Source organism: Rhinolophus sinicus, chromosome 1 (assembly GCF_057876585.1).
Source record: "Rhinolophus sinicus isolate RSI-liver-muscle chromosome 1, RSI-T2T, whole genome shotgun sequence".
In the NCBI taxonomy this organism is placed as follows: domain Eukaryota; kingdom Metazoa; phylum Chordata; class Mammalia; order Chiroptera; family Rhinolophidae; genus Rhinolophus; species Rhinolophus sinicus.
This window is the reverse complement of record NC_142501.1, coordinates 111,722,051-111,835,192: the sequence shown is the minus strand read 5'-3', so window position 1 is coordinate 111,835,192 and position 113,142 is coordinate 111,722,051. Positions and strand designations below refer to the sequence as shown.

The window sequence follows — 113,142 nt, the reverse complement described above, 5'->3', positions numbered from 1 at the left end:
ACTCAATCCTCAACTGGCAAAAACAGAGAAATGGCTTAGACAGGGAAAATTTATAAACTCAGGAAATACATATCAAAGTGAGACTTCTTCAAGCAGAACTTGTGGGCACAGTCCGCTGTACTGAGGCTCAGGCTACATGCCACTGCCTGCAGGACAAAGCAAACATGTTTATCCCAACCTATCAGAAATCACCAGCTGTAATGTCTTATCTTCAGAAGGCAGGATTTCAGGACCAGGCAATGGAATCCCACAGGTATCCACCTTCTAAATTCAAGCACAAACCTGAGGTACCTCCAAGAAAGAACAGATAATGCCAATAAAATAAGAGGATCATTCAAAACTAAGTTTTAGACAGGCATAAATGATATTTGAATTTCAGAGAATATTTTCTTCATATTGCCCTATATTTAGTATTAACATCAGGACAATCGACTAAAATTAAATATAGTACTAAGAAAACAATGTACAAGTATCATATTTTTTAAAGTAAAGTGAAAGTTGAACCCAATAATTTCCTCGGGAAAATTTAATGCAAAAATTTAATGAGTTTTACACCAAATTGTACTGTTTACGAAATATTTACCAAATTTTGCTTGTCTTTTTATTATATATAGCCTGAATTTTTTTCAATTGGTAGCAAATACGTTTCCTTTTTTTTTGACTGATAAAGTACCACGTTGGTGAATGAAGCGTTTCCAGAGTTAAGCTAAAATCAACTCATAATAAAAAATCCCTCCATTATGAGCTAACAGACACCCAAGAGCAGTTTTAAAAAAATATATTTCTGAAGCATCTAGACCTCAAACAATTGGCCTCAGAAATGGCATGTGAGATACTGAGTACAAGGAACACAATTCCATCTTTGTGTTTTGTACTTAAACTACTAATATCGAGTGATTATAACTGAGAAACCACATGAAAAGCTAAAGAGTTTGGGATAACCCAAACAGAAATGCTGCGTTTCATCATTACACATACTCCGCCTTACCAGTGGAGAGAACTCTGCCGGCACCCTCTCTCCAGACCTTCCTATGGGCTGCCCTCATGTGTGCTGCGCTGAAAAACGTCCCTCCACCTAATAAAACACGCTGTGACACCACGTTAGAGAGATGCCCTGAGAAACTGTAGTATCTGTTTCCTTCAGATTGCTCCGTGACGTCAAATAACACATAAAGAGCACTGAGCAGTCACCCTGCATAGTCAGTGCTGAGTCAATCAGACATCATCACCATCATCATCATCCACATCGGGCCACTGAAGCATAATTACTAAAACGGTGGCCTAAAAAGGGGACTCCACCTCCCAACAATTCCAGTATTCTTTTAAAAGGCCAAATTGTAATTAAATCTGTGCTAGTTTTATTAATACATATTAAGGTGGTTGTAATATATTGAAATTTTCAAGTTTATTTCAGTTTGAGAAGTCTGTATTCTTTAAGCTATACCCCAACTGAAACTAAACTGATGGAAAGATTATATGAAAATCCACCAAGTAGGAAAAATATTTTCCATAGTAATATATTTTTTCAATGGAAAAGGGATGATTAGGAAAGAATCCATTTCTGTATAACAAATATAAATTTGCCCATCTACCTGATGGGTATAAAAATAGCACAAGAAACAGAGATAAATCTAAACAGACTGAGCCAAAAGAGAAAGGTATTTCATAGAAAGTATTTTATCATCAGAACAGTATGGTTTCCTATGTTTAAGATCTATTTATTGTGTTATTTTTACAAGTAGCAAAGTCCCTCCGTTTTTTTTCCCAGCTTAATACACACGAATATAAAAAGCTACTGATTCCCACGTTGCCCGCCCCACCCCCATCCGACTGGGTTCACAGGAAGCTATGGACCAGGAACTGCCTCCTGAAGGAGCGGTGGTTTCCTCCTTAACTCGGGCCGGAACGCTAGCACTCTAGTCAGTCATCCTCTTGCTGATTTCTTTTCTGTCAAAGGAAACCAAGACTACATTAAAATAGCATATTCTAACTAGAATATTTGTTCAGTCAACATCACTTTTTCTGTAAGCAAGTATCATTTTCTAGAGGCCGTGGCAAAAGACATGGGTGAAAATTATCATGGAAAAACATACCTGAATGTATTCACTCAACTAGTTTATCACTTTGGCTCCGGGGCATTCAGGTATTTGAATATTTCCTACTCTCTCTTCCACACTTTCAAACATTCCCACCCAGAGAAATACACCCCCAGTACAAATATTCACTTTCCCCCTTGAGTAACCACAGCAAAGATCTGATCTTCTCTTATTCTTCTAACAGCATAAATACTGTCTTCAAAATCAGAAGTATTGTGAAAATTATTCAAAACGCATGCACATCATAAAAACATTTTCCTGGTATTGTAATTATTAAATAAATGAGTCCTTCAGCTCACATGACATACTTCATTATTAAAGGGCGTAACTCAGTAAGGACCAACATACGAAGCACACGTAGACTTTACCAGTTTCAGAAAATCAATGAGTTTGTGAGCGTCTTCCCCAGTAGACAAATCGACAAAGTCCTTGGGCAGCCGGTAACTCAGATAGGGACTGGGCTGGACTGTCACTTCACTGTTTGTGCAACGGAAAGCTGGAGAATCCTTTACAAAGAAAACAAGCAAAGTCTGGGGAAAATTTTTTTAAGTTTCTTTTCCAAACTGAAAAAGATTCTAGTGTAACAAATTCAACTGCATGGTCCCCTCTGTATTCAGTAAGGAAGAAAATAAGACTTGGAAGTAAAAGATGACACCGAGGTTTTAAACATGTTCCTACACATTCATTAGGACAGAAATGTATCTGAAAACAGCGCCCTATGGGGAGCTGGATGCTCCGGGAGCAGCCCGTGTGTACTCGCTGCAAATGTTACGGGTTGCGGAGGGACCAGAAGCTAGTTATGCCATGCCTTGGGCAATCTCACACCGGCCACAATGCTTGATAAATATTATCATTAGGAAACACTGCCTTGGAGAATCAAATTAATAGTGAGGGCACGTCATTTAACTTTTTTATGAATCTCTCTCATCACCTACGTAAATTCAAGTATCACACTAAACAAGGCTTCACATCCTTCAATGTACAGTTGACCCTTGGACACAGGGGGGTTAGGGGCACAGACCTCCAGAGCAGTCGAAAGTCCTTGTAAAGTCCAGTCAGCCCTCGGCACTTGCAGATCCCCAGCCACAGAGCTGACCCTTGAACAACACAAAGTTGACCTTTGAACTGCACGCGTCAATTGGGGAAATTATCCGAGTACAAGTACTCACGTAGTTCAGACCCATGTGGTTCAAGGGTCAACTGTACTTGCATAGAACTTGCACATAGTATTTACATGCTGCCTTGTGCCGAAAAGGACTTCGGAGACAAAAGGCCTTGGGTTTGGACTTCGTGGGTGGCACATATCTAGGTGAGGATGGAGACGGTGTCCAGCAGGTGGAAACAGACCGGAAACTTGAATGGAACAGGATCTAGAAAGCAGGCCATATCTATGACAGACAGACCAATCCTCTGACAAGTATTTATGACACACCTACTTTGGGCTGGACATGGTTTTAGGTACGGGAGATAAACTAGTAACAAGGTTGGGAGACAGCCAATAAGCAAGCCAACCCACAAACAAACAAGATCATTTCAGATAGTAAAAAGCGTTATAAAAAGAAAACAATAGGGTGTTATCAGAAAATCACGGCAGACTGCTTCAGAGGGGCGGGCAGATAAGAGCTTGCTAAGGAGGGGACATCCGGACTGAGCTGGGAAGCGCGACAAAAGCAGCCTCCTGAGGTCTGAGGGCAGAAGGCGGCTCTGAGATGCTACAGCAGGCAGGGCTTTGCAGCTTCGAGAAAAAGAACAAAGGCTGCATCTCCGTGGAGTGGAGGGCAGGCAGAAGGCGACGCTGGGGAAAAGGCCAACCAGTTCCCATTCCCCTTTGTTATCCCCCAACCTCCAAGATAATGTTGTTTCAATTAAGAAAAAAGAAAGGATTTGGATCACAGAGGGTCTCTTGTACAAACTGTTTCTATCAAATACTGTGTCCCTCATATTTAAAAATAACCCTATGCTGAGTAATTCACATTCTTCTCCTCGACGCTCAGAGTTAATGGCCCACAGCTGTAAGACGCCCACAAGAATAAAATTCCTTCACCTACTAATTCCACGAACGTGAACTGTGCCTGGCACTGTGCGGAGCCCCGCAGATGCGTGGAAAACAAGACGCTGCCCTGCGTGCAGAGACCTGCAGCCTCAGGCAGGACGCAGGCAAGGCACAGGCAGGCACCACGCAATAGGGCGAGTGCCCCCAAAAGGAAAACATTGATCTGAGTCAGATTTAAACAACAGGGCCAGAGAGGGCCCAGGACAGAGGAACGACGAAGACAAACATCTCAGGGCGGAACACAAGGAACGGTGCTCACTCTGAGGCAAGGCAGCAGCAGAAGGGCGGGAAGAAACCCAGCAGGAGAGCACATGTCACAGAAGCCCAGGGAAGAGGCGTCAGAAGAACATGGTGCCAAGCGGCTGAGTGAGAGACAGGTGGTACATCTCACTGCAGTTAGCAACACGTCAGGGCACCCTGCCAACAGCAGTTTGTGTGGAGTGGCAGGGACTGCGGCTAAGTGGCCGTGGCGGAGGAGCGGCAAGCGAGACGCGTGAGAAGCAGCAGCCACCAAGGACAGATAACCAGGTAAGGGAGCGGCTGTGACGACAGACGACTACCCAGCAGTTACACAGAAGCAAGTTACATAACAGCATGAGGGCAACTGGTGTGATCGCACTTACGTAAAAATGTGTGGGGTATCCATACAAAAAATGCCTGGAAAAATATTAACTCAAGTGGCAAGAATGGCTATTTCTAGGGGGTAGGGTTTCCAGTCTTGCTTCTTTCTCTGTTTTTTTAAATGACCGTGTAAAAATAAAACTTTTTCAAAAGATATAAAACTCTCACAAGATAATACTAAATATTATGACAAACTAGGGATACCTATGTTCAGATATAGTAAAATCTCATTTATATAAAAAGGTTTATGTATATATGTGAAGGTATGTTATGTATTAAAAGCAGTGGTTCTCAGGGCAGTAAGATTGTGGGTGATTTTAGAATTTTCTTTAAAAAGGAGCATGCAACTACTTTTATAGGCAGGAAAAAAAGTTTTACAAAATTATTTAAAGAAAGTCTGGCTATGGAGACGAGGAGAAGGAAGAGAGTAGCTGGGTGACGACATGGGGTTGGATTTGTGTTGTTAAGATGGGAGGTATCTGAACCTGGTTAACTACTGAGAGAGAGGAGCTCATGGACAGAAGAGACCAGAAAACGGGAAAGAAGACGACAGCACAAGGTGAGAGGACAGGGGAAGGGATAGTATGCGGGCAGGTGGGGCTAGACTTGGGAGGATGGCTGCAGACAAGTTCGGAGGTTTGATGACAATGGCAGTCAGCGCTCACCAGTGGATTTCTCTTTTCCTCTGAAGAAGGAAAGGAACAGCAGGTCTGAGGGGTGTGGGGAGATATGAAATAGCCACTGTGGGTGATGGAAGAGAAACCTGACAACATGGAAGTGAGACTGTAATAGGGGCCCGCGTGAAATTGGGGTCGTGACTATGAAGAGACCCTGTGTGTACATGCGGGCAATTTCGCTCTATCAGTGTCAGCGGCCCGGGGCCAGGATCAAACAAATAGATGTGCAAACTGACCCGGAGTCCAGATTCTTTCAGGTGGGCAGGACGTAAGGAGCCAAGACAAAGAAAAATTACTAGAAAAAAATAAATCAGATGACCATTATGCCTTTATCTAGAGTGAAATGAATGAATCCCCATGGACACCCCTTCTCTGCTCACCTCCATCTGTCAGGACATCGGTGTTACACTCTGCACCTCCACAGGGCACAAGCCTCTCCAAGTGCCTAGAGAACCAGCAATATTTAGGGGATGAAAAGGTTTCCTGTGTGTCTTATTTTTAGCATCTTACCTGCTCCAGAGCATCTGCTTCATTAAAATCACCTTTCAAGTTTCTCCCGGATATCAGTTCTTCCCAAGTAAACAGCAGTGAATCCGTTACTTCTCCAAATGGATTAAAATCGATCAGCCACACCTTCCCCTGCAGGACAAAGAGAAAAATTAATATAAACTCTATAATCTGTCTTATCAGAAAGATCTTCATATTATTTTACCCAAAAGATAATCATAAAAGAATCTTATAATTTATTTCAAAAGATAGTTAGTTCCTCCAGGTACCACTGGAAAAGGGCCACCTATCCTAAGTCAAGTGCCATAGCCTCATTGAAAGGTTAGGTCACCTGTAAATGCAGAGAGTGGACCTAGGAGGAAAGAAAGCCTGACAAAGACATATGTTCCAACTCCTGCCTCAGATCCCATGAGAGTTTTAAATCAAAAATCCAAGTAGGAAAAGGAAAATCTCAGAAGGGTTATACATGGTAGCACAACTGAAATGCTCTCAAGGGTGTCTTCAATTATCTTTCATGATTATCTTTGCCCTGGGAGGCAGGAAAAGGCCACAAGTTCCGGAGAGCACCCCCCATCCCACCCCGCAACCACCACGGCTGTGAAGGTTGCGCTGTTTTTTTAAGCATATGTAAAGAAGCATAGAAATGCTCAGGTTTCTTTCATTTTAATGTAATAGTTGTTTGTCTATATGTTAGATCTTAATAGCAAACGAAGGGCACATCCAAAAATTATCATCAACCTTTAAAAGAAGTGTCTACCTTCTACTCTGAGAGCAGAGGTGGGCAGTGCAATGGGTTCCCGGCTCAGGGAAAGATTCCTGATCTGGTCAGACTGAGTGAAGTTAGAGTCGGGGCGTCTGAGGTTAACATGGCATCACAGAGCCAGGAAATCTGGGAGCTCCTGCCATGATACTAAAGCCAACTGATGGCCACAGAGATACAGGTGCCATTGAGTAGACACACATTCCCTTCAAACTTTTATCTTTCTCCTCTTGATTTTTCTCATTGAAACATTTCATATAATTACAGCGTTTTGTTGCTGATAACTTGGTTTTTCTGTAAATGTGTAGAAATCATGTCTTGATTGGTCATGCAGCATGTGTGAAATTACATACACCGAAGGCACTAGATTGTTGAGCGAGAATTACTAATAATACCTAGCGCTGTTTCTCACCTGGATTAAAGGAAAATTTTAAGAAAGATGAAATATCTTATTAGGACTTGCTTCAAACATCAGAAACATCTAGTAAGCGGCAGAGAACCATTACAAGCAGCATGCAGCACACACCACTTGGGTAAGTTTCTTATTTTAATACAATCCGCAGAAGAAACCTTACAACTCTTTCTTGCCACTTGAGCTGCTTCCTCACATCAGTTTGGCGCCCACTTGTACATTCTTTGACTACGTGAAATAACATCAGCCGTCAATTAACTTCTTGGTATGATGTCAGCTTTGCTTTTGGGACAATTACCAAGATGTCCTTGACATGCTACATGTTATTTTAACAAAATGGGAATTTTCTAGCCCCCAAACCCTTTCTACTTGAATTTTTATAACTAGTAAAACCATCTTATTGTCAAAAGAAAAAAGACTATTGCACCTGTTAGCGTAGGAATATTAAGATCTATAAACTAAAAATATGGCATACTGTAAAAAACAAAACAAATTAAAACACAAAAGTCGATCACTACTGCTAGGACTAACAGCCGGCAGAGTTTGTTCTATAGTTCAAAGCTGTCCTCTAAGTCAAAGAAAAATACAAGCAGCTGGAGTCAGGCATAAAACTATCAAGATGAGGATTTTGTGTCTATAACGTTTTTCATGCGACATCTCAGGCACAACCCATCTGAGAAATTCTGTTTTTAAGCAATCCATCAGATAAGACGGGCCCAGTAACGTTCCTGAAATCCCCCAGCTGAGCAGCCCCCACCCAGCCAAATGAATCTCTATGCACCAGACTCTGTGCCAGGCACTGGGGCCTAAAGACTAATAAGAGAATCAATTCCTTCAAAGTGTTCAGTGTAGACCAGGGCACCAACACCCCCTCTCCCCTAAAAAATAAGAAACAAACACCATCTAACAATTACAATTCAGAAGGACAAATGCTTTAATAGAGGTGAGAACAGGGTATTATGAGACGAGCAGACTATAAGGAGCACCTACCTAAATCTGCAGGTGAAGCTGGACTAGCTCCCCAAAGTTACCTGGCATTTAAAGATGGCAGTGATGATGATCTGGGTGGTGGGAGGAAAAGCAGACCATTTCAGGGGAAAACAACAAAAACAATAAAAACCAGCAGGTGTGAAGGCCATGAGAAGATGGCCCACTCTGAGAAGAGGTTATTTTCTAGAGGGCCCCAGGATATGGTGGGCTAAGGGAACTTCAAAAGCCTCCTGTTCTAACAGGATGAAAGTAATCCCTTTAAATGTATAAACGAGAGTACAAGAAAGAAGGGGGATACCTGGAGCCAGAAATGAGGAGGAACCAAAAAAGCATATAAACGAATGCAGTGGCAACGCGTCCCCGGAACCTCAGGGCAGGGCTTTCACACACACACAGGAACAGGAGACTGGCCACGGGGAAGAAGGTCAGAACCAAGAAGTGAACTTCCAAAGGGCTGCGCCTCAGAAAAGGAGCATAAGAAAAAACTCCTAATGGCTGGAATAGGAGACAAAGAAGCTTGTCTTTCTCTGACTGGGGTTTGGGGAATGTGGAAGAAGCAAATAAAAAACTCAAAACAATCTTTGGGGTTCCCACAAATAAAAATACCGAGCTCACTGTAGATGAACTCATGGTAAAACAGACTGGTTTACAAAACCAAAAGGAAATATTCAACATGAATGAGAGTCTGCAAATAGACTAACCAAGGGTTAAAGCCCCAAGAACGGAGGAAAATCATCATCAATCTGAAGGACAATATAAAGAGAGTGGTGTTAGGACAACTGGGTAAAAAGCTAGAAAAAGACAAAGTTAGATCCATGTCGCATACAAGGAGAAATGCCAAATCAATCAAAAATTTAAATGTAAAATAATAAATCACAAAAGAACTATTGAAAGAAAAATAGGGAGGTACTTTTTAAAATTATGACTCAAATTCAAAAGCCATAAAAAAAAATAATAGTATATTTTACCTTCATGGCAAAAGACTAATAAACTGGGGTAACCCCAAAGGCCTAATCTCTATAATATATAAAGAGCTCCTATATTTTGAAGGAAAATCAATAACAAACAAACAAAAAAAAGACATGAAGCAACAGTTCACAGAAATGACCCTTAAGTACATGAAAAGATAAACTGCACCCTCACTCATAATAGGAAAAACAGAAATTGAAATTATACTGAAACATCATTTTTCATCTACCAAAACAACAAAAACACCCTAGAAAGTTTGAGCACATATCCTGTTGGCAAGCTTTGAGGAAACATCCAGGTACATTCCCAGTGGAATTACATGGAGTGACTTCTACAGAGGGTAAACTGCAATATGTAACAAAATTAAAATGCATTTAGCCTTCTGAGCTAGCAATTCCACTTCTAGGAATTTATCCTGTAGATACACTTGCACATGTATGAAACATATATATGGGATATTCACCACAACAGTGTGCAAAAGACTAGAAACACTTTATGTGTTGATCGATAGGGAAGCAGCTAAACAAACTACACAGTGTATCCACAGAACAAAACACTGGGCCACTGTAAGAAATTGGAAAACTAAGATATGAAGTCTGACAATTAAGTTTGTGAACTTGCCACCGTGCGCTTACAGAGGCAACACTGTATAAACAGCTTGGTATATCCGTGTCTCACAGCTGTGTTTGTGTCAACCTGTGGTGGTGTCTTGCTGAGTGGCGTTCATCATTGTTGTTGCGTGTTAATGTGTGCTGTCATGAGAATGTCTGAGCTTGAATTAGAGCAATGAACAATCATTAAATTTCTCATTAAACTTGGCAAGAGTGGAAGTGCAATCAGGGACATTTTAGTTCAAGTTTTTGGGTATAATGCCATGAAGAAAAGGGAAGTGTACAAATGGATTAAACATTTTTCTGAGGGGAGAGAACACATCACTGATGAAGAGAGGTCAGGGTGACCAGTAACGAGCAAAACTGACGGAAATATTGCAAAAATTCGTCAAATTGTTCCTCAAAATAATCGTCTGACTGTGAGAAGCATAGCAGACCAAGTACACAGTTAGGAAAATCTTAACTGAAAATCTTGGCATGAGAAAGGTGTGTGCAGAAATGGTCCTGAAGGAGCTCACCAATGCACAAAAGCAAAGGAGAATCGAAGTTTGCCAAGACCTTTTGAAGAGGCAAGACAATGTTTTGGGCCGTGTTATCACTGGTGATGAAACATGGGTGTACCAATACAGCCCTGAAACAAAACGTCAAAGTGCATAATATAAGTCAGACGATTCTCCATGACCAAAAATTTCTGTCAGTCCAAATTAAGAGTAAAAAATGATGTTGCCCAACTTTTTTAATACCAGAGGGATTATTCATTATGCATTTGTACCAAATGGACAAACAGTTAACCAAGTTTACTATTTGGAAGTGCTGAAAAGGCTGCATGAAAAAGTTATGACGAACTTTTCACCAACAATTCATGGCTCTTGCATCACGACAATGCACCAGTTCACACGGCATTGCATGTAAGAGAGTTTTTAGCCAGTAAACAAATAACTGTATTGGAACACCCTCCCTACTCACCTGATCTGGCCCCCAATGACTTCTTTCTTTACCCACGATAAAGGAAATATTGAAAGGAAGACATTTTGATGACATTTAGGACATCCAGTGTAATATGACGACAGCTCTGATGGCCATTCCAGAAAGAGTTCCAAAACTGCTTTGAAGGGTGGACTAGGCACTGGTGTCAGTGCATAGCTTCCCAAGAGGAGTACTTCGAAGGTGACCGTAGTGATATTCAGCAATGACGTATGTAGCATGTTTTCTAGGATGAGTTCATGAACTTAATTGTCAGACCATGTACTTTGTTTTAAAAAGGTGAAAAGGGAAGGTGCAGGATATATGTCATATGTTAACTCCTGTGTAAGAAAAGTAGAAAAAAATAAGTATATTGCTTGTTTTTGCATCAAGAAATACTGGAAGGATGTATAAAACTAACAAAACTGAACTTGAAGGAGAGCACTGAGTCAGGAGTATCAGTAACAGCAAGACTTCACACTGGTCAGGGGAGCCGGATGGCTCAGTTGGTTAGAGTGCGAGCTCTGAACAGCAGGGTTGCTGGTTCGATTCCCATATGGGCCAGTGAGCTGTGCCCTCCACAACTATATGGAAGACAACGAGCTGCCACTGAGCTTCCGGCTCAGTTGATTGGAGCATGAGCTCTCAACAAGGTTGCCGGTTCAATTCTCACGTGGGATGATGGGCTGCGCTCCCTGCAATTAAGATTGAAAATAGCGACTGGACATGGAATTGAGCTGTGCCCTCCACAACTAGACTGAAGGACAACGACTTAGAACTGATGGGCTCTGGAGAAACACACTGTTCCCCAATAAAATTTATTTAAAAAGACTTCACACTGATATGATTTTTGAACAATATGAATATATTACTGATTAAAAACTTAAAAATAACTAAGTAGATTTACAGAGCAGTGCTTGCCTGGGGCGAGGGTGCAGGCAGGGTCATGAGGAAATTTCAGGGAATGATGGAGTAGTTCACCATCACCATTGTTGTAGTGGTGGTTACTACTGGATGTGTTTGTCAAAATTCACAGAACTATACACTAAAAAGGATGAATTTCACTCTATGTAAATTATATCTCAAAAAATCTATGCAAAAATATTCAGTGGTTTTAAATGATTGAAAATATAAAGAAATCAAAACCCTAAGACACAAGATACTATGAGAAAAAAAAAGGAAGATTTGAAAAGTAACCAAATACAACTTACAGAAATGAAAAAATATAGCTGATACAATTTAAAACTTAGTGAATAGGTTAAACATATCAGATCAGACATAGCTGACAGATAACTTATAAACTGCAAGATATATCTGAGAAATTTTCAACAAAGTAAAGAGAGAGAAAGAGGTGGAAACTGAATAATCAAGATACATGAGGATAAAGTGAGAAGCTCTAACATACCTGTAAATAGAGTTCCATTGGCCAAAAGACAGAAAAGGAAGAGGTGATACTTGAAAAGACAGCTGAGAATTCTCTACAATTAACAGAGGAAATGAATTCTTAGACCTTGAAAACATGACTCAAAAAAAAGGAAAAGCCAAACAACAATGCATCAGTCAGTATCTTCAAAGTGCTGAGGCAACAGAAAATTCTATCCCCAGCTAAGCCTGTCATCGTGTGAAGCTAAACAAAGGCTTTTCCAGCCAACGGCTGTGGGAATTTACTACAAAATGATATACTACTAGGAAGAACTGGATCCAGAAAGCAGTGAGAGGCAAGAAGCAGTGGTGAGCAAGGAAAGTGAACAGCACAGTCATGACTAATTTGGGGGTACAAACACAAAGTGAAACTGAAAGTCAGAAATCACATGAAAGACAAAAGTGGGTGCTGGAAATTAGTGTTCAAAGGTCCTTGTATCATGAGGGTGACAGCAAGTGAAATTAGCTTTAGAGCTTATTAAATATCCACAAAATAATAGAAATAAGAAACCAAAACTTCAAAATTATTGGGGGGGAGGGAGACTAAAGAAAAATGAGTAATATAAATTAAAAGGAGGGGGAAAAAAGCATAGAAAAGTAAAGCAAATTGAAAACTCAAGATAAGATGGTGGAAAACATTCAAATATCAAATATAGTAAATACAAATTACACTTACCAGTTAAAACCAGAAACTGCCAGTGATTTAAAAAAAAACCACAAAACCCAGCAATATGCTACGGACAAGATACATGCACACACCTAAAACCTAACAGCTAAAAAGAAAAGGACTAAGATAAATTCTAAGATAAAAGAAAACTGTAATAACACTATCAATAGCAGGCAAAACATACTTGAATGCCAAAAGCACAAAAGCATTGTTAGGGATACAGAGGGCCGCTGCCTTACGATGAGAATTCACTGGGGAAACAAAACCATTATGAACTAGCACTGGGAGAAGACCATAACCTCGAAGTATAACACAAAAATCGACAAAATTAAAAAGCAGATGTTAACACAACCCTGTTTAGTAATTGATAAATTAAGTAGACAATAAATTAAGAAAAGATCTAGATTTTTTCATGGTTTTAAAGTTTTTAAAAATATACTAATATGGAAAAGTTTAAACATATACAAAAGTAAACAAAATAGTATTAAAAAACTCATTTATCCAACAGGCAGTTTCAACAGTTATCTTGCTGAAAAATCCCTATAGCCAGTTTTGTTTGCCCTATATCCCATCCATTCCCCACCCAATCTATATTATTCTGAAGGTATCCTCAGACATCATTTCATTCGTTAAGATAAAGAAGATTTTTAACAAGATTATAACAAGTGTAATCGAACAAACATCTGCAGAATACTTGACACGTTAGAAATTATACTTTCTTTTTCAATCACATAGAAGGGTTATAAGAAAGTGACCAAGTTGCAAAGCCAATCTCAGGAATATCAAAGACTCAAGATCAGACACAGTCAGTCCAGAAAGCAATGAAATACACAAAACAGCAATCATAACCAAAAAGAATATATAAGGGACCAGAATAATTTTTCAAGCATCTAAGGCAGTTATTCTAAATTCTAATGGTGCATTAGCATCTCTTAAGGGGTTTTTTGCAATACTTATTCTCAGACCTCATCCCAGACCTACTGAATGGGCAGGCCACCACTTTACTCATATAACACAAGAATCTATCAACTCTGACTCAAGAGATGATGTGTCAGAAACACATCAAAATGTTCCAAGCCCAAACACAATTATATTTCATGTATGAGACCACCATAAAAGAAAGAGTTAGGTTTTCTACAAGAATAGTCATAAAGTTACATATTCAAGAGAGAGCCTAACAGACGGTGACGCAAGTGCCACTAAACGCAAACGAGTTTTACATCACGGTCTAAATCTCTTCTCGGAAACTGCCAGGGTGTTTATGCTGGCATGTTTCTCACTTAAAAATTATGCACCAACTTTCAGTTGTGTCAGATCACAGCAGTGATTACGTAGGCACATGTCCAACTTCACTGAAGACATCTGCAGCCCTGGACATTTGCCAAAAAACTACTGAGAGACTCTGGCAAATTCCAAACTTTCAACTCCTACTAAATATCACTGCATCAAAATGTAATTGCTTCAGTGTTAATCCATGTAAAATGGGGACAAATAACAGGTACCTCACAGGGCTATACGGTTTATGTGAGATACTGAACTAAGTGAGAATAAAGCCCTTCTGAGCTGCACGCTCAGGGCGAAGGGCTAGGTTTCCTCCCCGACGGATGTGATGCAGCTTGCTACCAGGCCAATTCCGTGGAATGTGGAAGTCTCGAAGACAAGCTCCTCGAGGTCGGAAGATCATCTTTTCAAAGGCTTCTTGTTAGGAGCGTGGCATCTAACACAGCACAGGCCCTCAACAGACAGTGGCTACCTGTGTGCTTCCACGTGGCCAGCGGCTCCGCGTGAGCAGCACAGCGGTGACAAGGGCCCTGGGCCTCTGTCTGTCAGTGCAGGTGTCTATCCGCTCTCCCACGCTGGCTTCCCATCCTTTGCCTAAGGTTTGTTTCCACTAAGTTGAAACTTTGCCCAGTAACATCCCTCTTATTACCGAATCTCAATTTACAACTCCTCTGTCTAATCCTTAATAGATACATGGCCCCTGAAGGCAGAAAGGTGAAAAACAGAGTAAGTGGTATCTTTTCACTTAACACAGGTAAATAAACAGTCAACAGTTTTTTGGAGACATGACCACATGGGCCAAATCCTTATGTCTAAAAAAATGACTCAAAAGCATCACAAGCATCACTACAGTGCGGCTGATGGCATGAGAATGACGTGGGAAACATCTGCGGACATATGGGCCACACACCTGGAAGACACACCTACTGTCTCCTCTACATCTAAGTCAATGAGCACCGATCACAGGAGAGTCAGTGACCCAAATTTCTTTGTAAAGGTTGCATATCTTGAGACAGCGAAATCTCTGTTTTGGGATTCATTAAGTCGGGGTTTTCTTTTCTTTTTCACTACAGAAGTTTCCATCACTTTTAAGGTTAAAAGAATAAATATGCACTATTCTAATCCTCATTTTCAATCAAAAGATAAAAGTGACTCAAATCATGCTAAGGATCTTTTAGGTGACTAAAAATAATTATGCAAATATCAAATGACAAATTCCTGGCCACATGTAAGTGTGCAAACTGAACTATTGTAAGAAAACCCTTGAAAAAGTGGAAAGCAGGACATAAGGTGACCATTTAGCCATCTATTAAATAAATAATCCCTAAATTTGTGATACATCATTACTGAAGATGTCTTGTAATGTTAAGTATATTTAAGGGGAGATTCCTGACCACTGTGAATTTCAAACACTTCAGCTGGTTTGAGAAAATACTTTTTGAGCAGTGGGCCCTTTATATACATAACGGCTACATACTTCATTTAAGATCAGCCCTGATTTTAAAGCATAATCAAATACAGTTTTCACTTACCCTACTGTCTCTATATATATCGAATACAACTGTAAAAAAGAAAAAAACTTCAAGTTAATAACTACAATTATCATGAACTAAGCCTCCTTTTGAAAGTTAAAATGCGTTTTATTATTAGTTACTCCAACAGCAGAATATAATTGATGTTGAGGACTGCATGTTTCTAAATCAAACACAAAAAAGCATCCTGCAATGTTTTAGTTTATGTAATTTTGTTTTCCTATTCTCTACCCTCAGCCATAATTTACCCTTATATTTAAAAACTCAAACCAAACACTGACATCATCTCAACCAGTTCACCATTATAAACAGGTTCAATGTACTAGTCAAAGAAGCAGCAATCACTTACTTCTTTGATGGGGAATGAAAGTAGGAAAGCATAAAATCTAGCTATGCTTATGGCATGATTAATCTCTTTTTTTAATCAAATCTGCCATAGAACTAGGCTTGGCAAGCAGAAAACAGGTAAATCATAGCAGATAGAATTTTAAGATGCATGAAAACTCATATTCAATTTCAATTCTTAAAAACAACTCACAAATATTTACTCTGTAACTGGTGCTATCTGATCACTCAAAAAAATCTAGTAGCATTTTATCCTTTGTAGATAGACCCTTTGAAATGTAGAATAAACATCTAAAATGGCAGGAGAGACAACTGTCTCAATATTAAAAAGGGACTCTGATTAAACATGGTAAAATTAACAAGCAAACCATTAACAATACCAAATAGTAATATAGTAAAATGCTTAAAATACAGTGTTTTGAATCCTACTTTAAAATATGCACTACTGTAAAATAAGATTCATTAACATTATGGATTTCATTTCATTTCACTGAGTGAATAAAAAATACTCACAGTCTTCATCTAAGAATTTATACTGTATGTGTTTCGTGAAGAAGTCTTGTATGCATCTGCAAATCTCTTCCTTTTGTTTAGAAATATGATCATAGTATTGTGTGTAATCTCTTTGAGAAATACCTGACAAGAAAATATTTTATAATCTGTTATTACACAATATTCTTTTCAAAAACTCCAAAATGTGATTTAAACCACCTTTTGAAAGAAACATTAAAGCAGATCAGAAGACCAATCAGAAGAACTGATTGCACTGTACATTATTCAGCATCTTATAGATATAAAACTTGTAAGTTATAAAGGTTTGTATGGATAGGTGAATCCTAAAGTTCCATACAGCCATGCATTGTTAGTTAGAAATAGTAGTTATTTTTATTTAGTACAATGGACAGAATTCGAATTCATAAAAATGATTATGCAAAAAATGAAAGAAGCAGTTTTAAACCTGCACACATAAATTGTTGCTTCTCATTGCTTTTTCCAACGAACTCTTCACAAATTGGTATTCTTTTGTGCTTTCTTTGGGAAAATATAAAATACTCCTCGCCATACGTCTTCCGTATTCATACAGTGTTTCATGGAGGCAGTCTATTTTTCTTGTTCATACACGCTGCCTCGCCTTCACAAGCCTGATGCTTCAAGCCATGGAAAAGTAAACATTCCTTTCTTCAGAGTGACTTACTGATATTATTCTAAATACACTAAAGGGACTATTGTAAGAACTCCCTCGATTTGCTCTAGGCCTAGGAAAAAGTTCTCTGCTCTGCAAGGAGGGCTTCCATCCAATTTCTTAACCGCATGCCAATATGATGCCCTTCTTTAGCTGGATTTAACAGTGCAGCTTTTCCAGGAATATCTGACAATATGATAAATTCAAACACCCCAAGTCTCTTTTAGGTAAGCTAACAAATGTCGACATCAAATCACACTTTTCTTGATTGAAGACAAATTTTACTTCATGGAAAACATGCACAAAAAAATGCAAATTATCTTCAGTAATTTAGTAGGAAAACAAAAAAAATCTAGCTATGCTTAATCTGCCATTGAACTAGGCTTGACAAGCAGAAAAAAGGTAAATCATAGCAGATATCATTTTAAGATGTACTAAAATTCTCTCTCATATACAATAAATATAATTTCAATTCTTAAAAACAACTCACAAATGTTTACTTTGTAACTGGTGTTTTGTAATTTGAATGAACCATAGCAAACAAAATAATAACCTGAGAGGAAAGAAAATGGTTGACTTTTAAAGTAATACACTTATTTATTTGTCCACGTATTTCCTCTTGCTAGAATAATAAACAGCGCTCTGATAATCAAGGTTTAAAAATTTGGCTTTTTATGATGCTTAACAGAAGCAGTATGTAGACAGTAATACTTAGAAAGGTCCCAAAGAGAAAGCAGGTAACATTAGACACATCCTAAATTGGAAAGGATAAAGACCATCACTTTCATCTCCAGAATCCACACCAACATGATGAATTGACAATACTATGAGGTGTTATCAAAAAATACAGTGAATGTTTAAATTTTTTAAAAATTTATTACAGTAAAAGACACACTGCCATTAATCCCCCTCAAAAGACTCCCCCTTGCTTCAAACACACTTATCCCATCGTTCTTGCCACTTTCTGAAGCAGTTCTGGACATCCTCTTTCATGAGTATCTTTAGTTGCGCTGTTGTGGCTGCCTCGATGACCTGAATCATTTTGACTTTGGGGAAGAGCCAGAAGTCGCACGGTGCCAGATCTTGTGAATAATGTGGATGAGGACACACTGTAATGTTTTTATTTGACAGACATTGCTGTACAAGAAGTGATGTGTGACAGAGCCTTTCCGTTGTGATCACAAAATATGGTGAATGCTGCTGCCGAGTGCCATCCCACGGAAAGGCAGGGATCTTCAATACGGGAAACGACGCATCGAAGCTTAGTAACAGTGTGTGACAAGGTTCAACTTGTTCAGTGCAATCAGTTGGGTGTGAGCTACGGTTGAGAGGTGTGTTTTAAAGTGTGTTATAAATTTCCTCCATTGCTTCTGATATATGGCAATTTCTGTCACATAAAAACATTGTGGTGTGTCCTCATCCATCTTATTCACTGGATCTGGCACCATGCAACTTCTGGCCCTTCTCCAAAGTCAAAACAATTCAGGACATCGAGGCAGCCACAACAGCGCAACTAATGGCACTCATGAAAGAGGAGTTTCAGAACTGCTTCAGAAAGTGGCAAGAATGATTGGATAAGAGTGTTCGGAGCAAGGGGGAGTATTTTGAGGGGGGACTAATGGCAATGTGTCTTTTATTGTAATAATTTTTTTTTTTTAAACATTCACCATATTGTTTGACCACACCTCACATGTACTATGGAAACTGAATATGGCCTCAGAATTCTTGTCAATACAGCATTCGAGAGTCAGTACCAATTGGTCAGAGGAACCTTCTTAGAGAAATACTGATTGTTAACCCTGTCCTAATTACTAGAAATTTCCTTCCATCAAAAGCTTGTCTTCTTTCAACAATACTTTTAAGCGTTCATAAAAACTCACCAATAAGCTTGTTTTCCTTGACAAAACATCGGAACTCAGCCCCAGGAATTAATTCACACCATTTTCTAAGAACAAGCTATAGAAAAAGGAAACAATGTAACACAACTATGTAACAAGGGAATGTTTACTAATCTAATAGATAACTTTATGCCAACTATGTCTTCACAGTTGTCATTATCAAATGGTTTTTAAAAAAGACATCACAAACATTCTTGACATAAGATGTAGAGAAAAGTTGGAATCTATTAGTCTAATAAGCATGGAAAATTGGGTTGACACTTTTTATGACAAAATGCATAAATTTTGAGAGTTCCAACACAATGCAGAATCCCAAGGATGATGAAGTCAAATCTTATCACTGCTGTTCCATAAGCTGCCCTGTAATTCATGTTCTTCACCTCTTTAAGAGTATTAAAAATATATAATAATTTCAAATTATCTACTGTAAGCAACACTCTGTAATACATACTCTGATAAAATTATTATGGCTTATCACAAAGAAACGTATAGCCCTTCCATGATGTTCCCATTATTTTAAAATAAACCAATTCTATCAATGGCCCAAGTCGTAAATGGGTCTCATTACTGTAATTATGTAATATACTATTCATACACTATTTCATTGCTGTGATTTTCATAAGTAGTACAGTTGACAGTGTATGCTGCTGAGTCTGTTTTTAAAATGTTCTTAGGAGAAAACCAGTCCTGTTTTTTGAACTATCAACTGTAATAAACGGCTACTACCTCCAGCCTCCCTTATCCTGGCATACTGTTCTTTGTCCTTTAAGACCTGTGAGATGGCACTTGAACTACTCTTGGTGCCATTCCAAATCCCCCAGTGAGTTAAGTATCCTCCCGTCCTACATCCTGTGTTTCCCGTAGTTTCCTGTGCATGACATTCTACAGGAAGCACATATATACCATATTGCACTACAATAATTTCACGTAAGTCTTGCTTCCCTACTAAACTGTAACTTCCCTAAGGGCAAGGAACTGGGTCTTATTCATCTGTGTTCCAGCAAAGTATGCAATAGCAGGTGTTTGTCAAGTGAAACAGCAAATAGATAAAATAAGCAGCCACTAAAAATCATGATATAAAACAATATTTAATGAACTGGGAAAGTGCTCACACTATGGTATAAGTGGGGGGAAAAACAGTATGCAAAGTACTTTAAGAAGAGTACACACACACACACACACACACACACACACACCTCAAGAAAAGAAAGATAAAGACCCAAATGCTAACACAGAGGATATGTCTGGGTGGTGCTAGGTTCCTCATATTTTCTTGTATTTTTACATTTGTATTAATAAGTTGCTTTACTTTAAAAAAAAACTGAATTGTTAAAATATGCCTTAGAAATTTAAAATGCACTGATTTCAATTTTCATCACTGTGTCTTCTTGGTCAAGCTTTGTATGTGTCAAATCTTTCAAAAGACCTAATTATTAAATGAAGAAACCCAAACTAAAATATTACACTGTTCTTCCTATTCAAAGCTGATAGTGGGATATATATTTTTATGGCTATGATAATTTTTATTTAAGCTAAAAAGACATAAGCAATTGTTGCATACTAATATTCAATTTTTAGAAAATTTACATAATCTTTATTAAAAGAATGTTTTAGGCAGGTATTACATATGTTGTAGTTCACTACAAAAATACAGAACGGTAAGAGGTGAATCTTCCCTCCATCCAATCCCTTTGTCTTTCTCCTCAGTGGCAACCAATTTCTCACATACCTTTGCAGAAGCATTCCATGAATATATGAACATATAGTGAATACATATATCTTTTTAAATGTACACGGACGAGTACACGATACATAGGATTCTACTTGTAACTTTTTTCAGTTTAATTACTCTACAAACATCACTTTCGTAGGCTTGTAAAACTGGGTTTTAAGCCCTATACACTAACATGATGATGGCATATTCTCAAAAAAGCAGTATAAGAGCAAGCTGCTGATGAAATAAATCCTGGGGATATATAATTACATCTCAACAAAGATTATGCCTTAGGGCAAGGCTAGAGGAACAATCTTTTTCATTTTTGTGTTTCCAGCACAAAGTAATAAGATATAGCAGGTGTTTAATAAATGTTTGTTCAATGAAACAACATATATGATTATATACATATAAATAACATTATAAAAATTTTTAATCACTTGGGAAAATGCTCATACTATGCTATTAAATTTTAAAAAAAGAAACCCTCACAAACGGCATGCAAAGATCTCAATTACAAGTGCTGAAAGTAATTGGTGGCCTGGTGAATAGTAAGTTAACTGTCCCACACACAGTGTAATTGCAGAAGATATGCCAATAGATACACTCAACACACTAAAAATTACTTCACACAGTGAGTCAGTGCACAAATTTTGAAAGCATGTGTATATACAAAGGTGACTGAAGCAAATGTACAAAGAAATATTTTTTAAAAGATCACTGTACTAATTCTAAATGGTGTTCTCAACCCAAGAATGCAAATGTTTTGCAATTATGGAGCAAGGATGGCCATCTTCTCTTCAACAAATTACGAGCTGTCAAAGTTTTCAAAAGCACCACATTCTGACAAAGTTAGGGCAGGAAGAACCAGGAGTAATGATACGCCTATTGGGGATGCAGCTGAAACCTGGAATCAACAATCAACATCTAAATAAACCTGGAAAAGTATGTTCCAGATTCATTCCTAACAGCTGATGAGCAGTTCAAGTTGCATCCAAGAACACTGTCCATTTCGGGGGGGGGAGGGTGTGTGTGTGTGTGTGTGTGTGTGTGTGTGTGTGTGTGTGTGTGTGTGTGTGTGTGGTATGCACACCTTCAACCTAGGAAAATATGAAATAAAAATTTGGGTTTGCTGTGTTTATTTCTAGTAAAGTCTCTCACTACCCTTTTACTCTTACTTCTGTGTGCAATTTGTAAAACGAGCGAACAATACTCAAGTAATAAAAAGGCCCACTGGGCCTACAAGGCAAAATGGCGGTGACTGTTTCCCTGGAGCGCCAGGTTGAAGAGCTCATTAACCAGGTAAAGCTGGCTGGTGAGTACAAAGCTGTTTGTTTTGTTACAAAACACATGTATGCTGTAGTATAGTCAGCCCTCCATATCTGTGGTTCCGCATCCACAGACTCAACTAACTGTAGATCAAAAATGTTTGAAAAAAGATGTTACATTGTTCCTGACGTGTAGTGTGTAGTTAGGCCTAGGATGTTTTGGGTCTGCACTGAACAAGTACAGACTTTTCTTTCTGGGCATTATTCCCTAAACAGTACAGTGTAACTACTTACACAAAGCAATGACATTGTATCAGGTATTATAAGTAATCCAGAGATTACAGTATATGGAGGACTGGCGTTAGTTACATGCAGACAGCGTGCCATTTCGTAAGGGGCTTGGACATCTACAGAACCTGGTATCCTGGGCAGGTCCTGGAATTAATCCCTCACGGATACCTAGGACAACTGTATGTATATAGTGTGTACGTAGTGTACATATATATTTTTTCTATATTGAGAGAATATGTATTTTTATACGTGTATTTCATAAATTTAAAAATTCAGTGACCCTAGATTTCCAGAGAAATTAATCCAAAAAACTCCACTCGTTTCACTTAATAAATAGCAGTTCTCAACATATCTTCATCTAGGATTATCAACTTCATCGCGATTAAAATAAAAAAGCTTCTTACCTCATATTCCATACAAGGATCTGGGGAATCATCAGTACAATGGACGAACCTTTGAGGGGACAAAAAAAGGCAAGTGAATCTTTTTTTAATGGTGTCAGTTTATGCACACACATTATTTATATTAAACATGGGATTAAGCACCCCAAAACAGGACACTAATTGGAATTCAGAGAGCACATAGTAAGCACTATTCGATGCTGGGCATTACCCTAGGCACCCTGAAATGTCACATCATTAACCCTTAAAACAACCCTATGAGCTACTATAAATCTCTACTGTTCTATCAAACAAGCAGCTAAGACCCAGAAAAGACCAACTGAGTGACCAGGCCAGGACTGTAACTCCCGCTGTGTAACTGCGGATACACACTGCAGCCCTGCTGGTTTTCAGTTCTCATGGTGTTCTTCATTATGGCTGAACTGGAAGTCTCTGCAGACATTAACTCTGCCATCTAACGCCACACACAATTCATCTAATTCTTCTCCCACATGCCATTTAAAAAGGTATCCTAGAATTTTTCATGCCTCCATTAAGTATACTGCTTCCCCTCCTCTAAGAATCCTCCGTTTCATGAACAATTTTTCACACTGTTTATTAAAGGTCTACCTAAGGAAGGCCTGGCTGGGCACTGGGAATGCTAAAATGACTAAGAGTCCTTGCCCTTGAGGTCAGTCTGGTGAGGAAAGCCTAACAAGTAGATGAAGAATTTCAAAACACTGAAAATACTGTGCTAACACAAAGCAAGAGCTGATTAGCTCTGTTGGGGGGACGGGAGTCAAGAAGCCTTCACTCAACAGGAAGAGCAGGGTCTGCGTTTAAGGCGAGGGAAGTGTGTGCTGAGGCAGGGAAGGTGACATGTGTCAAGCAGTATCACAGAATTAACAGAGAGCAGGACCAATGGAGTGTAGAATGCAAGGGGAGAATTACCAAAAGGTGAAGTCAGGAAGAAATTTTGGACAAGGAGTCTCCAGATCACGAAGGGTCTTGTTTGATTACCGAGGGAAGTCATACTTAATTATGCAGATAATGGGGAGCTAGAAGAAGTTTCACAGCAAGAGGGAGATCATTCCATTCAGGCTTTAGGACTATCGATCCCAATGGCAATGGTACTGGATAGCTCCGGGAAGGTGGCCAACTGGAGGCAGAGACTAGCTGGGAGGCTGCTTAAAACAGTCCTGGGGATACAGGAGGGCCTGACAGGCGATGGGAGTGGAGAGGGAGAGGGGAAACACTACGTGGAGCTATTTTGGAGCCAGAGTCACATTTCTTGGTGACTGACTGAAACTGAGGGACAGGGGAGAGTTCAGGACGAGTCTGGGGGTCTGGCTTTGTTTGATGACTCACTGGGTGGCGACGGGAAGGCTACTCACTGAGGCAGAGGAAAAGCAGGTGACACGGGGTGAGGAAAAGAAGGGAGACAATTATGTTTGCGTGTGTAGAGTTGGCGACATCCTAGAACCACACAGAGATGTCTAATAAGCAACTGGAAACTCAAAAGACAGGGAGGAGCTCAAGAGAATTATCTGGAAGTAATCATCATATGGGGGTATAAGAGCTCAAGTCAAAAAAGCAGACCTGATCACTTCAGGTAGATGACAGAATCCTGGAGAATACTGACAATGAAAGAGTGAGCAAAACTTGCAGTCGAAGAGATATTTTTTATAACACACAAGCAAAACAAAAAATATCTTTAAAGATGTCTTAAGCAGCATACAAGTAAAATTGAGTTTGAAAAGCTTTTAAATTTCCCTGAGTATTTAATTAGGTTGAAATTCTCTGTGATCCTTTATGTTTTATACTACAAACAACAGCAATTATAATTTATTTGGCTGCCTGAAAATCCTCAGGCATAAGATCTTTTATTCTCACTAGTAATGGGGCACTGACTAGTATAATCTGAATTACAAAGAAAGGCACACAGAGGTTGCTTTGCTAACGTGGCTTCTCTGTTAGTGCACAGGCACCAGATGAAGCATCTAAGCATCTTACGTTTGCAACAATCTGAGAGAGTGCTATTATTGTCCACATTTATCACATGAGGATACGAGGTGAAAGATCAAGTAAGTGGTGGCGAGCACATTGAGCCACATGCTGCACATTTCCCTCCGGGATGAAGGTTCTAGAAATGCTGTTAAAGCTCTCAGATACCAATTTAAAAAACCAACAAACAAAACCCCACATACAGTGTCAGGACTTGAGGCTCAAGCACTACCACTGCTAAAAAAGAGACCTACCATTAAGCAAATCCTACCTCCACAATATAACACGAATCTTCCAAAAGAACAATTTGTAAAACTTCTGTTTTTATACATTCAAGCACACACTGATGCTATTTTAAGATCTCATTTTCTTCACAAAGCAAAAATCCCTTCCCTCAAATCAAACCAATTTAAAGGTACGTTACCCTGAGGAGTTATAATCTAAAATCAGAAAACTAGCTTTTAATTTACTTAAAAATGTTTTAAATAAAAATTCACCTCATAGATTGTTTTATGTTAATCAAAATTAAGGTCGTGAACTGTCAAGTTAGTAAAAATTAACAATTATTTTTATCCTTAAAAAAAAAAACCCACCCTTTTCCCTCAGGATGAGCAGACCGATAAGCATGAAGCACATTTCTGAAGTTCTCTGCTATCCATTTTCTAACATTTCAGAAAATTATGCTTGGCATGGCTTGGACAGAGACAAGCGAAACATCCTGCATTTCTACTTCTACATCAGGCATAGAGGAAAATGTTCCAACGAATATAAAAAAAGACAACGGGCAGAGGTTTTAAAATATCAGGATCCTGGGCTCTGTACTAGCATCACATGATCTTGGAAAAGTCAATTAACTTCTCTAGCTGGATGTTAGTCGCCTCAGCAGTAAACTGGGAGATAGAATTAGGTGATTTCTGAAGTTCTCTGCGCAAATTTGTAGACAACTTGCCAGGTCTAATGTTTTCCTTTTCTTCCTTTCTGTTTTCAGTTAACCAATGAACCTTACACATTGAACTTCAGGATGTCAGAGTTTCTAGAATACAAGTTTGAAAACAAATGTACATTAGAATGGACCTAAGCTGTTCTCTCAAAATACATTCCAGGACACTTGACCCAGTCCCTCGGGTCCAAAATGGAGACCAGACACACACATCGCAGAAAAGGTGATTCTGAGCAGTATCTCCAGTCCTAAAACTAAGAGGTTCTTGGGAAAATGGATATGAGATGCCTGTTGGCCCATTCTAGGCCCCTTCAGTGGACCTGCACCATTCTTGGGGAAATGAAGAAGCAAGGAAGAGGGAGAAGCGTCTAGTCTGAGCAGCTGGTAGCCCAAGCTGGTCTTCAAACCATGGCTTCCGCTGAAAACTGTCAGTCAGGCTCACCTAAAATCCAATAAAGTCACCACAGTATTCAGCAACTTTGCAGCTGCTACAAAGTGGCCACTTTGCACAAAACCTCCTGTGGTTAAAACAAAATGAATTCGAAATCCTTGATCATTTCAAAAGATTCCCTCACCTTTTATTTCTATTTTTACAGCTTGAACATTTTGATTAATAAAATGCTAATTATTTTACAAATTCTATTATAAAAATTCTTTATCCTTAAAACATTTTTCCTCAACATCTTTTTAAATTCTAAATGAAAACATGAAAAACGTGTTAAAAAACCATACCGTATTATGAGGGATAAAAGATGTGATAAAGAATTTTTCATAAGAGACAAAAATGTTCACAATACAGTATACTTTTATATAATAAAAAGGTCACAAAACTATACACAGTACAGTTTCAATTTTAAAACTTACATTGGAAAATATAAGACAATGATAAGTATCAAAATGTTAACAATGGTTCTTCAGCAGTAACCGTTAGTTTCTTCTGTTGCTTAACTGCAGTATTGCCAACACTGTATTTATCAAATCGAACATATACTACTTCTACTTTGAGGAATTTAAAATACGTTACCTTTAAACTTGAGGAATTTAAAAATACATAAAAGTACAAAGTACGTATGTGTTGCTTTTATAATAAGCCAATTCAAGTTTACTTTAAGTTAGCATTTTAGCTTCCAACTAACCAATAGTTCACTTTCATGCTAAAATTGAACCAATTGTCTATCTTTTCTTAATTTAAATGTATCTGAAAGATAGAAGGGAGATGGAAGGTGAGAAATGACAAAGGAATTCAAATAAACAAAATAACAAAGCATTATCTTAATGGTTAATGTAGTAACAACTACTGCCGTTTTCATTTTTGAAATGTGGTTTTAACCATATTTTTTGTAAACAGAGGATAGTGCTTATTAATATAGCATTCTAAATAAAACAAGCTGGATTAAGGTTCTGTATCTACTTGTTTTAAAAACATTAGAGGAAAACCAAAGGAATGATTCTAAAACACAGGTCTTCATTATGTATTTTTTTTAATCCTCCTGTATTCCTACAAATATTGATTTCAATTGTGGGTTAATCCTCTTATTGCTACTTTAACATAGGTATACCTTTTAATACATATTTGCATTCCACTATCTCATAACATTATTTTTAAAGTGTTGATTAGTTTAACATTTAATGTTTTAAAAACCTGACTAGTTTCAGAAGGTAGAAGTGAGAACATATGTGGCATGTGAGATTACTGTAAAAGGCTTTTTCTTACTAAAAGGATTAACCAGGTGGCCAAGTATCATTCCTCAAAGGAGAGAAGTGCAGAGCCATCCAGTTAAGACTGAATGTAAAGGTCAGTAACAATACTACCAGAAGCTCAGCCAAAATATTGCAAAGGATGTTGTGTGTGGATATGTAAGCTCCATTTACATTCTGGAGGAGGTAGGTTTTAAAAGTAAAAATGAGTAATATAATTAGAATATAAACAGCACGTGGATTTTTACAATCCTTATATAAACAAATGGTCCCAAAACTCCAGGTTGGGGGGCCAGCCCAGTGGCTCAGGCGGTTAGAGCTCAATGCTCCTAACTCCAAAGGCTGCCGGTTCGATTCCCACATGGGTCAGTGGGCTCTCAACCACAAGGTTGCCAGTTCAATTCCTCGAGTCCTGCAAGGGATGGTGGGGAGCGCCCCCTGCAACTAAGATTGAACCTTGAGCTGAGCTGCCGCTGAGCTCCTGGATGGCTCAGTTGGTTGTAGCGCATCTTCTCAACCACAAGGTTGCCAGTTCGACTCGCGCAAGGGTGGGGTGTGCCCCCTGCAACTGGACCTGGAGCTGAGCTGCGCCCTCCACAACTAAGACTGAAAGGACAGCAACTTGAAGCTGAACGGCACCCTCCACAACTAAGATTGAAAGGACAACTTGACTTGGGAAAAAAAAAAAAAAGTCCTGGAAGTACACATTGTTCCCCAATAAAGTCCTGTTCCCCTCCCCCAATAAAACAAAATCTTAAAAAAAAAACTCCAGGTTGGGGGGAAGGTAGAAAAGTAAGGAAGGGACGGAAGGAGGGAGGAAGGGAGGGAGGAATAAAGAGAGGGAAATTGGAAGGGAGGGAAAAAATCTTTAAACCATGGCTATTTACTCCATTGAGAATATTCATAGAAATAATACTAGCAGAAAATGTGAATATCCTAATGGAAACAAGGAAGTCTCTTCAGTTGCACAGAATTTTAAAATACTTATATATTAGTCCCTTCAGTGACTGAACCAAGAACACAGATGATGCAAAAATGTGCCTCTCCAATCATCGTTTTCTCTCTTCTTTCCGTTTTGAACTTCTATTATATATATGCTAAACATTCTCATTTATCCAGTATGTCTCTTGATTCCAGAGTTGCCAATTCATTATCCTTCTGTGCTACATTTGGGGTAATTTCCTTGTATCTTATATTCGGAAAATGAATTATCTTCTTCAACCATGTCTTATTTGCACAGGTAACCAAATTTTTAATTTTAATAACCACATTTTTTCTAGAAGTTCTACTTCTAGAACTTTTGTTTGCTTTTCCCTAGTAACGTCTAAGAATTCTAATTTTTTTATGAGTTTGATCAATTAAGACATTTATTTTTTAGACTTCTGTTATTTCAAATTCAAACAGCTGTATCCTCTTGTCTATTGTCTGATCCTCAAACATGATGTACGGTTTCCTTGTGTTATGTTGTTTTCATTGTGAGCGCAGATTTAGTGGGGATTATTTCTTCTATGGGGTCCAAAGAGGCCTGGGGTACGAGGGTCTTCTCAGAGCACTTTAAGCAGGCATGTCCCAGGTGTGTCAATGGTAAAACCAGTCAGGCCTGATTTTTATGGTACTTTCTTAGTTTGGGAGTTCTTCAACCAGGCAGGTGGTTTAAATTTTGTACTCCAAGTTGACTGTTCAACCTAAGCCTGAGTTTTCAACTTAAAAAAAAAAAAAAAAAAAAGAATCAAAACAAAACAAAAAAACTCCAAAGCCCAAGCAGTTTCACTGCTGTTTCCTTGTCTCCGTCTCTGTGGATTAATTTTTTCCTTGTTCATCCTTTCCTGAAGGTGCACAGGGGTCTCTTTTTGAATTCCTCACTTCATTTTGGCTTAATGCTCAGGCGCCTGTCCCTCTAAAGCAGGGGTGTCCAAACTTTTTTCAACATTTTTCACCAAGGGCCGTATGCGGTAAAATACACAAACAGCCGGGCCACTCACTCGAGGTGAAGTACGTATTGCCTCACCTGGTTTATTTAAGTAAACTAAATATATTTTTTGAATTTGCTGCGGGCCAATTAAAAATGGATTGCGGGCCACAGTTGGCCCACGGGCCACAGTTTGGACACCCCTGCTCTAAAGGTACTAAAACCTATGCTCCTTATCAGTTTAGACACCACCCCAAAAAACTTATCAACCTAACCCACTGGTTCTCAACCAAGAAACAGAAAGCCATTTCTTGTACCTGGGATTGCCTTTTATTTCTTGTGAATTAAGCTGTGCATTTCAATTTTTATGTTCTATTTTATATTTTACCCAGCACTTCAAGATGTTTATAACAGAAAATTTTTCAAGTTATCTTAGTCTGCCATTTAGTTAAAACCAGAAATTAATGGTCAGTTTCTTACGTAATTACAAAGAAGAACATTTTGAACTTCTTTTTTTTTTTCTTTAAAGTTTACTGGGGCAACAATTGTTAGTAAACTTACATACATTTCAGGTGTACAATTCTGTAATACATTATCTGGGTCTCACAATGTGTGTTCCCCACCCAGTCAGTTCTCTTTCCATCACCATATATTAGACCCCATTTACCCTCTTCTAGAACCCCACTCCCCCCGCCCCTTACCCTCCGGTAACCCTTAAACTCTTGTTTATGTCTATGAGTTTTTGTTCGTTCAGTTGTCTTGTTCTTTTGTTGTTTTCGGTTTATATACCACATATCAGTGAAATCATATGGTTCTATTTTGAATTTCATGTGAAGATTCTTGCCAACCTGAACAGCAATAATTACCACTTAATAGCCATCTTCATGTGCACTTGGAAGCATATTTTAAAAAATAAATCCACTTCTAAAATGTTTCCCTGGTTTAGTAAGTATTTTATACTAACTTTGGAAGACTGCTTTGAAATTTTGAACAAGGTAGCAACAGAAGGTCATATTAACTCAAAGTTCATGATTTACAATCTAGGTCGAAAGGAGGCTCCTATGTTGCATTATAAACTCATAATTCTAGCAGAATAATTACAGTCCTCTAGCCAGCCATTAAAACTCCGAAATACACACAAATCTTATTAAGTAATGAATGCTACATAAACCACAATGTAAAGATACAATAAAAGATTATTCAACTATTGGGGAAAGAAACAGGTCTACTCTGATGAAAGCTACTATAAAATTATGCTGTATATTTTTAATCCATTTTGAAATTATTATAGCCAGGAATTTTGGAAAGCAATGTTCTAGATCCAAATTAAAAAAAAAAAAAAAAAACGTAGGAAAGGAAAGGAAAAAGGAAAGGAAAGGAAAGGAAAGGAAAGGAAAGGAAAGGAAAGGAAAGGAAAGGAAAGGAAAGGAAAAGAAACAATCTTAGCCAAAATCTGCATGAGCTGTGCTTAGGTAGCACTGATGACAGACAGGAGTGTCACCTTTTTTGTCTTTTTTTCTCCCCAAGCTACTTCCCAAATCATTACTTCAACTTAAACACGGCTGTGTTTTCTGCCAGCCAAATGGGTCTTACTAAAAGCCATATTCATTATGCCCTAAACATGTCTTGAGATTGACACCCTTTTTCTGTGAACTTCCTAACTGTGGTCAACCCCCCGGTTTAGCATGCCGTCCCACACATTTCACCCACTGAAAGAGAACAAATGTTAATACATTTAATGACAAGGATGCATGTGTATGGAATTGGGGAGCATGGACAATCAGAAAGTATGGGTGGTGCATATAGAAGATAAGGTGGAATGTGTCCTGTGCTGTTATGAGGAAAGAAGAATGAGAAAGGATCCATGGAAATGCACTGTGATGAGCTGTGCTACAATTAAGAAACATACTGTGCAAGAAAAAGCTGGATGGAGGTTGAAACAGGAGAGGACTCTAGTGACGGACACGTCAGTTGAAGATGAGTCCTGTGTGCCGTGGGTAAGACGTGGGATCCGAGCACTGGTAGTACCGATGTACAGTATCACCTACTCAGATTCTGGGAGTTCTGTGTCTGCTTTGGGCCAGTCAATGTGGCAGGAGTGGGAGGACGAGAATCACAGTATTAGTATATTTTCAGAATATCTACATGAATTTACTCTTGACAACCTAGGAATTACCTAAATCCATTAACTAAGATCACAATTTTGTCATTTGTATGAGTAATGAGAAAACCTCACCACTAAAGGTTTATAAAGTGGCAGAAAACAAAATCATGAATGCTTTAAAGTGGCATACCGCCCTAGATATTTACTAGGGCACAGTACTCACTGATAAGCTTTTCTAAAATGTTGGAAGGTTACAACATTATATCTCACAGTAAATCACTCCTGACTATAAGAAAAAGGTTTAAATCGTGGGCAGAAAATAAAGAAAAAATACAGAGCCGGGGGAAATGAAGCATCGGAGTTCTGGTGTTGTAACTCTTATTGCTCACCAGGAACCGAAATATGAGTTCTGGTACACAGATGCCATTTCTTCAGATTCACTGGTGGCAGAGAAGAGAAGGAAAAGGAAAATGATAATGAGTTAAGAGTGATTAGACACAACCAAGATGGCACAGTACACGCTGCGTTTACCTTCTCTCACAACCACCTCAAAATTACAACTAATCAACAAAACAACCATTACTGAGAATCGCCTAAAATCCAGCTGAACTGAAGCCTTTCAACTAAGGACGTGCAGAAGCCACCTCCAGACTGGTAAGAAGGAGGCTGCTAGATGCAGAATGGGGTGGTGCCACACCCGTGCGTCATTATTAAAGACCGGGAGGGACATTTCACCTGTGGGGGAACCCTCTACCCCTAAAGGAGGGAGAGATTCCAGCCCTACCTCAGCCCAGGGTTCCAGTGCCTGGGAGAGAAGCCCCGTAACTTCTGGTTGTGGAAAACCAGTGCAGATTGTGACTGAGTGAGACAGTGCGGCTACACTCACAGGCGTCCCTCTTAAAGGGACCACACACAGACTTTTCCACCAATGGAATCACCTGCTCTGAGCTCCAGCGCTGGGGCAGCAGCTGGAAAGGCAGCAGGGATAAATGGTGGGGAGTTGGGTTGTCTGGCTTGGGACGGGGGCTGGAGAGGCAGCTTTCTCCTGGATGGGGTAGCTGGCAGAGGACATTACTTCTTTGTTGAGCCCTCTCCCTTCCCGGCACGAAGACAGGCAGCTGCCATTTCTGAATCTTCGCAGTTTGTTCACCACGGCCCTGGCGATTCCAGAGCCAGCCCCGCCCAACTTTCAGGCACACCCATGCTGCTTTCAGTGGCTTTTTCGTGCAGACCACCTGCCTTGGCTCAAGCTACAGACTTTCCTTGGGTCTCTCAAAGGTCCGCAAAACCCAGATAAGCAGCATCTGGCTTGAGCATGTCCTGTACCTCTCAGTGAGCAGCCGTAAGCCGGCACTCGTGGCAGCCGGCCTTGGTTCGCAGCTTGGCCTCTCAAGGTGCTTCTAAGCACAGCACGGGCAGCAGACATCTATGGATTTCTTTCTGGCACCTGCTGGGGGCCCCGGGTGGGGTACGGGCTGTGGCTGAAGTAGACCTACAGCAGATCCCCTCCTAGGTGGTCCTGGGGCTGGCACCCCTAGGGGCCAGCTTCAAAACGAGCTACAACATCACCCAGCTGCCTCCAAGTATGATGCACCCAGCAGGTGGATTGGCCAGGCACCAGGGCCCTGCTAAGGCAGATCGTGCTCCATAGGATCAGCCCCTGCACAACAACTCTTCTCCTGTAGTCAAGCCCAGTCCTCACAACCAGTGAGCCCAGGGTCAGTCCCTCCCACTGATGTGCAATTATCAACCAAGTCTCAACTACAAGAGGAGGGCACACACAACCCACTAAGGGACACATCTGGGGCACGTGGCTCAGGTGACCAGGAAGACTGTGCCACTGAACCCCACAGCACACCTACTACATAAGGCCACTCTACTAAGACCAGGAGGCATAGCAGCCTTACCTAACACATAGAAACAAACACAGGGAGCCAGATAAATTGGGGGAGACAAAGAAACAGATCCCAAATGAAAGAACAGAACAAAGCTCCAGAAAAAGAACTAAGCAAAACGAAGATATGCAATCTATCAGGACGCAGAGTGCCAAACACTGGTTATAAGAATGCTCAGTGATCTCATAAAAATGGAGCTGGAAACCATGAAAAAAAACCACTCAGAAATAAGGGATACAATAATGGAAACGAACAAAATATTACAGGGAATCAACAGTAGATTAGATGAAGCAGAGGATCCGACCAGCGATGTAGAAGGTAGCAGAAAACACACAACCAGAACAGCAAAAAGAAAAAAAAAATCCAAAAAATTGAGGAGAGTTTAGGGAGCCTCTGGGACAATATCAAGTGTACCAATATTCACATTATAGGGGTACCAGAAGGAGAAGAGAGAGCAAGGAACTGAAAACCTATTTGAAGAAATGACAGAAAACTCCCCTAACCTGGTGAAGGAAAAGGACATACAAGCCCAGGAAGCACCGTGTCCCAAACAAGATGAACCCCAAGAGGCCCACACCAAGACACATCATAATTAAAATGTCAAAGGTTAAAGACAAAAAGAGAATCTTAAAAGCAGCAAGAGAAAAGCAGTTAGTTACCTACAAGGGAGCCCCCATAAAACTGTCAGCTGATTTCTCAACAGAAACTTTGCAGGCAAGAAGGGAGTGGCAGGATATATTTCAAGTGATAAAAAGCAAAGACATACAACCAAGATTACCCAGCAAGGCTGTCATTTAGAATTGAGGGACAGATAAGGAGCTTCCCAGACAAGAAAAAGCTAAAGTAGTTCATCACCACCAAACCAGTATTACAAGGAGTCTTAGAGGGACCTTTTTAAGGTGGGAGGGGGGGGTTAAGGATGGGTGAAAGGGGAAGGGATTAAGACGTACAGATTGGTTGTTACACACTAGTCACAGGGATGCAGGGTACAGCATAAGGAATATAGTGAGTAATATTGTAATAACTAGGTGTGGTACCAGGTAGGTGCTAGGTCTATCAGGGTGATAGATGGGAATGGGGTTGGGGGCAGGGTGAAAAAGGTGAAGGTATTAAGAGATACAAACTGGTAGTTAATACAGTATGGGGAATATAATCAACAATGCTGTAAAGGTCATGTAAGGTGCCAGATGGGCACTGGACTTCTCAGGGGGATCACTTCATAAACTGTGTCCAAAGCTGAAGTAGAATAATACTGAATGTCAAGTACAGCTAAATATATAGGTACATATAGTCACGGGATGTGGAGTACAACATAGGGAAGATAGTCGATGGTATTGTAACACCTATAGAAGATGTCAGAGGGGTAAGGGAGTAGCTTGGCGGGGGGGGGGGTTATCCCTTTATCAGGGGTTTAAATGTCTAACTATTATGTTGCTTTGTACACCGGAAACTAATAAAAACAATAAAAACAAAATAAAAAATAAAATAAATTTAAAAAGAGTGACTAGGTGTGTTCATTCTAATTTTTATAGATGTTTTCTTCAAAAAGATACAATCTGTTATCTTAAATTAAAACAACTTAAAGCAGAAAAATTGTCTAAATAAATAGGCCTTAAAAATCACAAGGTAGGGCCGACCCAGTGGCTCAGGCGGTTAGAGCTCCATGCTCCTAACTCCGAAGGCTGCCGGTTCGATTCCCACATGAGCCAGTGGGCTCTCAACCACAAGGTTGCCAGTTCGATTCCTCAAGTCCCGCAAGGGATGGTGGGCAGCGCCCCCTGCAACTAAGATTGAACATGGCACCTTGAGCTGAGCTGCCGCTGAGCTCCTGGATGGCTCAGGTGGTTGGAGAGCGTCCTCTCAACCACAAGGTTGCCGGTTCGACTCCAGCAAGGGATGGTGGGCTACGCCCACCCCCACCCCCACCCCACCCCCCGCAACTAGCAACGGCAACTGGACCTGGAGCTGAGCTGCGCCCTCCACAACTAAGACTGAAAGGATAACAACTTGAAGCTGAACAGCACCCTCCACAACTAAGACTGAAAGGACAACAACTTCACTTGGAAAAAAAGTCCTGGAAGTACACACTGTACCCCAATAAAGTCCTGTTCCCCTTCCCCAATAAAATCTTTAAAAAAAAAAAAATCACAAGGTCAAGGTTCTGTGAGGTCCAACTTACACACAGAATTTTACTCATGAAACTGTATGCTGCTGAATTTTAGGATTAATAACTAGTTTTGTGATAATCTTGAGAAAAAAATGTACAAAAATTATGTTGAACATAACTGAGTTTAAATTACTAAGACAAGTGAAATTTCCTGACCTCTAGTCAAACCTATCTCGTTAGTTACGAGTCCCTCAGAGAAATAATTAACACATTAATTTTTCACTCACTTAGCCCTTTGTTCTAAATGCTAAGTGAACACCAGATCTTTCTTTTACCAAAGTGACAATCAGTAAAATAATTAATGAAAGCAGCCTTGTGACTCAATAAGTCTAACCACACAGAATGTTTGTTATCTAGGCAAATAATTCACTCAGCAAGTATAATGCTCACAGATTATGTTAAATATGTCTTATTTTGACTTCCATTTTTTGAAAGCTTCTTGTGTACAGTAACCATTTGAGGGACAAGAATACTTACCATTCTATCACAACGGCGGCAGGTAGTATGGTGGCCTACCCTCTTGCTCTTCCCAACCTTCATCCTTGCTAACAGATTGTGACTGCTCTTATCAGGAAGCACTTGTGTTCTGATGTGCCCTCCAGAGTCCCAGCGATGCCCGTGTTAACTAATCTAAGTAGTCCTCAAGGTGAGGGCCTGGCCCAGCAGAAGCAGGACAACCTGGAGATATTCTTGGGCCCCACTCCCAGCCCACTGAGTCAGAAACTCAGGGGTGGGACCAGCAATATGAGTTTTATCAAACTCCCCAGATGACTCTGATGTGTGCTGAAGTTTGAGAGCCCCTGGTCTAAACCAATCACGGCATTTCTGTTCCCTCTGCCAACTCCTGGATGAGGCTAAGTAACTGTCTATGTGACCAATGAACCTGACAGAGAGTCTCCTGGGAAGCTTCCAGAATGCTTTACTTGCTCACATACAGAGAAGAATGAGAGGAAATATACCCACCTCTCCTATTTTTAATTCAGACATTGTCATATCTCATGGGATACCTGGAACTGTAGCAGCAATCTTATAACCAGTAGGATAAACCCAAACGCCAAACCAGTAGCCAAGGATCACAGCAGGGAAAGACTGAAAGAACCTGGGTCCCGGTGACCGAGACAAGCTGCTGAATTAACCCTAGAAACACCCTATCTCCAGATTCCTTGTTAAATACTGTTTTTTAAACCCTATTATGTGTAAGCTATTTTTAGTTGGCCTTCTATTGCAATCCTGACTATAACATCTGTTTCTTTTCAAGGCATGCCCCAAATAGTATAAACAACATTATCTCACTTTCATAACATTACGTAATTTTATATATATATATATATATATATATATATATAATGTAATTATCTATTATAACATTCCACATTTTATTCTATTCTGTATTTTAATTTGAAGCATTGTGAAAAGGAGGAATTTATAACATTATTCACTGAAAATACAGAGAACATTTAAAATGATGCTATTGAAATTATATTCTAGTTTTGTTTCTACTAACTAGCTTGTGGGAACAAATTACCGAACAGATTTAGGCCTCAATTTTCTAACCGACAGAAGGAAAGGGACAGGCTAGGTCGTTAATATAATCCTGTTCAATGTAAAGAATTATACTCTTAATTTAATCTTTAAGGGGTCCTGAAAGGCCTCTGTGACAAAAGTCCACCTTCCATGAAACGTCCTAGGAATAAGGATTTTTATGTAGCAATAAGACTTGTTAACTGCTATGCAACTGAATACTGACAAACATTTCCATAAAAGGTGGCATAATAGTGCTGCCCGGCTAACAACTCAGTGCTTGGCACCAACTCCTGCCAATTCCCAATTATTTATATGAGAAGGATAGTACTCTGTGGGTAAACACTTCTAATCCAAGGCCTGAAATCCACTTGCTGATTTAACTTCATGCTAAAGTCAAAAATTACAAAATGCAGAAAAAACTACCTTCCACTGGAATTGTGGTTAAACTCATGTACAACAAAAGGAGAGATGGGCTAAGAGAGACAGCAGATCACTAAATTGCAAAGACAATTTAGAAAACCATCAGCCACAGAGAATCAAAAGTGATTTATAATTATTTTGGGGGAAAAAAGATGGCCTCATATTCATTGCAATTAACATTAAAGGTACATAAAAATCCGTATCGGATGAATTAACAGGTAAAGAGTATTTTGTATGTAATATAGTTCAAGGCCTCTTCACTCTTTAAAGCATTAGATGTCAGGCGGCTTTATAATGGAAGAAAAGATAGTCACAACTTCCTCTAATCAGAGGGTATCTCCTGGAATGAAAATGCCACTGCATTATTACTAAAACAAGGGCTACCAAACACCTAACAACACCTGTGTCAACACAACCTTAAAATGTTGACAACTAAATGTCACAACCATATGGAGTTTTTTTCTGTAAATGAACAAGAAATGCCAATACAGGTAAAATCCTTTTATAATAAACTTGCAATACAGCCACATTCTTTTATTATTACTTAATTTCATTTTCTTTAATTAGTATAACAGTAAAACTATATGCCCAAGCTGTAGAACTCAGAAGCAAAAGAGTTGATGCACGACCCACATGGAGTGAATTTATTTTCTTCTGCCAGGCCCCTCTTCAAAAAAAGATCCGAGGCTGAAATGGGTGAATGCGCAGGGCAAATTCAACTGGATGGATGGAGAAGAAGTGGCATAAATAAACAGTATTTTCATCCCTGTTCACCGGCTTAGTTTCTAGATTTTGTGAGATGCTTTATTTTAGAGGTCAGTTTAAAGATTGGTTTAACTGTGATATTGGTTTGTTTAAGATGGGGAAAGACGAGAAATCTAGAAGAATAACTGCTATTTGATGACAGAAGGAAAGAGGCATAAAGACATTCCCACAGCTCAGCAGTGCAGGTGTGCTCTGCCTGTGACGAGGACGACAGAGTTGGGGCCTTTAGCGGTAAAGTAACTGGCAAAGGAAGAAATTTGTCCTAAGGAAAAATTAGGAAAGTGCACAGAGATTTAGCTCAAGGACATCCACTGCAGAACTGTACATTAGAGGGCCATATATAAGACCTGAAACAATAAACTGCATAGAAGAAAGCATAGGTATTAAACTTATGGACCTGGGTCTTCAAGAAGATTTTATCAATTTGACCTCAAAGGCAAGGGAAGTAAAAGCAAAAATAAATGAATGGCACTAAATCAAACTCAAAAGCTTCTGCACAGCAAAAGAAACCAACCTAATAAGAGAAGATATTTGCAAACAACGCCTCCAATAAGGGGCTAATATCCAAAATATATAAGGAATTCATACAACTCAACAACCAAAAACCAAACAATCTAATTAAAAATGGTCAAGGCACCTGAACAGACATACAAATAACCAACAGATATGAAAGAAATGTTCAACTTCACTAGCTATTCGGGAAATGCAAATCAAAACCATAATGAGATACCACCTCACACCTAATAGAATGGCTATCATCAAGAAAACAAGTAATAATAAGTGTTGGAGAGGCTGTGGAGAAAAAGGAACCCTCATACACTGCTGGTGGGAATGTAAATTGGTACAGCCACTCTGGAAAACAGTATGGCGGTTCCTCAAAAACTAAGAATAGAATTACTGTATGACCCAGCAATCCCTCTCCTGGGTATCTACCCAAAAAATCTGAAAACATTTATCTGTAAAGATGTATGTACTCCTTTGTTCATTGCAGCTTTATTCACAGTGGCCAAGATATAAAAACAATTGGAGTATCTTTCAATAGATGATTGGACAAAGAAGATGTGGTAGATACATACAAAGGAGTATTACTTGGCCTTAAGAAAGATGAAATAGCACCATTTGCGACAACATGGATGGATCTTGAGATTATCATGCTAATTGAAATAAGTCAGACAGAAAAAGTTGAGAACCATGTGATTTCACTCATATGTAGGACATAAAACTGACAACAAACAAAAACTCAAGACACAGACAACAGTTCAGTGGTTACCAGAGGGTAAGGAGAAAGGGGAGTGGTAGAAGAGGGTAAAGAGGATTAAATATATAGTGACAAAAGGAGATCTGACTTTGAGTTGTGAACACACAATGCAATATAGATGATTTATTGTAGAATTGTACACTTGAAATCTATATAATTTTATTAACCGTTGTCACCCCAATAAATTTAATTTTAAAAAAAGAATAGAGGACTAGTCAAACAAATTATGCTATAACTATCCAGTGGTATAGTATTAAGGTGATTTAAAATAATGATGCATTTAAGTATTTAATAACACATAAAGATGTTTGCTATATATTGGTAAGGGCAGAAATAGCCTACCAGGCAATATGAACTATATGATCCTGTTTTTGTTTTAAAAAAATTGGAATACCGTCAGAGACATATTTTTATGTATAGATAAAATTCTCCAAGTACATAAAACCAACTCTGGTGAGATCATGGGTGCTTTTACATTTCCTGTTTTTATTTAGCTATAGTTCCTAATTTTGTTTTTCTCTGATAAGCATATACTGGTTTTATAATAAGAAGAAAATTACCAAAATATTTAACAGGCAGATATATAGAAAGACCTTGATATTTAGAGATACTCATTATATATCATTTACTGTAAAAAGAAAAATTTGCTTTAATATTTAATAGGTCATTTGAGAATATGAAATAGACTTGTTAGAGGGAACAGTTGTTTACAATAGTTCTAGAACTAATGGAATTTCATCTGTAGAAAAACTCTCACAAGTACAGAGACTTCTGACGTGGAAGAACAAGAGACATACTTACGGCTGGGTGAAATCACGGGTGATGAAATCAGAACTCTTGAAAAGTAGAAAGATGTCGCTGAGGGTTTTACATTTCAGAGAACTATTCATTGCTATCCAGTACGCATCCTAAATAATAAAACACATACTGCTTAGTATATAGTCGAAGTTAGTTGCCATGAATGATGCTCAGGCCTATACACAAAAGCGATAATGCATATTACTTCAAGGGTTTAAAGAAACAAATCAGGTAAGAATTTCAGCTATACTGTCAAATGTCAAATTCTACTTGGAAACAATGCCTAGCATCACCATTACATGCTGACACTCAGTTACGAACACTGACATGTTAGGGTCTTCACCTTTTAGCTCAGGCCCAAGAACTGCCCTATGTTTTGCTTACTGGTGATGAAAGCAGGGGATCAAGAGGTATTAGCAACGCTGATGCTTCAGCTAGAAGATGAAGCTGTAAAGAAATAGCCTGACCAGCTACTCTGTAAGAAAAAGGAGGTCCTCGCCCTTCTTCCTGTTTCTGGGGAGTGATGGCTGGGACACCTGACTGTTGTGACCGTAGCAGTAAGGACTCATGTCTAATCAAATCTGCGACAGGAGCTGAAATATTCTAAACCACCACAATTTTAAATGGTAAATGTTTCATACATATGAACCAAAAAAATAAAAAATAAGAATGGCAGGCACAGCAGGCACAAAGCTCAGTGGAACATGCCTAAAAGTGATAAAATAGATACTCCTCCCATAGATAGATCAGACACAGAACAATAATATAATTTTGAAAAAATTATGATTGTAAAAAAAAATATATCCAACTATCCACGCTATGTGAAAGAAAGCACTGGCACATAGTAGGCACTCAATAAATAAAAAATGAATGAATAACCTAAAACTACAAATAATTACCCCATCTTAAGTGGAAAGCCTCAACCCAATTCAGTAATAAGGACCGATTCAAATTACTTCTCACATATAAACTAAAAACGAGCTTTGACAGCTTCTCTAGAGTAACTCCTTTATAATTTCTCCCAATGACAAAGATGATGAACTTCTGGTTAAAGATGGCATATTGAACACAAAGATTTAACTCTAGTGAGACAACAGTATACATACAGAAAATCATGCAACTGAATAAACGAGACAATTACTAACTTCAGGGAAAACAAAATGTTGAACAGGAAAACGTAAATAACCATAGTACCATAGTACATATCAGATGTGTACACAGTGTTTGCATAATCCTAAGGATTAGAAACACTGAATACTAATAGAATAAAAAGTCTGAGATTACTATACTGAGGGTAGAATAAATAGTAGTGAGGACAGGAGATGAAAGAGAGCTGAATCTTTCTGTTCTAGAGTAAGAAGTCAATAATAAATGCCTCAAACTGAAGAATAACAAGAGAATATACTAAAATACTTGAACACCTCTGAAGAGTGGGAAATGATGAAGCAAAATGTATGAGAACCCGCTGATTTTTGTAGCAAGCTTCCAGATCTTTTGAAAATTTAAACTATGTATACGTGTAATTAATTTCAATAAGTAAAAATAAAAATTAGATTAAGTACAATTTGTCATTCATTTTAGAACAAGAGATAAGCACGAGATGATTTTTGAAAATGTAATTAAGTCTTTGATTCTTTCAATGAGCTTTGCTGACATAAAATTTGTTTTCCATTGGATTAAAAAAAATAGGGAATTTTTTCAGACCTTAACTTTAAAAAAAATCTTGCCAATGCAATGTTAAAATAATAAAACACAATTGAAAAAGTATCAGTTGATTTCTCAAACTGCTCTATTTCTAGATCCTACAATATTTCAAGTTTTATTACTTTACAAAAGAGAAAAATGTCTCTGTTAAACTAAACACCTGAAGTATAGAAAAGGACAAAGTATGGATTTCCTTAGCTTTCTATAGCACGATCAGCACCACAGGAGGTTTCAACTGACTTTTGGCAAAATTGACAGTACTTTACAGAGCCAGGAAAGTGTACTGCAAAATCAGAAAATAAAGTAACAGGGAGAAATAAAAATAAATGTCCCAGTATTTTCTCTAGAATGAGGAATATAATTAGACCCTATATGGGAATATAAAATGTAATGAATAGCAAAGCAATGAATATGCAAACAATGAGATTGACTAATGTGTCCTACCCGTGGGGCACTCCAGTTAAGCTTAGGAAACACACTGCCCCCCAGGGAATTGATAGCTTCTTGGACTTTAGTGGTGAACTCAGGAAATTCCGGTGCCTACAAAGAGAAAGAAGAAAATATTTGGGCAAGTCAATATCATCACAATAAATACAAAAATCAAAATCTCAAGGTTAAACTATTTAGGGTATTAAAGGGGAAAAGTGTCCAAATGTCCCTTTCCAAAACAATTAAAATCCACAAAGCTAAAGAGACAGATGTCACGAGGCATCTGGGGATGTGAGGAAGGAATCAGTACTTATTAAGTGAAAAGAGACAGATGGGATGTCACCGACTCTCAGAAATAATATCTCACGTTGAAAGGCCCAGAAGCCTTTGCATTTGCAAGAAAAGATTCTTGGACATATCCCCACAAGTCTTCATGAGAATGAGAAATAAATTATGTAGTTAACTGTATTTAAACACTGCTATTTCCAGACAAGTTTTAATATAAACAAAACTCAAAAATAGGACCTTGGTGAAATTAAACTGTTCGTTCCAGTTTGGTTGATTTTAAAATGCATATGTTATATAAGCAAGGAAGCAAAACATTCTAAGTATCATTTCAATCAGGAAGGAAATAGAAATACAGCTGTGAAGGAACTTAAAAGTGTTCAGTATTATGCTCTGCCTCGAGCCTGTCACTATGACTGTAGCAAACAAACGTAGAGAAAAGGGAAGTAAGAGGCGTGAAGAGGAGAGACAACACACAAGTATTAAGTCTCTACTGTCACATTATCCCTTTGTATTTGCTGCCCCCTGCTGAGCAGCTGCAAAGTCTGAAAAAGTCCTGTAATGACAAGTTCTTCCATTGGAGGGAGGGAGGTGGGAGTCAGAATAGAATTCGCTACACTACACACTGCAAAGATAAATAAATCAAATGGCGCATGCTAACCCCCAACGTCTAAACCAATTATGACAGCGGCAAAACTGTGACAAGAATCTGAGAAACAGACCAAAAACCGTTACGTTCAAAAAAATGGTAATATATCCCCCAAACTAGACAGCAGCTTTAAGCAACAAGGCTAGTGAGTAATGATGGGAGACGAGGCAGGCCAGAAGGCCCTTCCTTTTGCTATGGATGCACAGAATCTCCAGACTGCTTAGCAGCATCTTTCAGTTGTGTGACAGCCCGCCCTATATCTATCTTCTGTCTGACTTCCTCAGCTTAAACATACGAAATTAAACGCCAGCAATTTAGAGTAACAGCCTTGAGTCCTTCATTTTCTATTCGCCTCTCCCCATCAAAAAGAATTATGATTTATGCTAAGCCAACATTTCTTTACAATCCCCTAAAGTTGCTGATTTAGCTCCTCCAGAGCTCTATCCACAAAAACACTTATCTAAGATCTGCATTAGCAATAATTTTGATTAAATGGCAGTTGCACAAATTTTACAACATGAAGGGATTCAATCTTCAAAGATAAAACAATTTAATTTTCCTATCCCATAAAACTCCACATATAAGGACTGCTTTAAATTTATGTATTACGTTTTAAAAGAGGTGACTGGTTCCCTAAACCCTCAAATTACTGAACTTGAAAAAAATCCTCCCATAAGGACTCTAATTTAAATTACAAAAAGTTGACGCATTCTAAAGAAAAATCTGTGCTTCAGTGGAAGACTATTGTTTACATACAGCCCTCCCTCCTGGTTTATCTGATTCTAGCTGGTCTGTAGCTATTCTACAACTTGGTAAACTGCAGGTAAGCATAACAATCAAAAGTTATTTCTATGGCCATGAAAATTCTATCCTGGTAGAAATCCAGTTGTCTTCCCTCCCACCGTTGAGGGAGGAAAAACCAGTTTTGTCTCATTTGCATATACATTTCAATATTCCTAATCTATGAATGTCTTTCTTTGTTCTTTGATTCTCTTTGAACCAGGTATAACATTTGCCTGGTTCCCTCATGAATGAAATAACCTTCAAAATGTGTTAGTTTTATATCTATACAGATGTCACGATTCTACCTCCTCTATCTGAAAATTATCTTTTAACAGATTTTAGGCTCCTGGCTCAACCAGTGGATTTTAAATTTACATAACACCTCAGTTGTTTGGGAAAAGGTTCCATTCTAAGCGGGATAAAATCCACACTTTAATCACATATACAGACTTTCTATGATCCAGACTCACCTGTCTTTTGAAATTACCCACCACCGCATCCCGGCACCACACCCATTCAGAAAGGGTGTCTTTTTAACATTTTTTTAAATCATAATCCAAACATTCAACAATTTGGCATACTTGACCCAGACCTTTAAATTTCTTAAGGGAAGAAACTATACGAAGCTCTTTGCCTCCTTGCTCTCGTCCCTAATCCTTCTCCCCAACCACAGGCAACACCAGTACAAAGTGGGGTGACCCTTCTGTAGTCAGGAGTTCATACTTACGATATGTGTGCCTGTCATTAAATACATTTTAAAATGTTAGCGTAAGTGCTGCTTCTGTTGTTATGCACCTTTCATGACCCTGACAGTTGTGAAGCGTCCAGGGCAGTTATTCTGCGCAACTTCCCCAGCACAGAGCTTGCTGGGTGATTCCTCCTTCAGGGTCGTCGTGCAGGGGATGTGTCCATGGTGCATCCTATCAGACAATGTAGGTCTGCCATCCTGACAAGGTTAGCTTTGATCGCTTGGCTGCCAGCTCTTTCCATTGGGAAGTTACTATTCTTCCTTTTGTAATTAATAAGTAATTTTGGTGGAGATACTTTGAGAAGACGCAAGTGTCCTCTTTTTTATCAAATACTCACCCATGAGTTTTAACATCTATTCCATCAATTACTACTGTGATAGCTGCCAAATGGTGATTTCTAATTCTATCATTTCATCTACATTTATTAGTTGGTCCCTTTTTCACTATAAAGGGCTTTCGCCTCTGCTCCATTGATTTAATTGAATCATTTACTGCCGTCAGTATGGCTTCATGGATTCTAATTTTAGTCAGTGATCAGACTCCATTACTGTCGCTCTTTGTTGCGATGCTCCAATTACTTGGCCAGCCGAGTCAAGCTGGCTCCAGGAACCTTTCTGTCATGTGCCCATCATGCTTAGATTACTTCCTCACTTCCGAAACAAGTTGTTTCAGGCTCATCTTCGCTTCCTGCCCCGTCTTGAGTTTCTCCATGGGGCTTGGATTCCTTTTCATGGAGAATGGCATTTAGAAACCAAGATCAGGACCCTAGGAATGCTTACTGCTGCCATAACATCCTCTGTCACTGCGTCTAGACCTTAGCAGACTTTGGTAAACAGACACACACACACACGCATATATATTCATTTCTGTATCTACCTACCTATGTTTAAAAACATGAGTTGATACTGATGATCCTTACCACTTTGAAGGTCCAGGTCAAATGTCCCTTCTCCCTTTCAGTATGTCGAGAGCCCCTCAGTTGTAACTGTTCTCTGTTCTGACACACTTTGTCATCTCCCCCCAAAATGGGGCATCTTTCCCCACTGGTTCATAAACTCCGATGGCAGGAATCAATCAGTCACCCTTGTCTACTTCACAGAACCCACCGCAGTACCCTGGGCACAGCGGGTAACTACAGGCATGCTGGAAAGAACAGAGTGCTCATAAAAGGCGACTGACTGACCTGTATGACATCCAGAGTAAAATAAAATATGCAAACTTCGCCTTTCTCAGTATGTTGGCATGTTCTTTATACCTAAGGGAATGCATCAGCTTAGGCATTTCCACTTTTTTTTCTTGTACCCTGGAAACCACATCTCTTTCATTAAAATAAACAGAAGCATCTACTTATTAGGAATTGCATTAGAATATACCTTCCCCGAAAACTAGTTTCCTTTATTGTGCCTTTACATTTTATAAAAACCTTTCTCTATTATCTCAAGCAAGGTATGACGAGTTTCACTTACCTACTTTATTTCTAGAAATGCATTTATACTTCATTCATTCCTTTAAGAATGCTTTTATAAGTTAAATTTCACAACAGCACTCTTATCCTGAAAGACTGTAATATGTTCGATCAACTTTTACATTTTTATACAAGCTACTGATTAATGTCAGAAATTCTATTCTCACTTGAAAGAAACTAATTTTTATGCAATTTAAATATACTTGACTACGTAAATACAGATTTTTTCCTTTAATTTAGGTTCCACGGATCTAGGAACCTCAGAGTTTACTATTAGACTTTCAGGGCTTCAGAGAAACAAGTCAAAGCATCAATTATGCAATTATTTCCTTTGTAATCCCACGGGGAAAAAGGGCAGCCATGTTTGCCTGTATGATTCATGTTATTTTTCCAAATAATACATACATAACAGCCAACACAGAAAACAATATTTGAAATGATAAGTGAGACTGTAGAGACACATGCACTAAAACCCTACGGCCCCCTGTGTGACAGAGTGAGGCTGTCCCCACGTGGGCACTCCGCTCTTACCGTAAGTGTGGCCGTGTTCTCATCATCCGACCACTGCATGGAGAAAAGGACAGAAACAAAACGTTAAATGTGGACAGTGCACTGGACCTCCAGAAGGCAGCGTTACAATCTAGAAATGATGCCAAGTATCTTCTTCTGAACACAAAGCATACATAAGTAAAAGTGTAAGTCAAAGTGAGATTTTCGTGTAATTTCTCACTTTATTGAATATATGCTAAACGTCAGAACCACGTCTGAGATCATTTAAATTAGAACAGTCTATAGAACAGAGCACTTCATTCTGAACCAACCTGTATTTCTTCTGCCTCATCATCACTGTCTGGCTGCGAACGTGTTGGTGGATCCTCTCTAGAAGACCATAAAGCAAAAGTTAACCAAGAAAAGGGCTTTCGCACCATGCAGTCATAATTTCAGGTGTACTGAGATATAAAAAAAACAGCCTTAGATTGGAGGGTGATATTAGGAAAAGTTCACCTTTTTTTTTTTATTAGTTTCAGGTGCACAAGACAAAGCAAAACTTAGACGTTTATCATTTATATCCCTCCCACTGTGTGAACCCCCCTCCCCCCATCCACTATCCCTCTGTACGTTCCCCAAATTAATTTTCAAACCCCCATGACCATATTGTGGTTACTGACTATTTTTCAAAACCTCTCACCTTCCCCTTATCCCCACCCCCCCCCCGCCCCTTTAGCAACCCTCTGTTTTTCCTCCATGTTTCCAAAACCGTCTCTGATTAGTTCATTCAGGAAAAGTTCACTTTTTGAGACACAAACTATTAAAAACCAACATGAAATTAATGAGAGTACACTGCCAGAAGAGATGACAGAATAAAAACTTCTCTTCTCTGAAACCACTAGAAACAAGGAAAGGAAAACTCAGACAGACTCCTCCTGTGATGACACTAAGAGTCTGAATGCAGTGAATGAGAACATGCCGCCAAAGACAGGAGGACCAGCGGGAAGACCCCACCACAGGAAACCTGCCGAGCTGTGGGACAGCCCTGAGGGGCAAAGCCGAGAATCGTTGTTTATACAGTGAAAAGAGCGTGTGGGCTGGTGTCTGGACCGGAACCACAGAGAGCTGTGGGGGACAGAGGGCAAGAGAAATACTCAGACACGCTCTCTTTGAAGAAGTCACTGCCTGAAGCAGGTGTTGGAAGGGGCCTTGGAGCAGCCAATCTGCATTGCCTGAGGGAAGCAAAAGCTGAAAGAACTCCAGGGAATAATGGGTCCTGGGCCCTCCTCAACAGTCAACTACAAACTACGGGCCTAAGAAGAACTCACTCACTAACTGAAACAAATAATAATCAGAATAAGAGCCAGCACAGGATCTATACAAAGAAACGACAAGAAAAAGGAAAATGGAGCCTCTGGTTGACCATGGGTATTTGAAACTCCACTAAAATGACAGGAAAGATCCCAAGGGAAAAGGACCCAAAAGGAGACAACTGTAGAAGAAAGATGACAACAAAAGTTTGGAAACCAGAAAGCCAGTGTGGGGGGTAACTCACGGAGCAACACCCAGGACATGGAGTCCAGGTGGATGATGGGGCCGTAGCCCTGGACTATGAACAGGGTGACTAGTGTCCAGTCCGTAAAGGGGCAGGACGACTCACTCGGCCTTCCTCAATGTGCACACCCAAGCAGCTAACCTCCGCCACCCCCAGGGGTAAGCAAGTTTATTCTCGGAAAAAATGAAGTACAGAGGCTCAGACCTCAGGCCCATAATGTGCAAGTCCTGCAAACAGTGAGACCTCCGGTCCCCTTGTGCCCACCCTGCTCCCCAAGTGTGGACAGATTCCACGATTCCTCTCTGTGGAGCCTGAACCCCCAGAGGAAACACCTACAAATACTGTCAGCTGGAATCTTCCATCAATCTTAGTCAAGGAGCCCCCCCTGTAAGGGCTATACTGTAGTTTTTATTTTCAAGATTTAACACTCTAGTTTGGTTCGGTTTGCCAATGTAATCTAGTTTAAAGGTTTTTAAAATTTTCTTTTCTTTGCTTCCTTCCCCTCCTGCGACTTTAATGGCTGTTTACTCAAGGCCATACTCATACTTCGCTAATTTGCAGAACAACTGGATTTAGTGTTTTCTCAAGGCTGCAGGCTCACCTGTTATCTCCTAAACCCCCTGGTCCTGACTTGAAAGAAGCTGTGACAGCCTTGTGATGGGACCCACTCCTACAATGAGACTGAGATAACTGTATCTGTGAAACAAACCAGATCCCGGGTAACACTATTCCTTCTTCAAACTCAACACCCAGAAAACTCCCTTCTTCCTTTGTTCTGCCTCATCTTAAGAGCCTATAAAACCTTTTGGGCGTGCTGGGAACAGGAGAAGCATCTGCCATCCTCCTGGAATGCTGGCATTTTGAACAAACCTGCTTTTCTTTCCGCCAACTTTTTCTCTCTGTTATTGGCTCACAGGTGACAAGCAACCACACCTGAGGTTGATAACACACCCACGTACACAGTTTCCAAATGTATATGTATGTGTGTCCCTCACTCTTAAATACAAATAAAGGCCTAAGATCATTAGAAAACTATAGAAAGGCTCCAAGATAAAAAAGAGTTTCTAAAAAATGAAGAAGAAAAAGGTACATGGAAGAAATAAGACAATAAAGGGAGCAAATAAAAAATACTCTAAAAAATCATTAATATCCTTAAAGATAAAAGAAGATATTGCATCCATGAAATAACAAGAGGCCAGAAGAAAGGAACAGAGGACAGGATTGAACTTGTAGAATCTATAAACCAGATAGCGGAAGTTTAAAAATTCAATGGAATGAATGGCAAAATCAAAGAAATTACCTAGAAAGTAGAACTACGATGACAAAGAAATAGACAATAAAGAAGAAATTATACAGTTCAGAGAATTAATCCAGCAGATCCAACATCTAAATAATAAGACTTCTAGAAAGAAAAGCAAGGAAATCATCAATGATATAGTATTTTTAAATGTCCCCGAACTAAAAAATGTTAAGTCTCTAGAACTAAAGGGCCCACGAAGTATACAGCACAACGAATGGGGGGAAAACCTCAGGTGATGTGCAAAGATGGCCACAGTAATTCTTGTACGGCGTTAGGCATGCCCTTTTGCAGGGTGACTTTGCCACTCTTCTCATGAAGAAATAGCATTTATTTCCACATCCCTTTAATTTAGACTGGCTAAATTCAGGACTCACTGCGGACAACAGAATGTAGCACAAGTGACCCCACAATTCTGAGCCGAGGTGTCAAGTCTTCACAGCCTCCTCACTCACATTTTGTGGAACACAGCCCCCACTATGTGAAGCTAAGGTTAGTCTTTCGGAGGATGCGAGACCACATGGGAAGAGAGGCCCAGCTAAGAGTCAGCACCAACTGCCAAACACGTGAGCGAGGCCACCTTAAAACTGTGCAGTTCGGTCAAGCCCCCATAGGACTACAGCCGCAGGCGTGACCTTAGCGAGACCAACAGAAGACCCACGCGGTGCCATAAATAACAGAAGCTCTGAGATTTTACCTAACAAGTGAGCCTGCCTGTCCTATAACAGTGTCTGGTTCTTTGCTTTGCGGATCTGGAAGCTCAATTCTTTAGGATTACAAAGACTTGATTAAAATTTGGGAAACTGGTATACATTAACCAAAATCACAACAGACTGATTGATTGATTGATTAACCAGTGTGTCAATTTCTTGATTTACAGAGGAGGATATGCCTTTCCAATGACTGCTACCATAACACTTACCATAAAATATACACTCAATAAATCTGAACAAAACCACTCCTGGTAGCTTCGTATTTATTTCTTAACAAGATACTTACACTATCATTTCTTAATATTATCTCTACTTTAGGTATTATTTCTTGACAGAGTTGTGAAGATTCAAAACATGAACATATCTAACATGTGTTTTATAATTGGCATCTGTTATTATTCTGCCTTAAGAAAGAACTCAGGACCGGAAAGGGATGGAGAGGCTTAGTACTCGGACACACTGAGTCAACCCCATTCTGTGGGCCAAGTTCAGTTACCACCTGTACGATAAAAACTTCCTGGATCATCCCCACTCACAGTGATTGCTTAAGCTCCAAAAATATTGCTTATCAGAATACTGGATGCTTTTATTCAAAAAACCCCAGACATCTATTTTTTTACATCTTTGACTTGACTACTAAGCCTGAATTCCCAAGGTAGGAAGTCGCACCCAACCATCTTGTTAGTCCAGTAGCAGGCTCAGCACCCATCTCACAGTAGGCACCCACTGAAAATGAATCAGTCTCCACCAGAAATGCATGTTACCAGCCTTTCCAATACCCACTCTAGGCAATGATAATCAAACGATACGTTCTCTTTCCCTGAACCCTGGATGCAGCTTCAGAATTCTTCCGAACACATCACTCCAGGAAACCATTACCAGTAGATCTGAGTTGGCAACAAGATAAACCTAGTTACCATCCTTGGTCCATACTATTCCTCTGACTCAGTACAGGCCACCACGAAAAAGAGTGAAGTAACCATGTTCATTCATTCACTCATTCAACAAATATTTATTGACTCCAGACTCCATGCTAAGTTATAAATAAGACACTATGAAGAACTTACAGCCTGGAGTGAAAGGAATGTATTGCACGTGGAAGGAACAGCGATAAGGCATGAAGAATCAGGACTACGGCAGACCCAATTAGCTATTTCCCCACTTCTCTGCTACTAAAAACTCCAACTTGTTCAGATACTAAGTGCCCTGTGCATTATGAACGAGATCCAAGACATGTCAAATTCATTCACTTCTTCCCCGTCCAGGGTCACCATTAGTGCAAGCCACCATCCGTTCTCACTTGGTCCAATGTAATATCCTAACTGGTGTCCGGTTTTCATACAGTCACTGTTCACAGTGGAAAACTGCTGAAGTCACTCTCTGGCTCAGAGCCCTTCAGTGCCTTCCTGCTGACCTCAGAATAAATTCTAGGATCTTCAACATGACTCCCCCACACCCACCCCAACCTGAACCCTAACTACCTCTCCCATGTCCCCAGCTGAGTCTCACACCACTTGCCCCTACCATGCTCCAAACACGTAACCCTTACTTTCATGCATGGCAAGCTCTTCCATGCCTCAGAATCCCCCTTAGTTCTGCTCCCTCAGCCTGGAAGATTCTTCCTTCTGCCCTTCAACTGACACCCTAACTTCGTCTCAGAGGCTCCTAAGTTACTTTTTCAGGCTATTCCAACCCTCCCTGCAATCCTCAGCCCCGCCCCTACCCCCAGTAATTTAATATGTGAGTGACCTCCCCATTTCCTTCATAGCACTTACGACAATTTTCACTTATATACTGACTGATGTATTTAATGCTCAGACTGCGATTAACGATGATGAGAGCAGTATCTCTTAACATACACTAGACTAGGCATTGGGCTAAACATTTCACACACTTCACACACGATCTCTTTTTATCCTGGCCCCAATCCTATGAGGTTAGTTCTATGATATCAGTCACCCCACTTACAGACAAGAAAACTGAGGCACAGAGAGCTTTCAGTTTCACAGGACGATAAAATTCTGGAGATGAATGGTAATGGACATTATAAATGTACTTAAAACCAATGAGGTGTACACTTTAAAATGGTTAACATAAATTTTATGTTATGTGCATTTTATCACAATAAAACAAATTGTTCAATAATTCTAAGGAAAAATTACTTCCAACCTATAATTCTATAAACAAGAGTGAGGTCCTAGCAAGGGTTTCCACTAGGCTATTGTAGAGAGGATGCTGAAGGATGAGCACCACGGTAACAGGACTGCTGAGCAGAGACCTGAAGTAACAAACAGGAACATCATTAACTTCTATGATTCTTCAACTTTCAAGTTGGCACTAAAAGACTAAAGCAAGGTAACTTCTTCTTTTACAAACAGAGAAACTACATGGACAGAGAAAGTGGAGGTGGGGCCATGGTGGGTTAACTGTGGGGAACAAAATGCTAACACACTAAATGATATGCCCTAGTAAAGCTCTGTTTGCAATGGACAATGAATGTTTTATCTTAAAAATTGAAGGACCTCAAAGGGTCATAACAGGCCCTCTTACCCCACCAACCCCAACCCATCTCCAGAAGGCATCGTTATCAACATATCCATTTTCTAACAGCAGAGATGAAAGGAACCGTTCAATTTCATATCTAGCAATTATTAGAAGTACTCCATTCTGAAAATCTTATTAATTGTGCATTAATAAGATTACAAGGAATACAGGAGAAAGATCACATAATTTTAACTAGGGAAAAAAAGGGGAAAGAATGGTGTCAAAGCTAATGTATTTATTTCACACGGCAAAAGTTGAGATTTAATCAGCACAACATTTCTCTATGATAAAGTTAAAAATACTTTCTGATGTACTTTACCTTCCTGAAACCACCAGAGTTCCATCATCGAGTAAATAATCCTTCACATTCTGAGGAAGTGGAAGAATGACACTAAAAAAAAAAAAAAAAAAAAAAAAAAAAAGCAAGCATATATCAAAAAATGGCATCATTTAAAAAGACCATGCATAAGTAAAGAGAAAAAACTCCAAACTCAATTAATTTTTTAATTACTTGTCCCCTTTATTTGAATAGGAAGTGGGAAATGTTAATGATGTACATTTGGTGGCCACAGACTAGAAATCAGAATAACATGAATAAATTTTGCAGTAAACTGAATTAGGTTCATAAAACTGCCAGTTTTCTTTGTGATACAGAAACAAAAGCCAACCAAATCCAAAGAACCAGGCTGAAATCACAATGTGAAAGCGACCAACTCAAAAGAATTCTGCTTGAGTACAGTTGTTATGTAACGCCCCTAGGAAATTAGAGACCAGCAGGTATTTGCAGCAGCACAGGAAATGTAGCAAACCAATCAGAAGCTTAAGAGCATCTGACCACCTTCAAAGACAGAGGGCAGACTAGACTAAGACTCTGGAAACCATTCCTTGGTGAGCAAGGATCACATACCCTGAAGGAGTCATGCTCTGTGTGGATGTTTCGCTGGCATTCGACTTAACTGATCACCAGAGCAAAAAGCTCCTTAACTGGCCATGCGTTAGCGTAATTTGTTTCAGATCGCCATAACCAAGGAATGGCAAAGCCATTTAAGAAGTCACTTAAAACCTCATGGGAAATTTGGTTTTTACCTGTAGTAATAAACCATTTAAAAATCCTGCCACAGATACCTAAAGGTAATATTATTATTTTGGCCGTGAGACGTGTATTTTTTTTAAGTGAAAAAGATTATGGTCTGCTTTCAGAGGGTCAACAGAAGATCAACTTATAAATATGCTTCATTTATTGACTGATAAGTTTTTTTGGCACATCACAATGGTTTTTGTGCACAGAATAGATTATTCATGGGCTACTTCAATTTTTAAAATAATACCTGATATATCAGTTATAATTTCATATTCAAAAGCCTAGTTCTTCATGCTTTTAAAAAAGGTCAACTCCCAAACCTTACTCTTTGTAAATCTGCTAAATTTTAACCAATTTCAAGTGAGCCTTTGAAACTTAAAAGTTGCTTTTGAAGTTTTAACTCTTTTATAAAAATAATCCATTCAATTTTCTTTTTAATTGTCAACTGTCTAATTACAAATAAGCCTTCCCTGATATTTTACTCATATGAAGCCAGCAAATTAACCTGTAAGTATAGTGAATCTAAGGTTCTTGCAAATAATCTGATACTATTTAAAAACTTGAAAGTTTTTCTTATACATTTTAATGTATCACAATTCTAAACCAATTACACAATTTAAATCGGAACCGCAAGGCTAATCTGTTTTTTACATATGCCTATTATCCTCAAAGTGACAAATTCTTAAAGTTATTAAATAAATAGAAAAAAAGATAAAAATCTTAAGTATGAATTATCATTACCTCTATATTTAATTCTAGTTATTTCTGGGGTTAAATAAAGATACCCATGAAAGTAACAATATCATCCCAAGAGAATCAGAGGTAACCTTTCCAAGAGAACAGCAAGTTTGTTTACCTTCTTTTCAGGGGCCTGATACTGAGAAATGTTGATAGAATTTCAGCTCCTAGGCATTTAGGGTGATTTTGCTGACCATAGTGAGAGCACACAGAGAATCTCTTATATCAACAATGTCTCTAAGTCCCCAAATCAATGACTTCAGAGTCCATGTTCACTGTTTTTGAATTACACTAATTCTCAAGTCTGATTTGAATCTGGACTTTTCCTCCAGGTATCAACCCTTGATTGGATTCAAAACATCTACTTACTGTTTGATTCTATCCTGAAATCTTTGCACACACATTCTTCCTATTTGGAGGGTCTGCACTTCTTACAGATATTACTAGCTGACACCACGTGGGATTTTGCATAGTTCTCACGAGTCACTGCACTCTTCAGTCACAGTTCTAAAGTCTCCCTCAGGAAGCTACCCTGCACTGTTGTGTAAGTCAAGGAGGATACCAAGGTGACTCTAACAGAAAAATAAAAAATCACAGTACAATATGGTAAGTGCTGTACCAAGATGTACCAAGGTACCAAGTGCTACCAAAACTTGGAGGAAAAAGGAACCATGCCCGAAAGACTGCAGCCATACACAAGTCATGGCCAGGCACTTTACAGTAAGCTAGTACAGCTGTCAGAGAAGAGCTTAAACCCATCATTGAAATCCACTATTAAGCGAGAATCCAATAAGGTTTAACTGACAGATGTAAAAGAGTTAAATGACAAAGTACCCACACCATCAAGCTGATACAGTTCTGTATATACAGATAAGTTACTTTAAGGAATTTTAGAGGTAGAAAGGGACTTTACAGATGAACGTGACTTTCATGTTTGAGGAAAAAAAACACGCTTAGAAAGGTAAGGTGGATGGCCCAAAGCCTTCTAATTTTTCTTAAGTCTGAGTCAAAGTTCTAGAACTTGTCAGAACATGTCCTTCTATTCTTACCTGCGTAATCATCTCTGAACCATGATTAATAAACACTGAATAATAATGCTGAGTCAAAACCCAGAATATGGTTTCTCAGCATTAAAGCTGACGATGACAATGACAAAGGTGGCACAACCCCACCAGATTGGCCTGGGCGCGGAGGGGTATCCTGCCACATGTTAGGTTCCAGCAATATCACCACAGAACTAACTAGACTGAAGAGTTTAAACACAGAGTAAAAGAATGTGTTCTGACAACACAGCTTGGCAGTGGACTGTTCAGAAAATCCCACCTCTTCATTTATTTTTCACTCTCAGCTTTATATGAATGGTATACATTTTAAGTGAACTAAAATGATTTTGCTCCAGTGGAGCTTTGATTAAATCCAAAAGGTAACAACAAGCACCGTATGTGTATCTGTATGTTTACTACATGCCAGACAGAGTAGCAAGCATTTTAAATGCTTTATCTCATTCAATTCCCATGAGAATCCTATTATTTTCTCAATTTTCCAGATGGGGCTTAGAGAGATTAAGCAATTTGCTCAAAAGGCTGGTGGAACCCAAATTCAAAGCCAGGCAGATGGCTCTGATGGCAGAGTCCAATTCTTCACCATCACAGCATGTTGCTGACGGCAGGGACACTATGCCAGAGCTTACAAAAGCTACCTGCACCGAAAGCAAATGACAGGTTGAAAGGAAGTCAGTGTGAAATGTCTGACAGGTTTCCAAACATACCTTATACCATACCAACCCAAAATAAAGAACTCTAGCATCACCTCAGACCCAAAGCCTATTTCAATTATGCCACGTAATGAAGAACTGGCATGTAAAGTAGGAAGATAACTTCTATATTAGGGGGTCATGTCCACTGCTGCTGTTGAAGAGCTTCCTTTTGTTTCGGTGTGACTCTGACCATCTTCAAATGCAAAGATTCCCTTCCTTTGTGCTGCTCTAACCTCCATTACACCGTGGATAACTGGAAGCAGATTCTATGTAGGCAGAAGAGGATGGGAAAGAAGAGTCTTTTGAATAATCTCATTATGCTATTCCAACCCCTCAAGACTTCAGAGAAGTTTCTTTCCCTCTCTGTATTCACACGCTAGGCACCAAGAGGACACAATGAAAAGGTGGGGACACTTAATATCTAAATAAGTGGAAATTGAGGCTGAAAGAGGGAGCGGGCTAAGTACAGAAAGTCATATCCATAGGCATGTAGTTCTTGTTCTTTGATCTAACCCTCATAGGGAGTGAAAGCCTGCTGGTGCATCTTGCTCCAGGTGTTATGATTCCTTTTAAACATTTGGGGATCTTCTCCCAGCTGCCTTGCCTATATACCTTGCATGACTGGGTGAAGGAGGAAACAATTAGTCCTCTGCTTGCACTGCAAACTGTGGGCCAGAGAACTAGAAAGCAAATACTGTTCCGCAGCTTTTCCAGATGACTCCCTCTCACAGTACATTACCATCCCTAGCAATATATAACTATACTTAACCAATGCTTAATATGTACACTGTAATGTTGGAGCTTCACAAAATCTGAGGTGGGGTCTGTATCCTTGTTCTTGTTTTACTGTGACTGAAAGCAATTACGTCCCGCGGCGGGTTCCCCAGGGGCAAGCCCGGACTGCCCAGTTCTCCTGCTCACCTCCCATCACTGGCAATTCTAACAGCAGTGATGGCGAACCCCCAAGCCTAAGCCACCTTAACCCACTACCTTCTGACCTTCTCGAACCACGACCTACACACTTCTACTTCCCCTAGGACATTTCCTGACACGCAACAGGACGCACGGCAGATATGGATGGACGTCATTAATCTCCCCACCTGAAATACCACTTGGAAGTGGAAATCCCGGTCCTGGAGCTCCTGGCGCTCCAATCCAGTCGTTACAAGGCCTGCATGTTTTGACGGAGATAGGATTCGCCCAAAATGTCGCAGTTCCCTTTTGCCTATCGCACCGACGTAGCCCCTCCCGTCTCACCTCTTGATGGTAAGGCTTCGGAACAGCGGGTACCACGCAGAGAACTGACAGTGCAGCACATGCTCCTTCTTCATCCTCCAGCTGCCGCCGCTGTCCCGCGCTCTCCTTGCAGCAGCCTCCCGGAACCCTCTTCTCCCGTCCCGGAAGTGCCCGACGAGCTATTTTGGCTCTAGGACGCTTCCGGTCCATAAAGCAAGGAGGAAGTGCCAGAAAGGAGAGCAGAGGAGGAGAATCGCGGGGCGTACTTTTAGTGCACACTCATACACGCACGAACAGACATAAACACAGAGTTCTGGTCCCGGAAAAGGAATCACGGAAGTGTTAAGAAGGGGACCGTAAGAAGTGCATGGCTCCGCCTTCTCGCCTAGGCGCGCACTGCCCCGGAAGGTAATCATCTCAGGCCAGGTCACCCGCAGGCGGGGGTTCTACGGGTGCCGGGAGGGAGCAAGTGCACGTCTACTTATAACCGCTAGGCGCGGCTCTCTAGCAGTACCCCCGGCTTCTCTGGAGACTGCTACTTCGGATTCGTGCTTTCTTCTTTCGTACCCCTTCCCAAAGGAGTACCCTTCCCTTCACCCCACACCTTGGAGTAGGTAATTGGGCGCGGGCCAATCACGTACAAGGTCTCTGGGGAAGAGGGAGGGAGCACATGTGGAGCGTGCGGGCAGCCACACGCGCGTGTCTCCGGGTGTGCGGACTGGGCTCGCGTCCCGGGCAGCGAGGGGGCGACCGCTGCGATGGCGCGGAAAGGAGAGCTAGTTCAGAGGAGAACCAGGGACGGGGGTAGAAGAGCCTGGGCTACTCGGAGTAGAGAAAGCAGGAAGCACCAGTTAAAGCTTAATTTGAGTGCAGTGGTTGAGGCATCTGCGAAGAGGGGGGGATGGTCCCTCTTTCTTGGGGGAGGGTTATGAGAGGGAAGGAGTCTCATCGGTATGAGTTCGACTTTGGAGGTACAAGAGGAGAGGTAAATTTAGGAGAATTGAGGGAAGGGGAGAGGTCTCTCCTTTGAGCAGCAAGTTAATTTATTCTAGCCCCGCAAAAGGAGCAGCCTGGAAAAGCCAGATTTTATCAGTATCCATGCCATGCTGGAATCAAAACGGAAAGATTCCTAGTTGAACTTTTAATATTCATTATTCCTCCTCCTCTTTGCTCCCCATTACACTATCACCTATTTTCTATACTCCTTCCCAAATGATGTATTTGATGGCGACTAGAAAATAGAATATTGAGGAAGTTCACGTTTGCTTTTTTCTTTAAAAGAAAAACGACTAGCTGCTGAGAAACACCTTTTAAATGTAGCCGTTGCAGTTTCATGCCTTGGGTTTGTCCCAGGCACATTTTAGAGTCTCCTTAAAATTGCACACTTACTGGTCCATCTAAGCAGTTTTAAATTGTAAAGGTAAGAACCTTTACAGGCCTCTTTAGAAAGATATTCATTCGAGTAATTACTAGATCCTCTGCCTATTTGGAGTTAGAAATTCTCACCACCACCCCCAATACGGAATACGCATTGTTTCATATTTTGTTTTTCTCCAAAATGTTAACTGGCTAAGTGGTTTAGTTGAGAGCATTGCTTTTAAAGATATATTTTCAAAGCAGAGGTAAAGAGAACATAATGTTGCAGTGTGTGTTGGGGGTGAGGTGGGGTTCATAAGTACCTCTGAGATCCACGATTATGCAATCCTTTCTGGTGAGGGAGAGGAAGAAGTAATATTCTCTATATGTTAGGAGAAATGGTGCCAGACTGCCAGGTTTAAGGGTGACCTAATGCCAAATGGAGCGGTCACTCGATCGACCTAGAAATAAAGAAGTTACAGCGAAGGAAATGTTAGCACTGATGGGGTGAATTTGGGTAAGGTGTTTTCTCTTGAAGATAGGAATCAGTAGATGTAGGAGAAAGTAGAAACTGGAAATACAGTCATTATGGGAGGACTAACACATTAACGACCCAGGAAACTTGAGTGTGTGTGGAGCATAGGTTGTTCAGTGACTTGTTAGCATTAACTCAGTGGATTTTACATAACTTGTTACACATTTAACCAGCATCAAATCTCCATACAAACATGCTCCAGTATTGTGAATGGATACAGCTAAGTTCACTTTTACTATTTTTTTAGCCACCATGTTTGTCTTTTCTTCACTTAGCCATGAAGTGTTTATATTCCTCAAGTTTCTTCAATAAAACCTTTACAACAATGGAAATACTTGCTTTTTCTCGTGCATGCCAAAAAACTATTGGTAGCCAAATGAGTGGGGGGAGGGTTATTGTGCAATTACAAATGAAATAATGAAAAACATTTCCTTCTCTGAATCAATTAACGTGACTAATCCTTGTAGGTTAGTATTTCCAACTACCTACTGGTTTTCTCCATTTGGAAATCTTGCCAACATCTCAAACTCGAGATGAACAACAGTGCACCACCCCTTTCTCCTCATGTCCCAATGTCCTAAAAGATCATCTCCTTGGAATTAGCTATGGAAACCCCTTCCCTAAATGCTGTTTTAGGAAAAGTAGTAAGTCTCACCTGCAAGGAATTAAATATTTTCTTGCCTCTGCTAGCACCCTAGGCCAAACCTACCATATCTCTTGCCTGGGCTGTTACAAGTGTTGCCAGAACCCCACTGTTTTTCCTTGAGTCCATCTGCCAGTGTGCACTGGCCCAAAGAAATGCACGAGCAGGAGTTTGCAGTATAGAAAAAAATAGTTGAATACTGAATTGGCCAATTCAGAGGAGAGCTTATATTCTAAATAAACTGACTCCCCCAAGGAATATTCTATAGGGCAAAATCACAAGACCTCGTGGGTTAGCGGTTCCGGGTCATGCTGGGAACTGATTGGTCGGAGGTGAGGTGAGGGTCCAGTGTCCCTCTGTCTGGTCTCATGGGAAAGTAGCCAGGGGTTCATTCCACCTTCCGTTGGAGGTGCTGAAACATAACTTAGGCCAAGATTTTACATTTAGCCGGCCAGCAGTCCCAACCTGTGACCCTGAGTCAGGTTTGGGCTACTGTCCTGCTGCTTGGGGGGGGGGGGGGGGGTAGGAATTGGTGATTATCGGGAAAGGCTAGGTGTCTGAGGGATAGAGATGATTTCTAGAGCTAGAATTTAAAACTAGATTTAATCAAAGTCATAAGGACTCGGTTTCACAAGAGGTTCTTTATTGGTCTCATTACTATGTTGCTGTAACCCATTAAATTTAAGGGTAATTACAGCAGTTCACTCTTGCTCAACCAGAACTAAATGTGATTATAAATCACCAAGTAGCATCATTTCCATAAAATGTTAGTTCCCTTCCTGCCTACCCAACCCCCACACCTGCCAGAAAAGTAGAAAAACTTTCAGTGTCTTCCCATGAACAAATCAAGTACAGGAAGTCTGCATTATCTGAGGATAATTGTTGTCAGCAAAGAAAAGCTCACTTCAAGTGAACCCTTGTGATGTGGATAACAATTTTACCATAAATGGTACAAAAGGACCGATAAAAATACCATCTTTAAAAAAAACAAAATTTAAATCTTATGATTATAATCAAGATTATTAAATAGAACTATACTCATTTGATTCTTTGTTCATTATAAGTCAAGTGGCTTTTCTGTGAAATTCTGGAAGAATTGTAGAATGGAATCTTAAATATGCCTAAGCATTTGATGTTTGACTTTAACAATACACTCATAAAGTTATTTTTGCAAACAGATCCTCTCCCACTTTATTTCTTTTGGAGTGCTTTGTTGATTTCTCTATCCAATTATTAAACTCATCCAACTGCCTGATCTTCATTTGTCAATCACAAGCCTTGCTTATAGTTTGAGCTCCGACATCTTTTATTTGGTTGAGAATAGATGGTGTTTACAGTATTCTACTTTGATCTGGGAGCAACTAGCCAACATAAAATTTCTTGTGATTTTTGCTTCACTTTGCAACCTCAGGAAACCAGCGATTCAAGTATCGTAATTTGAATAATGAGTGCTTTTGAGATTCTCAGTTTAATTTGAATCTTAACTCCCACTTCCCGCTAATCCAGCTGTTATTACTAATATTGAGATATCCAAGTTTGTGAAAAAGTAATCACTTATCTTCCTCCCTTCAGTGGAGAATTGTAAGTGCTAACTCCAAAGAGCTTACAGAGCAACAAGAGTTTGTGGCATGCCAGGTAGGGTTTGACGAGAAAAAGATTCTGAGATGTTGTAAATTAAAATTACAGCGCATGGAGAGTAAAAGAGACAACAGGCTGTTAATAGCTGTGGACCAGCTCTGACAGAGTGCTCCCATTCCTGTACATCTGTTGAAATTTAGGATTGATTTCCAGGTGCCTATTGCTGGGATTATCCAAAAGAGAGAACAGCCAGGTGCCATAGAACCCCCCAGAGCTTCCGCTTATTTACATGTGAATTTCCTGATCTGCTGCCCACAGCTAATCCACAGGAGCCACAGGACACTTCCTTGCAGACTCTGCTGCCTGTCCCAGAACTAGCCCCTTTTCACCTTCTCCCATCCCCTTTGTCTACAGCTAATGAAAAGCCTTTCTACACAGCTTACATCATTCTCTGCCTCCCCACCCCCCCGCCCATTTGTGGAAAACACTTGTGGGACTTTGGGGGACGACCAACCTGTTGTCTTTCCTAACTAGCCATGCTGCAGGTGGATTAGATTCCATACCCCAAGACCAGTCTTTTTCTGCTAGCAATGGCCTAATAAACCCTTTCTTTTAAAAAGACTGGGCTATGGAAGTTATTTTTTTTGTTGTTTAATAGGTTGTTGGGTGCTTCATTTGCCTGCAAATTTGGGGGAAGGAGGCAGGCATCCAGTGGAACGGAGCCCTTGGAGATGTGTTTGCAAATGTTAATATCCATTGTAAGGGGTTTTTGGAGAGCCAGGGGAGGAAAAGCTTGAGAACCACAGGGCTTGCAAACTGCCCTGTAATTCCTCAACCCTTCCCCCAGATAATGTCTATGCTTTTGTTCCTTGATTCCTTCTATTTGGAATGCTTTCCTCGCCTTCTTGGTCTGTAAATCTGATGTTAATATCAAACTGTCATTTAAAAATCTTCACAATTTGCCCTGCCTCCCACGTGGATGTGATTTGCCCCTCCTTTAAAGCACCCTGCTATTACATTATCTCTACAGCAGGCATTTCCCCCTCTGGTTAATTGCTAAAGTGTAAGGTCCCCAAGGGGAAAGATAGTTGTTGGTTTGCACTTAGTATATGCTGAAACATTTCAATTGTTTGTGCTTACAAAGCTAGTTAGAGACTCCTGCCTCCCACTGTACAGGAATTCTAAATCCCTCACATATTCCCTCACTAGGGTCTTCTGTGCCCTGGAAAAATCATACATCTGACACACCATAGACTGTCAGTGTTCAATCCAAACAGTTAAAATGGCTTACGAGATTGAAACAGTAGAGCACTATGTACCTGGGTTGTGTTTTTAAAAAACAAAACAAAGCATTACTACCTTAGCAGCCAAATGTAGATAACCTTAGATAACCTTAAATTCCGGCTAATGAAGTGGAAAACATTCAAATTAAACTTCATAAATCTCAAAACAGCACTGAGTCAGTTTAGGAAAGCTCTGGCGCAGTAACGGAGACGGCTGTGCGGCATGGAGTGGAAACCTTGTTTGCTCCTTCTTCAGTGGTTACTTGTAGTGACTGGCCCCCAAACTGCACCATTTCGCTTGTTTCTGAAATGGTGCTGAAAATGATATTCTAACGTTTCAGGAGTATTTGGGAGGTGCTTTTATAGTCCTGAGCATTTGGGGACTACACAGTACAGAACATACTCTTGAATCACATTTTCTTTATTCGCACTGTCAAGAGATTGCTCCAGTGTTGCCCCTTGGGGCTGACTGCATTACAAGAAACCCTAGAGAGGCCCAGCCCTGTCTGCCACTTTCCCTTTTGTCGTTCATGCCTTTTGGCTCTCTAACATTCTAATCCGTATGAAACTGTTTATACCTTCACATTTGCCTACCCAGGGTCCATCTTTTGATTAAAGACTGTTTTGTAATTTGAGTTTAACTTGGTTAAATGAAGAGCAGATGAAGAACAATACTTTTTTATCTTTTTGGTCATCAACAATCCCTTTGAAAAGCTGAGGGACGATATAAAGATAGAAACCTAGGGGGGCGGGGAGGGGCAGGTGTCTAGCAGATAACTTAAACACTTTAAAGTTTCTGTAAATCTGAAGAAACGAGTTTGCTCTTAGCCCCTGAAGATGCCCCCACGGGGGTGGCGCAAGGACTTGAGTGCCCTAACACGTGTGACTGAGCCTTTGGAGGCTCTCTGGGAATCCAGACCAAGAACCCTTGTCATAGAGAATATTAGTGACTGCCTAGCTCTGCCTTCGGTGTTTCTTGGTGGGTCTTGACAGCTCTGAGGACTGCAGGTCTTTTCTTTTCAGCAGTTTGGGTGTGTACAGAGAGATACTTAGGGTCAGAGTGTTACTTTTTAAAAGGAGAGGTGAAAATCCACTTCATCTAAGCATCCTGTATCATTCTGGACACAGTATGCTGTGACATAGATGGGGTTGCTTGGTTGCCGATGTTATTTTCTCATAAGTTAGAATTAAAAGGGGGGAAATTTTCCTTCTCTGATGTTAATAGAAAGGAATGGACATCGAGAAGATAGAAGTCTTAGATAAAAGTTATTTTATGTGGGTATAGAACACACAGGTAGAGACAAATAGCCAACCTCTGGATAGTTTTCATCTGGCTCAGCATTCTGCTTTGATGATGGTAATGTAAACTATTTGTCTAATGGAAACCAATGCCAGTTAATAGTTGACTTAGTAAATTATTATCTGGGATACTTTCAAAGGAATCACTGCCTGCTTTCTTACGGTATATGCATGTACTCGTCGTCAATGCTAAATGTCTGTCTCCACATATCAAAATATCCACGTAGCTTCTTTATTACTTTCAAGCCTCTGTTCAAATATCACTAAATAAAAGGGGGCCTTTTCTGATCACTGTAGATTAGCAAGCCCCCACCCCCATCATCTTCACTCTTCTTTTCCTTCTTAATCCTGCTCCATAAAATTTAGTAACTTGGCATAAATCGTCTGTCGTTCCTTACTTTTTCTCCCTTTCTCCCCACCAGAAAGTCAGCTCCGGGAAGGCAGGGCTTTTCTTGCGCCAACTGCTGTCTTTCTAATACCTAGGATGTACTGTCCTGTTCTGTCCTGTACGGTGGCTCTGCCACCCGCTGCTTTAGCCTGATTACCTAAGACACTTGATTGGTATTTGGTTTCTACAACTATTAATATGCTTCGTGCATACTTCATGGTTTAAATGAGTGTGAAGCTGTACAGACATCTCTTTCTCTCTTCCTCATTAAGTGGTTCTTCTTTCTTTAGCATACAGTCTTTTCTTACCTAAGGCCTCAAATTTTGCTTCTTTGCCAAAGTCCTTATTGGAAATTGACTTCCTAGGTTTTCCCATAATCTGCAAGCAACAATGTTGGTAACATTTGAATAAAACATAAATACATTTAACTTTACGACAGAAATACATGTTGAGCATCAGGCAGAATATATGTGATGTGACAATTAAGTTCGTGAAGTTGTTGTAACTATGTTGCTAACCTTTCTTAATGTCAGAGGGATTATTCCTTATGACTTTGTACCAACTGGACAAACAGTTAACCAAGTTTACTATTTGGAAGTGCTGGAAAGGCTGCATGAAAAAGTTAGACGACCTGAACTTTTCGCCAACAATTCATGGCTCCTGCATCACGACAATGCACCAGCTCACACGGCACTAGGGTTTCTAGGCAGGAATTCCCACCCATTCTCAGGAATTTTTTTCCCTTTCCTGTTCCTGAATCCTGAGATATAAACTGTTTTTTGTTCTCCACGATGAATCGTTTCCACAAAGTGACAGCCGATACTACCAACCACCTGGGGTCAAGGAGCTGATTTTCCTCCAACTTTTCTCGGGATTCAGGAACTGGAAAGCGAAAAAAATTCCTGAGAATGGGTGGGAATTCCTGCCTGGAAACCCTACACAGCACTCTCTGTGAGGGAGTTTTTAGCCAGTACCCAAACTGTGGAAAAAATCTATTGGAACACCCTCCCCACTCACCTGATCTGGCCCCCAATGACTTCTTTCTTTACCTGAAGATAAAGGAAATATGGAAAGGAAGACATTTTGATGACATTCAGGACACCCAGGGTAATACAAGGACAGCTCTGATGGCCATCCCAGAAAAAGAGTTCCAAAACTGCTTTGAAGGGTGGGCTAGGTACTGGTGTTGGTGCTTAGCTTCCCAAGGGGAGTCCTTCGAAGGTGACCATAGTGATACTCAGCAATGAGGTATGTAGCACTTTCTCTAGGATGAGTTCGTGGACCTAACCGTACTACCTCGTACCCCCAGAGGACAGCAGAGTGGTCGCGTGGCTCAGCAGCGCTGGGCATCCCTAGCCCACCGCGGCCAGGACAGAACTCCTTGCCTAGTCTCCTGGCTTTGTCAATCTTTTCAAACCAAAGTGACCTTTAGCTACCCACTATCCTGAACATTTGCCTGTTGGGGATTTTAAGACTGCAAATGTGGTGGTTGTTGAGATGTAATTCACATACCATAACTCACCTTAAACTGTAAAATTCAGTGGTATTGAGTATTTTCATAAGATTGTGCCACAATCACCACTACTTAATTCCAGAACATTTTCATCAAAAAGAAACCCCACACATGCCCATAAGCAGTCCTCCCCACAGCCCCTTGGCAACCACTAGTCTGCTTTCTGTGTCTGGATTTGCCTACTCTGGACATTTCATGTAAATGCAACTTTGTAATGTTTGGCCTTTTGTGTGTCCCACTTCTTTCTTTTGAGTTTCATTTATGTTGTGGCATGAATCAAAACTTGATTTCTGCTTATGGCTGAATAATATTGCATTGCATGGAATACCACATTTTTTTTATCCATTCATTAATTGATAGACATTTAGATTATTTCCATTTTGGGATCATTAGGAATCATACTTCCATTAACATTTCTGTACAAGTTTTCGTGTGAGCGTATGTTTCATTTCTCTTGGTTATACACCTAGGAGTGAAATTACGGGGACCTGTGGGAAGTCTCTGGTTAACCTTTGGAGGAGCTGCCAGACTGTTTTCAAAGTGGCTGCACCCTTTTACATTCCCACCGGCCGCGTATGAGGGTCCCAGCTTCTCAGCATCCTCACAAACACTAACGTCTTTTATTATTATACCCATCTTAGTGGGGGTGAAGTGGTGTCTCACTGTGCTTTTGGTTTGCCTTTCGTTGAGCATTTTTTCGTGTGCTTATTAGCCACTTGTAGACCTTTGGAGAAACGTCTATTCAGATCCTCTGGCTATTTTCATTTAGGTTATTTGTCTTTTATTATTGTGTTACAAATTTTTTACATATTTCAGATACAAGTCTATCAGATTTGCAAACTTTTTTCAGTTCTGTGGATTACCTTTTGACTATCTTGATGGTATATTTTGAAGAACAAAATATTTTAATTTTGATGAAGTCTTAATTTACCTTTTCTTTGGTTGCTTGTGCTTTAGCTGTCAACATCTAAGAAACCACTGCCTAATCCAAGATCATGAAGATTTACGCGTATGTTTTCTTTTGAGAGTTTTATAGGTTTAGCTCTTATATTTAGATCTTGGATCCATTTTGAGTTTTTATATATGGTATAGGTAGAGGTTCGTTTTCATTATTATGTGTGTATCTAGTCCCAGAACAATTTGTTGAAAAGACTATTCTTTCCCCCACTGAATTGTCTTGGTACTCTTATTAAAAATCAATTGGCCATAATGTATGGGTCTAATTCTGGACTCTGAATTCTGTTCCATCAACGTACATGTCTAGCCTTAGGCCAGTGCCACATCATCTGATTACTGCGGCTTTCACAGTAAGTTTTGAAATCAGTTGGTGTAATTCTTTTAACTTTGTGCCAAGATAATTTTGAAATTGAATGTAACTAACTTAGTCCAACACAGACAAGTAGATGAGCTATTACTCTTCAGAACAAGTATAAGCAGGCCCCACACTAACTTAATTCTTAGGAACAGAATGACTATCTAGACTTAGCCAGCCAGATTCACTTTATTCCTTCATTTCTTCAGCAGTGACTTTAGGGAATTTTTATAGCAGCATACCTGAGTAGTGTTGAATGTTGGACAATGTAAAGAAAGATCTAGTGTCTAGGCAATAGTTTTGGAAATCATTTCATCCCAAATGGGAACAGGGATGGTAGGGATAGGACTCTTTCAAGAAATGTTTGAGGTAGCTTTTTAGGACTTGTAATGTCAAGGTTATGGTTGGTAAAGAATGAGAGGTTGGAGATACTTATATTTCTAGCTTGGGGATGATGGGTAGATGTAGTTAGAGTAGAATGCAATGGGCTGAGGAAAGATGCACAGTAGTATCGTCTGTTTCAAGAAGTCCAGCAACGTTGGAGGAGAGAACAGGGTTATGAGATGGTTGTTTGTTTTGTTGGTTGTGTTTTAGGATGGGGGAAACTTGATGTTTCAGGTGAAATTTGGAGATGTGATGTGTAGTTTACTTGTCACTGTAGGTCCCAGAAGGACAGAGCAAAGCCTCTAAGACAGTTGTGGGTAAGAGAGGTGATGATGTTTGGTGCTATATTTTCCCAGGAGCTAAAAAGTTGGGAGTTAGGGTGGGTTAGGCAACGGTGGAACTTAAGAAGAGTGAATAAGGAACTTAAAAGGTTGGAATAGCCACTGAGAGATGTAGGTGAAATAACAAGGAAAAGGAAAATAGGAAAGAAAAAGATAAGGCAGAGGACCAGTCTAGGAAATCCAACAGCTAAATATCAGTCCCTGAAAGAGAGAGCAGAGAAAATGGAGGGGAGCGAATTATCAGTGAAATAATTTCCCCACGAAGCAGCACAGTCTGAAGTTGCCAGAAGGAAAGGACCCACTTGACGACCCACTACAGTACAATCAACATGAAGATGTGAATAACTATAAGAGTCCAGAGAAAGAAAACAAGGCGCAGAGAACAAGGGTCAAGAACCAGGATGGCTTCAGATCTCTCAACAGCAACACAGGAGGCAAGACAACCGAGCATCGTCCCCCGATTTGTGATAGAAAAATATTTTCAGCCTTTAATTCTATATGCAGCCAGATTAGCAATCAACTTTCAGATAGAAAAAAGATGTTCAGATGTTCTGGGTACAGAGTAAGGGGATTTAGCCAAAACAGAAGAAAGAGTAGTAACGAAGGACAAGTGGGCCGGGGCCAGGGCCACTCTTCCACGCCAGATCCTGTTGTGCTGATAACATTGTGCACAGCTGTGGCTTTGATACGTTACCTTTGACATGAATGAGCCACAATAATGTGAATGTATTTACTTGCCACTGAACTGTACACTTTCAAATTATTAAAATGGTATATCAATTTGCAAGTTAAATAGAAAGATAGATGGGAGATAGAAACAGCCAGCCCACACACTCAGAGTTGTAAAGGGTTGACGAGGGACAGTAGTTGGGGGGGGGGGGGGGTGCGGGTCAGGGGAGTGGTGTACAATCTTTGTACTGTTTCCCCTTGGAAAGTTTTTTAAATTCAGAATCAGAAAATCTAAGATTGTATCCGGAGTCCTAATGTGTGCGCGTGCGTAGTAGGAATGTGCTGCCCTGGGCTGGACCTGACTGGGATGGCTTTCCGTTCTTCCCTGGATGTTTCTAGGGCCTTTTGTGTACTCTTCTCCCTGGCGCACTTCTCCCAGATCCTCACATGAGAAAAGCAGCTTTGATGACAGATTAGTTTTTTACCATTTAAGTGTTGTAATTAGTGGCCTATGAACAACTGTTTCATTCAGAAAAATAAACGTAGCCTAAATAAATCTCATTCTCTTACAGCGTGACCTTCTTCCCTGAGGACTGTATAAAGACTTAACTAGTTTGAAAATGGATAACCAAGAACCAACGGATTCTTCTCAAAATACCAAACAGTTTATTATTTCAGAGGAGGTATAAATTGTTTTTCACTTCCCTTCTCCCTCCCCACATAAAACTAAGTTTCAAAGAAATGTATAGACTGTGTTTTCAAATGACTGTTTTTAATTCTTTTTTTTTCAATTAGTTTCAGGTGTACAAAGCAACATACTAGTTAAGACATTTAAACCCCTGATAAAGGGATAACCCCCCCCCCCCCCGCCAAGCTACTACCTTACACCTCTGACATCTTCTATAGGTGTTAACAATACCATCGACTATCTTCCCTATGTTGTACTCCACATCCCGTGACTATATGTACCTATATATTTAGCTATAGTTGACATTCAGTATTATTCTACTTCAGCTTTGGACACAGTTTATGAAGTGATCCCCCTGAGAAGTCCAGTGCCCATCTGGCACCTTACATGACCTTTACAGCATTGTTGATTCTATTCCCCACACTGTATTAACTACCAGTTTGTATCTCTTAGTGCCTTCAGCTTTGTCACCCTGCCCCCAACCCCATTTCCATCTATCGCCCTGATGGATCTAGCACCTACCTGGCACCACACCTAGTTAGTACAATATTACTCACTATATTCCTTATGCTATAACCTACACCCCCATGAGTACTGTGTAACAACCAATCTGCACTTCTTAATCCCTCCCCTTTCACCCATTCTTAACCTCCTCCTATCTTAAAGAAGTCCCTCTAAGAGTCCTTGTAATACTGGTTTGGTGGTGATGAACTCCTTCAGCTTCTTCTTGTCTGGGAAGCTCCTTATCTGTCCTTCAATTATAAATGACAGCCTTGCTGAGTGGAATAATCTTGGTTGTAAGTCATTGCTCTTCATCACTTTGAATATTTCCTGCCAGTCCCTTCTTGCCTGCAAAGTTTCTGTTGAGAAATCAGCTGCCAGTCATACGGGGCTCCCTTGTAGGTAACTAACTGCTTTTCTCTTGCTGCTTTTAAGAGTCTCTCTTTGTGTTTAAACTTTGGCATTTTAATCATGATGTGTCTTGGTGTTGGCCTCTTGGGGTTCATCTTGTTTGGGACTCTGTGCTTCCTGGGCTTGTATGTCCATTTCCTTCACCAGGTTAGGGGAGTTTTCTGTCATTATTTCTTCAAATAGGTTTTCAGTTCCTTGCTCTGTCTCTTCTTCTGGTACCCCTATAATGTGAATGTTGGTACACTTGATATTGTCCCAGAGGCTCCCTAAACTCTCCTCAATTTTTTGGATTCTTTTTCCTTTTTGCTGTTCTGGTTGGGTGTTTTCTGCTACCTTCTACATCGCTGGTCGGATCCTCTGCTTCATCTAATCTACTGTTGATTCCCTGTAATATAGCCTTTGTTTCCATTATTGTATCCTTTATTTCTGAGTGGTTTTTTTCATGGTTTCCAGCTCCATTTTTATGAGATCACTGAGCATTCTTATAACCAGTGTTTGGCACTCTGCGTCCTGATAGATTGCATATCTTCGTTTTGCTTAGTTCTTTTTCTGGAGCTTTGTTCTGTTCTTTTATGTGGGATCTGTTTCTTTGTGTCCCCCAATTTATCTGGCTCCCTGTGTTTGTTTCTATGTGTTAGGTAAGGCTGCTATGTCTCCTGGTCTTAGTAGAGTGGCCTTATGTAGTAGGTGTGCTGTGGGGTCAGTGGCACAGTCTTCCTGGTCACCTGAGCCACGTGCCCCAGATGTGTCCCTTAGTGGGCTGTGTGTGCCCTCCTCTTGTAGTTGAGACTTGGTTGATAATTGCACATCAGTGGGAGGGACTGACCCTGGGCTCACTGGTTGTGAGGACTGGGCTTGACTACAGGGGAAGAGCTGTTGTGCAGGGGCTGATCCTATGGAGCACGATCTGCCTCAGCAGGGCCCTGGTGCCTGGCCAATCCACCTGCTGGGTGCATCATACTTGGAGGCAGCTGGGTGATGTTGTAGCTCGTTTTAAAACAGGACACTGGGGGTTCCAGCCCAGGACAACCTTGGAAGGGATCCGCTGTAGATCTACTTCAGCCACAGCCGGTGCCCCACCCAGAGCCACCTAGTGGGAGCCAGAAAGGAATTCGCAGATGGCTGTGGCCCATGCTGTGCTTAGAAGTGCCTTGAGAGGCCAAACCTCGAACCAAGGTCAGCTGCCACTAGTGCCGGCTTAGGGCTCCTCAGCCATACATACCGGACACACTCAAGCCAGATGCTGCTTGTGTGGGTTCCAGGAACCTTTGAGAGACCCTATGAAAGTCTGCAGCTGGAGCCGAGGCAGGCACCTGGAAGCAGCCTGGGTGTGCCTGAAAGTTGGGCGGGGCCAGGTCTCAAATCACCAGGGCGGGATGAACAAACAGCAGAGACTCAGAATGGCAGCTTCCTGTGTTCCTAACCGGGAAGAGGGAGGGCTCAACAAAGAAGCAGTGGTCTCCCCCAGCTCCCCCGTCCAGAAGAAAGCTGCCTCTCCAGCCCCCGTCCCAAGCCAGACAACTCATTTCCCCACCATTTGTCCCTGCCACCTTTCCAGCTGCTGCCCCAGCGCTGGAGCTCAGAGCAGGTGATTCCATTGGTGGAAAAGTCTGTGTGTGGTCCCTTTAAGAGGGACGCCTGTGAGTGTAGCCGCACTGTCTCACTCAGGCACAATCTCCACTGGTTTTCACAACCAGAAATTATGGGGACTTCTCTCCCCAGCACTGGAACCCTGGGCTGGGGTGGGGCTGGGATCTCTTACTCCTTTAGGGGATTGAGGGGACCCTCACAGCGGAAATAGCCCTCCCGGATTGTTAATGGTCACACGTGGGTGTGGGACCAGCCCGTTCTGCGTCTCTGACCTTCCTACCAGTCTGGAGGTGGCTTCTTCTGTGCATCTTTAGTTGAAAGGCTTCAGTTCAGCTGGATTTTAGGTGATTCTCAATAATGGTTGTTTTGTAAATTAGTTGTAATTTTGATGTGGTCGTGAGAGAAGGTAAACGCAGCGTGTACTGTGCCATCTTGGTTGTCCCATCTCTACTTCTTAAGAAACGGTTTTTAAACATTGTTCCTGCTCCCTTTTTAGAACTCAGGGACATTTTGCTCTTGTGTGGGAGCCGTAGTGTTTCCCTCTCAATTACTTGTATTGGTGAAATCGAGACTGTTTTTAAAGTGGATTTTAGCTGTTGATATCAAAATTCTCAAATTTTATTAGAAGCTTCCCTGAGTAGAAGAATAAATCATATGTGAGTTTTAGGGCTTAGACACTTCATACTTAGGTATCACATCTTAATTAGCTGTTTATGGTCTCACTATGTATGAGAACAATAAAAACCTAAATTCTTAGATGTAGTCTACATTCCAGAATTAATGTATGTCTTGTATGTTACTCAGTTTAGCTTTTAGAGGCTCTTCCTAGGAACCACTGCAATGGATACATTTTAAATCCTTCATCTTGGAACTCTGATCTTGACACTTTCCTGCAATTCTTTTTGATTTAAAAGTCTTTCCATGTTACCTGTGAATAGGTCTGCTGGTAAGCATCAGGTTGCTGCCGGTAAGAAGTACAAGGTCCCTTAGTCAGAAGCATCTACTGCTTCATAGCCACAGTGACACCTTCCTGTTAGTGCAGCAGGGTGTCATGGGCAAGTTAGTCCTGGTGACCGAAACTCCTCACTGTCTAGGCAGAACGATGCTGGGGTGCCTCTCAGATTGGGTGGGAAACCCAGGTGACATTATGGGAAGTCTAGTCACTGGACGTGGTTTCCCCATAGGCCGCTTTCTTGTGTAGTCGCTGACAGTAAAATGCCACTGATGAGTTTACATACTAAACACACACCTATGCGGCCAGACCGTGAGGCGCCTCCCAGAGGACCCCCTCACTCCTTGTACTCCCTAGTACATACCCCTAGTCTTCCTCCCCACCCCACCCCCAACAGGTTTCTGCTCTCATTTCTTTTCACCTCTCAGTACTACCTCCAAAACTCCACAAACAGAAGCAGAACCACCCTTCAGGAAAACACGTTTTAATACGCTCAACTGAAAACTTGGACGTGAATTATGGGAAAATAAGCATGATAATTGGGAGGGCCACATAGAGAAAATGTGTGTGTGTGTGGGGGGGGGGATCTAAATAAAAAACAACTCAGTTTGAAAGTTTCCCAGTTTATCATCCATCTAATCTCCTTTTAGTTAACTGCAGAAGGAAAATGGGTCAAGCTTGAAAAAACAACTTACATGGATCCTACTGGTAAAACAAGGTAACCTATTTTTTTCTTTTGTAAAATGCTCAGTATTTGGGTTCTCAGGGTCTCTATTACTGTTTGGTATAATTTTGATATTTTCCTCATTGTAAACGCTATCTTAAATTTAAAAAGTCTAATTTAGCTGTTTTCAAATTGTTAGAATGTTTGAATCACTTATAAGCTCTGAAAAAATTACATTGTAAATTTGTTACAGTAATTAGTCAGAAATCTATTTTAACACCATTCTGCCCAAGTAGATTAGTGTGAACCTAAAGCTTTGGGGACAAGCCTAATTTAAGCTGATAAAGCAGCAAAATGATTAACAGTACAGGTTGCTTCCTTCTAGGTAAACCAATTCTAATCTATAAATTAGAAGAATTAAAGAGGAAACATTTCTGGGTTTGAGGTAAAAGTTATATGCTTATATCTTGCATGTGGAAACGTAAATTGGAAAAGAAAACATTTTGTAAAGCATTTCACAATATGTATCATATGCCATAAAGATGTTGTGTGAGGGGAGAGTTTGGGAACAGGTCACCGTGGGGCCTGAGACTCTGCTAAGAAAACTATTTGGAATCAGATTTAGGCCTGAAAAAGGTTCATCAAAACTTAAAAAGACGAAAATAAATTGAAAGCAACCTGAACATTAAAAAAAATAGAGAAATAATTGTTATAGTGTATGCATTTGGTAAAATCTATGCAACCACCTACAAAGCAGATTATGAAGACAACCTAGCAATATGAGAAAAGTTAATGTTTGATAACAAAATTCAAAATTGTATGTATGCTTTTAAAACTCTGCCAAATAATGTGTAAGAAAAGGCTAGAAGGAAAACTGTAGAAAAATGTTAATGACAGCTGTGTGATTAACCTTTTTTCTTTTATTTTACAGATTTTCTGTTCAGTAATTTTTTATATTAAATATCAGGAAAAAATGTGTTAAAATAGATTAAGCATTTACTTAGTGAAATATAAAAAATAGAATGGAATGAGAAAATATGAAAATGCAACTAAATGTAGTATCTTAATTATATGATATAAATTAATATAAAAATCCCATTTGCTAAGTGATCAAATAAGAATAGAGTTTCCTTGTGAGGAACTACTTCTATCATCAAAGCTAAAGTACATGGACTTGCCAGTAATTTAAACTTTTATATCTACTAAACCAGCAAAAATATTAGTAAGGCCCAATGTTGGAGAACTATGGGAAACATTAAGATATTATAACACCATTAAATTAAAACCCCCAAGTGAGAAAGCTAAGCACACAATGATCCATCACCACAGTGGAAGAGTATAGCTATTATTTATAGTGAGATTGATGTATAGAACTAAATATGAACTAAGTAGGGATTCGGAAATGCAGCAAGGCCCACGCCTTAGGGAGCACAACATGTTCAAATGTACTTCTTTTTGTGAAAATACAAACAGATTAGAACCCAACCTGTAGTGATATCATTTGGTTCTCTTCCTTATAATGTTTACGTTTATAACACAAAATAAACCCTTAACACTAGCTAGTCTAAGGAGGACGTGTTGGTTCGCAGCACTTGTCCCGTCGCCCGACTCCTTCCCTTCCTTCCTGCGTGTTAGGGGTGTGCAGCGGAGTCATTAGGGGATTATTTGCAAAACACCCACTAGGTGTTCCCTGCAGAGCGTCTGCTCCAGTACTTTGGGAGCAGGTTCTAGAGTCCACCCAACTGCCCTGCTGGTTTGGCCTCCGTATGTTCACCTCCAGCTCCTCACATAGGTCTTCCTCGCAGCTCCAAAGGGGTCTTACATGCAGCATTAACATGTCACACAGAATGTCAAGCTTGGAAGGGTGAAGCTCTACTTTACTGTAGGCTGTGATTTATAAATTTATAAAATGTTTCATCTATTATTTCATATAAAAGCATGTACATAAGGATACAATAGCAGCTAGAGAATCCTTTGTTCCACCGTCGTATTCCTGAAAGAGGGTACGGAATTAATCTTACAAGTGTAAAAATAGGCTGGCAGTACAGCCCTTTACTGACATTCAGGACAGAAGTGAAGTCATCGTCTTCTGGCCCTTCCTACCTCCTGTGTTGGTTGACTAGAGGGAAGAAAGCAAAACAGACCTTCCTATAACAAAGACTAAATAATAGAGTAACCTAACTAGAATCAGAATTCTAAAGCTACAAGAGGCTTGTGAGATAACATACTCTTAACTCCCTAGTTTTACAAAAGAGAAAAGTCTCAAGGTTGTGGCTATGGGGTCAGCTAGTAGGCAAGTGGACACTAAGATTTTCTGACTCAGTCCAGTGTACGTCTCTCTCTGAGTCCCGCTGAGGAGACTGGAGCTCTCACGGAGCATTCTTGTTCTAGTATTTCTTATAAATGCATTTGTATTTTGTTGCTCATAATTGCTGGCTCGTTACTGCTTATTTACCTCATCATAACCACTATATTGATGCTACTCTTTCTGTCTCCCTTATTCCTAGTGTATTTGGGATGGGACCTTCAGTGCTTTGCCCAGCACTGTCTTCTTCAGTCTTTAGGACTAACCTTAAGAGGCAGCAGAGAGAGCTATATCAAAGGTGTTTTGTCTCTTGCAGTTTGTATTACTGACTTATCAGAAGTGCTTGTTGGTTGGCTTCTTGCTACTAACAGGAATGTCGGCAGCTGTGAGTTGTCAAAGTCTGTTTGGTTTTCACAGGTTCATTTTGACATATTTGCCCTGTAAAATTTGGGTACAATACTGAAGTATCTAGTTTACAGAAAGTTATTTTAAAACTAGATTACATTATCTGAAATTTTGGGTTTTAATAGAAATGTGGCAAGATCCAAACCCGTTAAGGATAAGCAGATAAAAAGCATAGGAGGGTTCCCCCAAGTAGTACACCTTATACTCACCGTTACTGTTGGGAGACACACGTTGACGCATTTCTTATCCCAATCCCCAGAGCCACTCAGATGTCTCCTCTTGGATGCAAAATTATTTGCTTCTTCACTCCCACCTCTTAGCACTGCTTTCTCCAGGTTGAGGAATGAGAAGGTGAAGGGGGAGTTGTCCCTCATGCCCTCCCCCTGGAAACACAAGAACTGGACTTTCCGGGCAGCGCTCCCCCGGAACAAATAGCTAATCAGCATGATGCCATAAAAGGGATCAGGGACCGGCTGTCACTCATCTCACTCTTTCCTCCAGGGACATTTTCTCCTTTAATAAGATGTCACACACGCAAAGAAGAGCACTCTCCTAAATTTCAGAATTCCTCAACAAATAAATGGAAAGGTCCTGCTTTCTTAAAATTGTGTATTTTAGGTCACAGACCTTAACATCTGAATTGTATAACTATCTCACCAGCTCTCATTATGCAGAATCCCCTCTGGAATTTTCGCAGGGGCGTATTGTATGTCCACTGCTGAACAGCCTGGAAAGCTGTGATCACCAGCTGTGCTGTTCCCTGTAGATTTATGGTCCAAACTGAAGAATTTCTCCAGTTACTGATTTGAAAGGCAGCTCAAGTGACAGCACCCAGAGGGCTAGATGTCGGGTAGCAGCTTTTCTCTGGTAATTTTCAGAAGCTGTAGGACAGCACAGTGGGTTGTGTTGACCATTAATTGTCATTAGTACCTTTGCATGCTTTGCATTTGTAGAGTTCTGGCTGTACACTCAAAACCTAAGAACATTCTCCTCTTCAGCACTAATGATTTTGTTTTTTCTTCTGACTGAACAGAACTTGGGAAACGGTGAAACGTACAACCAGGAAAGGACAGTCGGCTGATGGTATGGGTGCAAACCTATTATAACCTCATAAGGGAAGTTAGCCCACGTTACTCGGCTGTAAGGCTAGGTGCAGGGTTTTTCCTTCTACTGTAACCAAGACATCAGAGCACTTACCTCCAATTATGATCTTTTATCTTTAAATCTAGTATTCTTTTCTGCAATGCTCTGTAACTAAATCAGCTTTCTTTATAAATAACTTCTGGAGCGTGTTATCTAAACTCCGGACAGTGTTTTTGAGGGGAAGACATATTTATAGCCAGACACAAATCAATAATTTGAAGCCACATACTGTGTCTTGCTATGCTATGACTTTAGAAATCCTTTGTGTTCTGTTCAAAGGATCTAGGTGGGCCCTAGTTTGGAAAACTTATTTGCGCTGAAAAATGCTCTTGACCACTTGCTTTATATGTTGATGAGGAAATGGAATTAGGAAACAACTGTTCATTCAGTTCACTTTCCGTTCCAGCTGTAAATGCTTTGACTGCAAAGGTCCCAGAAACAATTCTGAAATTCACCTCTGGTCTAGGAGAAGTTGGGTGACGGGTCTTTTCTTGTCTTTCCCTTTTTTTTTTTTCCCCATTCTGTTCTGATTTTTACTGCAAGCAAACAGAGTAGCTGCCACAGCTGCTGCTTTTCCCTGCTGGGAAAGTTGAGAGGGTGATGCAAATGCCCTTCCTGGGCAGTTTGCTTTTCCCTAGAACTGAGCGGGGTTTTGTTTTAGGGCCAAGTAACATATCACTTATTTATAAACATGGAAGTGTGACTATTTTTTCTTTAATTACGTTTTTAAGTGAGAATGACTTCCGCGTTAACTAACAATATCGTGGCTTTCACCTTCCTATTGGGAATGGCAAACATAAGGTAGACTTCGAATGCCACACTTCTTAAAATACAGGGTTTTCGTGAGATTGTTGTAAGCAGATTGCTGGTGTGACTGAGCTTTCATTAGGACTCTCCTGCATCTTATTTCCTGGCGACAGGTGTGACAATTATCCCGGTACTGCAAAGAACTCTGCATTATGAATGTATTGTTCTGGTGAAACAGTTCCGGCCACCCCTGGGGGGCTACTGCCTGGAGTTCCCCGCAGGTGAGTCACCCAGCTCGGAACTGGGCTGTTTCTTGGGACCTGTCATTCAACGCCATTTTCTCTGTCCATGGGGTTCCAAGTTCAACAGAACCCTTTCAGCAGTGAGGCGCCTCCAGCCACCTCAGGGACCGTCACCCATGGAGGCGATCCAAGGCGTGTCACAGCTCACCTTTTCACGCCACCTGCCCTCCTCTTTGTGACATTCTTTCTAACCTCTCTGAGAAATTGCTTTTTCCCTCATCTGTCAACTTATTTCATCTTCTATCACTAGCAATCTGCCTCTGACAAGAAATTTGCAGTAATAACTAGGCCAGACTCTTAACTCCAAAAACTATCAATGGAATAGAGAATTTTTTTTTTCAGCTGTACAGTAAGTTAAGCTCTCTAGAATTTATGCAGTGTGTTGTTATAGGACTTAATTGGGTTGTTACCATCAGGAGAGATTAGATCTCATTTATCATTAGTGGTTTAAGTTTTGTATTTTTAAAGTCCATCCCATATTAATATATAATTAACTTTATTTCCTTTCTTATTTACTCGCTATTTAACTTTAAAAGTAACTGAAGGGGCGGACGGATGGTTGGGTAGAGCACATGCTCTCAACAACAAGGTTGCCGGTGCGACTCCCGCATGGGATGGTGGGCTGCGCCCCCCACAACTAGATTGAAAATGGCAACTGGACTTGGAGCTGATGGGTCCTGGGAAAAACACACTGTTCTCCCAATAAAGTCCCAGAAATACACACTGTTCCCCCAAAAAAATCCTGTTCCAATTCCCCAATAAAATCTTTTTTTAAAAACGTAACTGAATAGCCGGTATTTCACCTTTTCTTGGTAATTTTTTATTCCTTTCAGGAAAGACTCCGAGTTGCTACTGTCCCTCTCCCACTTGGACTCTCTTCCTCATCACAGTATCATGGTGGTTCCCTAAAGCCCACCAGCCTTCAGCTGTCTTTTCTGTTCTCCCTCCGAGGTGATCTTCATCCTGGCATCTCACTACCGGGCCTCAGTATTGTTCTGTGAGGGAGGAAGGCAAGATAGGTAACACTGACCCCATCTTAGGAGGAAACGGGAAGTAATAGGCTTCCGGTGCTGTCGTCACACAGCTAGGTCCAAAGCCTGGGCCACTCAGCCACCACCAAGCCACTTGTCCTCCCAGGAAATATGTTGTCCGGGCTGTAGAAATCATTAGTGCTAAGATGCTCGTGAAAACCAATCTAGGTCTAAGGACGATGAACAGACAAAAGCTATCAGAACCTACTTAATCTGCCTAAGGTTTTATGCTTTTACCTTTTTTTTTCTATAAAAGTGCGAAACCTCAGTTTTACCAGTAAGACCACTTCTCACAATCCTCTGATTCTTCTCACGTAGCTCAGCAGCAGCTATGTTAGAAGAAGGAGAGATTCAAAGAAACGTGGGTTTCCCTCTCCCGCCTCACTTGAACTTGAATTCCCAGGTCTCATAGATGATAACGAAAGCCCAGAGGCAGCTGCTCTGCGGGAGCTGGAGGAAGAAACCGGCTATAAAGGTGACATTGCTGAATGGTCCCCAGGTTTGTATTGCTTTCCAGGGGTGGTGCATGTGGGGGCAAACCTAGGAAAATTAGCCAAGCAGTGGATTCTTCTGTTGTAAAAGCATTGCTTCTTGGGGTGTTCTTTATAGTCAGAATTCAGATGTCTTTTATTTTGGCTAATTCCCTGAAGAAAAATCATAATTAGATTTGGTCACCATCTAAATGTGACCTTACCCTCCCCTCCCCTTGACAGCAAGTTTGAGCAAGAAAGACCTGAAGTTGGAGAATTATGAAATCATGTTGCCTTCCAGAGTTCCCCACGACCTGAACTTTATTGCATACTCACCTCCGGCTCACCCATCATACGTCATGCGCCTAAGACTTTTTTTTTCTTCATGTGAAAGAATTTTACATCATGTCAGTACCATCTCCCCTCAGGCTTACCGAAGTTTGCTCAGGAACTTTGGGGAAGATAGGGATGCTGGCTACATATATGCTCTGCAGTCCTCCGGCCTATACTAAGTGGCGGGTAGACTGGTGCTCCTGCATCCATTCTGTTACACAGGAATTAGGAGCTGTCTTCTTCCGAAGGCATTTAAGTCATGACACAAATGACCTCTGACTGGTGTCTGTAAAGATGACCTGTTGCTTCTCTCCGTAGCTGTATGTATGGATCCGGGTTTGTCAAACTGTACCACACACATCGTGACAGTAACTATTAATGGAGATGAGGCTGAAAATGTGCGACCTAAGCCAAAGCCTGGTGAGTGCACTGGCTGTTTAAGGGCTGAACGGCATTGAATATTGTTACCTTTGCTAGTAACTAGTTTGCTTTTTGACTGGTTAAAAGAGTAACAGTCTTTTGCAGATGCTTCCTCAGTATTCTTGTCTATTTTCATAATCTTGTGTATTTTAGCATTTTTCTTTTACCACTTCATTGATTTTTATGCTTTCTTTATATAAAATATTAAATTACATATTTCCATATTTTCTGTATGGAGTTTATTCTTAGTAATATGAGCTACAGGCCTACATACTAAATAGTAAACAATGAAAATCTTCAAAGTCATTCTGATATCTGTCTTCATATATGTAAAGAATGGCTAAGTAACTGTTACAGGACAGCAGCTCATTAACTATTCTTATTGAGTTCCCTACTTAGAGAAGCTTTTTGGAAATTCTTTGCTCTATAATATATTTTAGCAAGTTGGGATTCAGAAGCTTTAATGCATGTCCGTTCCATGTCCTCACCCACCCCTTAAAGGTGTTGCTATATGCACCACAGAAAACCATGTGTGCGAGTGAGTCTTCCAGTTCTCATCTTCCTTAGTTGTTCCTAAATGTTTTGTACCCCATTGCAGCTGGTTTTAAATGCTCAATTTTCAAACTAGCAAACAGACATATAAAGGGCAGTTCCTCAGAATTACACAGAATCATCATATGATCAGGTAATTCACTCCTAGGTACATACCCCGTGTACTCCTAGTTACTGAAAGCAGGGGCTCAGATACGTGCCCACGCACGTTCATACGGCGTGACTCATTCCCCACAGGGGGAAGGGAAGACAAAATGCAGTATTCATACAAGGAATATTCAGCCATAAAAGAACGAAATGTCTGATACACGCTGTAACTTGAATAAACCTTAAAAACATCGTGCTAAGTGAAATAAGCCAGATGGGCAAACACTGTGTGATTCTACTAGCATGAGACACCTCAGGTCAGTAAATTCCCAGAGGCAGAAAGTAGAACGGAGGTGCCAGGGATGGGGAAGGGAGCGTTAGCGGGCTCCACATTCCTACTGGGATGACGGAAACGTCCTGGATCGTGCTGATGGTCACACAACGTGAATGTATTTAATGCCAATGAATAATACCTTGAAAAATGGTTAAAATGGTAAATTTTGTGTCTTGTATATTTTCATACAATTTAAAAATACATAGATACGTATGACAGAATATGCTTTAAATTTTGCTATCAAACATTTGATTTGGAGAACGATGATAACTTTGTACTATGGAATTTTTTACTGTGTATACAAATTAAATTAGTAGAGACCCAGGTTTCTGTTAAGTTCTTAGAGTCTTTCTGAAAGGTCCTGCACAAAAGACGCGTGTCTTGGCATTGCAGGCCCTGCTAAAATGTCCTCCTTCTGTTTCTTTGCAGGAGATGGAGGTATGTTACTCAGCTTCCATTGTCTGTCCACCGCTATGGTTTGGTGGAGTGGTAAGGGCTATGGGCCTTTTGTGTTCTTCTGGTAGGCTCTCCTATTTTTCAGCTTTGTTTTCACTTGCATTTTGTCTATTTAGAGTTTATGGAAGTAATTTCCTTACCAAAGAATGACTTGCTGAAGAGACTTGAAGGTAAGTATTCTTAAGATTATTATCTAACTCTCTCTTTTCCCCACCCATTCCCAGCAAAGGGGTACTAAATAGAATTCTGTGTCTTTCTATTCTTTCTCATTCAAGTCAAATACATAGCAACTACTGTAAAACTGCATTTGACCAATAATAAATAATTGTCCTTTTCAGGTGGCATAGAGTCTGAAAATATGAGTAAGACATTGTATCAAGTGAAAGCTTTCAGCAGAGGCTCTTTCCCTATACAAGTCCAGCTTATATGCCCTCTGATTAGCCAGAACTATTTTATACTTTAAATCTTTAACCCATGGTAATACAGAGGCGTAAGGAGCTCTCTCTTAGCTATGCTGGGGTGTTAGATGGTTCTTTGTGCAAAGTGTACATTAGAGGAGAATTGAACAGTATTCCTTCTATAAATATAAATACTGAGGTATCTACTCTACGCCAAGAGCAATGTACTGACACAATGAACTACACTAACCAGCAGTGTGGCCCTTAGTAACATGTGGTTAGTGTGTCATCCCTGGCCAGGGATTCTGTAGTAGGTTATGTGGACAGATGTCCCTGAGAGAACCACTAGGATGGAGTGTACTGAAGACAGGACCAGGCCCGTCACGGAACTCCTCATGCCGCTCGGTAGGTCCACATTCACTCATTTAATTTTTACTTCAAAAATTAACTTGAAGCATTGTTGGACCTGGAGCTTTGAGAGCAGTCTCTCTCTCCCATAAGTACCGGTGGCTTCCAGTTCTGTTTTCTTTTCTTATTTTTTTTAAATTAAAGTTTATTGGGGTGACAATTGTTAGTAAAATTACATAGATTTCAGGTGTACAATTCTGTAATACATCCTCTATAAATCCCATTGTGTGTTCACCACCCAGAGTCAGTTCTCCTTCCATCACCATATATTTGATCCCCTTTACCCTCATCTCCCAACCCCCACCCCCTTTACCCCCCGGTAACCACTAAATTATTGTCTGTGTCCATGAGTTTTTGTTTCTCATTTGTTTGTCTTGTTCTTTTGTTGGTTTTGGTTTATATGCCACATATCAATGAAATCATATGGTTCTCTGCTTTTTCAGTCTGACTTATTTCGCTTAGTATTATAATCCCAAGATCCATCCATGTTGTCACAAATGTTCCTATATCATCTTTTCTTACTGCCGAATAGTATTCCATTGTGTATATATACCACAACTTCTTTATCCATTCATCTATCGAAGGACATTTTGGTTGTTTCCATGTCTTGGCCACCGTAAATAAAGCTGCAATGAACATTGGAGCACACGTGTCTTTATGGATAAATGTTTTCAGATTTTTGGGTAGATACCCAGGAGAGGGATTGCGGGGTCATATGGTAATTCTATTCGTAATTTTTTGAGGAACCTCCACACTGCCTTCCATAGCGGCTGCACCAGTCTGCATTCCCACCAACAGTGTATGAGGGGTTTTTTTCTCCACAGCCTCTCCAACACTTGTTACTGTTTGCAGTTCTATTTTTTAATGTCTGTGTTGTTTGTGTGAAAAGTAAAGTGGATCTTTCAATCAGTGATTTCAGGTTCCCAGAAAGTTGCCATTCCTACTGTACTTTTTAAAAAACTGGATCTGAGGTAAAAACCACCTCCAGATTCAAAGTCAGAGTTAGAAATACTCATACTGAAAAGACTCAGTCATTTATTAGGCATTTACTCAGAGAAGCGTGGCTCTCAGTAACAGACACCGTTAAGTTAAAGTCTGATGTGCCTGCCCGGATTTGAGCTCAGCAACCGTGTATTAGGTCCAGCTGAACAAGTTCCACGGCCTCTAAGCTTTTCTCATGTAACAGGAACAACAGACAGCCCCTATCTCTGAGGAGGCGTAAGTAAAAGAAAATGGGAGAATGTTGGCACATAGCGCTTAAATGTCATATGCTATATCTTTTATCATTTTTTATATTAGGAAAGTATTCTTTAAAAAAAAAAAAACTTTCCCTCTCCTTTCCACCTAATTAAACTTCCCTTCTGGCCTTAGAAGAGGGGGAGGCATATAGAGAAGGCTATATGGGGGGAGGAGGGGTAAAAGCCAGTTTTCCTAGACTCAAAATATAGTAATCAAGTCATTTCCTCAACAAGTAACATTTGAGAAGTTGCAAAAGGTATTTGGAGTTCAGTTTGCTACAAGAAATAGCTTTCAGCACTTACCAAGCCCGTTGTTCAGGTGAGTAGGACATAACCCTGCCTTCAAGGATCAAAGTGTCTCTGAGCCTGTTCTAAATGAGTAGCTTGAAAAATAAGAGACAGATTTGAAGTCTGATAACTTCCATCTGAGCGAAACGGAAGTTGTCGTTAAAGCCCTTTGTAATAAGGTTCTGAGATGTCATCCTTTGTAGAATTCAAGACCTATCATGCACACAGTAGTTGAGTGTGGAAAGCCTGTATTCCCTAGTGGTGAGAAAGACACGTGAGTCTCTGTCAGGTACTGAATAACCAAGCACAGTGTCAGAGTAGCAAAACCCGATAGTGAGCTACAAATGTACCAATTGGATCTACAAAGCTTTCCTGTTTTAACAGAAAATCATCATCTGTTATATGTGCTCGTCTTTCTTCTTCCTTTTTTCTTGTCTCATGCTGGAAACATATGTAATCCTTTATTCTTCCACTAGAGTAAGAGCTTTGAAGGCAGAAAATACCTTGTTCACCACAGTATCACCAGCATGTAGCACAGAACTGGCACATAGGAGGTGCACAGTAAACACTGATTGAATAAGAGCTACTACCCTTTAGTGGCATCGCTGTCTGACATGTCTCCTTTGCTTCCTCTAGCTCTGGTAGCTGAAGAAAATCTGATAGTGGACGCCAGGGTCTATGCCTACGCTCTGGCACTGAAACATGCAAATACGAAGCCCTTCGAAGTGCCCTTCCTGAAATTTTAAGGCCAGAGGACAACGGCCATGATTTTGTAAATGAGGCCCCCAGTCCTCCTCCACTAAGACTTTGTATTCAGCTTCGTTTAATGTAGATTTGAAATGAGCTTTTTCATAAAATAAAGGCAACAAAAAATGCATGTGGTGGTATGGAATTATAATTACAGGTAGGCTGTAGCTTTCACTTAAATGCTAAACAACTAATATTGTGAAAAATAACATAAATGCAGACATGTTTATACAGTTTTGGGTGTTTTTTTTTAACTTCAGCTATTACTTTTCTAATCTAGTCCAGGAGATAGGGGTATTTCTATAGGAAAAGAGACCTGAATTCCAGAGTAGGTCAGCTATTACAGCCCTCAACCCACAACGTAAAATTCTGTGTGCAAATAACTATTTACTACATTAGTGTTTAAACAGTTTTAAAACAAACATAAGGACTTTCTTGGCCCCTCCTAACTGAATTATCTACTATATGGAATTAATCTGCATAGCGGAGGATATAAAATCAAGAGAATAATATTCATAAGCAAATGTTTATATTTAGCTATTGTCATATCCACCTATTACTGAGGTAGTAAACCAGCTCTTATGTAAAGAGAAACGGTTGATTCCACTCACTGTATCAAGAGGCTAATGAAAATACAGGGCCCTTCCCTTAAACATGTGCACATACTTTAGAATCTTGTTTCCTATCCTTATCTAAACTAAAAAGTACTTGAAGTTTCTAAAAGGCAAATGCATAGTAATAAGACTTACACGGTTTGGGGTATCCCTGTCTTGGGGTTAAAAACCATGAGTGTAAGCCAGCAAGGTTAGCAAGTACCAGAAACACAATAAAAACTAAAGGAAAAAATGGGATTGTTTCTGGCCCATGCCTCCCTAAAGCCCGTCATCCAAAAGGTCTACCAGGGTTAGTGGGCCGCCATCTTACCTCTTGACTGACCTTGGCTCTTGGGTTGCCTTTTATGGCCTCCAGCAGCTCCAGGATCAGAGCCTTTTCAGCTTAGCCCCTGACAGAAGTCTCAGGATGATTCTCATTGGCCAGCCCTAAGTCATGATTCCAGCCCTGAACCCAGGGGTCAAGCCAGGCCCCATAGAACCAAGGTAATGATTGGCGTACTAATGCTAAAATGCTGCAATATAGCTCATTTGTCCACAGGGTCGCTGTCTTTTCTAGAGATATTTTTATGAGCAAAAATATAAAATCTTTATATTGTACTTCTTAAACAAGTACAGAAAGAATTACGGAAACAGATCTGCAGAGATCAAGTGTACTCTCCCCATAAATATTGTGAAAATTAAGCCTCAACTACTTGCTCTAATAGTAGCCTTCCCTGTGCCTCTAACCCCTTTTATAAAATCCTTATTTTCAAACATGGGAGTCATAGTCATAAGTCTCCAGAGCTCTTAATCCTTTTCCCTGAGCACTTAAGGACCAAGTGCTATAATTTCCCTTGTTACTATCCTTCAAAATCAGAAGAGACAAGGCATATGTAAAATAGACTCCAGCAGTCTCTCCAGCTCTTCTAAAGCCACTCCCTATGGGAACTGAGAGACCTCTTAACTGATGGAGAGATTTGTAACCCCTACCTGTCCCTGCTGCTTTTTTCTCTTCCTAAGAGTGCAATTTGGAAGTGATACCTAAATCCTAGAATATACCCCTTATGCCATTTATGTTATCTATAAATATACCAAAGGCTATGCTTTGGAAATTAGTTTGAGAACTGGCTGGACATTTTCATCGGCTGACACTGTTAATATGTCGGCATTTAAAAGTTGAAGGTTGCCTATAAAAACTTATTTTTTAACCTCCTTTTGGGGGGAAAATCAGCTGTACCCCTGGGCCCCTATTTCTATGGGAACAATGGTCTCCAGCCCTTAGAGGTGTTCTCGGGTGACCGTCCTTACAGTCCTGACTGCCTGCACTTTATATGCCTTGCCCGTCGTTATTTGGCTGTGATCCTATGTGAAACAGGATACCTTTCCTGCACTTACAAAGAAGGTAAATAACAGTGGAAAACCGTACTTCTAAAAAGGATGTCTTTCAAAACTTAAGTTTTTTCTCTTTTTGGACAGTAATGCACATACTTAATCATTTTTTAAAGTACATGCATTATTGTTTATTGACAAAGAACTGCTATTTCAAATGGAGACTGGGATATTGTCTGAGACCACTCTTTTCCTGTTGTTTCCAAATGTTAGTCACATAACTGAGTAACCTTACGTTGGTCACTTATCCCTCAGTATTTTAGGATCAAACACTAAACTAATTAAATGTGACCACTTGCAATAAGCATCTCAGGATGGATTTTATATGATTAATACAATAAACCGACAAAACACCTGTACAATGCATTTAATACCAGATTTTTTATTTTTCCAACACAACTGAAACAGTTGTATTAAAGTTTATTGTCTACTGTTTACACTCATGTTGCTGCTATAAAGTACAATAACGTACACAGATTCCTAGCATGAATTACTCATTGTTCACCCCCACTGAGCTACAGACATCGCTTGAGAATTAGATCTTTGCTTTAGGGATTTAAGAGAAAAAAAACAAAACTGGGGCATAGTATCTTAAAAGCATTCTCAAGTGACTTGGAATTCGAAGGCATAGCCAACATGTAAAAACAGCAGCGACCGTGCTGTCACTGGGAAGAAAGGGATGGAAAACAGGAAGAGTAATTCTAAGTTGTGTGTAGGGACAGAAGGAACTCGGAAGTTTGACGTGCCCATCAGGCTGAGTGGCTGCTTTGAGAAGGTACGAATAAAGGGAGGGATGGGGAAGGAGGGTGGGAACGTGGATACTATGAGTTTAAAAAGTATAAAAAGTAATTATATCTAAAATATAGATTAGATATAAATGTTCCAGAACTCATTAAATAACCCCCAAAATACTGGAAAGTGGCAATCTGAACTACATTTATTTTTGAACAAGTGGGGGGAATACTGAGTGTTTTGAATGTTGTGTGCAAAAGTGAGCCACGTCACCATCTCACCGTCACAACTGAACACGGCAAGGCGGGTACACTGGTTTCCAGCATCACAGGCGACACTACATGTACGTTTTCTAACGAATAATGTAAACTTGAGTTTTAAGGCAGCTGGTACTAAATGCTGCACACAGGCGTATCTCGGTGCCCATTTCAGAAATGGGGCAGTTAGCACTTGAAAACAAAGTGGGGAGGAAAGGGGAACCAGCATTTGACAAGAACGTCGAGATGTTTTCCCTTGCACACACACAAAAAGAAATACGGGAACATTCAGAAAAACAAAGCCCCCATCCCGCCCACTTCAGCCTGTTCCTTAACAAATATTTCAAAATACTGATAAATAATAGTGACTGCGAGCAGAATCCCGGTGCCGGAGCCAATGGCCCCGAGGAAGTCAGCCAACACGGACAGCGCGCCGATGCACAGCCCTCCGAACGCCGCCGCAGTGGGGATGTACCTAGAAGACAAAGCCGAGTCAGGACGCACGGGATGGAAGCAGCCAGGTGCCCAGTGTAACGATCTAACCCCCATGGAACGGGCAGTACCAAGCAAGGACTGTTCACAGCGGTTACATGTTGATGAAAAGAATGAGTTGACTCCTGATTTTGAGAGACCAGGAAATAGCCACAGCAGTACATGATTTTGATGGCAGATTAGAATCCTCAAGTGAGATTTGGTGTTAAAATGTTGTATTTTTTAAATCGATAGCTAACCTTTAGCTCCCTCTTCTAGGTGAGTGAATTTCAAAATGATTCCTAAGTATTAAATTTATGTGAAAGATTTGGATGGTTCTCTTCCAACAGTAACTCAACCTTGGCTGCACATTAGACTCACCTGGAGAACTGTTAAAAATAATGGGATTGTATTTAAAACATTCTAGAAAGAAGGGGGAAAAAAAGATTGGGGGAGGTGGTAAATGAAAGAATGATAGCTACTGAAGCTGGATATGCTTGGGTGCGTGGAGATTCATTATACTATTCTCTGCAATGTGTTCCCAATAAATAAAATTTAAATAAATACTAATGCCTTTGAAACAAACGATTATGGGACAATTCAATATCCACATGTGAAAGAAGGCATCTGGACCCCTATCTCACACCAAACACAAAATTTATCTCAGGATGACAGAGTTAAATGTAAGAGCTGAGACTCCTAAGGGAAAACGAGTAAGTCTTTGTGACCTTGGGTTAGGAAATGGTTTCTTCGATACAACACCAAAAACAGCACAAACCATCCAAAGATGAAACAGATAACACTGAATTTCACTTAAAAATTTGTGCATCAAATGATACCATCAAGAAAGTGAACAGACAACGCAAAAAATGACACAGAAGACTAGCAAAGGATGTACCTCACAACAGACATATCCAAAACACTTTTTAAAAACATTACAACTCAGTAACAAGAAACAACCCAATTAAAATTGAATACATTTCTCCAAACAATACACACATGGCTGATGAACATGAAAAATGTTCAACATCATTACTCACCAGGGAAAAGCAAAGCAAATCAAAACCACAATGAGATAACACTTTATCCCCTCTAGGTGGCTTTATGCTAATCTAAAAGCAAAATCTGGTGCTGGGCAGGACGTACACCAGTTGGACCTCAGCCTGTTGGTGGGGATGCAGAATGGTACAGCCACTCTGGAAGACAGTGTGGCAGTTTCTCAACATGTTAAACAGTGACTACATGACAACAACTCCACTCCTAGAGAAATGAAAACATGTCCACACAAACCTTAGACAAGCATGCTCATAACAGCATTATTCATGATGGACAAAAAGTGGAAACAACCCAAATTTCCATCAACTGACGAATGGATAAAAAATGGGGTATATCCGTACAATGGAATATTCACAAATAATGGATGAAACCTGAAAACACTATGCTAAGCAAAACAAGCTACTCACAAAAGATCACATATTATGATTCCACGTATATGAAATGTCCAGAACAGGCAAATCTATAGATAGAAGGTAAAAACATGTTGCCTGGGGCTGGAGGGATGGGAGAGTGGGGTAGAAATGGGGAATAACTAATGGGTACAAGGTTTCTTTCCGGGTGATGTTTTTAAAATTAGGTTGTAATGATTACACACTCTGAATATACTTTAAAAAACCACTAAACCATATACTTCAAATGAGTGAATTACATGGTATGTGGATTACACCTCAATAAAACTGTTACCAAAAAACAAACAACTGATGGGTGGCCACATGGCTCAGCTGGTTAGAGCGCAGGCTCTCAACAACAAGGTTGCCAGTTCAATTCCCGCATGGGATGGTGGGCTGCACCCCCTGCAACTAAAGATTGAAAACGGCAACTGGACTTGGAGCTGAGCTGCACCCTCCACAACTAGACTGAAGGACAATGACTTGGAGCTGATGGGCCCTGGAGAAACACACTGTTCCCCAATATTCCCCAATTAAAAAATAAATAAAACTGATGCCTAGGACCCACTCCAGACCAAATAAATCACAATTTCTGGAGGTGGGACATCAGTGTTTCTTCTAAGTTCCCAGGTGATTTTATGTACAGCCAGCCAACGACGAGAACCTCCTATGTCCATTTTAACGCTTGGCCAAGCAGTGAAGAGAACGCAGTTTCAATTAAAATAATTAAGGTGTCATTTTGATGTGGAGAACAATAAAGTTTTATGTTAAATTTTGGTCTTTTGGTGTGAAGTAGAAGAGAAATGCTTCACATCTGAATGTAAACAAAGAATAATATCTGCCAATAAATGAAAGAACTGAGTACATGCGTACATGTGTCCCCCCATGGATTAAATCTAATGACCTTACCTATTAAGCTCGTGAACCATAGAAGTATCTCGGTGGCCCCTCATTACCATTTGCTGTTCCTTAAGCTGTTTAGCTACCTGCCAGGAGAAAAACAAGTTTTAAAATCAAACTCTAACTTCTCACTGTTCACTATCTACCAGGTTATGTGTAAAGTGCTTTGCACACACTAACAAGTAAGAGACGGAAACCTGAAGCAGGTACTGTCACATTCCCATTAAACCTGAGGCCACTGAGGCCACAATACTGCATAGCTCCGTTACCCATACACTAAACCAGCTTTTCCAGGTCCTTTTTATTATCACATCCCTCAAGAAAATTAAATACGTACTAAGGAATAAGATTTTGTCGGTTAGAGTTGAGCTTTGGAGGGTCACAAGCCACTGTAAAATCTATAAATGTTTCACCTCCAGGAACCAATTTTTAACCCCCTGGGGTAACATAACTCATTAAGAATCTTTGAATTAAAGTTTAAATTACAAAAGTAATTAAGAGTGTATCAATTACCACTTTGACACCTAAAAATTATAAATTTTTATTTTTCAAATAAACCAAATACTTACATCTTTGGCTGAGGAACCAGACACCTCTATCCACGTCTTAGAAAAGAAAGCACATGACCCCAGCATGAAGATGATATACACAACTACGTGGACGGGATCCTCAAATATAGCACCCATGGACTCGGGAGGAGACAGGTAGTAACAAAGGCCTCCCACTGGGTACGAGCGGGCAGGGCCTCCGCCGCTGACATCCTACAGAACAAGAATGAAAAGGACAAATGGCCAAACTAATTGGTCAAGCACACATTTTTTAACTTTTCAAACTGCTAAAAAATTATGACAATGTTTTAAGCTCAAAGCATCTACAGCTAATGACTCTATATAACTAAAGGATTTGCTTTGGTATCTAATATCTTCACTCCTTCAAAACTATATAGTGAGCATGTCTTACATAAAGATGTGAATAGATTATTAACAGAAGAGAGATTTTAAAATACATCAGTAAGACTCTTCCTTCTCTTACTGAAGATACGAACATGATTACATTTATAGTCGATCTCTGATTACGTTTAGAATATGAAATTTTCTGAAATATATTAGTGTATGCAACATATTAAGACCCTTACACATGATTCTTTCATTTCAAAGTATTCAATTAAGAATGCAGTCAACTGAAATAGTGACAGAAGTCTAACAACTCACTGCCTAAACTTTATTTTTTTTTTTGTATATTAAAAGGAAGAGTCTTTAATAAATATTTATAATGGGATTTTTATCCACACAAATATTTAAGAATTTTTATAGTAACAGAAATGGAAACAGCATGCATTTGGTCATATTAAATAAAAATTTGGGATACAGGCTACGGAAAAGCAATTACAGGTTGCAATGATTAAAATATCTGATTCATGAATTTACAATTTCCAAATGATTCCTTTACTGGGCCGCTAGAATTACTATTCGCAAATCAAAAGCACTCTTTATAGACAAATTCAATTTCCCAATAATTCTCTCATTAAAAAGAATCTCAGTCAAGATCACAACATACTCCATACAACAATTCAATGCATTTATTACTTTGAAATTATTATAGTGATAATTACTGGACTATTAGCTCATGAGGGAAGACAAAGCTTCCTCCCCTCATCACCCGTAATCAAATTTCTGTTACATGAATGGAAAAGGAGGCAGATATACCTAATATATAGAAATGAACACAGGGAGGCAGCCAAAACGAGAAGACAAAGAAACATGTCCCAGAGGAAAGAACAGGACAAAACTTTAGAAAAAGAACTAAACAAAATGAAGGCAAGCAACCTATTAGATGCAGAGTTCCAAACACTGGTTATAAGGATGCTCAATGAACTTAGGGGAAGACTACGTGATCTCAGTGAGAACTTCAAAAAAGAGATAGGAAACACAAAAAAGGAGATAGAAAACAAAAAAGAACCAATCAGAAATGAAGAATAACTTAAATGAAGACTACATAAGATAAAATCAACAGATTAGATAAAGCAGACGACTGAATCAGCAATTTGGAAGATAAGGTAGCAGAATACACCCAATCAGGACACCAAAAAGAAGAAAATAAAAATAAATGAGAACAGTTTAAGAGAACATCAAGTGTAACAACATTTGCGTCCTAGGGGTACCAGAAGGAGAAGACAGGGAGCAAGGGATTGAGAACCTATTTGAGAAATAATGACCAAAAACTTTCCTAACTTGGCAAAGGAAATAGACATACAAGCCCAGGAAGTGCAGAGTCCCAAATAAGATGATGCCAAGAGGCCCATGACAACATACACCATAATTAACATGCCAAAGGTTAAAGACAAAGAGAGAATCTTAAAGGCAACAAGAGAAAAGCAGTTACCTACAAGGGAGCCCCCATTAGACTGTCAGCTGATTTCTCAACAGAAACTTTGCAGGCCAGAGGGATTCACATGAAGTGTTCAAAGTGATGAAAATCAAAGACCTGCAACCAAGAGTACTCTACCCAGCAAGAGTTTACCAGATCAAGAAAAGCTAAAGGACTTCATCACAACCAAACCACTATTACAAGAAATGTTAAAGGGACTTCTTTAAGAAGAAGAAGAAGAAGAAGAAGAAATATATATATATATGTGTAAGAAAATATCTCAAAGAAAAAAATTCTCACTGACAAAGGCAAACTCATAATAAAAGTCGTAGATCAACCAACACTATATATAGTACAAAGGTTAAAAGGCAAAAGTAGGAAGATCATGTGTAATTAATTACAACAGTAAATTAAGGAATACACGCAAGCACATATGCACAGAAGTAAAAAATAATGACAAAAACATAAACATGGAAAGGTTGAGTAAAAATGGTAGTGATTTTAGAATGTGTTCGAACTTAAGCGAAAATCAACTTAAAATAAACTGCTACAAACATACCTTGGTGTATATGAAACACATATTAACCACATACCAAAAATCTACAACACATACAAGAAATGAAGAGCAAGGACTCCAAATCCAACACTATAGAAAGTCATCATCCTATAAAAGCGCTAGAAAGGAACAGAGAACTACAAAAACAGAAGACAATGAATAAATGGCAGTAACTATGTATCTATCAATAATTACTTTAAATGTAAGTGGATTAAATGCTCAAATCATAAGATGAATGGATGAAGATGTGGTACATATATACAATGAACTATTACTCTGCCATAAAAAAAGAATGAAATCTTGCCATCTGAAACATGGATGGACCTAGAGGGTATTATGCTAAATGAAATAAGCCAGACAGAGAAAGACAAATACCATATGATTTCACTTATATGTGGAACAAAAACAAAATAAATGAACAAACAAAACAGAAACAGACTCATACATACAGAGAACTAATGGCTGCCAGATGGAAAGCTGTTTGGAGGTCAGGGTGAAAATTGGGAAGGGATTAAGAAGTACAAATTGGTAGTTACAAAACAGTCACAGGGAAGTAAAGTACAGCACAGAGAATATAGTCCATAATATTGTGATAACTATCTGTGGTGCCAGGTGGGTACTAGACTAATTGGGGGGGTGGTCACTTCATAAGTTATATAAATGTCTAATCACTACGCTGTGTACTTGAGACTAATGTTAACATTGTATGTCAACTGTAATTGAAAAAAAAATTGTTTTACTATAAAAGGAAAAGAGTAGAAAGGAGTATTACAAAGGGAATTCTATTTCCTCCAACTAACATTCACGAGTCACTGTCTTATCCTGTTAAATTTTAAATTAAAAAAAAAAAGACCTTCAGTAAAAGCACAAAGGTATCAGTTACTATAACTTATAATGCAAAAGACACCATATTAAGATAAATGCACAGAATAAGCACCATACTGTAGGAACAATAACTGTAAAAACGTAATATTCTTTAGTGGAATACAAATTCTAGAATTACATACTCTACAAAGGAATAAAGGATCTTAATCTTTTTTAATTCTATACTTTTAAGGGGGAAAATACTCTCTATAGTTTTAGGTGGGGGGAAATTTAGATGACAGAATTTAAACCGATCAAAATCCAATCCTACAATAACACTTCAATAACAATGTGGCCGGATGGCTCTAGAAGAAGCTCTGAGGAAGAGGATCTGTAAGTGGCAGTCAGACTTGACTGGATTCTATTTCTAGCAACTCTGTTCTCTCTTCAGACTAGTAATTACATGCCTGTCTCCAGCCCAGTTAATCACAAACCATTTTATTGCCATTTAGGCCATGAAAAATGGGGGAAAACAGGAAAGGATGATTTTAGTATCCTATATATTATCAGCAAATAGCTGCTTTTTAAAAAACATTATTCTAGACAATAGTGGAGTGAGATTACAAAACAGGGAATCACTTTCATGAGTGCAACAGTGATTTAAGCCTAAGGGATCATTCAAATGAGACGTAAAAATGCTTCCTACACAGGAAAATAATAATAAAAAGTACCTGGTCAATCTTAGTTTTACAACACATCAATTCTTCCAAATAATTTATAAACTCTGTAAGTGAATCTGAAAATGTTACAGCAACTGCTGCAATTATGGCTCATCTCTTTCAGTTAAAAATGTAACCATGAAATGCAAATTACAATGAATTTAAACAGAATAAATAAAATACTCACCGCCCACTGTCCTAGTAAATTAACTAAAAAGTTGCCACTAAATCGAACAGACAGCATCTGGGAAATCACATACAAGTTTGACACTAAGGCCGACTGAAGAATGATGGGAATGTTCGAGGTGTAGAAGAGCTTGATGGGATAGCTACTGTACTGTCCTCGGTATCGGGCTGACTTAATGGGCAAGTCAACACGAAATCCCTAAAAAGTGAAAATTAAGAGTAACTGTACGTTATCACATAAAGAACACAAAGAACCAAAACAGTAACAGTAGGATTAAGAAAAGATAATGCTAATGAAACTTTCTCTTCTATGCAGAGACACACAAATAGGAAACCTTTTCTATTTCATTTTCATCCTAATTTTATTTGCACCTCGTTCTAAAGAATGGAATAATTACTTTTTTAAGTGTGTTTTTCCAGGACCCATCAGCTCCAAGTCAAAGAGTTGTTTCAGTCTAGTTGTGGAGGGCACAGCTCACAGTGGCCCATGTGGGGATAGAATCGGCAACCTTGCTAAGAGCACAGTGTCCTAACCAACTGAGCTAACCGGCCGCCCCAAAGAATGGAATTATTTTTAAGAAAATAAAGAATGGAATTATTTGCTTGACTAGATTTTTAAATACTGACTTATCAGATACTAACATTTCAAATGTCATTTCTTTTTAAGAGGAAAATAAAAGCCCACATCCCACTTACCTAAGCAAACAGAGCACTTACCTGAAAATATATAACAACAGCAAACACAAACACAGTAGCGATCAGGTTCATGAGATTGGGCAAGTTCTGACGATAGAACGCCTCCCTCAATGCTCGGACTTTGTCTGTCCTGGTGGCCAGTAAATGAAAGAGAGCTATAACTGCACCCTCAAACTCGGTACCTGAGAAACCAAGAGAGAAATTAACTACAGACGCATCATCCAAAGTTGTCCCAAAGGTCAAAACAAATAACTTTGAAACCCCAGTGAACAGCAGAAAATGAGTCAAAATAATTCATCAATGTTTACTTTATGATATAGCCAAGTGTGGAGCTTCTAATATTCAGATCGTTGAGGCAAAGTGTATCTTTTTAGCATAAATTTGAAGTTTTCTCAAGAGACTATTCTTGATGAAAACAGCCAAAGTAGAATAAACCAAAGCAAATATTTAGTTCATAATGCTTTGCCTCTCCTTTACTTTAGAGAAGGGAGGAGAATATGGGGGGCGAGGGCGGGGTAGCAGCAGCAAAGCAGAATAAAGAGGTCAGATTTAAAATATACATGTTCCTCTATCAAGCTTGCCTTCAAGTTTATGTAATCAAAAGCATTAAAAAACCATTGTTGCTATTTTCTTAAGGCTGGGATCAGTTTAGATGTTAACCAAATCTAGGATGCCATTTGAGAGAAGTGGAGATGGGTAAGGGCAAAGACAGAATAAAAATATAAAATATTTCAAAATTTAGGTGCTATTACCAAGGCAAGTAGAATAGCAGCAAAAGCATTAGTGCTCCCTAATGATACAAAAAAAAATAACAGTCTGAAAAATCTTAATCCACTACCTTTTGATCCCCCTAGGAATGCTGAAATCGGTCAAATCAATGACTTCTGCAGCAATGATGTCAGCACATAAAATTTTTAAAATCTGTTTGCAACCACTGACATTTTGAATGAGTAAAGGCTAACATTTAGATATCATTCTTTTTGAAGTAATATTTCATACTCCACAAATTTCTGCTTATTAATTTTTGAACAACAGCATCAGTTGCACTAGGACCGCCAGAAAGGATGTCTACAGGCACATACTGCTGTTACGTGTTAGGAACAGTCGCACACACCCAGCAACACTCGTGCAGTCACAGTCACTGTGCCATGTACCTCTGCCAGTGTTAATGGTAGTGGGACTAAAGGCCTTCCAGACAATGGTTTCACAGATGTTGGTGGCAATAAAGAGGGAAATACCAGACCCCAGGCCGTAACCCTTCTGTAGCAGCTCATCTAACAGCAGCACAATCAAACCAGCAACAAACAACTGTGGGGAAAGAAATGCAAGTAAGCGGAAGCAAGAAAAAACTCAAGAAGGGGGAAGACGAGCACCACTAGCTACTTTCAAAGTATGGGCATTTCTGACATTCAAACCTAACTGGTGCAATATCACTACTATGACTCTGCGTCTTTTAACCTGCTTTAGTTTAGTCAGCAGCAAATTCTGAAAATCAGACGATTGGAAATATTGCTATGTTATAGAGCAGACATTTCAACTTTATTAAAATAGACTTATACATCACTGAACAATTTCCCTTACAATGTTAAATAAGGCTTATTGGAAAGAACACTAAAACAAAAATGTTCACAGTTGTAGAATTTATGACAGCAAGAAACTGAACAAATCCCAAATACCTGCAAGTAAGTGAAAGGCCAAATGAATTATGGTATAATAACAAGATGCGAATGCATATTGCCAAGAAAGGAAAAGTATGCAAACTATGTTGATACATTTTTTAAGCATTATATATAATATTGTACATATTTTATGTGTATATTATATATAATAGCTGTAGAATAAAAAATTAGAGTACAAATTAATATGTACATAGATTATAACAATATAAAAATGCATTCTATACATATAGTGTCAAGATTGAATGTAAATTTGAAGATAGTGAAGAGTTCACCAGGTTCATTAAGCTCCTAATTTTTTTTAAAAATGAAAATATACTAACTTGAATTTATATGAAATTGAAAATTCTTAATTTTCCTCTTGGAGATGACATTTCTCTGTAAAAGCATGCATCAGTTAAAAACAAGCCCTAGCTGAAGTTCGGGTCAAGATGGTGCAGTAGGTAAACGCTGTGCTTACCTTCACTCATGACCACATCAAGATTACAACTAAACTACAAAACAACGGTCATTGAGAATCTCCTAAAATCTTGCTGAATTGAAGCCCTACAACTAAGCACATGCAGAAGAAGCCACCTCAAGGCTGGTAGGAGGGGCAGAGACATGGAAAGGGCTGCTCCCACACCCACATGTGTGACCATGAAAAATCAGGAGGGCTATCGCTGCTGCAGAGGTCCCTTCCCACCACGTGGAGGAGCGAGGGAGGGGTCCCAGTCCCTCCCCTGCCCAGGGTTCCAGTACCGGGGAGAGAAGTCCCCATAATTTTTGGCTGTGAAAACCAGCAGAGAATTGTGGCTGAGTGAGATAGTGGACAGTGGAAGTCCCAGGCACTCCTCTTAAAGGGACTGCGCATGGACTTACCCACCAATGGAATCACTCACTATGAGCTCCAGCACTGGGGCAGCAGCTGGAGAGGCAACAGGGACATACAGCAGGGAACTGAATTGTCTGGCTTCAGGACGGGGGCTGGAGGGGCAGCTTTCTCCTGGACAGGGGAGCTGGTGGAGGCCACTGTTTCTTTGTTGAGCACCCCCTTCCCAGTATACAGATGCAGGCAGCTGCCATATGTGTCTCCATCAAGCTAGCTAACACTGTTCACTCACCATGCCCTAGTGATTCGAGACCCTGCCCCACCCAATTTTCAGGCACACGCAAGCCACTTCCAGTGGCTTTTTCTGACAAACCACCTTCCTTGGCTCATGCTGCAGATTTTACTAAGGTCTCTCAAAGTTTCATGGAAACCAAACAAGCAGCATCATGGCTTCAGCATGTCCTATACCACTTACTGAGCAGCCTTAAGCCTGGCACTAGTGGCAGCTGGCCTTGGTTTGAAGCTTGGCCTCTCAAAGCATTTACAAGCATGGCACAGGTGGCAGCCATCTGCAGATTGCTTTGTGGCTCCTGCCAGATGGCCCGAGGAGGGGCACAGGCTGTGGCTGAACTTGACCTGCAGTGGGTCCCCTCCCAGGTGGCACTGGGGCTGGACCCCCCAGCGAAGAGCTTCCAAATGAGCTGCAGCATCACCCAGCAGCCTCCAAGGATGACACACCCAAGGGGCAGATTGCGCAGGCACCAGAGCCCTGCTGAGGCAGATCCTGCTCTGTAAGATCAGCCCCTGCACCACAACTCCTCCACTGCACTCATGGCTAGTCCTCACAACCGAACAGTCCGAGTGTCAATCCCTCCCACTGAAGTGCAAACAGCAACCAAGGCTCAACTACAACAGGGGGCACACACAACCCACACAAAGGACACACCTGGATTACCAGGCTCAGGTGACCAGAGAGACTGCACTACTGAACCCCATAGCACACCTGCTACATAAGGCCACTCTACTAAGACCAGGAGGAATAACAGCCTTACGTAATACATAGAAACAAACACAGGGAGGCAGCCAAGATGGGGAGACAAAAAAACATGTCCATGTAAAAGAACAGAACAAAACTCCAGAAAAAGAACTGAACAAAGGTGGAGACAAGTAATCTACCAGATGCAGAGTTCTAAACGGTAGTTGTAAGGATGCTCAAAGATCTGAGGGAGAACTTCAACAAAGAGATAGGAAACATAAAAATGGAGACAGAAAATATAAAAAAGAACCAGTCAGAAATAAAGAATACAATAACAGAAATGAAGAATACATAACAGGGCATCTACAGTAGGTTAAACAAAGGACTGAATCAGCAATTTAGAAGATAAAGTATCAGAAAACACCCAATCAGAACAGCAAAATGAAAAAAGAATCCAAAAAAAATGAGGAGAGCTTAAGGAGCCTCTGGGACATCAAGTGTGCCAACATTCACATTACAGGAGTACCAGACGGAGAAGAAAGCTAGGAATTGAAAACCTATTTAAAGAACACTTCCCTAATCTTGTGAAGGAAATAGATATACAGTCCCAGGAAGTGCAGAGGCTCCCAAACAAGATGATCCCAAAGAGGCCCACACCAAGACACATCATAATTAACATGCCAAAGGTTAAAGACAAGAGAATCTTAAAAGCAGCAAGAGAAAAGCAGTTAGTTACCTACAAGGGAGCTCCCATAAGACTATCAGCTGATTTTTCAACAGAAACGTTGCAGGCCAGAAGGGACTGGCACGAAATATTCAAAGTAAATATTGATGGAAAGCAAGGACCTACAACTAAGATTACTCTACCCAGCAAGGCTGTCATTTACAATTGAAGGACAAAGAAAGAGCTTCTCAGACAAGAAAAAGCTAAAGGAGTTCATCACCACCAAACCAGTATTACAAGGAATCTTAGAGGGACTTCTTAAAGACAAAAAAAAAAAAAAAAAGTCAAGACTATGAATAAAATGGCAATAGCTACATACTTATTAACAACCATTTTCAATGTAAATTGATTAAATAATCCAATCAAAAAATGGGGGGAGGGACCTGAATGGATAAGAAAACAAGACCCTTACATATGTTCCCTACAACAGACTCACTTCAGATTAAAAGACTCCCACAGACTGAAAGTAAAAGGATGGAAAATGATATTTCATAAAAATGGAAACAAGCTGTGGTAGCAATACTTATACCAGACAAAATAGACTTTACAACAAAGACCGGATCTTATATTATATAATGTAATAGTGTAATAGAATATAATATAATATAATACAATATAATGTAATACCGGGTCTTATATTAATTTTTGCTCCAAAAGACGCATTAGAGTTGATGGTCCAGTTATTTCTAAAGCCATCATACTGTGTACCACTAAGAAAGAAAAATATACTGTCAATTAAACTCTGACGTAACTTATTACAAAGAAATTTTATGTTCTACTTATAAAACAAGTTCTTTGCGACTTAGACACAGATGTTTATCATGCTTTTTCTGTGCCTTTGCGTACACACAATAACTTTTCATTCCAATAACAAATCACAGCAGATTTTGAGAAGACATCTTAAACAGCAATTGAAGTCAAACACATGTTATATCAACACTGCATATAACCATCTGATGGAATGATGACATGGACAGCTATGACCATGGTGACACACATATGCAAGCAATGACAACTATCATGACTGCCACCTGCCTGACGGTGACTGTAAGACACTGTCAACTGTAAGCAAACATCCTGATTGCAGAGACATCAAAATGTAAAATACATGCTCCTTAGAACTGATGAAATATAGGCGATCCATAATTCTTTATATCTCGCTGCTGTATGGTTATAGAATTTAAAATTTAGAATTTAAAATTTTCACATCAACACAATTTACATGTCACTTCAATACTCAAAATATTGTAATGAAATAATTCAAAAGTAAGACAATGAGTATATTAATCACCTAAAGAATCGTTAGAAAAAGGGATCAAAGTGCTTTGTTATCTGCATATGAAGAATAGGATTTCTTACCTGAATAATGATAAGGAGACAGATTCCAGCACCCATTTCAGCAGGATCCCCATACATGCCCGTCATGACATACACAATGGCTTGCCCAATGGTAATGATCATACCAAATACTGACAAAAATTGGGGGAAAAGGAGTACATGCTTACAACCAAAGACATAAAAGAATGCAGAAAAGCATCTCTGCCACAAAATCCCCAAACCTAGAAAAGGCTCTTTAATTGTAATATGCTCACGTTTCTGGGCTCCATTGAATAGAGCTCTATCTTTGGGTGTGTCTCCAACTTCAATGATTTTGGCTCCAGCTAACAACTGCATAATCAAACCAGATGTTACAATCGGGGAGATACCCAATTCCATTAAAGTTCCTGTAAAGGAAGAAGAAAGAAAGAAAGAATCTTTACTATACACAATGCAAATGACTTTAGAAGTGTCCCAATCCTTAATTAGGTCTACTGAAACTCATGCTTAAATGTTAACAAGCAGATTTTCATTCCTTTAATATTAATTGCTTAAAAAAAAAAAAAAAAGCCCTCTCATTTATTAACAAAACCTTGCAACAATGCATTGAATAAAAATTATTATAAATACGGGGTTGGCTGGTTAGCTCAGTTGGTCAGAGTGTGGTGCTAATAACACCAAGTTTGCTGGTTCGATCCCCCTGCATGGCCCACTGGGAGCTGTGCCCTCCTCAAAAAAATTAATTTAATTTTTAAAAATTACTATAAATACCATAAAGATGTAAATTTCTATAAATTCTAAACTTAAAATGTTAAAGAAATCCTTTGAGGGCAATCTTTCAAGATTTCAGTCCAAAACATTTTTAAAACTTACACTAAACATTTTATTTTAATGCAAAATTTAAAATTATATACAAAGCTCAAACATTATATATCAAGCTAATAAAAAAATAATACTTAAGGATATTTGTCACTCTTCTAATGCAAAAATCTAAAATTAAATAGAAAGTCATCTAAAATAATGTTGTAGAATATATAGTGGCATGAAAAATGTTCTTGACATAGTAACATACGAAAAAAATGAGAAAATAGAAAAATATGGAAAAAATAGAAAATCCATAAAAGGGTTGAGAACCAAAGCTCTAGACACTGCTAATCGCTTCATTCTCTGTTGTACCTCTATTGTCTGCATAAACTTCTATTATTACAATAAACACGTGGTCTTGTAACTATTTACATGTTGGCCTCTTCTCCCAGACAATGGGTTTCTTTTATCATATCTTCCCCCTCCCTGTAGACGTCAAAAAATAGTTGTTGCCACATTTTCAGATCTATCTGATGTCTAGTACTAGTATGGAGGCAAAAGAAAAAAGTATATACCTCTGTTGGATGCCAGAATAACTCTCATCCAGTAGAAGGGATCTGCAGAATCAGATGACATGATTCCAAATAGGGGTATCTACAGTACATAAAGTATTTTATAAAAATGCATTAGACAAATTAAGTTTGAACTTATCTTGTAATGCATTCACTTAATGTTTGAAATACTTAAAAAAAAAAAAAAAAAAAAAAAAAAGCCTGCAAGAATAAAGTGAAGACAATTAAAAAAACAGTAAAGTGAAGGAAAAAAAGCGCTACTTCTCAGGTTCTTTAATAAAAGAAGCATACCTTAAAAGCAAAGTTCTTTAATGAAAATAAAAACACCAGCAGTAATTACTTACAGCGTTTCACTAGTAAACACTCCTGCGCAATACGAGCAGCCTTAACACTGCTGAACTGCACACTTAAAAACGATAAAGATGGCAAATTTTATGTTTTACCACACTTTAAAAAATACTATCAGTGAATTATAGGATATACCTACCTAGTCACAGAATAATTCTGCAAAGCTATGGCTACTAATGATGGCCATGAGCACGCTCCAAATGTAAGACTAAAGAGGATGTATACAGGGGAATATTATGCAGCCACTAAAAATTATACTTATGAAGCTTATAAGTGTATAAGGAAGTACTTATGTTGTAATATAAGTATAAAACAGTGGTTCTCAATCTGGGGCAATTCTGCGCCCCAAGGAACATCTGGCAATATCTGCAGACATTTTTGGTTGTCACAACTTGAGGGAAGACGCTACAGTCATGTAATGGGTAGAGGTCAGAGACGCCGCTGAACACATACAGTGCAAGGGACAGCGCTCCACAACAAAGACTTACCGGGCCTAAAACTTACTGCCATTGTTGAGAAATGCTGGTATATAAAAAGGAAAGTATGCATAAAGTAAAAGTGTTACAACATTCCCTACATGGGAGCTAGGTCAATCAGTCAAATGACTTTCCTTAACTGCATCTGATAGAGATTGGCATTACCTCCATGGTTAGATGCTACGTGGGACACTGAACAAGAAAACGTCAGCCAGCCTCCCCTAAGCAGTGGTATTCCCTCCCTCCCGTAGTCAACAGGATTATCAAACTCAGTCTCTAATTTTGTCCTTCTCAGTAAATTCCATACTGCAGAACCACGCACAGCAGCTGGATGGCATAGGACTTTGCACTACGTGACTGTCACAGCTGCAGAGTTTCAGACTTTGCACTATCTGACATATAAAAACCGGTTTCAATTTGACAAATTTGGTACAGCACTTCACGGAAACAATAATTTCATGCTTTAATGGAAACCCTGAACCAATCAGATGGACAAATAGAAAATTAGCACAAGGGATTTCCAAAGGAAGTAGGAACCGAAAACCAAGCAAGATATTTCTGGGTTAAGATGGCAAGTTGCAATTAATTTACAGAATTTCCCTCCCTGATATACAAGAAAACATTTTTAACAACATGTAACAAGAGTAAAAGCTAACAAGAATTTATAAAAACTAAGGACAAAACAAAATCCATAGGCAGCCAAACAAGAAAAGGGACGATGAACTTGAAGTACTGGGTGGTCCCAGGGTGAAGAACAGCAGACAATGGAGGAGCAGAGACTCCGCACAAAGCTGCCCCAACCACCGCAAAGGGAAGGCAGCACAGCCCTCAGAACTGCCTCTACATTCCAAACCCGGCTGGAGAAGAGCAGGTTGCACAGAGAGCCTTATCATTACGCCTCCTTTGGCTAGCGGAGGAGCAGAGACAGCAGGTGAGAAGCAACGATGAGAGAGTGGGCCCTGGGGCTCTCTCTGACGGGACTGACGACGTCTTACTCTGACGTTGGGAATGAAACAGAGCCCTGCTCAATCAGGTGGGGAGAGCCTTCACAAGGCACTGAACAAAAACCGAAGAAACACAGAGCAGAGCCAAGCATTCCCTGCACTGATCTTAGCTTATCTCACCTGCTACCATCCCCTGGAACTGAAGAAAACAGGGTACAACCAGGAGACAGCACACCCTTAACTGCAGCTGGAAGGGGGAAATAAACTTACTTGAGGTTCAGTGGAAAAAGAATCAATGCATCACCTGCACTGGGCTGTACTGCCTAAGCAGGAGAAAGACAAAAGACACAGCTTGGCAACTATGTCAACAGACGATGAGAAAATAAAATGAAGTAATATAAAATGCATACATTTACTGCATGAAATAGTCATGAAAAATGTCATACTTAAAATATTTACTATCTAACCCTTACTGAAAAATCTTTGCTCACCCCTGGATTAAAAAATTCACTACTGTCAAGATGATAATTCTCTTGAAATTTATCTATAAATTCAAATACAAATGATAATCCCAGTTTTTCTTACAGAAACTGACAAGCTGATTCTAACATTTATATGCAAATATGAAGACCCTAGAATTTTGAAAAAGAAGAACAAAGTGGGAGGACTATTACAATGTGATTACAGGACTCAGTAGTAATATAAAACTGCAGTAAGCAAAGCAATGTGGTTTTACCATAACGATGGATGTAGAGATCAAAACAGCAGAGAGTACAGAAATAGATCCATCCTTATATGGTTAACTGATTTCAACAAAGATGCCAAGGTAATTCAACAGAAAAAGGATAGCCTTTTCAACAACTGGCTTATCCATATAGAAAAAAAGTGAACCCCAACTTTACCTCATGCCAGACACAAAAATTAACTTGGAATAGATCATAGACCAAAACATACAAACTATAACTATAAAATTTTTACAAGAACACAGGAGAAAATCTTCACGACCTTAGAATAGGCAAAAACTTCTTAGGTAGGAAACAGAAACTATGAGCCATCAAAGAAAACAATCATCTAAATTTCATCAAAATTAAAAACTTCTCTTCAAAAGATATTGTTAATAAAATGAAAAGGCAAGCCATAGCTAGGAGGCAATATATGTACTCATAGTACATATATCTGACAAAGGACTGTATATAGAAAATATTAAAAATGTATATAATTCCATAATAGACAATAATCCAATTTTTTTCAAATGGGCAAAAGACTTGAAAAGACACTTTACAAAAGATAAACAAGTAGCCAATAGGTACGTAAAAAAGTGCCTCAATATCATTTACCGGGAAAATGCAAGCTAAAACTTCCATATCATTTCTTAGGGCAATGCAAATCAAAACCACACCCCCCGGAATGGCTAATATTAAGATGCTCAACAACACCCAGAGCAGGCAGGATGCACAGCCACTGGACTCCTATACGTGGCTGTGGGAACAAAAAATGGGTGACCACGTGGAAACGAGTTTGACAGTTTCTTACAAAGCTGAACATATATTTACCCAGCAATTCACTCAAGAGAAATGAAAACAAATGTCTACAAAAAGTCTTGTTCACGAATATTAACAGCAACTTTATCTGTTATGGCCAAAATCTGGAAACAACCCAAATGTACAAGTGACTAGATGAACAAACTGTGATACAGTTACACAGTAGAACATTACTCAGAAATGAAAAAAGATGAATGACTGCTATACCCACCACACGGATGAATCTCAAAAAGCAGATGAGGTTAATTACTAAGGAGTAAATACTCTATGGTGCCATTTATATCAAACTCTAGAAAAGACGAATCAAATTACAGAAACAGAAAGCAGGTCAGTGGTTGTCTGGGATTGGAGGTGAGGTGAGGAGTCACTGAGACAAGTTACAGGAACTTTCTGGAGTGACAGAAATGTTTTATATACACTGAGGTTGTAGGTACGTGGGTGTATACATTCATCAAAACTTTTTGAAATGTACACTTAAAAAATGGGTAGATACTTTACCATACATAAATTATACCTTCATAAGCTGATTTTTTTCTAAATAGAAGGGAGGGGAATTTCCAAGATGTTAAAAGTAAATGGTAGGATGAGGGTGATTATGCTTTTTTTCTTTGTACACTTCCGTATTTTCAAAAAATTCTCTCTGCCTGGCCATCCGTATAAACTAAGTACAATAAATAGTAAGATACTTTAATGATCAAATGGTTTCACTCTTTAAAAAAAATGTATTTGGCTTTCCCTCAAGTTATGAACCTAATTTGCTTTACTGCTTAATATAATTTTTAAAATTTCCGTGTATGTATTTTAATAGCTTTTCAAAATCCTCAAAAAACTTTCACCCAAACTATCTAATTTAATCCTTACAACAGCCCTCTGACAAGAACTCACATTTTATGAACTTAATTTCTGCAGAAATTTTTTAAGGCATCATCACTGGAATGTATTAATTTATACCAGTTCAGACAATTAAGTTCACAAATTTGTTGCAACAATGTTGCTAAACTTTTTTAGTATCAATTATTCATTATTTGATATCGGATTATTCATTATAAATTTGTACCAACTGGACAAACAGTTAACCAAGTTTACTATTTGGAAGTGCTGAAAAGGCTGCGTGAAAAAGTTAGACGACCTGAACTTTTTCCCAACAATTCATGGCTCTTACATCATGACAATGCCCCAGCTCACACGGCACTGTCTGTGAGGGAGCTTTGAGCCAGCAAACAAATAACTGTATTGGAACACCCTCCCTACTCACCTGATCTGGCCCCCAATGACTTCTTTCTTTACCCGAAAATACAGGAAATATTGAAAGGAGGACATTTTGATGACATTCAGGACATCAAGGGTAATACGAAGACAGCTCTGATGGCCATTCCAGAAAGAGTTCCAAAATTGCTCTGAACAGTGGACTAGGTGCTGGCGTTGGTGCATAGCTTCCCAAGGGAAGTACTTCAAAGGTGACCGTAGTGATATTAAGCAATGAGTTATGTTGTACTTTTTCTAGGATGAGTTTGCGAACTTAATTGTCAGACCTCGTAAACACAGTATATCCCTAGATTCTAGAATTTGGGTTTTCGGGACTTTTGAATTAATACATGCTATTTATAACATGATAAAAAGCAAACAAAATGGAAAGAATATTTCCAGTGTTTAGATGAAAGGTATAACACTTTTATATAGAAAAACTGTCATAAGTCTATAAGAAAAAAAATCTCACAGAAACAGTGGGTAAATATCATTAACTAAAAACTAAGAGAAGAAAGAATGTTCAAAATCACTACTAAAACAAAATAAATACAGAACAGGACAAGATAACCATTTTCACAATCAACTCATTAAGAAGAGTAATAATACTCAAAATAATTCAATAGATTATTTTAATTAAAATAAGTTTATCAAATTTTAACCAACCAAAACTTTAGAATAAGAGTACAGACATTTAATACTATGGTTACATACCTGACAACATACTAAGAAAATGAATAGAGTTATAGCAGTCCATAGTACCTTCTCCCTAAACTGGATCTTACAACAAAATATAAAGAATGGTCAATCAAAACCAAGAAAAAGCAAGTATGAAACAAAAATCCATATTAAAACATAGCCAACCAACATTCCCCATCAAGACGTGCTCCTATTATTTACTCTTTAAACACTCTCACCCTCCTTAGCAGCAGTTAAAGCAAACAGCTGCATTTCTTAAACATAACCTTACCTTTTTGAAGAATAATTTAAAAACAGGTAGTCCTCATCACACTATACCATGTTAACTGAAACTGAAAAGGAGGCAAAGCAAGACACAGATCCAATATGCCCACATTTCAGGTAACACAGTATCATGCAAAGCTAGAATTGTGTGTAGTATTATATAAATATGTCATTCATATGGAAAGCTAGAGTTTCTTGGGATACCTTACATGTAACTGTAACATCTATTTTTATAATCTAACAGCAATAAAAAAATATACTTCTAAATAAAACAGTAAGTTTAACAAAACTTTTACTTATCTCTTTCTATGTCCCTATGCCTGTTAGTTTCATGAGAAACTGAAATAGCAGAAGAGGAATGTCTGGGAACTGGCCAGTCTGGAATTAACAATATTTCTGAAATTTAAATATCTTAGCTCCAGAAGTGCATAATGATGGAAGAACAATTTGATGCAGACATAATATGCATTTCTGTGATTTTTCTGTGCATTGAATGAATCAAAAAAGGGAGGTCTATATATACCAGCACAGCCGCAACTCATTTTTGTAAAATGGTTGTACTCATCCAAACCGACCCAGCAGATAGGGTCAATCCTAGTGCAGTGGATCACATCATTAGCAAGAACCGCGCACACCCCAACTACAGGAATTATAAAGGTCACTATAGGTAGGAAAACACCGTATCTTATCTAACACACAGGCCAAAGAAAACTTGGCTTGGAAATGTTAGAACGTAAAGAACAGTTTTTTGTTTTTTTTTTCAATGCAAATAATATTTTTATTTATTTCTTTTAGTTTCAGGTATACAAAACAATGTAATAGTTAGACATTTATCATTTATATCCCTCACAAAGTGATAACACCCCCTACCCCAATCTACTACCCCTCTGACATCCCATATAGCCATTACATTTCCACTGTCTCTATTCCTAACGCTAAGAATAGTTATTTTTGAAACCACAAGATACCCTACCAAGATTTAAATGGGTCTACACTGATTTTATTCACTTTGTGCCTCCTGCAAGGAGGAGCAGCAGGCAATATTTTTCCAATTACAACCAAAACAGGGTTGGGGAAACTAAATCAACCTTGGTGGTTTAGTAAAGTTCTTTAGGTACCATCTGTATTACTAAAATATTATACTTACCTTCCTTTCAGGTTTCTGAATTTCTGGTAATACCGCACAGAAAGGTTTGATAACTTCTAAAAATTTGACTGTTAAAAAAAAAAAAAAGAATAAATGTCCCTATTACAAAGTTTTTAAAAATGATATATTTTTTTACAGCATCAAATACAAATGTTCTCTAACTTTTAATGGCAATCCACCCCTTCCCCACTCCAAAATTTTATCATAATGCTCTCCATTTCAAATATACAAAGAGAAGTAATTCAAGGGACAAAGAATCCAAAAGGTTTATGGGCTTTGTCAATAAAAGACAAGTAATACAACCGTGTTTCCCCGAAAATACAACCTAGCTGGACAATCAGCTCTAATGCGTCTTTTGGAGCAAAAATTAATATAAGACCTGGTTTTATTTTACGATACGATCCGGTCTTATGTAATATAAGACCAGGTATAATACAATATAATATAACACAATATGAAATATAATATCAATATAATATAACACAAGGTCTTATATTAATTTTTGCTCCAAAAGATGCATTACAGCTGATTATCCAGCTAGGTCGTATTTTCGGGGAAATAGGGAAGTATCCTTTACCATGATTTTGCTTCCTCACTTGTATCCAATCCTTTTATACACAGACAAAGGAATATTTCAATGAGAACCGCTACATCAACATAGAGCAAATGCAGCCTATTATGGTATCCACAACACAATGCATTCAAGAAGAAAACAGGAGCTATCAGAGGAGGAAAGTACAACAGGAAATGGGCTGAGACAGCAGAAATGACTTAAAACTGAACGATGCTCATGCAATGAGTAAGTGTGGGGGATCAATGAATCGCCTTTGCTGATAACTTCTGCTTCATCTCATTAGTCACTATTCACTGCTTGCTTTCCCACATAGTGATCTCAAAGGACTTGCTTGTGTCTAATAATCAGCCACAAGAATGACAATTTCATTAGACAGTAAGGTTTTCCTAGACTACTCTTCTAATATATAAAAATAAGATAAACCAAGGTTCATTAAGGATGAACACCATCTTCTGGCATGGCTGAAGTCAAGGTCAGCCAAAGAACTAGAGGATGAAGATAATCTCTCAAACTTCCGTCTCTGCCAGCATCTGCCATGTGCAGAAACACAAGAGGCCACAACCAGCTATTAGCTATGATCATTTACCCCTACAAACCCTGGATTCTGTATACTAACACCACGAAATTGTTTTAGAACTGACAAGTAATTAAACTTCCAGAGGTGGCCAAAAGTCAACTTTTTAGAAAACCTCTCAAAATGATGGCACTCACGGATGTTTGATAGAAGAATTCACAAATTCTCATGGGCAGATGTTTGTAACCCAAGGACTATTTTGGACCATTTGGAAAGTAAATTTGAATTACAAAAGCATTCATCTCTAATGCAAAACAAATAGCAATCGTATCAGGAGACTTCTTGTAGTCCCTTTATTCCTTTCTCCTTCCCACCTCAATCCAAGCCCCCCTCCCAGATTTCTTGACATTTCACGATCACCTCTGCTGGAGTGTATCCATGCTCAAACAACGCTTTTGTCTGCTACATATCTACTCTTGTGTTGCAGAAATTTATCCTTCAAATTGTAAATTCAAGGCCAGGGTCTCCTCCACCTCCTTTCTAGTTTCCCCCAAAAGCCCACTAGTTGGCCAATGGGTGAAGAGCTTGGGTGTGCAGTCACCCATTCATCCTACAATCATCCAAACAGCTATGTAAGCACATACGTGAATATACCTCGTATTGAGTGTTTAGGAGAGGGCCCTCAAAGGAACCCATAACACAAGGTCTTATCCTTAAGGCATATATAACCTTACACAGTGAGGTTTTTTTAAACGCTACGGAATGACTGAAATGAAATTTTTAAGGAAAACGCTCTTCTACCAATCGCTCTCTTTCCTCTCCTAAAACACATGCCATGCATCACTTTCCTAAAAACTAAACAAGTTGGGAGCTTTATTCATCACAACACGCCAAGGAAGAGTGATTTGGGGAATAAAAACATGAGTTTCTTAAGCTTCTGAAAAATTCAAAGTGGCTAGGTTTCTCTCGGTTCCCTAACTCTCCACCCCCAAAACCAATGGCCTTCCCGCGCCGTCCTCCGCGCCTGGCCACCCGGAGTGCAACCTGCGGGCCTCCAGGTCCCGGTCCCCGCAGCCGGCCCGGGCAAGGCCTCGCACTGCCGGAGGAGCCCGGGCAGAGGCCTCCAACCCGCACCCTCTGCAGCGGGCCGCGCCTCCCCAGACCTTCGGCTGAGAGACCCCATGCGGGCCCCCACCCCACCGCCTGCACCCCGCGCGCCCCCGGCGAGAGTCCGGCTCCAGCCGCCACGACTCACTGCCCATGGCGGCGGCTGCTGCGGCTCGGCAGGGCACAGCGGTCTCACGCTGCCTCTGCTTGGGTCCCGCGGCTCGGGCCTCTGTGCCCGCTTCCGACGCGATCCAGCCGGCTGCGCGCAGGCTCCGCCTAGGATCACGTGGACTGCGTGCCCGGCCGCGTGGCCCCGCCCCCTGACGAGACACTAGCGGTTGGCTGGCAGCGCAACTGACGTCAGCCGCGTTGCCATGGCCACCGCCGGCGCTCAGACCGGCGTGCTGAGGCCGGGCTCGGGCTTTTGGCACAGCCTGAGAGGCCTAGGCGGTTGGGACTGTTGCTCTCTGAGCACGTCTCCGAGCTCAGTGTCTAGCAGTGGCGATTCCCTAGACAGCCACGTTCGACCCGGGACCCTGGGCGAAGGAGCAGAGGCCCAGGGTTCCGTTCCCGAGGCATGAGACTGCGCCGCCCCAAGAGCCAGCGTGACCCACAGGGCCTTTTTATTTTGCTTCCGTCTTATCGGAACGTCTTGGAAGTTTTTAAAATGTTATGACACGTTCTTTATAGTTAGTAGCTTATGAACTCTCCACTATCTAGCTTCTCCAAAATTCAGAGATCATAATTTTGTACCCTGGGCTAGTCTCTTTTTAGCCCATTGTCGACGGTGTGGTGTAAAAGAAAGCACACAAGTCTTAGAAATCAGCCAGCCCTCCATTTTAATCCCTCTTCTACTTTTTTTTAATTAAAAATATTTTTTCAGTTGCAGTGGACCCTTTTCTACTTCTTAATAGCTTTGGGC

At 39.8% G+C, this 113,142-nt stretch overlaps 3 protein-coding genes across 8 annotated transcripts; 1 reads left to right on the top strand and 2 right to left on the bottom strand.

Moving 5' to 3' along the window:
• Window positions 1–1,501: 1,501 nt before the first annotated feature.
• CDC123 (cell division cycle 123) lies at window positions 1,502–57,832 on the bottom strand. Its single transcript, XM_019710265.3, has 13 exons — window positions 57,617–57,832; window positions 53,104–53,175; window positions 47,008–47,065; window positions 46,718–46,750; window positions 42,271–42,366; window positions 40,126–40,232; window positions 22,665–22,713; window positions 18,970–19,045; window positions 16,420–16,542; window positions 15,562–15,590; window positions 5,958–6,086; window positions 2,465–2,602; window positions 1,502–1,947 (listed from the first exon to the last, which is right to left on the bottom strand). The coding sequence occupies exons 1-13, from the start codon at window positions 57,688–57,690 to the stop codon at window positions 1,921–1,923; spliced, it is 1,011 nt and encodes a 336-aa protein (XP_019565824.2). The 5' UTR covers window positions 57,691–57,832; the 3' UTR covers window positions 1,502–1,920.
• Window positions 57,833–57,866: 34 nt separating this feature from the next.
• NUDT5 (nudix hydrolase 5) lies at window positions 57,867–85,496 on the top strand. 5 transcript variants are annotated; one of them, XM_088802377.1, is made up of 11 exons: window positions 58,046–58,205; window positions 69,469–69,579; window positions 73,689–73,756; window positions 76,210–76,305; window positions 77,446–77,495; window positions 78,476–78,583; window positions 80,039–80,134; window positions 80,757–80,858; window positions 82,261–82,269; window positions 82,404–82,457; window positions 85,256–85,496. In XM_088802377.1, the coding sequence occupies exons 2-11, from the start codon at window positions 69,517–69,519 to the stop codon at window positions 85,363–85,365; spliced, it is 756 nt and encodes a 251-aa protein (XP_088658503.1). In that variant the 5' UTR covers window positions 58,046–58,205; window positions 69,469–69,516; the 3' UTR covers window positions 85,366–85,496. The 5 variants fall into 5 exon arrangements, with proteins under 5 accessions (XP_088658501.1, XP_088658503.1, XP_088658492.1 ...); XM_088802372.1 differs by lacking the exon at window positions 85,256–85,496 and adding an exon at window positions 68,496–68,661 and having other exon boundaries at window positions 58,056–58,205; window positions 82,261–82,456; XM_088802373.1 differs by lacking the exon at window positions 85,256–85,496 and adding an exon at window positions 68,496–68,661 and having other exon boundaries at window positions 58,056–58,209; window positions 82,261–82,456.
• Window positions 85,497–87,710: 2,214 nt separating this feature from the next.
• Window positions 87,711–112,524, bottom strand: SEC61A2 (SEC61 translocon subunit alpha 2). Of its 2 annotated transcripts, XM_019710264.3 has the most exons (12): window positions 112,369–112,523; window positions 110,026–110,093; window positions 108,630–108,695; window positions 103,365–103,443; window positions 102,261–102,392; window positions 102,028–102,137; window positions 97,636–97,789; window positions 96,503–96,663; window positions 95,787–95,984; window positions 91,723–91,914; window positions 91,163–91,239; window positions 87,711–88,812 (listed from the first exon to the last, which is right to left on the bottom strand). In XM_019710264.3, exons 1-12 carry the CDS (start codon window positions 112,373–112,375, stop codon window positions 88,626–88,628), a joined length of 1,431 nt encoding a protein of 476 aa, XP_019565823.1. In that variant the 5' UTR covers window positions 112,376–112,523; the 3' UTR covers window positions 87,711–88,625. The 2 variants fall into 2 exon arrangements, with proteins under 2 accessions (XP_019565823.1, XP_074181075.1); XM_074324974.2 differs by lacking the exons at window positions 97,636–97,789; window positions 102,028–102,137 and having other exon boundaries at window positions 112,369–112,524.
• Between the last annotated feature and the right edge of the window lie 618 nt (window positions 112,525–113,142).

Bases quoted from the DNA above. Each gene is read 5' to 3' on its own strand.
- CDC123 (XM_019710265.3), bottom strand. From the start codon at position 57,690: ATGAAGAAGGAGCATGTGCTGCACTGTCAGTTCTCTGCGTGGTACCCG. The intron at 40,233-42,270 runs GTAGGACACATT...TTTATTATTTAG, and splicing joins TTAACTGGAGTGCCCCACGG to GATGCGTACTGGATAGCAAT. The intron at 19,046-22,664 runs GTAAGAAGCTTT...CTTTTTCTATAG, and splicing joins ATCCTTGTATGGAATATGAG to CTTGTTCTTAGAAAATGGTG.
- NUDT5 (XM_088802377.1), top strand. From the start codon at position 69,517: ATGGATAACCAAGAACCAACGGATTCTTCTCAAAATACCAAACAGTTT. The intron at 73,757-76,209 runs GTAACCTATTTT...CCTTATTCCTAG, and splicing joins GATCCTACTGGTAAAACAAG to TGTATTTGGGATGGGACCTT. The intron at 82,458-85,255 runs GTAAGTATTCTT...TGCTTCCTCTAG, and splicing joins CTTGCTGAAGAGACTTGAAG to CTCTGGTAGCTGAAGAAAAT.
- SEC61A2 (XM_019710264.3), bottom strand. The intron at 103,444-108,629 runs GTATGTAACCAT...TATGTACTGTAG, and splicing joins TTTTCTTAGTATGTTGTCAG to ATACCCCTATTTGGAATCAT. The intron at 95,985-96,502 runs GTAAGTGCTCTG...TTCACTTTTTAG, and splicing joins CTGTTGTTATATATTTTCAG to GGATTTCGTGTTGACTTGCC.